At 43.6% G+C, this 121,896-nt stretch overlaps 2 protein-coding genes across 12 annotated transcripts; one reads left to right on the top strand and one right to left on the bottom strand.

Moving 5' to 3' along the window:
* Positions 1-57,174: 57,174 nt before the first annotated feature.
* LOC116942359 (uncharacterized) lies at positions 57,175-104,446 on the bottom strand. Of its 11 annotated transcripts, XR_012941692.1 has the most exons (18): positions 104,178-104,436; positions 103,049-103,193; positions 102,178-102,246; positions 101,728-101,791; positions 101,414-101,506; positions 100,406-100,436; positions 99,377-99,431; positions 98,916-99,261; positions 98,553-98,641; positions 97,002-97,158; positions 96,088-96,237; positions 94,369-94,451; positions 93,430-93,487; positions 91,558-91,645; positions 91,257-91,312; positions 90,364-90,451; positions 62,563-62,651; positions 57,175-60,017 (listed from the first exon to the last, which is right to left on the bottom strand). XR_012941692.1 is itself a non-coding variant. In XM_076067063.1 (17 exons), exons 2-16 carry the CDS (start codon positions 103,166-103,168, stop codon positions 90,393-90,395), a joined length of 1,518 nt encoding a protein of 505 aa, XP_075923178.1. In that variant the 5' UTR covers positions 103,169-103,193; positions 104,178-104,436; the 3' UTR covers positions 57,175-60,017; positions 90,364-90,392. The 11 variants fall into 11 exon arrangements, 10 of the variants coding, with proteins under 10 accessions (XP_075923178.1, XP_075923177.1, XP_075923175.1 ...); XM_076067063.1 differs by lacking the exon at positions 62,563-62,651; XM_076067062.1 differs by lacking the exon at positions 57,175-60,017 and having other exon boundaries at positions 61,262-62,651.
* A 6,514-nt stretch (positions 104,447-110,960) lies between these two features.
* PPT1 (palmitoyl-protein thioesterase 1) lies at positions 110,961-120,048 on the top strand. The gene is made up of 9 exons (XM_032954150.2): positions 110,961-111,170; positions 113,372-113,481; positions 114,634-114,761; positions 115,974-116,044; positions 116,481-116,583; positions 117,743-117,833; positions 118,294-118,392; positions 118,691-118,762; positions 119,782-120,048. The coding sequence occupies exons 1-9, from the start codon at positions 110,996-110,998 to the stop codon at positions 119,902-119,904; spliced, it is 972 nt and encodes a 323-aa protein (XP_032810041.2). The 5' UTR covers positions 110,961-110,995; the 3' UTR covers positions 119,905-120,048.
* Positions 120,049-121,896: the final 1,848 nt, after the last annotated feature.

Genomic DNA, 121,896 nt, shown 5'->3' on the forward strand with positions numbered 1-121,896 from the left:
GATTTGGTCGAACCTTCAACAAATGAGGTGCGACCTCTTTACGAGTGAAATCAAAGCGCGTCTTTGTTGTTTTTGACGTCCTTTAAACGATTCGTTTCGTTTTGACCGGCATAGCCGTGCTGGGTTTTTTTTGGGCTGTGTAAACGGCCACACGCGGCAAAATGCTCAGTGAGGGATGCCCGAGGAATTGTTTATGAAACGAAAGCTTCCCACATCTCGCAAAATCAATCGGTGCTTGTTTTGTGGGTTCCCACCACCCCCACCCCTCCTAAACAATTGATGCATTCGTCCAACGACTTTGTCATCGTATGTTGTAACTGGCTCAGTGATACAGCCGCTCTTCACAATGCCCATACATGGAACTCACAGCCACCCGCAGTAAAAACACAGACTACTCATAGAGTCCCTTTCCCCACAGAGTCTGATCTTGGAGTACGGTAGACGTATGCCGTCTGTGTATATATGGAAAATTAATTAATAGGATCCGTTTTTTTTAGACGCTGGCTTAAACACGGAAAACACATCGCGTAACGCTTTCTTCGCCCACGACTTTAGCCGCACATTCTGAAACCTCCCTCCCCCCCCAAAAAGAAACAACAACAACAGTACAGTATCATGAAGATAACGGGAGACGGCAGACACCTGCATCATTGCAGATTGGTTACAGGGGGGGTGGGGGGTGGGGGGCACGGCGTTTGTTAAAGCTCGGCTTTCTCCGAACGTTACCGTAACTCCCGCTACGACGCACGCTTGCACGCACCGCAGCATTGGCGGTTGACTCCCGGCAGTGAGATTGATCTGAATGAAGGTAGATCGAGCCTCGAGCAGACACATACACGTGGCTCAGTGCCAAACGATCCACCTGTAAGAATTGGGAATGTCGCGCAGATCTCTCGCGTTTGCTCAAAGCGCTCTCCGTTATAAATGATCCTGCATTGTCACGGGCAGTAGTCGGGATCACGAGCAGTTTTCCGGCAGTGATTAATCTGCCGAACAGTTAGTCACGCGAGGCTTTGCAGCCTGTCCATTTGCACATACAGGACATAGATACCCCCCCCCCCCCCAGTAACCATATACTGACTGTTGGGGGCATGTGCTGTTAGCGAGCACCTATTAAGGCTGACACGGCACAAGAGGTGGTGGAGTGTTCAGCACCAACCCACCTTTGCCTCCCGCCAGGTACTCATTTAAAGCTAAATCAACCTACGGGAGGCCCAGGACTGGATCATAAAATTGCCACTGATGTTAGTTGTGGCCAGGAATCAAATTAATATCTCCTAGTTCATGGAATAGTACGCTACCCACTGCACCGCCACTAACACTCACACACACATGCAGAGATTCTTTATTACATCTTACAGACTGCTGAGCCAACTACTGCTTGTGAGCGCCTCTTAAGGCCAGCACAGCACACGAGGGTGTGTCGTGGACCAGCACCACGCCCACCTAACTTTGTCTCCCGGGTGCTGATGTTTACATACCACACCAGTAATTAATTTAAGGCTGAGCTGACCTAGGGGAGACCCAAAAGTGGTTTCATATACTCTTTGCCTTTCGCTGTGGCATAATCACAATTACACACACGTGTGCGTGTGAATGAAATGATCAGCCTCTCAATATTCTGATAGAGCCCTACCCATAAGTTGGCTCCAAAACCTCCTGATCTGGGCAGCTACAATATGCCTGGCCTACCAGCCCTGGACTCATCACTGCAACACCCTATTTGTTAAACTCTTATGTGTAGCATTCACATTTGTCTGGGCATATTGCTCCAAAGAGCAATGTTCAGTGAATATAAAAATGCATAAGTGAACCAAAAAAAAGCGCTGCATAATTAAATTAGGGTGGCCTAATTAACTTTGGAAGCAGAGCAGTACCCGACAGACAGAAAAATAAATACATGGACATATGCAAGAAACCATTCTGGGCGACGCATGACCGAAATGGTCAGAGCTAAGTGTTGGTCTCAAGTGATATGGAGCTTTGAGGCTTCCCGTATTATGTGGGGTGAGTGCTAAGCATAGCACGAGCAGGCACCCTGAATATAGCCGGATTGGCCATGGTCAGCAGGCGAAGAATGGCTGGCATTTCACACCGACTAGGCGGGCAGACTAGGTTTATGGTTTGGGCCCGAGGGGACAGCGGGGGGTGTCAACGTGCAGAATGTGATGAGTGGATGTTGCGTGGGTGAGCGGAGGGTACGGGGACATCTGGCTGGGTTGTCCGGTTGTAAAAGTAATCGATTAAAATGAGGCCCTCCATGCAGGTCAATGACTTTGAATTCATAGTTAACCCCTTTGCAAGTAAATCAACATGCAGTTGTGCAACTTCTTGTTTATGCCACTGCCGATGGAAGGGTCTCCACTAGGTGTAGGTCCAGAAAGCCCTTCCTCCAGAGAGTATTTGGCCTACTCTTACACACTGACCCAGAAGTCATGGAGGAGGTTTAAGTAACCACAATTTACCCCGCCGCATGCCACCCGCCGACCAACTGTGATCCGATTAGCGCGGTTGGCTACGTATGGTGCGAAAGAAGTTCAACAAACAAATATACATACATCTAATAATTTCGACTGATTAATGGGCAGAGGGGATGTAAGAAACTTGCCCATTTCTTCCAATGCAGATCTGGGGAGATCGAACCAGCGAACTGTGGATTGCGAGGTGCAGTGCGCTCAGCATCACACCTTGGCAGCATCCGCAAAAAAACCCAAGCAAGAGTTAAATTGAGGAGGAAACGCAAATGATGATCTTATCTACAAAAATGTCCCACTCTTGTGATAGGTGCAGTGTGTTATTCAGCGACGTTGACTACTCATCACCGCAGTTTCCACTGCACGGATTACTTTATTTTTTTCAATTAATGAATCATGACTTGGATGACAGCTTATTGATATTCAGTGTCAACGTTAGAAAGGACATTTGGGATGATGAAGGTAACAGGCATCTATAATAATAAAAGTTATCCTCTTCATTTACCGAAGGAAGCCTCGCTGGGTCTCAACACATATTTTTCAAGAGGAACCTGCATTTGAATGTTTTGGTATGTAAAAGGGGGAAACACTCAAAGCTCTACACATATGGATTCGAGAATCCACGCTATTCTGTCATCTATCAGTCCACCTCAAACTCCAAGCCTACAATACCTTGTCATCCATGTAATACTAATTATTTTTTACTATAAGGCCCATTGAGCTATATAGCTCTTTTTCAGACGCGACTTTGCCACAAATGATCGCTCAACTAAGTGGCTTATCACGTGGAAATGTATAGCAGCCAGATACTGTTTATAAATGTGAAGGGAAAAAAAACCACAGGACTTGGTGGAAAATCCACACGACCACGGGGAGAGAGACATGGAAACTCCAAATATACAGGCATCAGGGTCGGTATCGAACCCACGACCTCCTGCATACCAGGCGAGGTAGTTAACATCTCATAGCCACCGTGGCACCCAGCACGTACTAAAAACTAGGCTCAACCCTGTGTAGCTTCTGAGATCTGTTGATGCTGGGCGCATTCGGGTCGATTTGATGATAGGCGCGAAGATGCCATCTGCATGGCATTGAGTGACCTCAAAAAGGCAGCATATGACGAGCGAAGCGAATCTTAAACCACCAATGTTTGCAGCGCTGTTAACTGGTGCGTCTTGCAATATGTGCTTGCCACGTACTGTACGTACATTATCAGTGGTTGGCGGAGTTTGAACTTGACGACCTTAGACTCAAAAGCACAATTGTTATCTCGAGACCGTGGATCCAGTGGATGATGGTGCAGTGCACTGACTCATGACCGTTTACAGCAGCTATTTCCCGTGTCTGCAAAAAAAGTGTAATGGGTTTTTGTAATAAAACCCTGTTTTGTTCAACAAATATAGTTATTTATTTAAATATGCAGAGTTTATTATTCTTTCGTCTTGGCATCACATCACAAGATTTCACTAGCTCGAATTCCACTCTTGCCCAGGAAAGATACTCCACGTTATTGGAGTGTGTAATTTGTTGCAAAATTTATGTTAAACACCTCACATCATTATCCCGTTTGTGCTAATGTATCGTCTTAAAATGCGAAGAGTGAAATTATCTATAGCTGTTTATCATAATATAAATGAATGCCAGACTACTGCGATGCAATGGATGGGAAATGCCCCTTAGTCAAATGAATGCCAGACAAGCAATCACACAATACACTTTTGAACAACACGTCAATGCGTTATTCATTGTGGTGGGGCTGATGGCAAAGCGGTTAGCGCACTGCGCAATGGACCTGGTGATCTGAGTTTGATGTTTGACCACGGTTAACAGCAGAGGCGAGTGATGCGTGAACTGGTCCTGCAGCGCTCACCAACCCGCATTGACCAGCGTGGTGAAGTGTGGTCGAACCAACTCCTCCTGAACGACACGGAGCGTGGATAGGCCTTGACAAAGGAGTGTACATGTCCATTATGAATCGCCGGCTGAAATGCAACTCGGAATAAGTAATGTTTTTTTGTGCTCGCTGAATCATTCGATTCTGAACTACATATATCCGTAGGAACACGAAGCTCCCATGTGAGAATGTCTGGGCAGTGGTGTTTAAACAGCCACTGCCTATTTGCCGTGAGTAATGGGAGAAGCAACGCATCGCATTACATAACCAACAGCTCGTCCTGTGACTAAAGAACGACTCCTTTCACAATTAGGTCTGGCATTTCAAACGAAATTATATATAATTCGGCGGTGTTCACCTTGCACTTGTAAAACAAACATCTCATTATTAGGTCTAAAAAAAAACGGCAACAAATTTCAGTCATTCGGTAAATACCATGCATTGCAAATACGCATTTAGAAACTCGGACGCTTATGTAAGATATTTATTTCTGTTTAAAGGTTGCTCATCCTTACACGCACATGGACATGTCCTAGCCGTTGGTCAATCCGCTGCTGCATGAGGGCGGTGTGGGCCGTGGAGATTTTGACCAAACATCACCATGCTGGTCACTGTGGCTTGGTGAATGTGCGAAGCATAGATGCGTGGTATAGACGTACTGTATAACGGTGGATTTGTATGCGCTGTCCCCTCGTGCTCTGAGCGTAGATCCACGGCCTATAACACCTGATAAGCACGGTGGTCGTCCATCCAAACGCTTAACAGGTCCAAACCCGCTTACCTCCAAATATCTGATGAGATCGGACCCATCCTGTGTCATTTGCTCACCAGTACACAAGATGAACCAATACTGAAATTCCCTACTGCGTAGGTATTCGCAGTGTATGCTGGACAGCTCTCTGATGTGTTTGCGGGTTGCATTGTAGTCAGCGCGCTGTGCTACGAACCCGGCGCTCTGAGTTCGATCCCCTCTTATGGCCGATACCAGTAACGATTATCTGAACCGGTCCTGGGCCTCCCCTAGATCGACTCAGCCTTTTGGCCACCCACCCCCTCGTGTGCCATGCCGGCAATCATAGGTGCTCGCAAACATCACTTTATCCGACAGTCTGTCAAGGCTATACGGGGGATATTTGTCTTTGTTCGGCACGATGTCCGATGTTGCGCTCCACATGCTGGGAGCTTCTTCATGAACAAAATTGATGAACTCTCATCACGTTAAGCAAAATGTCAGACATCACGCAGGAAAGCCGCAGTGCAACCGGCAACACCTCGGAGAGCTTTAATTAGATTTCTCCAAATCTGAATGGTAAGACGCAACCAGAGACGCCCATACACTAATCAACACAAAAGGGGCCCGAGTTTTTGTCGTAAGACTGGGTCAAAAGTCTAATTTTCCCGTACATTAGCAAGAGGTCAGCCACACATTGAAATGCACACATGGCCACGTTAACGAAGGAACCAATGCAAGTTTGGCAAGCCTCTTTTGGTTGCCAAATCCACTGTCGTCTCCGTTCAATGTCCACCATGAGCACGTATCTCGCCTCGCATCCAGAACGATCGATTGTGGGTCACTCGTGAACTTTAGAGAGAGCCCGTCGGAAATATCCCAACTTCACCACATGACCACTTTATCAGCACAATATACGGGCAATTCGGCTTCACTGCAAACCAAGCCTGCGATGCAAAGTATCTTATATGAAATGTAACCACCTTCTGCAGATGTTCGTATACGACCCCAGGTCATAAATGCAATGGGCTGATAGGGGCGAGACTGGCTGTACAAGCCAAGCAGCGTGGACTTCATGCCCTCACTCATGTGCACAATCTGCTAACCTGAATGAGTAAACATTTTTTGTTAACCGCTGAAACTCTACGGTTAGATGTCACAATGTTCGAGGATGTGTTTTACCTATATCATGGTACCCTTTGGCCTTGACATATGAGTCCACACCACATGTTTATGACACTCAATAGAGTCAGACACTGTTCATGGTTGCCTTTGTTTAGAAATGTGCTGAGAGTAAAATTTTATCCGGTAGTTGGCCGATACGAACTCGTGATTTTCGGCCCCAATGACAAACACGGCATCCCGTCGCAGCGTGTCAGAACGTGGGGATTTGATCATACTCCACACATCAGTGTGATTTGGTGCAGATGATTTGGGCGGCCCAGGGCTAGGTAAGATATTATATTATATGCCACCGATATTAGCGATTTCTCTGAATCAAACTCAGGTCGCAAGGTTCAAAGAGGAGGCTGATAAGCACTGCACCACCGCTCCCCCCCAAGCCAATATAGTGATGCATTAAATGCTATATCTATTCAAAGATTTAACCAAAACATTCTGGAGAAGCAAAACTTACTTTTGTGATGTCCCCTATGTATATTGAAAAGTGTGATACAAAAAAACAATTGTTCTGATCCATCATCATGGGACCTCCTTTGCCAATACCAAAATATGAGAAGATGTTTTCCCCTTTTTTCTGGCAACAAAACAGGTGTCAATATGTTAAAGCACCAAACTGAAACCTTTTACAAGGAATCATGTCTGCATTAACCACAATACTTGTGGTCAGAATGCAAACAAAAAAAACATACTCTGCCTACGTGACTTTACCGAAAGAACCAAAGAGTATGGATTCCTGCAGTCACGAAAGCTTCAAATCAAGATTATACTCTGATAATACATGCATTGTCTTTGAAACGGATTGATCCACCGCAGTTCAGTGGAAATCATGACAAGAGAGGTAGAGCTGGTCTGGGCTGTTCAGCAATTGATCATTGAGGATTCTGTAGGTGTGCATCTATGTATGTTGAACTTCTTTTACACCGTACGTAGCCAACCGTGGAGGCATGGTGGGAAAGTTAACAAACGTTAATTCCCACAGCAAGTGAAGCTTGTGTACACACACATACACAGCTGCCAAACACAACGCTTGTATTTGACATTCACCATGACAAAATCAGGTCAAACCTTTGCCCTCCCATTGCTATGGCACGAGAACTCCGGTTATCCACGACCCCATTACCCGTGACCCTATTACCCGTATGATCCACAATATCTATAGGATCTGAAAGCATTCCTATTATTATTCTTCCTCCTGCTTTGCGAAAAGGCTTCTGAGTAGCCTCTCATTTTTCACAGATAAGAGGAGTCTCGAAGAAAATGAATCTGATAATCCGCATTTTGTCCTGTGAATACGTGGAGTAAATTTGCAGTTAACCCCGCGGGTAGTAAGATCCACGACATTCATGAATACAATCATTTGTTTACCATGTCTATTAAGATAGGACGAAAAAAATATATAATGATACAAAACATATACACGGTCTACATCAGTGCATTATTGCATTAGCTTCTGAACGAAACCAAACACGCACGTCTCTCTGAATTCAAAGTTAAGTATAAATATAGCTTGACTCTACCATCAAAGTGATACCACGATGAGACCTAAGGTTGTGTTGTGTACGGGGTATGGTCACGTGATCTAGAGTAATTTATTGTCTGTTGCCGAGTTATAATTCTGCCGTGACAGAAGGGGGTCAAATATATATTTTTACGTCTTCTGGAACCTTTTCACATTTGTGTTCCCATCTCTCTGTTGTTTAATGATATCGTCAATTATATTTATATCTGGACAGTTTGGACAGCCTACGGATGGTGACTTTATAAGGCAATTTCCCTACCTTCCCAGGGAGACATTTGAACTCGGGAGAAGTAATGTGGCTATGGCTGAGGTTCATAAACATTGTGGTCACAAATAAAATGTATAACACAACAACTGAAAGAAGAGTGTAGAGATGCTAACTTGGAATTCAACCCGAGAGACAATAAGATGGACACATGGAGCACACAGGTAAATAACAAGTTATTCAGAATAGTGGAATATTTATGTTAAAGGGATCATGGCCAAGGGCAAGGATAATAATCGAGTTGCAGGCAAGGAATGGAACGCATTCGAAAGGATGTCTGCCGAGAAGGTGGAGTGATAAAATCAGTTATTGTGAAGGTGTTTAATGAATTGTTACATTGCAGGATCACGAGAGGCGGCGGTAGCTTGGGGGGGCCTTTACCCAGCATTTGATTGAGCGTGGTTAATGATGATGATGATGGCCGATTGTCCTGGAAACTTTAAACCCAATAATGCAGCTGATGAGGCTGCCAGCGTGACATGGGACCGGTGATGACCCACTGATAACGTACGAGCCATGCATTCTCAGAGCAGAGCTAGACGAAGGTTTGGATTCTCACTGGCTGACCTTGACCTCAAAGTCCATTGGTGTGAATATCCACCATTCTGTAAAGGTCAAATGTCATAATGCCCAATGCCACTGACACCTCGACACTTTTCAATGACTTCTTCCTTCCTACCACGCCTTTCTTTCCTTCTACTCGACATTCAAGATCCACTGTTATAGAATCCCACCATGTGGCTTGAGTTGTCCCTTTTTGACAACTATCTTCTGGGTGCCACCCAAATGCCTGTCTCGGCATTACACTGCCCTCATCTCTCCTGTACACATGCCTCACCCATTGTGACGCCCAGACTATGACTACATGTCCAAGACTTTGTTGTAAAATTATTTTCTGCATTTCAAAGTCACGTACCATATCCTGTGTTGAAATTCCTGGCACCTTCCTCATGTAATTACAGTGCGTTGAAAGGCCATAGTTGATTTTACGAGTCCAGCTTCTTCAACTAAAGACATGGACATCACCAGTCTCTCAAACACCCATCTTTTTAAAATGAAGGGGTAATTATACCCTTTACAATGGTCACTCCTGTATCGTCCATCAAAACGAACCTAGCTCGTCCATTAAAATGTCCTCTGCATTACCACATGCATTAATCATGAACCAGTCTAAAATGTTTCACTCCATATTTAAAAGGAAGATATTTGTAGCGAGCTTGCCACCTAGCCTGGTTTCCCCTGCATCGTCCTCTTTTTCAAGTTGCTGCCGTGGGAAATCTGAAAGTCTTCCCACGACATTAAAAGTCCGGCTTTTTTTGTCAGTTGCGCAATAACACAGCGCCCAAGACAATGCGTGTACATGTAGTTCTCTCCATCTTCAGGTATTCAGATATTCTTCTTGCAATGATTAGTTGTCCTTCCCCCGCACCTCCGATTAGCACGGTTGGCTACGTACGGTGCGAACGCAGTTCATCATACATGCACACACATCTTGACTTAAAGCTTTCGTGACTGCAGGAATTCATATTCTTTGGGTCTGTCGGTAAAGTCACGTAGATGGTTCAAAGAAAATAACAAAAAAACTACGACGTTTCGATCACAACACAAGCGATCGTCATCAGGAGGAAAGGCGATCGCTTGTGTTGTGATCGAAACGTCGTAGTTTTTTTGTTACTTTCTTTGAACCATCTACGTGACTTTACCGAAAGACCCAAAGAATATGCATACACATGTTCCAGTTTTTAATGTGTAGCCTCCTCCAGACGGAGCCAGAAGTGGCAAAAAGCAGACTTTGTATGAACACATCAAGGGCAAACTAAAATTAAGGCCGTTGGAAATGCATCAAGTGGGGCATTTCAGAAAAGCCAGCTGGTGTTCGCAGAATAACTGCTCTGACCCTCAGACTGCCACCGTTCAGACACCGACACCAAGAGTCACCACTTGTGCCAACGTGGGTGCCGCGTTCTTACGCCACCAATGGCAGCCAACAGGGAAGAGACCTGATTTGCGCCGCCAGCAAACAGCTGCTCCTGCCGAACGCGTATAATTACGATCTTTGCCCGTTGCGTAATTGGCGTGCGCTCGAGAATGGCACACGGGGATTTATGTAACGCACGTCTCCAAAGTTGGAATTAAGGTGAAACGCTAAGAACCACTGTGCGTTGACTAAAGGCGATGCTACGCAACGGGTAAACATATGTGTCACGCGAATATTGGTTTGCAATTATCTTAAAGGTTTGAGGGGAGGGAGACCTTTTCATTTTATGTATCTTTCGGCTGTGTGGGTGATTCTTGCACCCTTCATCAACAGGTACTTCAACGAGGTGCTGCGAATAGTGAACTATTGTGTCACCACAGTGGAACTGGGGGGTGGGGTGGGGTGATGGGAGTTGAACGCTACGTATAATTATTATTTAAAATGTGGTAAAGTTACAGCCCCTGCCTTTGCTTGCTCACGCCACCGCAGGCAGAACGTCTTCTTCACTACCATGTTCCGTGCGAAAGGAAAGTTGGAAATAATCTGAGAATTATGTGTGCAGAAAATCAGCACAATCATGCCAATAGTATTTGTCAGGATATCTTAAATCATAGGTATAAGGCATTACATTAACATTCGCTTGATCATTCCCACCATGAGATTAAATTGCTTAATTATGGCACATAATGACACAAGAGTGATTGGCATTCTAAACTGAACTTAGGTTGGTTAAATAGGTAAATGTGCAGCCCTGCAATAGCTTGGTCGCTGACAGAGGAGCTCAAAGGCAACCATCCAGAGAGTGTTTGGCCTACTCTTTCGCGCTGGCCACATTCCTGTTTTGACCCACCACACGTAATCCGCCGATCAACTAACTGTAATGTAGTGTACCCATTTTATAGTGCTGGGCGGATAGAGGCCAGGGGGTTTTCAAAAACGTCACATCTATTGAGTTGCTCCTCCACGAGATTGAACCCACGACCTCCGGACTTAAAATCAAAGTTTGCTGACCATTAACACGTCGGCAGCAACCCCTTCCGACAACAAACCACGTTCTACCAGTATAGTATAACCCTCTGAAACATTACACACACGAATGACAAGCGGTGGTAAGTGTTTAATAATGATCGGTTTCCAGCAAAACCCCTTTCATTCAGGGAGAGAGACGCGCGTGGTGATGTGGCCAGGCAGCGAGGCCATCAAGCTGGTCCGGGTTGCTGTGGGCACGGCTTGTGAGACGCGCTCGGGGCAAGCTTCAACAAATACCCCAAGCAGCAGAGGCAGCAGCGGGACTGCCGATCGAGCGACGCTGCCGTCGCTGCTCCGTGGAAACAACGAAAAAAACGCAGAGGCACGGTGGTGGTGCTGGCTCATTGGGTGGGAGGCGGGGGCCTAAGCAGAAATTGTGTCTGAGTTTATGAGATCCTCGTGAGATGACCAGAAATAGATCGGTAGCGAAATCAGAGAAATGTGTATTCTATGGTTCTTTCGGTAAAGTCACGTATTGTTTTAATTTTTTCTTAGATCAACGTGACTTTACCGAAAGAACCATAGCATATGAATTCCTGCAGTCACGAGAATTTTAAGTCAAAATTCAGAGGAATGTGGACAACAATTCTATGTAGGAAGGTAACGAGATAGGTGCAAAGTAGAGATGAGAGAGATTCGTCGGATGTTTTATATATATGTTATCTTATGTTTATCAGGATTTGAATTAGAACTGTGATTTGATGGGGTGATGCAACCAGTTTGTGTGAATGTGCCAGGTGGAGTTTGAGAGATGGCGATTGCTTGGGAAGTCCTTCATCCAGCCGTGGATTGACCAAGGCTAAATATGATTTTACGTGCCCCTATTTTTTTCTTGAAACCAAGGCCCATTGAGCCACTTGCCCCCCCCCACCCCTTCCACGATTTTGCTCGGCTTACTTACGTCTCGCGCCGCCACAGCGTAGGCGCACGGGCAATTCATTCCACGGAAGAAGAAGAAAAAACACCCACACCTGAGCAAGCCCTTTCGAACTCCGCAAAACATAATTCCACCGCGCAAACTCTCCGCGCAGCCAATGTTCACTGAGCCTAAACACGGGCCCGCTTGTGAGTAAATAGCCTGCGCTGTGGCGCGAGGGCTGATGGTCAACACGCGTGGTGCTTTATAAAGTGCGCGGTCAATTAATACGCCGATCAGTTCAAGGGCAGTTCTATTGGTGGGGGTCTTTGTTGGGGTGGGTGGGGGGGTGTATTAAGTAAACAAAGACAAAGATCCCCCGTATATTCTTAACAGATTGTTGGGGGAAAGTGCTGTTAGCGAGCACCTTGTGAAGTTTGGCACGGCACACGAGGGAGTGGGTGGCCAGCACCACGCCCAGCCGCCTTTGTCTCCCTCGTGGCGATGTTTACACACTGCACCAGGTAATCATTTGAGGGGAGGCGCAGGACCGGTTCAGGAAATCGTCACTGGTGTTGGCCGTGAGAGGGAATCAAGCACGCTTCCCCGGGTTCGTAGCGCAGGGCGCTAAACGCTGCACTACCGCTCCCCACAGTTCAAGGGCTCCACTATAGCTAATGGGGCACTTTTGAGCTAATCTATCTAGATGTTTGGTTATTTACCGCGCACACAAAAAAACTGGCAGCCCTGCTTTCTCACTGATGCTGTTCCATGAGGTGTGATGTGGCACAGGCAGGCGTAACGATCGATTGCAGTGATCTTTATGGCCTTTGCACAAACAAGCACACATGGAAACTGCATCACAATAATTTTGAGCCATTCGTCAATCCACTGTTGGATGAAGGCAACCCACACACCTTGCTGGTTGTTTTGTGCCATACTTCACCGCGGTGGTCAGTGCGGCCAATGGACAGGTTTCGATATTGCTCACCACTGATTTTAGTGGCAATGCGATAATCAGCGTCCGACCACTGCACCCTGGAAAATACTATGTTATCATGACTTTGCTAATTTGACGCGATGTTTGCATTAACCTTGTAGATCTTACCGTTTGCTGAATGTTTTGTATTTAAGGTTAATCTGTTTTTGTGTTTTCCCTTGCATCCTATTGTTTTGACTTTTTATTCACATGAGCGCTGTATCCATTTTGTGACCCATGTCTCACTTCGGTGAAGGGACTTTTAGCCTCAGTGGGATTTCACCTGGTTTTTTTCAATAAGAATCACCCAAATGATAGCACTGTACGTAATTGCAACACGATTAAAGGCACAAAGCGGTTGGAATCCACTCCACAATGAAAGTGAGCTAAGATTACTCGCTGAAAAGAACACTAATTGGATTAAAATAGTTGTGCATTGGAACTGACCAAACACGGAGCTTATGAAGTCTCGGGCATGAGTGACAGAATACAGAGCCTCCATTCAAAAGGAGCTAAGTATAACTTTTGAGCACAGACTTGACACCACGGCTACCAGCATAAAACAAAAGTGACATTAACCCGTCTCCTCCCTGGCCATGGTGTGCTTTGTATCGAAATACACCCCCCCTCACCCCGTACGTTTGCTGTCAGCTGATGCGGGCCACCAACACACGGGCGACACAGAGGCCCTTTCTTCGTCCTGCTCCGAGCGAAGCAGCGGGTTGCACATGGGGCGTGAGGTGGGGTAAAGGAGCCATCCATTGAGTAGGTTCGCAAACATCTGTCAAAACTTGACCCCTCCACTACTCCCTGAACGCACGCGGACTTTTCACACCCTCCCCACTCCACCTGCGTACGTACGCCTGACGCACCCCCCCCACCGCCCCCGAATCCTATAGAACGGCCGATATTTAATCCACGCAGAAACGATCAAGGGTGAATAATATTAACGTTCGATTTAAAGCTTTCGTGACTGCAATGATTCATCTTCTTTGGTTCTTTCGTAAAGTCACGTAGAATGAGAATAAAATAATAAATTGATAAAATAAAATAACAATAATATTCTCACGACGTTTCGGCCACAACACAATTTATTATTTTATTATCATTCTACGTGACTTTACCGAAAGAACCAAAGAAGATAATATTAACGTGTTTACATTATGAGACCTCCTTTGCCAGTAACAAGATATAGGAATAGGTTTTACTCTTTTAACTGGCACAAAAAACTGACACCTTTATTCAAGGCATCATGTTTGCAATAACCACTGCTTGTGTTGTGGTTATTGCAAACATGATGCCTTGAATAAAGGTGTCAGTTTTTGTGCCAGTTAAAAGGGTAAAACCTATTCCTCAATATTAACGTGTTCAAGCAAACATATAGTCCACCGCCGGACTAATTCTTATCGAAGCTTCACCACCCCCCCCCCTTTTACATTGTCAGTAGACCCCCACCCCCCCCCCCCCATACGCAAGCTACGCATTTGGGTGACCCCCCCTATCCCACTCCGCCGCTCCATGCGCACGCACTAGATGGATGGCCTCCGACGGTTTCGCCCAGAAACAGGCGCAGCGGTGGCGGCTGCTTCATTGGCCGCGCGCTCCGAGCGGGAGCCGCCGCACGAGGCTGCGACGTGCGGGACACTTGAACCCCGCGCCCATGGCGACAACTCGGTTTGTTTGGGTGCCAAGGCAAGCTAAATATACACACGACGGAGCAGCGGGAGAGGCCTGCGCATCGACTACTCCGGGGAGACGGAGACAGAGAGAGAGAGAGAATTGAGCAGAGGCCAAAATATGAAACGTTTGCGCGCGTTTTGTTTATATTTTTTGTTGTTGTTGTTGTTGCTACTTACGACCGTGTCGTATTTTAATTTTCGTATTATTGCTTTCAAAACAACGCGCGTACCGAAACGACGTGTGGCACGCGACTTTTATTCCTTGCGCGGTTCGATGCTGATTTTGTTTTAATTACTGCCGCGCCCGAGTGAGATTCTGCACGTGATGTGTTTGGGTGATTGGGTCACACCGTACTGTAACCTTGAGGAGACAGGGCAATGATTGAATTACACGGCTTGAATTTCATTGAAACGTCACGCTGTATATACAAACGTGTTATACAATCTGCAGGGCATATACTACGGCGGTTATCATGTATGCATACTCCCACAAACTCGAAGCATATTAATATAAGCAAGTACGGTCTTGTATTGGCAGTGCAAACTAAAGCTATCTGAAACATAAATAGATCATGAATCATGACCACTTCAACCTGACTGTATATAAAACAAATACTACTAGCCAGAAATGCAATTAAAAATCATGCACAATTAACATGTTTCTCGTGACTGGACAGGCTGTACCAACGAGATGTGCAAACATGCACAGTGCTGTTGTATTTGAATAATCATGGCAACGCATTTGTGAGAATCCTTAAAGAATGTTATCACCGTTTGCCATAAGAAGCCGGGGGGGGAGGGGGGCTCATGCTAAATAGGTCAGAGAATTGACGTGGCATTGAACACAGACTCAAAGTGCAACGAAGCAAGTCACAGATTATCGTTTGAAATCATCGGACATATTCGGCACAACCAGACAGATAGACGGGCCAGAGCAGGAACTGACATCACCCAAGGTAGCAAAATGTTAGTTATACCAATATATTTATACGGCTAATACGAGTGACTTACCCGATAACCTCACGTAATTCACTGTTATTGGCCACATCAGGAAATTGTAGCTACTGAAGTAATGCCACTTTCAGGTGGTACCAACAAGTCAAATATTCGGCCTGGACCCGTGGACGAGCTCTGCACAAATATGAACCAAGAAGTGAATGTCCTTTAATCAGGCGCACCGCCTTCATTGGTTAATCGCACACTCCCAGCACGGCCAATCTTTAACTTGCACACGTGTCTCAAACCTCTGCACCTTTCTGGCATCGTAATCGTCGACGCCGTGACGAGCGTCCCGGACGCTTGAGTTACTTCTGCTGTCCGTCACTCAGATTTGAGAACGCTGATGCAACAGTAAAAGTCATTAATGGTCAGAGCGGGTCATGTGCATGCCGATGGATACACAGGTGCCAATGTTCCAGTCGCGGTGGAATCTGGGCCATTGGTGCTATTCTTATTTGACAGTTTTACGTACAGCACAGCACTCTGTCTCTATTTCAATGAGCTCACAGCGCCCAACACTGCCTCGAGGACCTGTGCAGGTCACTGCTCGTTTTCACCGGTGACAAATGGACATTGGGTTAAGTAAATAATTAGGTTTTTTTTGTTGCTTCAAGCTGAACAGTCACGTGACAACTATGCACGTATCAGTGGAAAAATTGGTACGACTGTTTTTGTGATTGCTATTCAGTTAAGCCACAGAAACGTGGTGAGTGGGCAAAATAGTTATCGTGCTTTGCTAATCACCTGTGTTTGATTGCCAGCCACTGCTAACACCAGTAGTGAGTAATATCTTGAACCAGTCTTGAGCTTCCACCACCTTCACTAATTCATGCTGACCGGCGTGGTGAAGTATGGTGAAACAACTCCCCGTGACTGACACGGCGTGGGGAGGTCTACTTTCACCAGTGACTTGGCATATTGTAAATTATTATTCCTAGTAACACATGACTTATATAATGAGCCTAATAGCATTGGTAGCATAGTGATGCTTTGTTTTCATGTTGCTTTCACTACAGGCAACCCCAATTTAAAAAAAAAACAATGAGCCGTGATGGTAAGAGTGAAATGACATTTCATTTTCACTCTCTACCACACCTAAAGCACAAGCTTCATCAGCTCCCTTTAAAAACAAATATTTAGCTGAGTAAAACTCATGAAAAAGGAGTGGCGTCTTATGACACAGCCTCGAATGAGGTGCTTTGCAGATTATTTTTGTACGTGAAAAATGTGTGGCCACCTCACAAAGAAGGAATAAGTTCAGCACGTTTCAAACAAGTGCTAAGGTTTGACAAGTGCGATGCCAATGAAAACATCTTGTGTGTTCTTAAAGTGGCCAGATCGCAATCAATTCTCTAAATCTGCACGTGCTACTGTACAATAATACATTTAAATTTGACTTTATAATGTTATTACTGGTTAAAAAAGAAAAATCAATCGTTTTCAATTAACTCATGCCTTTGAAGCCGTGATTAAATAACCCCCGTCATAAATCTAGCACGCTGACCGAAGCTGTGCGAACTCCAGCGGACGCGCTAAATAAAGAACGATCATATCTGACACGTTATCCGGAGGCACCGCGCTGAGCCTCCAGGAACACCGATAGGAATTATCATATAATTATCATATAGAACAAGCTGATGGCTTTTCTTTTGAACCAAGATATCGCGTTGCGTTCTATGTTATTCCCACAGCGAGCAAGCGCCTGTCCGAATCTGTCCGATGCCCAACGCAAAGAGTTTCTGCCATCGCGTTACGAAACGGACGTTTAAACACATCCCCCCAATGTCTCCACACCTCACTGGCCATGAGCGACAATGATATCAACACATTCACATCGATAGCTCTGATTTGCTGAGATATCATAATAATCAACGAATGCTTTAGAGACGCCTGTGTCAATTCACAGTTGGATGAAGGCCTCCCCACAGCATGTCAGTCTATGGTCAGGGTAGGTGGGTGAAATGAGGGCCTGGGACTAGTTCAGATATCACACACCATTAGCCACGGCCAAGAATCAAACTCAGGTTGCTGGGATCATAGCACAGTGTGATTATAACCACTCCACTATCGCTCCACCTCGCATTCTTAGCTGTACAACAATACCCACAAGCGTCGGTATGGGAGCATACGCCGGGACAGTGGATAGCAGCGTCTTTCCTCTATTGCCAACCCTTTGGGTTGGCCAGGAGTGACCTCCTGGCATCATCAAAGCGAGCTCCCTCCTATTATGTCGCCAAGCCTCGACAGGAACACTAAATTTGCATCTCCGTTTCCCTGGACAATGCTACAAAGTTAAGGTTAACCCCTCCAGGACCTCAATATTCTCAGCACATATGCGAACAAACAGCACAACACCATCCACAAGTCATGGAAAACATGGATTGTAATTCTAATCTAGGAGACTTGCAAGGCCGAATGGTTTTGCCTGCACATCCATGGGCTCATAAGCCAACACAAGGATACCCAGCGTCCAAGTACCGCACGCTGCTAACAGCGGTAGGCACAAGCACCATGCCTCAATCCAGCACACACAGTGGTTAGACGCCTGACACATATCAGGCACACTTCGTAACACTCTGAAATCAGTGAATATAGACCTGCCACCAGATCGATCATCTTCGCCAACAAGGACTACAAGTGCTAAGATTCGGTCGCCCGTTGACTTTTTCTTGGTATGAGAAGCCCCCACTGCATTCTGTGAGTATATTCACAGTGTCCCCTCCCTCCCCCCCTTTTCTCTCCGGACTTTAAGTCTAATCTTACAGCCGCACCTTTTGTGTACGTCCTGAGCGGTATAATAATAAAACAAACGCAGGTGTGCTGGGTTACGGGAATATAAGTCCAAAGGGAGCGAATTATCTACAATTGGAAGGGTGGCTACAGGGGGCATTTAGTGAACCCGCTTGGAGTGCCCCTTGCTCCTTCATGCGGCATTGCCTTTCAGCGTTTAAAAGTGAAAAGCAAATAGTGCGTGGGGGAATCTCGCCCCACAGCAGAGTCGGGTTTGAAGTCACGCAAAACACGGCGGGTGCTCCGATGCACTTCTATTCATTGTCATCCGAGAAGGACCGACGCATAGCGGTTCAGTAACGAGTGCTAGAATGTGTCAGCTCGTTTTACCAGCTAGCCCTCACAATGTGTGCCCCTGCCATAGAAACGCAACTCGCAGAAACTCAAGCCACGCTGGGGAATTGTCAGAATGCCCCGCACGCCGCTGGCAAACACGAACGCCTCCCAGTCATGCTATCACCTCCAGCACCCCCCCCCACCCCCTCTCAGCACCCGCCATCCACCAAACCCCATTCCAGTCCCCACCACTACCGCCACTTTAAACAGCACATAAGCCGTCGGAGGCACGGCGTCTAATTTTACCTCTTCTTTCGTATGGCTGCTGGCTGATGTGGACGCAGAGCAAAGACTAGAATGCCACATTTGAGGTGGTGCAAGCACAGATAGCGGCGTCAGGAGCAGCGGTGGAGTGTATCATCGTCGCCGTGTTTGTGGATCGGGGCATTGCGACGTTATACGCTGTTATGGTCAGTTCTGGGTGACCACAGTGGCACACTGCTGGAGAGTCTAATTTTCAACTGAGGGCATCAAAGTGTGACCTGATATCGTGGCGCTTAGCGGTGCTCACTTGCATGGCCGGTCAACGGGGGCTTTTTTTTGTTTGTTACGCTCCCGGCCCAAGGCTCCTGCTGCGTAGGGAACACCGCTCGCTTTGACCGACCACCATCTTGTTGTTCACAAATTGTTTGTCGTGACCAAATAAGGAGGACTTTTCCCAGTAACACCGCCCAAGAACGTAATTTTTTTTTGGTCGTGCACATCGCTATATACAGTCTGATAGCTCATAGTTGATATTAAGAGCTCTGTGTGTGTCGCTTTATTCAGTTTTTTTAATGGTCCAGGTTTGTTTTAAGTGATGCCATACAGACTGAAATTCTTTAAATTGGACCGCCAACTGTAAAATGAAAACTGAACTTACTTTTGGCTTGAGTGTAGGTTGGTAACATTCTAACCACACACCTCTTGTGATCACCAGAAATTAATATACTCGAGTAATTATAATGTCATTTACTTATCCAGGAAAGCCTCAATGCGTTTCATGTCTTTTTGGAATGTTTGGCCAATTCCTTTTCAATGTGCGTGTTGTATGTGACAGGAGACTGGAGTACCCAGAGAAGCTCACACATAGGAGGGAATAACATTCAAAGATCCACACGGATGGGATCATGAATCTATCTGTTATACCGCCACTTCTTCGCCAATTCTCAGCCCGGTGAATTTGGCAATTTATCAAATCTATGCGACCTTCCTTCTTTTGCTTCCAAAGTGCTCAATCACAGGTATAGGCTGATGGCGTGCACCGAAATTGTATAGGCCCACAGAACGAGGGCCGTAGGGCAATTCCTTCCATGGAAACAATAAACCCTGATGAACTTGCATTTAAGTCGATCACGTAAATCGCACAAGGCATCCTCGAACCCTTCCGTAAATAAAAAAAAAACGTGCATCCAAATTTAGATGCCGAAAGAGCAACTTTGAGCCGGGTCTTTGAGGACCCAAAGCAGCCCGTGCCAAGTAAACTTCTGCATGTGCACAATTTACAACCTCTGGCAAGGACAACTGCAATGTGGGACAAAGGCCCGAAAAAGGCAAGTCGGCAGAGCCACAGGGGCTTGGGAGAGATGCTGCCAAAGTCGTATAGAAAGGTGAACAAGCCAGCAGAGCCGGTAGTGTCTAATGTCTACGCAGGCAATTTTAACTTTTTTTCTTTGGCCGCAAAATTGAATACTGTTGGGGGAACCGAATACCGTTCTAGGATTTTTTTTTAGATGTCAAGCACAGGCCCAAAAGGCCTCAACCCTCAATCGGGAAGCCACAAAAAAAACATCGCAATTAAAGTTGTAATAGCTAAGAGTTAATACGGGTCCTTATATTGAGCGAGGTTGTTTTAAGAACTTGGGGAAATAGATGGTAGGAAGGAAGGTTACAGAAACCACCAAATATATGTATGTTGAACTTCTCTCTCAACGTACGGAGCCAAGCGTACTAATTCGGCTCCTTCACGCAAACGGCGTATGGACATGTCAATTTAATTTGTACGTGAGCAAAGCCGTGGTTCAATGCAGATGCTCTGTCCAGAGCTGACAATGACCAAACCACGTCACCACCAGATACTCATTGTGGCCGTGCACAACAAGTCCGCGAAACAAATGGAACTATTAGTCGGATGGGCACAATCGTAAAACGGAGCAGAAGAGCTGCTCCGTTTTACGATTTTACGATCAATGGCGGACGAGAATCAACGTGAAGTAAATAGGTTGATGAAAACTGGGGCGGAGTGCTTTTGAAAATCTGAACATGATGATGATAAACAACGTAGCAATGTGTTTGTCCTTACCCCCCCCCCCTTCCCTTGCACCTCCGAATTAGCGTGGTTGGTTACGTACGGTGCGAAAGAAGTTCAACATCCGTGTGCCTGAAGAAACAGTGGTTAGCACACTGTGCTATGAACCCGGTGACCTGGTTTTGATTCTTGTCCATGGTTAACGTCGTCAGTAAGTAAGCAACGTCTGGATTGGGCATGTAAATGGCTCTCCTGGGACATCCAACTGGCCAAAATATTACCCCCGCGAATTTAATTTGCGGCTGTGTGCGTTCCAATAAATTTGTATGCGGGGCAGTTAAAGTAATTATGACAAAGGCAACTTATGCAGTGGTAATTATGAATTTGGCATGCTGCCGTGGTGTGACGTTTAGCGCAGTGAACTTCAGAGGCCGCCAGCAGTAATAAATGGGTACACCACGCTTAGTCGATCGGTGGCTCGTACGTGGTGGGGCAAAGTCGCGGCTACTCCCACCTCTTCCTGGACGTTTGGCCAGCTTGGAAGAGTAGACCAAAATAGTCTCGAGCGAGGCTCTCTAGAGGGCCCCCTCTCGTGGAGGCCCTTCTACTAACAGTGGCACGAGCAAGTAATTTTGGAGGGCTGCGCCTTTACCTGTATTTACGAATACAGTATTCCCTCATTATTTACGAGGGATACGTTCCGGGGATGCTCGTGAATAGCACATTTTCGCGGATAACAATATTGGCCAACGGATGTTTAACGCAAAACGTCTGCAGATGCTTCTAAAGCTTCGAGAAAGTTATCTCTGTCTACATCTCATCTCTTTATTTCATTACTTTCTCTCTCGTCACTTTGTCTCATCACGACATCTCATCACTTTCTTTCTTGCTCTCTCTCGATGTAGTGATTTCCAGATGTGATTCGCGGATAGCCAAAATCACGGGAAGCAAGTTCGCGAGCAACGAGGAGAATACTGGATCCTCTCACATTGGATAGGACATAAATACATGCAACTTGCCTCCCTTCAATCAACGCGCACTGCCCAATGTGGCGAAGTGTGGTTAATGTAACCTGCGCGATTGGCGATGGGTGATTAGGCCCTCAACAAGTAGGGGATTGGAAAGGGTCTGTGAATGATTTTGAGTTGTAAAGTCAGGAAAAACCCAGGTCAGGTTCAATATATCGAGAGACAAGTGCTTCAACTTTCACCCTGAGCACCATAACTGTTGTGTAATGAGGAAGCATTATGCAAATGTTCACTTGTCTATTACCCCCCCTCCTCCTACACGAAGACAAAGATCACCCATACAGCCTTAATCTACTATTGGGGCAAGTGCTGTTAGTGAACACCTATGAGGGCCTGGACAGCACACGAGGGGGTGGGTGGCCAGCACGACGCTGGACCGCCTTTGTTTCCACAGTGGTGAAGTTTTTACACACCGCACCAGGTACTCATTTGAGGCTGAGTCGACCTAGGGGAAACCCAGGGCCAGCGCAGATATTCGTCACTGGTGTTAGCCGTCAGCGGGAATCGAAACTCGGGGTCGCCGGGTTCGTCGCGTAGCGCGCTAACCGTTACATGACCCCCCTCTACGAACACACACACACACAGATATGCTTCGTTTATACTGTAATTGTAAACAAAGGCACATGTTGTAACCTTTTGGGCCTCATCAGAGCAGTGCAGCTGTGCTCTGCCCAAACAAAGAGCTGTAATGACATCTCTATACAAGGTGCGGCTTTACACTATGACACGCAGTGCAGGCCACTGGCTGAGAAGGACTTAGCCAAACTAAATTGGCCCTACAATGGCCCAGTCGCTTTGCCTGCCAGGCTCAGAGAGGGCATTTAACCCAGAAAACACACGCTGACCGCCAATGTTGCAGTTTCGTCAATAGCACTACACTCTGACCCTAAAAAGAAAAAAAAAGTAAATGTAATCGGGCAATGACCCTCCTGTGCAGCACGTAGAGAGGCCAGGGAGGTCGATCCATGGGTTGAAGCTCACGTGTCCATACAAGTAAACATGTGCACAAGCCAAATCATTTTCTAAATCCAGTAGAACGTCGCATATCACACTCTCCGGGGACTGAGGTCGTTTCCAGACTTACTCGTTGAGGCGAATATGCGAAAAGGTCGGATATGTGAACATCCAAAGCAAATGACATCGACACCACCGTGCACAAATAGGGTTACCGGCCAAAACTACAGCACACACTGCGGTACCCGTGGGTCAGTGAATTGCTGTGCTCGAGAAGCGAATGTACGCGAGATCATTGACACATCACTGTGTGTGAAATGGTCGGATTTGTGAACATCTCTAGAAAATTTGTGCGCTCCACCACCATGCACAGATACCGTACTCGATGTGGGTGATTAATTGGTCGGTGGAGTGGGTGGGTGGGGGGTATTTGCTGTTCGGATATGCGACGTTGTGCTGGATGTAAATAAAGTGTCATTATTTTTGTAAGTACTATTCTTGACCGTCGCAACACGTGTGAGAGGGAACAGTATATTTGCAATTCAGCTCAAGCAAGCCTATGCATTTGTGTAATTCAGTCTCGGGGATATTGGACATAAGTCAAGTGGTGGGTCGGAAGGAGCCTCGATCGGGGAGGAGTGTAACTGGAGCTGGATCCCAGCGACGTTCACCTTCGCAGCTCAAATGAATCCCAGTAGATGTGGCACTACGGTGCCGATATGTCGCCTCCCTCGCCTGTTGCGCAGGAAATCTTGGGTTTGATCCAGAACCGTAACGACGCCTGTATATTTGGAGTGCGTGTGTTCTCCCTCTCTGTGCTTGCGTTGATTTTTTTTTCTCTCCGGATCCTGCGGTTTTCCCCTCCACGTTTAGAAACAACCGTGTAGATTATTTGGCTGCGACTATAAATTACCGCATATGATCATATAAGTCACTTCGATGGGCTGTCGTGTTTGGCCAGGTTGCATCTGAAAAGGAGCTCACAGCACGAGAGGCTTTACCTGTTAAACAAATGTGATACACGTATGGGACACAGTAATGATTAGCCGAGGTCGGGTTTTGAACTTACACGGCATATGCATGCAAAGTCAAATCCGTACGAAAGCACTTCCTCTTTTGCTTACGTGTTGCCATTTAATTCAATGAGCACCGACGACCAACGTGGCAGCTATTCGTATATAAGCAATATATATTTTTAAACACGCTTTAATGAAATGTACCCTACTAGTAATGGAAGAACTCCACGACTCCAGGAAGTGTCCCCGAAGCTTGCCATAACCTAAGAGACCGTGGTTATTTACAGCCAACGTTAGTTGAGCGTGGACAATTAGACCCAAGCAGAAACATAACATATAAAAAAGATGGTTTAATTTGTTTTTTTTTAAATGCTAGACTATAGTATTGTCATCAGTATGACATAAGTATACCAAGTTTGCAGTCGATACCACATTGGGAAGTGGGTTAAAATTACGTTACAAGATTTGAGGATACAACAACAACAACAATATACAGAGTTAATAGAAAGCGTGCAATAATAAAAAGTTGCAGCCACGGCAATTTCTTGCTCACGACCCTGCTGACACAAAGGGCATCATCATCCAGAAGGAGCCGCTCTTCAACGCTGACCGGGCGTCTCTGAATAGTTGGATGTACCCACACTTTACCCCGCCCGTGACAAGTTGACCTGTCGATTGACTAACTGCGGTGCACACATTTTTTTTGCCGCTGGGTGGACAGAAGCGGTGGGGGATTCAAGAACGTGCACCATCGCTTCAACTGCTGGGCTAGGAGGATTGCAGGTCCAGTACACTGGCCATGACACACCATGGCAGATAATGACGTCATATGAATTCAATCACAATCTCCAGGCTTCCTGCTTCACACTGGAGCTGTTCTCATTCAAACGTGTTCCGATGACAATTAATCATGATAAAAAGCATAACATTGGTAGTTTATCCTCGTTAGGACATGCTTATGATGATGATAATATGCCAATGCCTTAAACCATGAACACACCGAATCTCATCAGATTTTCGGAACCTGAGCAGAGATGAGCCGGGTTAATGCTCGGAAAGGAGACTGTCTGCAAAATACCAGGTGCTGTAGGCTTCAGTACTGAGGTGACCAGATGTCAGTGCTGTAGATCAATGCAATGTTGAAACCCATCTGCAATGAACTTTGACTGCTTATTGTCCCTTATTATTGTTGTCAATTCGCTCTGCAGTTCCCTGGTTTCCTCTTACATAAAAGCGAACACTACGACTACTGTTTTCTTTTACGAGCTAAGGCCCCACTGAGCTATATACTGTAGCTCTTTCTCAGAAGCGACTTGGCTATCACAAACGATAAGCTCAGCGAAGTGGCTTATCATGTGGAAATTTATAGCGGCCAGATAAGCTAAACGCACGTTGATTTTAAACGTGGAGGGAAAACCGGAGTACCCGGAGAAAAATCCACATAACCACGGGGAGAAAAAACATGCAAACTCCAAATATATAGGCATCAGTGGTCGGGATCGAACCTATAACCTCCTGTACACCAGGCGATGCAAATGGTCAAACATCCAATGCAGGTCATCTCCTGAAAGAGAAAAAGAGTGAAGCTTTCCTGGTTAAACATAGGACATTATGATCAATACGAACCAAACAAATGAGATGTATAAACAAAACAAAAGTTAATGCTTTCTTGAATTCGTATCGTGACAGTTTCACTGAATAGGTGGAGAAGGGGGTGAGGGGAGTGGGGGGTGTAAATTGCAACCCCTGTAACTTGACAATTCATTGCATCGCTGAGCGAGCGATGCCGGCCGGATTGTTAAAGGCCTACTTCACATATGGAGTTTTATATTATTTTTGGTCAATCAATCGCAACTGAATGCGTTAGCTGCAGTGGTAAGTATACACCGTGCTGCTGCTGTTGCTGCTGTTGCCTGTTGCTCAGTTCGATGCTGCTTGCCAGGGTGGTTCGGAATGCACAGCTGACTGATGGACGGTGGATTCCAATAAACGTCTGTGCGTGGGGCTTGTAGGAGTCATAGGGATCCTCCAGTGCTGATCACGTTTGCAAGTCAGTCGCGACCTCGGCTCCAAGAGGATCCCACGGCTCTGCTGGAGTGTTTTTTTTTTTGCTGCGGCAGAAGTGACACGGGATTGACACGAACCGTGGCAGCAGCTGCTTCTCCTTTCCCGCTGGGAGGACATATCTTTGGTCACGGACTCGGGGTTCCACATTCTGGGTTGCCAGGAGAAAGCAGTGCAGCAGATATGGACTCCATTTGTTCCATCTGTATGGGATAGAGTAATGCCCCCTTGCTCGTGCGGGTTTTCTCCAGTGGCTCCAGTTTACTCCCACATGTAAACATTCATTAATTGGCCAATAATACCTTAATATATAGAGGACCGCAGAGCTTTTGGGGGCATTTGGTGCTGGGTATCATATCACCAGACACATGAATTTAAATTCAGAACTCACTGCTTAGGCGTGCATCACCCTGCGTCAAAGGAGGTCCCTCGAGTATATTATTACAGAACTACTTCTGAATTAACTGCACAAAGACCTTGTTTTCTCATTGCAGGGACAGTAACTTTTCTCGCCTTTCTCGATTCGAGGGTTTTGCCGTGAGATGGACTCACTCACGCCGCAGGACTCTGCCCCATACTGAATGCCGGGGCCAATCCAGGAACACACCTTTTGATTCCCTGCAGAGATTGTTCAGCACATGTCAATCAAAGTGACATTTTTAAATCTCACACAAACAAGCCAAATTAAGTCACGAACCGAATGTTGATCAGCTCGAGTTGTTTTTGTCGTTCTTCTTTACGTCCGGTCATTGGGGACCAGGATGAGACCATCAACTTGCTGTCGTGGATGGCTGCCCAAAATCGAACGCAAGGATGTCAGCGGCGATGGCTCGGCACTACGGCCCTCCAGCCAACCTCGGCCGCATCTCGTGGACAGTCCCTAAGAACTCTGGAAAGCCCCACGCTGATTCAGTACCCTCCCCCCGCCCCCCTCTGGGCATTTTCCAAAGCAATCAAGTGAACATCGAGGTGCAAGGAAACAGCACCTGTGCAACTTGTCAAACAGGCGCTGATGCAAGACATGGCCGAAAATGTGCCACGGCACCTTCTTCAACTCTAGCATTGTGACACACGTCACCAACAACATCCAGAACCGTGGGCATCGCAGCGTTCGCGAGGACACTGCCGATCTGCAATGACAACAGAAACATTATAAAGCGGCGAAATCCAATTTACAAAAGAATGTTGCAAAAATACACAAGTCATAATTGTCTCTCCTATGTGGGCAGATTTCCTCGGGTGCCAACACGAGCACCCAATGAACGGGCAGGGTTGAGCGGAGTGCTACCTGAAACCGGCGTTTGACATTTTGAGCCATGACCTTCCTGCCTTTCATGATGATGCTATTGGTGATGATAGTTTTCCAGTCACTCTGGGGACCTTTTTGAAGGACTGGTGGTGAAAGCACTGTTATGGATACTTGGAAACGCCACAGTTTTCCAGGATATTTTTTTTTGGTCTTGCTTATGTCCTCATTCCAGTCATGAAGCCAGCATCAGCAGGCAGAACCACTAACTTGGATGTGCAATGCCTGGATGCGTGCCAAACATACACATATATACTCAGATGCTTTTACGCATGAGCCTGGTCCTATAACAAGAACGACCATCATCATAAGCCATTATCAATCCACTGCTAGATGAAGGCATCCTAAAACCGTCACTCATCTCACCGTACTGTGATGTATTACTCCATCTAGGGCCTGCATGGGAGTTTATTTCATCGTTCCGTCTCTTCGGTGTGCGTACTCTCGGATTCGTTCCATTACTTGGCTGCCACTCCCGTCATTATGTTTGACCAACTGCGTACTAGTGAAGAGTCCTGCCTCCGTTTATTAACATAAACCATGGACATGTATTTTGACATGAGGTCACGTTATCCTGGTTTCATGCGGCCTTGACACCTACGTATAAAGTGCGTTCCATCACAACGGGAAAAAGCAAAACTATTCTTCCAGCACAAAGATGGAATTAAAAAAAGAGGTGCTTGCCAATGCAATGCCTCCAGTAGGGGAGCGGTGGCGCAGCAGTTAGCGCACTGTGCTACGAACCCGGCAACCCGAGTTCGATTTCCGCTCACGGTCAACACCGGTGACGATTATCTGAACCGGCCCCTGGGCTTCCCGAAGGTTGACTCAGCCTCAAATGAGCGCCTGGTGCGGTGTGCAAACAAAATATCGCCACTGGGGAGTCCCAGGTGGCTGGGCGTGGTGCTGACCACCCACCCCTTCGTGTACCGTGCCGACCTTCATCGGTGCTACTCACTCACACAGCACTTGCCCCAACAGTCTGTTATGGCCATAGGGGAGATATTTGCCTTTGACCTTTTGACCGGATTCGTGATAAAAATTGACACATTTTGGGGTGCGTCTTACTGCCCGTAGCGGTAACTCGTAATCCAGAGCACATGGCAACGTATTCTCTCACAAACGCACACTTCCCACCCCGCACAACACGCTGTTGGAGAGGTGCCCCCAAGTCCTTCATTGGCCGCTCTACACACATTCGGTTTCACCGTAAATTAAAACTGAAGGTCCACCCACTGAGCCGAGAGATGACCAATGGCAAACACGCCCCCCCCTTGGAGTGAGAACGCTTTCTCGCCATGGCAACAAGCGTGCTTTTGTCTGCACTTGGTGCACGGTTGGTCTCAATTTTAATTGAAAAGTGAAGTACTTTAGCGCAAGCTGTTCATTTTAATGGGGCCACCACGCACAGACGCATTGACTCGGGCACTATCGCCAGCATGCCCGCTGTTGGTGTAATGGTTACCACACCGGACTCGCGATGCAGAGATCGTCGGTTAGATGTGCGATCTCCCGGCGTGGCAGTCGAAACAGTGGTGACAATTTCTCAAATCTCTCTGCCTCTGTCCACCCAGCAGTATGAATGGCGACACCACAGTCAGTTCATCGGCAGTCACAGTGTGGTGGTGGTGGGGGGGGTGTAAAGTGTGGGTACTCCAATCTCTTCCAAGGACGGCTGGCCGGCGTGAATGAGTAGACCAAATACCTTCCAGAGGTGCTCTCTCGTTGAGACCGTTCCACCAGCAGTGATGTGAGCGAGTAATTACAGGTCTGCACCTTTACCTTTGTCAAGAACACGAACATTTCCAAATAATGTTCAAGCTTCACGCTGTTTTAGCCCTGAGTTAAATGTAATCGTGCACTTCAACACCATGCTGATGTTCGTACATGTCAGCCAATCGGCTCTCATTATGTCTGCAAAAGGACACAAGCAAAGCAAGCTTTTGCATTTTACGAACTTAATTATTAACATTAACATAGACTACGGGAGATAAAATATTCATAATGCTGAGATATTTGAATGAATAACAATGACCCGCTCTTGAAACAGATGTAGTCTATTGGAAAAAAAAATCGAGAAGTGCCAAATGCTTGCAGTAATAGATTATAAACCTTGAGGCCAAGTTCCATACTTGACATAGCAATGCAAAGGGCACTGTATGTGGCCCCAGCTTTTATTTTTTCCTGCCAAGCCTTTACCGCTCTGTCTCCAGCAGACTGTGTGCGTGTGTGCGTCATGCCCATCAATGGCAATGTATGTTGAACTTCTTTAGCACCGTACGTAACCAACCATGCTAATCGGAGGTGTGGAGGAAGAACAACAAATGAAACACAAAAAGCAATTCGAAAGAAATTAGTTTTCAATCTAGATGATTTGAGAGTGCACAGCTCCAGTGGCTTCCTAATATCAGCAAGGAAGAGCGTTCCAGATGGCCGCAGAAGCGCATCTGAAAGTGCACGATGCAGTGAGCGTCTTTGTTCGATAGCCAGCGAAAAGCCAGAGTTCGCGTGGTGGTCTATGCTACTTGAAGAGAACAGCAAGGCGTTGGGGTTCATTTGTGGGCGAGCACTCTGTGTTGTGTAATGAGCGTGACCTTATAATGGGCTCGTTCGGCAACCCGAAGACAATGCAGCTCGTCGAACACCAGAGGAAGTGGCAACAGTGTGCGCCGCTCGGACGCATTTAAAGCACGCGTCGGGGTGACTGAAATTAGGGTGCACAAAAAGACTCGGACATTTACGGGATACCAACAAAGTCGGGTACTCGTTAACCCAACGTCGTAAATGATCGTAAACTAATTGAGGTGAACTTCATTAAATGGCATATTCTGGTGCCCAAGTAGCAGCCACTGTTGTCATTTATCGTCCCGATAATAATGAACGCGGTCTTGCTGCTAAATATGGCAGCGTATATCAATGTTTCCAATATCGGAATAAAACTACAGTCGATGTAGTCGTGAGCTAATGGTTAGCAAACCAGACTTGCAATCACGTGGTTGCCGATTTATTCTTCTGGACCGGCAGTTGAAAAAATGGTGCAAGTGTCTGAAAATGTCCTCCACTGACTCTGTCCACCCATGGTGGGTTCAAGTGTGCGTCCATGTCTTCAAAGACATCTGGCCAGCGTGAAGAAGTAGGCCAAATTACCTCGAGATAGGCTCTCCAGAGTTCTCTATGAAGGAGGCCCTTCCGGCAGCAGTGTCGTGAGCAAGGAAATTCAGGGCTCTACCCTTATCCTTGCCTTTTACAACTGCCGAAAGTATGCAATGTGTGTAACGTGTCACCCCCATTTGTGATTCTATGAATGATCATGATCAGGGTCACAGTTCGATTCAGAAATCAATTGTTTTTCCTAACACTGTGGTGAATATAGGAATAGGTTTTACCCTTTTAACTGGCACAAAAAACTGACACCTTTATTCAAGGCATCATGTTTGCAACAACCACAACACAAGCGGTTGTTGCCAACATGATCCCTTGAATAAAGGTGTCAGTTTTTTGTGCCAGTTAAAAGGGTAAAACCTATTCCTATATCTTGTTACTGGCAAAGGAGGTCTCATAATGTAACTGTGGTGAATGTGGCTCTGATAGTGGCCACAGGAGTCACAATTCGTATACAGCATTATTAATCAATGAACAGATGGAATTTGTTACATGCCTGGTGTATAAAGGAATGCTCAGCCAACCAAGTATACCCAAGGTTGTCAGGAGCTCAAACACATGTAAACCTACTACTGTGACAGGAAGTCCATTGAGATTCAATGACAACGAATTACTTTGAGGGATTTTATTCACCCACAAGGATCCGATGAATGGAAATACAAAAATACAACTAAACAAAAAAAATGTTCGTGTTATAATAATACCGGGGAGAGAGTGGTAGTGCATTGGTACACACACTGTGATATTAACCTAATTACCTGAGATCGATTCCCGCCCATGACTAACATCAGTCGTGAGTGACATCCGAACGGAAGATGGCAGCCTCCATATGGCCGATCACGACGAATCCCATCAACGCGGTGACCGAACATTGATCACGATCAATCTCCCAGGCTCGAGAGCAACAACGCAAGCCATGCCAACTGCCCTCTTCAGGGCGAAACAACGCGTGCCAGTTAGGCCCTGGGACAAGGATCCTCCAGCTGAACGTTAAAAGACTCTCCCGGGCAAAGTGCGAGTAGCTCGCAAAAATACAGCCATACGCTCGACTGCTCCTGACGCGGTTATCTGGCCACACCACCTGAATGTGAATTGGTAGGTGTTGCTGTGCATCTACATCACCCATACGAAAGAAATGATATCTGAACCAGTCTTGAGTTCCCCCCCTTCATCAACCCACAGTGACCAGCGTCGTGAGGTATGGTCAAACAACCTCCATGGCTGACACGGTGTTGGGAAGTGCTCATCCAGAAGTAGATTTACAAATGATTTGTCAATGATCACTACAAACCACATTCAAATATCAAATGTAAGTCCCAAAAGAGGTGTCCAAAAAGGTAATTTTGGCAATCTGTTTTATCCACAGTACAGTTTTTTTTTGGGTTAGATCGCTTAAACATAAATGTGTAATGACAATCGAGCATGCATGCGGTGTGAGGGGACTAGTGGCCACGGGAGGTAATGACAGGGGTATCAGTTGTGAGTGCGAAGGGACTGGTGGCTACGGGAATGTTCGAGAAGGGAGCGTGGTCAGGTGACGGAAGAGGACCGTGGAGTCTGCCGGTAGAGCGAGCGTCCAGAGTCAGCGGGAATGATCGAGAAGGGGGGCGTGGCCTCGTGTTGCTATATAAGGGGGAGCTACGCGGGAGACTCGGGGCTGTTGCAGTGGGGGGGGGGGGGGGGTCTCCGCCTGATGTCAAGTGAACGCGTCTTCAATAAAGTGCCGTCTCAAGAGAAGTGTGTCAAGTCGTCATTACAAATTACTGCCGAAACGTCGTACTCAGATTGTACATGTTGTGGATTTGCTCTCCAACACACCGGTGTGCTGTACTAGTAACGAATTGGCATGATCTATTTACGTGATAAACCTTACTAATTGGCTGTGTCGGGTGGTGGCAGGTTTAACGACTCATTTATATATTTATGCGATCTAAGCCAAAAAAACCTCTATTATGGATGATATTGGTCGCGAAAGCTTGTTAATCTGTTTTATGTTCTTGAAATTCTGGTGTCCTTAGTCCCAAGCTCTTGTAAATGATGAAACGCATACACACCACCCAAAGCTGATAAGCAGAATCATCATGCGAAATTTCAAATGCTTAAAAAATGTCGTTCTTCTTCTTAGAAACGACATACAATTATCATTCAAATTATACCTTTCATATACATTGGTAGTATCATCCAGGAGGAATTATGCAGACATACAAACATAATAGCCGCTTATTATATAGATATTGAACATAATGTGGTGTAGGTTGAAAACTCACGCCATGGTACAAGACGGATTGCATACAAAATGAATTTAAAACTCAATTACGGATTCAATGGTACATGTCTCAAACAATGAAAAAAAAATGGGAATTTCTCATTGTGTCATAAAGCCTCTAACACATTTCATTTAAACCAATTATGCAAATTACAGATTTCAATTGTGGATTACATCAATGATGTGAACTTATTGCATGCAATGTTCCACGTATTAATCATACGGATATTACATTTAAGATATTGTGATATCGCGTTGGCCAGTAGTACTAACGCGCAAATAACAAATACTCAACACATTTGTCAATAATTCGCACACGAATTCGTCAATAAAGCATTTTCTTCAGTGTTCTTGAAGAATGTGTTGAGTTTTTAAAAATTAAGATATGTTGTATAAAATATTAGCATTATATCCATTTCAGTGCTTGATGAAATCCACCATAAATTATGTTGGTGATCGCTCACTGCACATCTGCGTGCACCACAAGGACTGCATGCAAATAGCTCTAAATACTCCACTGCAGACGTTTACTACAGATCATATGGAGCATAAGAACACAAAGCCAATTATCAACTCCTGAATAGAATTACAGTATTGGCCAGAACAGGGGGGTCAATGTCAGGGCAATAAAGCTACAGCCCTGTAATTTCTTGCTCAAACCTCTGCTGTCGGAAAGACCTCCACGGGATGGAACTCCAGACAGCCGATCTAAGAGGATATTTGGTCTACTTTTACACCTTGGCCAAACACCTTTAGAGAGGTAGGCGCACCAACACTCTACCTCACCGCATGTGACCTGCTGATCGACTGTGGTGCATCAATTCATACAGCTGAGGTTGACAGGGGCGCGAGGTGGAGGGATGAGATTTAAGACAATTTACCCAATTGTTTTCACTGCCGGGAGATCTAACCGGCGACATCTGGATCGTGATCCAGTGTTGCTACTCGCCATCACACCACGGCAGCATTCAGGCTTAACGGTTCATTTAACCGAGTGTAAAGTTCCGCTGATGAGAACTTTTTTTTACAAGCTGGCACACGAGCAGGTCACAATCAGCCATCCGTGGCTTCATGTGCGCTGGCTGGCACGAGCCCTCCCCACCCTTCCAAGGCCAAAGTCACAGCGGGGGATACACCGAACTGGGTACAGGAGCCAGTCGAAATAGCTCAAAGTTGGGTCCTCAAGAAACTTGGAATCAAAGCCGAGGGTGTTCGGGGGGGGCGGGGAGCGTGGCGCGGTGATCTGGTCACCTCTCGCTCCCATGTTGGGACAGAGCTGTACCTCTGTGCGTCCCAAAATATCCTGCTGTGAGGAACTGAAGACAGCTGTAAGCCGGTGAGACCGGGTTTGGCTCGGCGTGGCAACTGTGCGCGCACATTTTTCGACGCTGTATTTAGCAGGTTCACCAAGTCGCCGCGTCCATCACGATCCCAATAGCTGTCCGCTTGCTGCCTTTGATGAGATTTGTGGTACTGATGTAACGGCGCTAAAATATATATAGCAAGAATAGTGAAGGTTCGTTTCTCCTGCACTTTTGTTTTAAAATTAAGATTATTATTTTAAAACCAATTTTTTGAATTCTTTATGCCTGCTGGTGTTTTTTTTTAATGAAGAGAGCTATTCCTGTACAAAACAGCTGTTCACGATGCACTTGTGCAGGCTTTCTGCGGTTCTACTGCTTGGCCCTCCGACGTGCTATCGCCGGGTCGTAGCGAGTGTTGCCCGGGCAGGATGTCTGATGTTTCACTCCACGTGGCTGGGAGCTTCTTCGGGAACTGGCCTGGCCATCTTTGGCTTCCCAAGAGGCGATGACGCGAGTCCAAGTTCCTTCCTGAAGGAGACAGAATCAGAATCTGTATTAATCCTGGAGAAATCCGATGAGCCATGAAGCTCTTTTTCACCGACGTCCAGTGGAGCGAAACACACGTTGTTTGTTGCCAAACAACGTGTGGTATACAACCCAAACGAAAGCACATCGGGAGCTGAGCAATAATATTGAGAATAAAAGTGTACTCTGCACAATGCCAATTTCCAGAAAGCTAATGTGAAATTTATTCAAGCGAGCACTGCCAGAGGTGGAGGGGGCATAATATATATGTATAGAAAGAGCAAAAAGTATCTACAAATATAAAGTGACATCTCTCTTTGTGATGAAATAGCATAAAATAAATGTGCAATTGCATTAAGATCATGATTCCGATATTTAGAAATTAAGAGAATATTAATACCCCCAAACTTTTAAAACATGACAGATTCAGAGTAAGATTCATGGTCGATGGAGTACTGTGACAACTGCCAATTGTGGACTTTTGCAAGAATATCCCCAATTAGGGCACGGCCCACATCACAAAGATAATTGAAGAAATAATGGGTACTGTAAATGTGAACGCATGTTATGATAAAACGGTTTTTTTTTAATGTCAGGGACAAAAGCCTCCCTCCGATACTATATTTAGAGTATAATTAACATTTATTCATCACACTCTTGCAATATTTTCCAGTCATAGATGCTAAAAGTGTGTAATTTCCGAGAAGCATTTTACACCTCTTAAGCATTAAACTCAACGACTTTATTATAAATTCACAAATAACAAAATCCGTTGTTAGATCCATTGGTTAATCCAGTGCTGGCTAAAGGCCTCCTCATATTTGTTTTAGTACGATGGGTATGGTTTAGTTTTATTTGTATGTATTTTGGTGATTCGTTTACCCTTCCTGTACTTTGCACTTCCTGCCGTGTTTATTATTTATATAGTGTTTTGTTGTTGTAACGAACTCACCCACCCCAACTGGAAATCTGTGAAAAAGAGCTGTATAGCTCATCGGATTCTCCAGAATAACACACATATTCTAATTTTGTCACAGGGGTCATTTGACCATACTTCACTACTAAGGGCAGTGCGGGTTAGTGAATGGGGGCAGACCCAGTTCAGATTAAACCCACTGCAGATATGAGCCATGGCTGGGAATCAAACTGAGGTCACCGGGTTCATAGTGCACGGTGCTAACTGTTCTACACCGCGATATTAATACTTAGTGGAAGCCCCTGCCACAAAATAGTTTATCAGAATATGAACAACAACAACAACATCTCCACACAAATCTCAGTTGAATATAAATCAAGGCTCTGTATTTGATTAAGCTTGGTAATAACATGGAATATTCGCGCCATCCTCATAGCGCAAGGCTATCACAACGGCGCGATGCATCACAGATGTAGTCTGCAGCAGTTTCACAGTCGGGGGCTGGAGGAGGAGAGGAGGGGGGGGGGGACGGGCGATGAATTCTGCGCACAATCCCAATCGAGTAATTTTCGGGAAATTTGTTCCGACTTTTAGCAAGCGTGGACCACGACACCGAGCCACACCGGCCGACGGCAGTGCATTTTACGGCCAAATACCCCCGCAGTAATAAAAGAGGCCTACAGCGAGGAGCTTCTCACGAGAATACCATGCACACTCAGCCATACAACGAATGGCGACGCTCGTTTCGCCCCACGGGGAATTATTTTGAAAATCCAGCAGGTCGGCCACGAACACGGCGTGGAAAGACCCGGCCTGTGTGCGACGCTTTATGTCGGCAACTCTGAGTCAAGCAAACTGCGGCCGCTTTGTTCATCAGTGTGGCTGATAGGATGTGTAACAAAAAATATTGGATGTTTTATGTGGAGAGACACATGGGAAGGAGAGGTGTTTTTTTGTTAACTTTCTTTGTTAATTATATTCTCTGCAACGACGCTAATTGTTATTTTGTATAATGTATTATATAGTTTTGCGTCAAACTTGGTTCCACATCTAACAGAGGCTCATTGCCTACAGACATCTGGCAATTCACCAGCAGAACAATCTTGATTCTGCTGCGGCAATCAATGTCGCAAACAAGGTCCAGAGTTTACTTGTGTTAAACCGATGCTGCTGAAAAAAAACTACCAGAATGGTGATGGGATGTGTAAAGTAATTATTTTATTTGTTTAAGTGAAGACAACTATGGGAAGGAGGTTTGTTGTCCTTGTATTTATGTTGTTACTTATATTCTACTAAATTATTATTGTTTGTTAATTCGTGAATCATTTGACAATCCGATTAATTATCTGCATTCCTTACAACCGCATGCAATGAATCAGGTAAACAAATAAGCTTTTCAATCGATGACATCGGTAAGCTTATTTGAATTATTGTCTAATGTCAGGCAATACAATTAAGCTACTTTTTCTTCCACCTGACATTATTCCCACGGATTGTGGAGGTCTGTCTTCTTGGCCCCCCTTTCCTTACTCACTCCTTTCCTGGACCACCTCAACATCCACTCCACAGTCCTTCATATCTTGGTTTACAACTTCGAAGTAAATATCTTTATAGGGCTGCCTCTTAGTCTCTGCCCTGGTGTTTCCATGTTCGTGACCTTTCTTCCCATGTGGATTTCCACGCTTCGTCTTACTCTCCTTATGTCCGAGCCACCTGAATCAACTTCTTTTTATCTGAGATGGGCCTTCATCCTTGTCCCCTAAATGTCTAACACATGCAAGCTTGCGGTCGCCGAGGTCAATCTTGCCCAAGTTCATTTTTGTGGTGCACAACATGTTCTACTCTGTTTTTTTTTACAAGACCGGTATGACTTAAATCTGAAGAAGCAGACGTTTTTTTCCGAAACCAAATTACTGCTATCTATGACCTATATGGTAGGCTGCGGAGTGAGATGGTGCATCTTTTTGTTTTAACAATGTAGGTTAGAATTAGAAGCGTCGAGACTATTTTTATTCTATATAAATAGATCAACATTAAAACGATTCCATATCAGCTCCTTATCTGTAGTCACATTACAGCAGCGCGTTGAATACTTATCTAAGGACTGGATCACTTTTTCCACAGGCATAAAGTCATACCGGCCCAAGACGAGTGTGCCAACCTGAACACGTGAAGCAACAAAGTGTTGAACATATAGTTCAGCACCGTAATATATTTCACCAGAACGCCTCTTAAAAAAAGAGCAGGAAGCAGCGATCTACGTGACACAAGGTCAGCACTTTCCAAGGACGTACTTTTTGCATCGTTTTATGCAAATGATTTGCATGCACGCTTGCCGTTAATTTTACAACATGCAGTAGAGTGAAACCATAGAAGGAATACATAACTTCAGGTGTAAAACACCAGGTGGGTTAGTATATATTTAAATTATTTATGACATGGGCATAAGTCCCTCCCGACGTATCTGTGCAATGGCTCAGACTTGCTCACTCAGCAACCAACAAGAAACTTGGCTAAACGCCAGTTGCGAGTGAAATGACGAGAGCCACCCTTACTGTGGAATTGAACCCCGATTTATGTTGATTTAATTACTTGTCACCATAGCTATTGCATTTTTTTATATATATATAAAAGCCGAATCTAATAGGGCACCTATTAATACAGAGTGGTAAGTGTGAATTATTATTCCATCGTGTCTATTGGTCTCATAAGGAGTGCGTAGCTTTGGAAAATAAACAAAGGCTTTCAAGGCACTTACTCCAGACATCTGTTACGTTCTAATCCACGTCTTGTGAGTGGTACTTCAAAGAAACTTGCACTACCAGCGTTAGCGTAATCCAGCGGTTCATATATATATACAGTTGATATACACATACGACACGCGCATTTATAGGCGTATACATGTCCGTTTGAGTTGATTTCATCTGTTACATGGATTGCCCCATGAAGCCTGTTGTTGTCCTGCTATTTTGCAAGGCAGAACCGTAACGCGTGAGCACAGCAGCACAAACATCAGAGTATCTCTGAGAAACGAGTACAGGGTTCCTACCGACTCGGTCTTTAACGGTCATAAACAAAACATCGGCGAATTAAAAAAAAACATTGAGAACAAAGTGAGAGCCGGGAAAATAAATGTTAGTTGCAAGGTGCAAGTAAGCTCAACATTTTGGTCTAGTAGAGACGTAAACGCACGCGCATTGGAAAAAAAAGAGACAGTGCGCATAACGACGTGACAGCAAGATTCGCCAGAATCAAGTTCGGCACAGGTGCAAGTAAGCCCCTGTGTTTTAATCGAATAGGGACAGAAAGAAGGGGAGGGAACCAAGCTGTAGATGAGCGGCAGGTTGTCGCGTCTGGCGAGCTAAAGAGGTCTTGCCAGCTTGGACGATAAGGCCAAATGCCTTCTGGAGAACTCCCCACCAGTGGAGGCCCTTTCGCCAGCGGCAGCGTGAGCAAGGAATTGCAGGGCTGCACCTTTTCCTTTTTAATGAGCAATAATTACACAAGCACCAATTACCACTAAGTGTTAGACTGTTGGGGGCTTGTGCTGTTAGCGAGTACACATTAAGCCTAGCACGGCACACAAGGGGTTGGTGTGGCCGTGTTTGTCTCTCCCTAGTGCTGATGATTACACACAGCTTCAGGTACTGGAGTCGCTTATGGCTGAGCTGATCTAGGGGAGGCACAGAACCGGTTCAGGAACTGAACTCATGACAAACAGGTTCGTAACGCGCTGCGTTAACCACTGTGCTGCCGCTTCCCATGCACACCGCGACAAAGATCCCCATAAGAGCGTTTCAGAGACTGTTGGAGCGAGTGCTGCTAGTGGGCACCTGTAAAGGCTGGCACGACACGAGGGGGTGTATGATCAGCACCACACCTGACCGTTCTTTGTTTCCCAATGCTGATGCTTATATACCACACCGATTACTCGTTTAAGGCTGAGTCGACCTAGGGGAAACCCAGGATCGGTTCGGATATTTGTCACTGATGTTGATCGGCCGTTTGCGGGAATCAAGTTCGAGTCGCCAGGTTGATAGAACAGTGCGCTATCCGCTGCACTACCACTCCTGATAAATGCGCGCACACACACATACAGTGTATGGAATCTTTCCTTTAAAATAAAGCCCGGCCTTGGTACACGTAAATATAAATGCATATATTGTATAAACACTCGGCTTTGTTTGATCCACTCATATACTCTACTATGCATTCAGAAAACGCATGCATATGTAGTGGGTTCTACGGAGACACACACTAGAAGCTTGGTGGCAACACGTTTATTATAACACCCCAACAGGGTAACTGCATAAACGTACACTCGGTAACTAGGCCACAACTGGGTCAGTCAGTAACATACTGCCTGACAAAAGAAGCCGAGCGTGAACATCGAAGAACGAGGACCGAGGATCGAAGAGACGTAGCACCGACGGGTTGATTCCAGAAGACAGCCCCGATTGCTCTCAGGCCATCCCTCTTATGCTGCCGAGCGTGGCCTTGCTCTGCCTCCTGCCACGCCCCCTTCTGGATCTTTACAGAAGGATCTGGAGCCAGCATCACGTGTCCCTCAAGCCCCCTTTTGGGCCCCCTTGCTACCCCGTGCCGGTCACGTGCCCTCTCGGGTTCACCCAGACGGTCACGTCCTCACCCGACCTCTCTCTCACTGTCACCAGGACTATGCCCCCTAGGGACCCGCTTCCATGGCATACCCACTCTGGTGCCAGAGAGAGGCCCAAGACACACAGCTCCACTCTTGTGACGGTAGCTGGCGCTAAGCGCCATAGTGACTCCATTTACGTCACTACACATACACGCTTTCCATTTATAAGCCTCAATGGACAGCTGGGGAAAGTGCTGCTAGCAAACAATTATTCAGGTCAACATGGCATGAGCGGAGTTGGTGCAGCAGATGCCCACCCAGCAACCTTTGTCTCCCCAGCGCTGATGTCGGACGCACTCTCTGCGTTTCATTTTTGGCTGAATCGACCTAGCAGTTGGAATGGAACAATGTGCAAACGGTTAATGCCATTGATTTGTCTGGCCAAAATGTCTTAAGTAGCTGCTTCCAACGACATGCAATCGTTGATACCCCTATAGACACTCCTGCTGTTATGGAGTTGACGCATACTGCCAGCTATGGCTGCAAAGTTTGGTCGTACATGTTATGTAAATCGTTTATTGTTACATTTGAATCACAGTTCCTATGATCACTGTTACATTGTTTTTATAGCTTTATTTTGGTGATATCGAAAACGTTTTGGTTTAGCCATATTTGTTTGTTGTAGTACAGAGTCAGACTGATCATTTTAATCTAAATTGTCTTATGGTTATTGTTTGACTTGCATCCCACTGGGATTTTTTGCACACAGCGTTGATATACGGTGCTTTTTCTGGAAGACTTTGCTGTGTTTTCCTGAATTTTTTTGTTGCGTGTAGTCACTTTAAGATGCTTCTTGTTCATGTTTTGGTTTTGTTGCGGTTGCACCCGAGTCAAGAGCCGCATGGCTCACAGGGTTATACGGAATAAATGAAACTGAAAACTGAAACTGTGCAAACGTCTTGAACCTTTTTCTGGACAGAACACTTAAGCGATGATTGTGTCAGAGCACTGAGGCCATCACAGCCGAGATCCTGGGTTCAAATCCACGATGATACCCAGATTTTGTAGTGCAGTGAGTTTCGTGTCTCATCTCCATTAACAGCACAGACTTGTTTTTTTCCCACTTAATTCTGCTAAATTACAGATTTAAGAATTCATGAAATGCATTTGGACTACATACTACCACGTTACAAATGTGTATCTGTATCAGAAAGTGATCCTCCTCTGGTGCGAGCTTCAAAAGGTCACCTCAAGGGAATCTTAAATAGTCAATCAAGTAGTCTTTCACAAATGCTGACATGCATTATATTCACTGCTCAGCAAGAGCTCCGAATAAAGACTTTGTCTGTACTACTGCAGGAGGTTTTGGCGGTTGTGCTATATAGCTCTCTTGTGTGGTGTGGTATTGTTACTGCGTGCTGTTTGGCACGATGTCTGACGTTTTGCTTCATGTGCTGGGATGTTCTTTAGGAACTGCTTCAAAAAACTTCCGAGAGAAACTCCCAGCATGTGGAGCGAACCGTCAAAGACACCCTGCCGAACAACACGTGATACGATGCAGAACATATCACCAGAGAACTGAATACTCTGCATTTTGACATGACGCCAGTGGCAAAATGAGATATTAATTTTGGGAAAACAGACAAACATATTTTCAAGGCGCATTGTGTTCTTAGGCCTATAAAGCTGCCTGCAGAAATGTTTAACCCGCGGCTTCAAGGATTGTGTCGCCGGCCTAGGAAGTCTGATGGCACGTGACATCATCAACTGCACCGAGAGGGTTAACAGTTTTCTCAGTGTGAAATCAAACAAGCAAATAGCCTTGAGCAAAGTGCGACTCATGTAAAGCAAATACGCATTTTCTTTTTGCCTGATGCGGCGAAACCAAACATCTCTTTTGTGACAGTCCAAGTATTTTGCCCACAAGCTGCCAAATTACTGTGGACGAGTCGTGCGGAGGTCAAGAGAACATTTCTTGCTTAGACGCCCATACACATTTAGGACTTTCTTACTGCCTAAAGATACCTATAAACGTACAGCTAAGTTTTCTACGAATACGTAAAACAAGCCAGGACATCAAATATCCTTTTAAAATACGTATTAATTTCTGATTACACCAAAGCAAATCTTTGTAACAACAACAAAAAAAATAAGCGGAAGAGTCAAAAGTGGCTTTTAACCCTGAGGGAATTTGAACTGCGTAATTACTCGTTAATTTGCTTGCATATTTATTTATTTATGTAATTACGTTTCTATTTTTGTATACTACAGTGCATAAACTCCACTGACTTTATTTACATGTCACGGCGAGCGACGATTTAATCAGCAGTTCATGTGACCACAATATTCACACAGCCACTAAAAGTTTCAACCTTTAAAGTCTTATAAATGTGTGGGAACAAACTGCACACAATGTAATCTACAATCCAGTAGCCTGGCCTTGTGGGGGAACAAAACATAAAGAGTCCATCCAACGCTAAGAACTATCGAAACAGACTTAATAACAGCATATTATCTTCTTTTTCCTGTTGCACTTTCTGTTCTCGCTCTCATCTCCAATGGGGGCCACGGTGGCTAGGAGATGTTAACGACCACGCCTGCTCTACAGGAGGTCGTGGGTTCGATCCCAACCCTTACGCCTGTATATTTTGAGTTTGCATGTTCTCCACATGGTCGCGTGGATTTTTATCTAGGCCCTCCGGTTTCTCCATCCACATTTAGAGTCAAAATGCGTTTAGAGTATTTGGCCGCTATACATTTCCACAGGATAAGCCAATTCGGTGAGCTATCATTTGTGGCCAGGTCGCTTCTGGAAAATAACAATCTAGCTCAGTGCGCCTTACCTGGTAAAATAAAAACAGTTTCGTTTAGTTTCATGAGGAAAGACTGCGATTAATAGTGTATTACAGTACATTTGACTAGCCACAAAGTGCTTGCCAAAAATGAACCACAATTGTACCTTGCTGATCCCGTCAAGAAGCGTAATAAACCATAACGCGAACTCACCCGGTCATCCTCGCAGCGGCTTTTGGCTGGCGATCGAACAAAATCAGTCACTGCATCGCGCGCTTTCAGATGCGCTTCTGCGGCCGTCTGGAACGCTCTTGCTTCCGATATTAGGAAGCCACTAAAGCTGCGGCACTGCTAAATCGAGATTGAAAACTCATTTCATTAGAACTGCTTTTTGTGTTTAGTTTGTTGTCCTTCCCCCGTACCTCTGATGAACACGGTTGGCTACGTACGGCGCCACAAAAGCGTTCAACACACACAAACCCACCTGATGACGAACGCTTGCGTTGTGCCCGAAACGTCGTGATTTATTTTATTTCAAACCTACCTGACTTTACCGAAAGAACCAAAGAGTACGCACAAACCCTTTGCGGTTTGTGCGTCCAATTATTCGACGATAAGAACGTACATTGAGGTCTCAGACTTTATCGGGGTTGGGGTTGGAGGGATCAGCAACTCGGGAGAGGCGACCCTACGGCTCTTGCGGTTGAGCAACGAGAACCGCTTTTGTGAAGGCAGCAAGAAAAGCAAGCGGTTGTACTCAGTATGCATCGATCGAGAATACATTCCCCATAGATTTAACACAACGTGATGTGTTTAAAAACGAGTGGCTCCGTGACCATTCATTTCTTAACTCTTAATCATCAGATTAGGGTAAAGCCAGCGTTAAGGAGGTTAACATGGTCAAAACACACACACACACCCCATCAACCACACATTGCCATAAATAGCCCAAGATATGTTGCTCATGGTAAATGGGTCAATACTGTTTAAATGGACAATGGGCATCACTCTGGGATTTTGTTCAGCCTGTGCTTTGTCCGCTATTGACAACTGCAACAAAGGGAACCAAAAGGATGGGGTTGTTTTTTTTAAGTGGCAATGACTTTACATGCACATACAAAGACAAAGATATCGCGTTTAGCCTGAACAGACTGTTGGGGCAAGTGCTGTTAGCGAGCACCTATGAAGGCCGATTATGCCGGGCGCGGTGCTGGCCACTCCGTAGTGCTCATGTGTAAACACAGCACCAGGTACTCATTTGAGGCTGAGTCGACCTATGGGATGCCCAGAACCGTTTCAGATAATCGGGTGGGCGGGTTCGTAGCGCAGCGCGCTAACCGCTACACTACCGCTCCCTCCATGCGCACACAAACACGTGCACACGCACAAACACGTGCACACGCAAGGGCAGATGTTGGGCGAAGGGAGATAGGAATGGCATCGGCCATGCTGACGGTGTACCTACCCACTGTACCACGGTATGGATTTTTTTTTGTATTTGCCTGCAAAAAAAAACCCAATGTCCTTTGCTTGCATTAAAGGCAACCTTTGTCCTCAGGGCTACATCATGATCGGCCGTCCTCCATCGTGAACAATTTCCTTAGGCAAAAAAAGCAGCTCGTTTCTTGCGAGCGCAATCAGACCGCTAATGCTTCGACAGTCGTTGAATGTGGAAGCTCTTGCGGCACTATATCAATGACCCCCCCTCCCCCCCACTAAAAACAAATACCCGAGTTCAATCCCGAGCAGTAGCGAGCGCCAGTGGCGCGAGTGACAGACAGATGGACTGGTCCCACCATACTTCAGCAACCCTTCACTGAACATCGTGATGAAGAACGGTGAAATCCTCATGACCGATACGGCGTGCGGGAGGCATTGTCGTGTTTGATGTGCTTTTTAGTGTGCGCAGCACCGCGTGATTCCACAAGCTTTTTCATAAAGGCCGTTTGTGTGAGCACGGGGATTAGTTGCCACGTCTCGTTTCTATGTTGTGCATTCTTGTTCGTTATTATTTTCTCGACCGAACATCACGAATTAGGCAATTCAGACTGCGAGAGCATGATATTGCTCTTGCATCCATAGCACTGCGTAACCAACAATAACAGCAATTATATATTGAGCACGTCAACGAGATTGCAATGTAGAGTTATGTCAAGATTATGCATGTTAAGAGTGGTTTTACTGGATTTGAAATGCTAAATATAATTTATTCACACGAGGCATGCAAAGATGCATCATTTAATGTATTAAAATTGACGGCAAAGTCGTATAGAGGATAGACGGCATTTTAGAGTTTGACGTTAAGTTGTCAAGAGCTTTGCAAGATGCGGCGTAAAATGTCAGACTTGTCTCCAGGCAATGAGTAACAGGGGACATTTGTTCACTCGGTGAATAAAAGAGATGTCTACGCTCACGTTTGCAAGCATCGAATCATGTGTGGGAGAATCGATTATTTATGCAAATTCGATGCAGATGTAGAGCTCATGCTCTGTTTGGGTTAATGGAGTAAAAAAAAAACTTGATTTGAAGCTTTCGTGACTGCAGGAATCCACACTCTTTGGTTCTTTCGGTAAAGTCACGGAAATAGAAAATTACAAAATTGAGTAAATAAAAAAGGGAGAAACCATGATACACAACACAGAATATGTGAGAGAACTGAGAAAAAAAAACATTTATGTATTACGAGCCAGAATCATGATAATTTATTAAATCCGAGTCACATTCTAAGGACTATTCCAATAATCTGACTCTGTAGTGATAAACTACGTTGTGAATATAAGCCATATTTCAAATGGTATATTGTACAAATACATATTTCAGAAACAAAAATGAATGGCATAATCTTGACCGATGAATATACTGTGCTTGCCCGTAGCCGCTCGCCCGAGTTTATCATCCATATCCACGTGTGCAATCTTCCAATACTCTTAACAAACTCACTCGCCATTCTCACAGCAGTAAGTTGTTCAAATGAATATCGCCTGGCCCAGAAAATATTTAATATCATGCAACCATGGGTGGAGTTCGGGGGGTGGGGGGCGGTGCAAACCGGACACCTTTGTTCATTTTTTTAAATCAGAGCATGTTTTTGATTTGTTTGCATGTTCACCACAAGTACGTGTGGTTAATGTAGACAGGATTCTTTGCAAAAGGTTTCTGCTTGGTGTTTTAACATCTAAACACCTGTTTTATTGCCACAAAGGGTGAAACCTATGCTTATATTTATTTTCAGTTGTTTGCAATCAAGATTTAAAAAAATACATATTCATTACATGCAACCGCGATTCCTAATGTGAAGGACAAAGCGAACCCCCCCCACCCTCCCCAAATTAAGAAGTCGAACTCCGCCTTTCCATGCGACCCACTTTATACAAGACCCACTTGGTACAAGACCCACTTTGTACAAGAGAAGGCTTTTTTTGCAAGAACGGTAAAAGGTTGAGTGGTGGATCATGGGGGTTTGCAATTGCTGCAGGTACACTTTTAATTTACAGCTCGCATATGCACAAAACTAGGACTTAATTAAATTATTCCTTGGCATTTTTACTTCCACAAGTTCATCAATCACAACAGCCCCCAAAAAAACACCTACTATGACAAAAAAAATGTTCCCCACGCATGACAACACTTAGTATGCAATGCAAGTCATTTGTACGACTGTGCTTGATTTGTTGACAGCTGTTACGCACCACATATCAAGGCGCAGCTACTTACGTCATCACTTCATCAATGTTTCTGAAATTACTTTGCAATAGTGGCATAATGGTTTGCGATATGTTTGTGAACATTTTGCAACAGATTCGAGTTGCTGGGTGGCACAGTGTTCATACTTGTGCCCCACAGCTAGAGGCCCCAAGGTTTGATTTCTGACCAGGGCGAATTTCTGTGTGGGAGTTTGCATGTTCTTCCCCCTGCTCAGCATGGGTTTCTTCTACTTTATAAACGTGATTTTCATTGTTATTATTAAAAGCCATTGGAACTATGCATTTTTATATCGAAGACTGGAAAATTCATTTATTTTAAACTGCTTTTTGTGTTTACTTTTCCCTTCCGCCGCACCTCTGATCAGCGTGATTGGCTATGTACGGTGCGAAATAAGTTCAGCATTGTAATTGGTCAGCGAGCCCATAATCTTACGTCTAGACACTCGGAGTGACGCTGCACTACATTGTAGGGTTAAGCCAGGTGGCCTTAATCTAAAGTGCAGTGATTAAACATTTAAATACCCTGCATTTAAAATGTAACAGATGTACTGGGTTTTTTTTTACATTGGGTTATGGGTAGGGTCTCATTGAGGGCACATGGAGGATTTTCATGCCACTAGGACACGCGGGAGGAAATAAGGGGGCACATGCCAGGGACAAGAGGGCACACGGCATGATTAAAATCAAGCCTTGACATTAAAACCATCGCCAGTGACAAAAGGAGCCCTGCTTTTTGAATGGAGATATTTCTCGGGCCACAAAGGAGCAAACTGCACATCCGCTGCTAAAGGTCGTGATTTAATACTTGCACAACATTATGAAACGCATTATTTCAAACAAATTATCGATACAAAGAAGATTTCCGGGGAGAGGGGGAGTGTGTGTGCAGAAAATGTGTCTAGGAGTAGAATGACTTTAATACTCGGATATTCGTGGTTATGAGTTGTGCGCAGATCCATGGAGCAACAAGAGTGTTTAAAGGCCATCATTACCATTATCCACTGCTGCATGAAAGCTCTGTGGTGTAATAATCCACCAAGCACCTGCACATGAGCTCATTTCATGGCTTCATCTTCATGGTGGACGTCCTCTTGGGGCGAGTTCCCGCCCTAGACTGCCATTCCATCGTTAGTCTTGACCACGCGATTCGTCCTTCCCGTCTAGAAAGAATGTCACAAATTAGCCAAGGTTTATACCCAACTTCATACATGTGGACTTTTTATGGCTGGCGGATCAGAGAGATGGAGTGATCAAGTGCATGAGACCCTGGAGAATTGCCATGGAGTGGCCTATGCAGATGTGTTTAATTGTTATTCCTTCAGATATGTGGCGTCCACTGTCCATACCTTCATATGTCCACCCACAAGCAAAGATATCCAAAACGAAACTGGGCAAATGTCTCACGTGGGATGTTTTTGAAAACTAGTCTGAAGGCTCTGTGAGGCTTTCCTGAATATATATTGGTAGATTATTATTATTATTTTCAACCACTATGTTTTTCAGAGGACTTAGCTAATGGATTTTCGCGTGTCGGACAAATTCAGTTTAAATGTGTACAGAGCAATACGTAAATACGTTTCCGTATACATGGGCTTAACGGTACGTTTGAATCGGTGACAAAACCATAGCAAGTAAAAGCTTACAATGAGCAATGGAATGGAAGCAAGGCAGGTGCATGTGTCAAGATTTTGATGTATTGCGTCTTTTTGCATATTCGTAATGTTGACCAAACGTAATCAATTTTACGCAAGGGTACAATCCACTTTAAATGGTATTGAAAAATACAATTATCTCATTTTTGTATCAAGGACACTGCAACTGTGGAAAACAACATCCTCCCACACTGTACGGAAAACAAAATTAAACATTACAGTCTGTTCTCATACAACGCGGTATTTGTGTTCCTGAAGAACGCCATCTTATGGGAAAATCGCGTTATAATAAATCATGTATAATATAGGTTAAAGCACAGTTCGTGGTAATACGTGAGATGCGTACGCGGGCTTAACAAAGACTAAGGTGCGTGTGTAGCATCTAAAAGGATCCAGCAGCATCACCACAGCTCACTTCTGGAAAGTCTGCCTCTGGAAATGATGTCTATAGCATGTGGAGTCCACACTTCCACACTGTGTAGCCCATTAGTTGGACTCATGCCAATACAAATACAATCTGTAAAAGACAAGAAAAACTCATCAAAATAGAATAATAGTGCAGGGCCAGAAAACCAACACGCAAAAATGTGTAAAAAGTATACAATGCACTTATTCGGTAAGTACTGATGGTTCTGATATGTGTGTGTTGTTTTAGCACGGTTGGCTACGTATGGTGGGAAATAAGTTAAACATACATATGTTTGAAACGTGTGAAACGTGTGCACGGTGATCACCACTACAAATACAGCCCAGGCTTGAGCCTACTTATTTTCTGAGAACTGGTGAGATCAGGCGCATTCCGTGTGATTTGGTCATAGGCATGTTATAATCCACTGCTGACTAATCATAATTGAAATGTTGGCAACACATTATTTACGTACTTTTGTTGAACCCGAATATCTGAAGCGACTTTCAACCGCACAAAAAACAGAAGACTGTGATACAATCCCACGCGAGTTGTTGGGTGGCTGCCTGGAATACTCTCAAACTGACATGAACAGCATCAATGTATGGTGAACTTCTTTCACACCGTACGTAGCCAAAGGCGCTATAATTGGAGTTGCGAAAAAGACCGATGGATAACTCGTGTGATACGATACGATAAATATCAACGGAATCTTCACACCACCAACTGTGTGCGTGAGCATTTGTGCGTAACTTTAGCAACATAGCTCAAACTTGCTCGATAGTTGTACGTCTTTAATAATAGACGATAGCTTTCATGGACACCCTGTGCATTATGGATTGAAATCATATCCCATAACACTCTTGAAAGGAAGAAATCCATACACATGCTAAGGTGAACCTGAGCAGCGTATAACAAGAGTATGGGGGTCGTTAGTTAAGGATCGGTTAAGACTGCTTGCAAAAAAAAGAATCCCAAAGGGTTTTACTGCACCTGGCGCCAGATGGTTGGTAAACACAAGAGGTTAGGCTGTGCCGCGACCCGAACGTTTCTTAATCTGGGCATAGCAACAGCGTGCCACGCTGTGGCCTCGCGTCCATTCGTATGGCAACTATTGTGAAAGCGTACAAACAAACGCGGCCAGCTGGCAGAACATGCTTTTGTGGAAAGCAACGCGCTAGGTGCGAAATTAAAACACCCGGGTGGCTTCGTAATGTCCCTTTCGGGTTTTGTTTTTAAGTTTGACTGTTTAAAAGAGTTGTTACGGAGAAATTTATCTTTCGAAGTCTGTTCAAATGGCTGCAGCGCCTAGCCATTTGTTTAATTATTCTGCTGTGAATGTCAGAGGCCACATTACTTGGCAAGAAAAAGTAAGGAAAGCAAGGGCAAAAAGTCATTACACAATTGTCAACACCACTCTCCTAAGAGGAAAATATATGGCAACTATTGTGTTGTGGCCGAAACGTCGTGAGAATATTATTGTGTTATTTTATTTGATCAATTTATTATTTTATTCTCATTCTACGTGACTTTACCGAAAGAACCAAAGAAGAGGAAAAAATATATAAATATATATAAAATATATGTATATATACAACAGTCGGCATGTCAGGAAATTGACCTTCCGAATATGGCCATTGCTCTGCAACGTTTCGTGGAATTGCCCTTATTCAGAGGGCCATTGATATGAAGGAGGGCCATTACTCAAAAGCGCCTTTTTTTCCTTTTAAGACAGTGCTCTTGACTACTATAGGGTTGAGTTTGTGTTGTTTGTGCTTGCGTACCACTGCCAACTTAACAACACTTTTTGTTTAACCAAAGAAAGGAAGGCATTTAAGGAGATGGAGGAGGCGTTTGCCCGGCAGTGGTAAGTTACAGGATGACATCAACATCGCCTGAATCTGAAAGAGCTTGGAAGGCTCGTCTCCTGGTGAGTTTATGTGACTCCAGGGCATTTTCAATGGCTATTACAAACTGTACGCTTTCTCATGATTGACATTGAACCTCAAGGGAAAAACTATCGTTAATATGACCAACTTTTTTTTTCAGACGAAAAAACAATTCCACTTTACTGTACATGGAACTGAACGACAAAAAAATTCGCGCACATTATACAGAGGCAGACACAAACACACACACACACAACCTCTTAAGACATTCAACTACAGCAGTTTACTTTGAGATATTCAAGTGGCTTTCAAAACATAACTTGGGCACCAAACCCTTTGTAAAAAAAAGCCACCTGGGTGCTTCAAATGGAGCCTGCACTATTATTGAACACTCCTTAAGCACGTGCAGCAGCGGTCAAATGTGTGGCTGTAACTCTGTTTCTATGGTGTGTTGCGTCGCTTGAAAGTGACGCTCTCTTCCACGTCCTTAACAACAATAACAAAGCGTGCACTGAGACAGCATAGACGCGAACGCTGCGCTGCCGCGTGTAAGACAGCCAGCCTCGATTACCACCACAGTTTCAACAACCTCACCTCGACTGCCTCATGGCCTTGAAGCAACAGAAAGCAATGGTTTGGAAAACTACCGTGTATACTTGCAAACATGGGAGCATAAAAACTGCAGGTTGTTTGAACAACCTTTTGCAGTGGCTTAAGTGTCACCACTGCAACGCTTATTTTTGAATGCCATCTTCAGACTTGTCCATTCAAGCGCACGCATCTCATCCAGCGGTAACAGGATAACGATACGCAAACAATCACCCTGAATACCCTGTGCTAGAATACAGCTCATTTATTTAAGTCTCCCCCCCCCCCGCCATTCGAAACGTAACAATTTAAAGCGCGTTTTTTTTTACAATGTAATGTGGACTTGTGAATCACGTTAATTGCTTTGTGTGCCATCAACCTTTCACCAGCAATTGCGGTCATAAGGATTTGGGTTGTCAGTTGAATATCTCAGCTCGAATAAACACGTCTTTTTTATAACGATTGTGTTAAACTGCCGTGGAATAAAGCCTGCTCAACGTGAGAACACATTGAGACTTCAAATCTCTTTGCAACACCGTATATAATGTTTTACCAATGCAGCATGTGTTGAATGACAACACCTAGTACAGTTCATGTGTTCTCTGGAGATCACAATAATACGGCAATGAGTATTGCATTTATTAAATGCTACAGATAAGAAACGCCACAAATAGGTTTGATAGAGTATTTCACCTTAGTTTATTTTTAAAACAACCAACCTTCCACGAATGTCCGAAGAATCAAAAGAAATTACGAATTATTCTTGAGCCCATGAGACACCTGCGATTGCCTTAAAAGACACCCAGTCCATCCTCTCAACCAATGAATCCATTAATCGATTAACTCCTTTTTTTGGAACTTCCCGAGTGACCGGTAGATTTATTATCGCAGTGCAATAGCAGCCATGGATGGGAAACTTAAAGTGGCCATTATGGTGTGAGGACATTCCACTGGAACAACATATGGCAAACCCTTCACGTTTGTTCACTGTTTAGAAGCCACATTTCTGCTAAGCAGCCAATCAGTTCGATGTCCCCGGCGGATGATCAATGTTAAGAAGCCTCAAAGATGTAATACACCCAACGGGGCAGGGTCTTCTCTCATCAAACCCAATCCCATTTCCCCTCGACCCGTGCCACTCTGCTTAATTGATTTCATTCCCTCGGCTCCGTCACCGATAAGCGGTTTGGGTTCTTTGCCCTGCTCCATCGTCAGTCATTGTGCAATTCTCAAATGTGTTTTGGAAGCAAGAGCCGGAAATGCGAAGGTGTCTGCCGCTCCGTTCCTAGGATTCCAAATAAGTGTGGCTAATCCATCATGGTCCCTAAATTATATAACGGGATGATGAAAGAAACAGGCGGTGCATCGGTGGCACAGTGGTCCAACAACCGCCGAAAGGCACGGGGAGGCATCCATCCAACAGAGGGTTGACGAAAAAAAATGTAAAATATGATTACATTTAAAACTCATTATACTGCATAATGAATTTTATATAACAGGCTAAATATTTGAAAAATGTATAAACGTTCACACAAGACGAATGTTAGCCCTGCATGTAAATGATACATGCCTTATATAAAATGTTAGTCTTCTATATAAAATATAAATGTCATATTAAATAGTAATTTTATATTTAAGGTTAATGATGGCTATGGTTAGTTTTTATCGATTTGTTATTATGCACCACTGCCAAGATAGGCATTAATTACATTCATGATTTCGCAGCTGGACACGTTACCGGCATAGATAATTCAATTAATTATATAATCAGCATCCACAATTTCAAGCACACTGTCTATGCTCCTTCGAACTCATCCCAACCCTTGGAGAAACCAATCCCATTTTGTTTACATTTCCCAGACAAAGTGGTGAGTCTTGGACACACAAATAAAGGTGCTGCTTATATTTGCATCCAGCCTGGAACACTGCAAGGGTCACTAAGACTCTGAGGACACATTCACAAAGTCCATTAGCCATGTGTCGTCTTAAAAAAAAAATTGGTCCAGCTACTTGTGAAGGTTATATAACTGTTGCAAGGTTATTAGGGAGAAAAACAATTACAGTGAGGGAAGAAAGTATTTGATCCCCTGCTGATTTTGTACGTTTGCCCACTGACAAAGAAATGATCAATCTATAATTTTAATGGTAGGCTTATTTGAACAGTGAGAGACAGAATAACAACAAAATCCAGAAAAACGCATGTCAAAAATGTTATAAATTGATTGGAATTTTAATGAGGGAAATAAGTATTTGACACCCTCTCAATCAGAAAGATTTCTGGCTCCCAGGTGTCTTTTATACAGGTAAGGAGCTGAGATTAGGAGCACACTCTTAAAGGGAGTGCTCCTAATCTCAGCTTGTTACCAGTATAAAAGACACCTGTCCACAGAAGCAATCAATCAGATTACAAACTCTCCACCATTGCCAAGACCAAAGAGCTCTCCAAGGATGTCAGGGACAGGATTGTAGACCTACACAAGGCTGGAATGGGCTACAAGACCATTAGCAAGCAGCTTGGTGAGAAGGTGACAACAGTTGGTGCGTTTATTTGCAAATGGAAGAAACACAAAAGAACTGTCAATCTCCCTCGGCCTGGGGCTCCATGCAAGATCTCACCTCGTATAGTTGCAATGATCATGAGAACGGTGAGGAATCAGCCCAGATCTACACGGGAGGATCTTATCAATGATCTCAAGGCAGCTGGGACCATAGTCACCAAGAAAACAATTGGTAACACACTACGCCGTGAAGGACTGAAATCCTGCAGCGCCCGCAGGGTCCCCCTGCTCAAGAAAGCACATATACATGCCCGTCTGAAGTTTGCCAATGAACATCTGAATGATTCAGAGGACAACTGGGTGAAAGTTTTGTGGTCAGATGAGACCAAAATGGAGCTCTTTGGCATCAACTCAACTCGCCGTGTTTGGAGGAGGAGGAATGCTGCCTATGACCCCAAGAACACCATCCCCACCGTCAAACATGGAGGTGGAAACATTATGCTTTGGGGGTGTTTTTCTGCTAAGGGGACAGGACAACTTCACCGCATCAAAGGGACGATGGACCGGGCCATGTACCGTCAAATCTTGGGTGAGAACCTCCTTCCCTCAGCCAGGGCATTGGAAATGGGTTGTGGATGGGTATTCCAGCATGACAATGACCCCAAACACACGGCCAAGGCAACAAAGGAATGGCTCAAGAAGAAGCACATTAAGGTCCTGGAGTGGCCTAGCCAGTCTCCAGACCTTAATCCCATAGAAAATCTGTGGAGGCAGCTGAAGGTTCGAGTTGCCGAACGTCAGCCTCGAAACCTTAATGACGTGGAGAAGATCTGCAAAGAGGAGTGGGACAAAATCCCTCCTGAGATGCGTGCAAACCTGGTGGCCAACTACAAGAAACGTCTGACCTCTGTGATTGCCAACAACGGGTTTGCCACCAGGTACTAAGTCATGTTTTGCAGAGGGGTCAAATACTTATTTCCCTCATTAAAATGCCAATCAATTTATAACATTTTTGACATGCGTTTTTTCTGGATTTTTTTGTTGTTATTCTGTCTCTCACTGTTCAAATAAACCTACCATTAAAATTATAGACTGATCATTTCTTTGTCAGTGGGCAAACGTACAAAATTAGCAGGGGATCAAATACTTTTTTTCCCTCACTGTATACATTCGTCTTACAAATGCTCACCGTCAATGAAAACGTTGTTGGAGGTGGGGGTATACAAAATGAAACAAAAAGAATTGCAGCAATGCAGTTGCAACGCGAGCAAAAGATGGCCTTCTTTATCCAGCGTTCATTGCTAGCCAATGCTTTTTCGACAACGGCATCGTTGGCGTTACTTGTAGGCAACACGCTTGGTCCGACAATGCCGCAAGTCGCTTCGATTTGACTCAAAATCATGCAGCATCGGTGGAAGGGTACTGCCGGGAGCTTTCGGGAACGGCTTGGAAATGGATTCCCGTGCTCGGTTCTCGAGGTGAGTTTCGGCTCCCTTGATGTTGGTGGCAATTCCGTCGATCAAACCGTGGGCCGGTGGTTGGCGGCGGGGCGGGTGAAGTGATTTCCATCATCAACGTTCACTCACCCGGTGGCAAGAGACCATACGGAGACATTCTTTTGGTCACGGAATACGTTCATCCGAAATGCCACAACGCAGCCACATTTCACATTGGTACAAATTGTACGGCACATGACGCAGGCAGCAGCATTGAATGGCTTGGGGCTGCGAGACTGAATTAATCAATCCCTACTTTACAACCCCATCACGTATGCTTGACCAAAAGTGTGTTCTTGTATCACAGCATGTGCTGCAGGCCTAAAAAGTATGCAGTTGCGTTTTTTTTTATTTAGTGTCGCAGTTTAATCTATATGAAAATGGAAAATTTGGATTCTACATTGGATTTAAGATGTATCGTAGGTGGCTGATGCAGTACGTGCCTATAAGGGAAAGACATTGATGAGCAGCATGGATATTGTGAAACAATATTTCTAAACGTTACTTTGACACGGTGTGCTCATTCCTGATTGAAATGGGGATCGGAACATTTGACGTGACAAAGTGACAAAGTGATGTGTTTCATTGTGCCAACACACAAGGGCACAAATTCCAGTGACTCGATATATGTTGCTTACGTAAACGTGTTTTTGCAGCAATAATGATATCATTTACTCTCCCGTATAACTCACATTCATTACGCAAAGTTCTAGAGCGAAGAAAAAAAAACATTTCGCGCAAGCGTTAAAAATGTAAGCCCTCTGTGGGCCCTTTCTCACAGTTCCAAGATAATAGTCATGGCTGGGCTCGACCCCAGCCCTGCACTGCACTTCCTGCAAAATGTCCAGCTAATGTAGCTTGTGCTGCACCGGCTGTGCTCCCATAACCATGCACCTGCTGCACATCTCTAGCTAAGTGAGGCGGTGCTGCACGCGTTGTGCTCCCCAACCCCTGCACTGCACTTACTGCACTACTCCAGCTAAGGGAGCCTGTGCTGTATCTGCTGTGCTCCCCAACCCCTGCACTGCACTTACTGCACGCCTCCAGCTAAGGGAGCCTGTGTTGCATCTGCTGTGCTCCCCAACCCCTGCACTGCACTTACTGCACGCCTCCAGCTAAGGGAGCCTGTGTTGCATCTGCTGTGCTCCCCAACCCCTGCACTGCACTTACTGCACTACTCCAGCTAAGGGAGCCTGTGCTGCATCTACTGTGCTCCCCAACCCCTGCACTGCACTTACTGCACACCTCCAGCTAAGGGAGCCTGTGCTGCACATTGTGATCCCCAATCAAAGTGGGCCTGCACTGCACTTGTTGAACCGACAGCACCTTAGGCCTGCCGCCCGTGGTGACACCGTGGTTTTCAGAAGGCGGGGCCCCTACCGCATAGAAGTCTCTACACGACAAACTAAAGAAGAAAAAAAATGAGTTCAACCACTTCCAAAGGGACCTTAACATTTCTAAATGTGAAGCTTTCGTGACTGCAAGGATCCATACTCTTTGGTTCTATTCGGTAATGCTGTCACGAAGACAGCGTTGGAAATCCAACGCTGTCTTCGTGACAGCACGGTCCCTTCACCTGATGAAGGCCACTTGTGTTGTGGCCGAAACGTCGTGATTTTTGTTGTTTTATTGTTTTACCTACGTGACTTTACCGAATAGAACCAACGAGTATGGAACCTTAACATTTAATTCATAAACACAGTGTGATCGAACAGCAATGCGCATTAGAGATGCTACGAGCATGAATTTTTCGTTTCTCAAATGACTATTTACATTTCATGATTAAGCAATAAAATGGCTTGGCTTGTGTGTATTATTCTTGCTGTTAATATGATGCTTTGTTTCAACTTGTGATTGGAATGAGATTGTGATATATCAGGGACTATTCTCTGAAACAGATGTAGTTTCTGTGAAGGAATGAAAGTAATATACCTTGGATTGCGAGCAGGATTCGTTCCAGAAACGTGTTTGCAATCCAAAGCACTCGTATATCAAAGCACTCGTATATCAGTTGTGATCACGTGACGCTCCGCAGACAAAGCGTATACTCTACGTATTGCAAGACCTCGCTTGTTTATCAAATTAATATTTATTTAAAACATTTGCTCGTCTTGCAAAACACTCGCAGACCAAGTTACTCGCAATCCAAGGTTTTACTGTATATATTTCAGATTCTCAGTTAAAAATTTTTAAACCTTACATAAGAGTATTATATACATTGTGCATATCAAACGCGAGCAAATCTTTTGACTACACGTGCGTGACCTAATTGTCCTCTTTTTGCATATGGTGAGGAGGTGATCAGCAACATTTACATGTTCACGTTGAACTTTGTGGGTGAGCAAATGGACAGCCACGGGAGTGGCCTGGTAAACATCTCAGACACCGCTGGCAAATGAGAAAAGCTGAAAGTGCCGTACGTAGCCTTTAATATGACTCAGTTTTTGTATTAAATATATTTAACATTCATAAACAGCCGAGGATAACAAGAGTCGAGTCATTGTCAGAGTAATAAATTGTTTTACTACAATGGGAAAGGACTGTCCTTTGCATGTCCCATACAGCAACACCTAGCAACCAACTTAACAAACCCCCAGCCTTAGGATGAAGTTGAGGTGGGAAACAAAGTATGATTCAATTTCAACCGATTTATGAAGGTACTAAACTGTAACAACATAATTACTCAAAGTAATGAAATGACAGGGGCAATTTTTTTTCTTCATTCAAATGGTTTCTTTAATGTCACGTAAATAATGCAACTTTGAGAACGGATGGGAAAACATGCCGCTGAGTGTTGTCAAGTGCTTGTGAAGCCCTGTGGCTTGCTGTGTTCCTTTCGTACAAGATTACAGAACTCAGAAGGAAACGTGCGGAATAAGTTACGTTTTCCCTGCTTTCGTCGAGACTTATAATGTGCACGCTACTGGGTATCCAATTAAGGTTTTTTTTTGTGTTATTTTCTTTGAACCTATCTACGTAACTTTACCTAAAGACCCAAGAATATGAATTCCTGCAGTCACGAAAGCTTCAAGTCAAGATTTAAGTTGACTTTGTGCCATTATTTCAATGAACAAAAAACCCATTTAAAAATGTATAGGATTCTACTCTTGCGTAAGATAGCAATATGCTCAGGAGATAATTTCCCAATGTCGAGGTCTGCTGCCAATGAGAGGGCTTCAGGGGAGGGTTTGTAAAGTTTTGCTATTCCTACGTTGATAGGATGAATACAACTGCACAAATACTTTTTTTAAAACATCGTATTTTACTCACAAACAGAAAAAAATACGCATATTAGTAAATGTTTTGTGACATGCATTTAGGATGCAGGGCATACGTTTAAAGTAAAAATAGACTACACGTGGTACGTTATTTTAAATTAGATATCTTTAATCAGGATGGTGCTGTTAAAATGTGAATATCACGGGGCATGGCTGTTGAAGAGAAACGGTTCAATCTCAGTGATGGCAAGTTACTCAAGCTATACAATTGCCTATATAGTCAAATAAGTTGAGCTATTTCTCCCACCCGAAACGGCGTTTGGCCTTTTTTTGCCAGATTGTCTAGCTAGACATCTTGGAAGAGGTAGGAGTACCCACACTTTACCCCATCACACACGATCAGCCGATCGACTGTGGACAGAGGTGGAGGCAGAGATTTAAGGAATCAGCCCCCCCCCCGGTTCCAACTGCTGTGCTGGGAGTTCGAATTGAGCTGGCGACCTCTGGATTGCAAGGTCCAGTGTTGCTAACCACTACACTATGATATCATCACTTATGCATAGGTTGAAGCACAGTGTACCATTTATCTCATTTCCATGGTGTTTACAAGTCTATTTCAGAAGTATGTTAACAAGGATCTCTAAGAAATACTGTACATAGAGTGAGACAAAATGTTCTCTTGGCACTAGAAAACATCAAATATGCAAATACTGTACCAGGATGAGTTAGTAGCTTACATCGCGTTAAATATTATTTTAAATATCTGCAACAAGTATTAACTGCATAGCTTTATTGGACTATACATAATCATTCACGTTATGCGCAGTGAAATTTAATAGCTCGTAGCTATAAAGGTAAATCCTTATTCACGTCGTAATGACCGATATGATGCCAAATAAAAATGTGGACGACATCGCAAATAACAAGTTGTTAAGCGTGACCCTGTTATTGATGATGTAACATTCGCGTGCGTGTGTCTGTGTGTGATGTGAGTGTGTCTGTGTGTGATGTGAGTGTGTGTGTGATGTGAGTGTGATGTGTGTGATGTGAGTGTGATGTGTGTGATGTGAGTGTGATGTGTGTGATGTGAGTGTGATGTCTGTGATGTGTAGTGGGGAGCGGTAGTGTAGCGGATAGCGCGCTGTGCTATGAACCCGGAGATCTGGTTTCGACTCCCGGTCACGGCCAACACCAGTGAAGATTATCTGAACCGGTCCTGGGCCTCCCCTAGGTCGACTCAGCCTCAAATGAGTACCTGGTGCAGTGTGTAAACATCGCCACTGGGGAGACAAAGGCGGTCGGGCGTGGTGCTGCCCCCCCCCCCCCCCAACTCGTGTACCGTTCCGGCCTTCATAGGTGGTGCTCGCTAACAGCACTTGCCCCTACAGTCTGTCAAGGCTATAGGGGGATCTTTGTCTTTGTGTGTGTGTGTATGTTACGGTGGTGTGCGCTTGGCCCCGTTTTTTTGCGTCCCTTCGTTTCTGAATCCGCTTGTCCTGGCGAGCGTCGCGGCGGCAGCGGCTTGAGCAGTCAGGTCCAGATCTCCCTTCCCCTAGGCAACAGACTCCAGCTCTTCCTGGGGACTTCTCAGGCGTTCCCAGGCCAGCCGAGCGACATCGTCCCACCAGCGACTCCGAGGCTCCGTCACGGATTACCGAGCTCCTCACCCGATCGCGGAGAATGAGCCCGGCAACCCTGCGGAGATACCTCATTTCGACCCCTTGCAACCGCGATGCCATCCTTTCGGCCGTTACCCAAAAGCTCATGACCATCGGCGAGGGTGGGAAGGTAGATCGACCTGTAAAACCGAGAGATTTGTTCGAGATCCCAGCTCCCGCTTCACTACCACGGAACGGTGCGGCGCTCGCATCACTGCGGACGCCGCACGGATCTGCCGGCCGATCTTGGCCTGCCCCTGGTGTTCCAGAGAAATCTTACCATTCCTTGCTGGGAATTTGCGACGTCGTTCTTAGAAGATGCGAACGCGATTCTCAACAAGATCGTGGGATCGACAGAACCGTGGAGCATGCTATGTTGCTCCGGAGCCTCAGGGTGACATTGGGGAAAGGGGATCCTGGCTTACTGAGAGGAATCACCATTGAAACATACGGCTGATGTCTCGGGTGATATATTTTCAATGGCGAGTCGGTTCAGTGCTGGCCAGCTGGAATCGAAGAATGCCCATTTTTATCTCGATGGCAATATCTCGCACTGCTATTGCAATGAATTCTACTGGATGATTCATATGCTCTCAAAGAATGCAAGTTAGTTTCTATGATGCTTCGTGTCATCAACGGCTAAATATATGGGGATCCCACCGCGCAATTCTTAGGCTCTTAAATAATCGTCATTCATTCCTATGACAATTTAAACGTCTCAAATCAAACGAATGGGATTCGACTGAAGGAGTATTTCTAGTCTTTCCACGAACGAGCCATGGGAGACTTTCCATGGGAGAATCCCAGTTAGATTTCCAGTCGAGTGTAGCGAAATGGCAATTTACATGTGCGATTCGTGCCTACGGTGGTGGAATCACGGAATTTTAATGATTCCTGCAGTAATTGCCCAGCACTGCAGGCCGGTCTAATGGATTTATACTTTGTCCCTGGAACAGAGGATTGGCTGTTTTATAACATGCATGTCAGAACCCCCCCCCAAATATAATACGCTCCACGTAAATTGCCAATAAGTGCTCCGGTCTCAGAGGGAACATCACGTATGGCCTCTGTTCTATTTGATTCCCTACATTTCAATAAAGCCACACACTGGGAAAACGACAGTACAGTATTTCATATGGTCGAAATGTGGCAGGAATATAAGAATATAAATCAAACGAGTAGATACTCAGCAATAACCATAAGTCAGAAAATATACATATGCAGTATATACGATGCAATAACACACGTAAGTATTCTCTTACAGACAACAATGAATCGACATTATTGGTAAAGATATATTTTTAATAAGGACCACCGTGGTCATTATCTACGACATTATATTTATCTCCTCGCCTTTTAGGCCCCAGGACTCTGCTAAGGTTCGATCTCCTGGCGCGGCAGTTGAAACAACGATGCAGGTTTATTAAATTAACCACCCCCGCCGCTCCCCCATCTCTGCCCATCCAGCAGTATAAATGTGTGCGCCTCAGTTGATCGGCAGGTCGCGCGAGGTGGGGCAAAGTGTGGGTACCCCAACATATTCAATGATGTCTGCCCATCGTGGCAGCGTAGAGTAAACATCTTCTAGAAGGTGATTTCCAGAGCAAACTCTGGCGAAGGCCCTCCCGACGGCAGTGACGTGAGCAAGCAGTTGCAGGACTGCGCCTTTGCCTTTGTCATGCCCTGACATGCACCTCCTGTCCTGGCCACTTGGCTCCCGTGATGGCCTTGTTCTGCCCTTGACTGTACAGTACTGCACATTGAATTCACTCCCCTATTTCCCTTTGACAAATATGGGAGTGAGGGGGAACACATTTGATCCTTCGCGCGTGTTGGCATGGAGACACTTAATATACATTAAAATTAGACCATTACGTGACGTGGTCGGCAGCACAGGCAAGTGCAGGAATGTTGTAGTGGACTTCTACGTTACCCTCCTTTCACCAACCCGCACTGACCAACACGGTGAAGTATGGTCATTATCACCACCAACAGCTCACACGGCATGGGGGGCAGGGGGGGGGGGTTAACTTAATTACTAAGATGGAAATAACTTCTAATCCATCAGCACAAGGAGCATGCAAATCAATGTTTCCCAGTGGCATTTGTATCAAAATGGAAACCTATATATACACAAATACACTCACGTATATGACTTCTGCCTTTAACTACTGAAGCAGCTGTGGTGTCATTTACAGCGCAGCCTTTACGAGTATTTTAGATTTTTTTTTTACTTGACATGCCCCATGTCGCACATGGCACAGGACATCACAAATGAACCTAAACTTGGCCTGAATTAATGTCGTCTCAGAAAGCACACGGTAGATAGTTACATTCCGATATGATAACTGTAAACAACAACAATAAGAATTAGCAATATGTGTGTATGTTTTGTATCAATTGCCTCAATCTCTGCTTCTATTGTGTGGAAAAAAAGCTGAGAAGAAATTTATAATTGGCGGAAATGGGTTAATCAGTAGCTCTGCGGTCAGATTTAACTGTTATGTTATGATAAAAATACAATCCACTGCTGGGTGAACGTCTCCCCATACCATGTTGATTATGGATGTGTTTTTTTTTACCATACTTCACCACGCTGGTTTGTGTGAATTGGTGCGGTCGGGAGGGCCCAGGACTGGTTCAGTTGTCTCACCAATGACGTTAACCGTGGCTGAGAATAAAACACAAGTTATTGGGTTAACGGTGCGGTGAGTTAATCACTTCGTAACCGCTTCACTCAATTGCTGAGCACTGATCATTAATTAATTGTGCCGGTCGGTTTATGCTCCGAACAGGTAAAGCAGGAATAAATAAGCCCAGATTATTTACAATCCACAAATGCTTAGAAATTTCGTGAGCACGCCACAACGTTGCAATCAACGTATTGCACGCAAATAAGTATTCTAAAATCGTAAAAGAGAATTACAATGTAAACATGTTCAAATTTATTCGTGGAAAAACTCCTTAATATCCTGGACATTCCACAAACCCCTTGTTGCATGGTGCATGGATTCTGGCTTACAGACACAAGCAAGCCTGCTTGGAAACGTGTCCTGTCCGAACATGTTTTGGATTTCGCTATCCTCGCAAGACAATTATCCCAGTCATCTGCTGGTCCCGCAGAATCCGCCGAAAGAATGAGGCAACAGGTTCGCGAGCCAATTTGGAGCGGCCCGCAGAGCCGCAGCGACAGGATTTGGAGAGTGGTCGGAGAGTCATCTCCCTGGTGAGAGACGGGGAGGGGAGAGGGAGGCCCCCTGCCAGGCGCTCAGCGCTCTCCGAGGCCACGCGCGCTTGGGCAGCTGCCACCCACAGACAGCCGCCCTGTCGCCTTGCGCCTGGCTGCCGATTTCTGGGTCGACTGCCGGATCATTTTGGAGGAGGACAAAGGTCTCGGCTGTTCTCCCGTTGCGGTGAGGCAATGCTTCTGGCCAACAGCTGCGGGACAGAAGTCTCCTTTCCCATGAGCCAATGGACCAACATCGTGACAATGAGGAGGAGGAGGAGCCTGGTAGCTGTTCTAAGAGCGCACGGACGCAGGCTGCCCGCTAATGCGCCGCACTCGACGATCGGGCACGGCTATTCACCGTGGGCACACGACGTACAAATGAATTATCATACGAGAGGCTAAAAGGCCCCGTGGTTAACGGAACCACGACTCGTTGAGCAGATGCTGAATCGCATGGTTGGAGCTTGAAAGAGTGTGCATGCACAAAAATCCCCCGTGCAGCCTTTCCAGACTGTTGGGGCAAGTGCTGTTAGCGAGCACCTATGAAGGCCGGAACGGTACACGAGGGGGTGGGTGGCCAGCACCACGCCCGACCGCCTTTGTCTCCCCAGTGGCAATGTTTACACACCGCACCAGGTACTCATTTAGGGCTGAGTTGACCTAGGGGAGGCCCAGGACCGGTTCAAATAATCGTCACTTGTGTTGGCCGTGAGTGGGAATCGAACTCGGTCCGCCGTGTTCATAGCGCAGCGCGCTAACCGCTACACCAACGCGTGCACAACACACACACACACACGGTTAATTTACATAACCACAAAGTATGCTACTTCATATTTGATATGAAGTTTGATATGAAGTTTGATATGAAGTGCCTCCAAATCACTCAGCCTTCCACGTGCGGTTTTGACCTCAAGTCGGCGGATTCATTTCGTAACGTATTGCACGAATATACACCCTCGTCTGGCTGAAATATTAAGGAGTTCAATGTCGAAAACGAATGCAATGTATTCTGTTCAAACGTTATTATTTTAAATACCGCGTCGTTGGTCTAAGAAATGCGGGCAAAAGATCACAAAAGAAGTCATTTAATCCGCACATCCATAGTTAACGGAGAGTGTATGCGATGGCCGTCTGCTGCCATCTGGACTACAATGTCAAGTGGACAGATGGTATTGTGATACGCATGGTACGTACACTGTGTATATAGTACAAAGCCGTAGCCATGGAGTCAACATTGGGGGGGGGGGGGACCAAATCTTCCAGGGGGTCTGGGGTCCCCCCCCAGAAAAAAATCGAAATTTGAAAATGAATTTCCTGCCTAAAATATAAAAAAAATTAATTTACACATAGGATGGACTTTTTATTTATTTTTTACAATAATATCTAATAGTGTTATTGTATTACATTGCTCTGTTTTTTCTTTACCTTTTCTTGTTTCATTGTTTGTAATGGCAGAGATTAGGGATTAATGAAGTACAATCATAACCACAATCATATAAACAGAAATCTATGAAATCTATTTTATAGCAATATATTGGAGGGGACATTTTGAGCATATTTGAATGTTGGGGGGGATGTGTCCCCCCCAATATATATATAATTACGGCCTTGATATAGTACTGCTATAAATCTCAGTTCTCAAAGCAGACTTATACCCAACTAGATCACAACCGTGTTTGATTTTATACTACTTTCGGAATTAAACACAATATGTAATTGAACATTGATCACATGCATTGAATGTCCTGTAAGATATATACAATCTCGATACAGCGGACATTAAAGTAAATAAACTAATTGCAGATCGTGGTAAATCCACTGCTGGATGAAGAACCCCTCCTGGCAGTGGTCTGACGATACTTCACCACGCTGATGAGTTTTGAATGGCGAAGGGAGACAATGGTGGTCGAGGATCAGTTCAGATGTCTACTCGCCACTGACGTTAGCCGTGGCCTGGAATCTAACTCAGGGCACAGTGTATGAACCAATGAACCACTATCCACCCCAGGCACATAAATGATAATAGAGACTGTTTTATTACTATGGCGGGTGGGAGGGGGGTGGAGAATTATAGAAGGTATTACAAATCATGGGGTAACTTTGATGGTGAGCTGCAGTGGAAAATCGGTTTATGCAAGAAGCCACTTTAAAGCGTTGTGAATGTCTTCATGACCGTGATCCCTTCGTCGTCAGTGCATTTTAATATTTTGAGCAATGTGGAGACACCATGACGTGCGCGCGATTATCTCGCGCGTCTGCGGATTTCCCCTGCTCGAAACTCGTCAGTGTGGCTCCACGTGGGCAGTCGTCACGACTAATCCCACACACTCCGCATTGTCATCTAGCCCAGTGCCGCGACGTTACATTCAAACAAGTAAATCAACTGTAATGACAATAAAAACCTACTGGAAATTAAACGTACGGGCATACTTTTTGAGGGTCTATATTTATAATTGAGCAGCGGTGAATCATGTCCTCTCATTAAAACAATTGTCCTCGCTTTTATATATATAAAAAAAAACTCAATTTACAGAATGTTTGATGTATGCTCGAACATTTTAATAATTAATTTACTGTCGTGCCATTTTAATAAGCACTGCAAATCCTTTTCACGTAAAAAAAAAACCTTCAGAGACAATATCCAACCTTTTCCGCGCTTATAGAATTGTATGGTCTCGATCAGTCCCTTTAAATACTACGTGACAAAGCGGCTACCACGGCGCGTGCAACCCGATATTTAAATACAGTAGCCGACCGATTTAAAGCAGGTACATAAATCTTCAGTGGCAGAGCGTGCAGCAACGGTAGTGGGGGAGTGGGGGAGGGACACTGCATGTGTCCGCCCGGTTACCTATGGCACCAGCTCCGTGTACATTCCATGTACGATCATAAAGCAAGCGGGAATCGGCAAAACTATTTCGGTGTCGCGGAGCCCACGTGATTGAGACCCATGAGACCCACGTGATTGAGACCCACGTGATTGAGACCCGCGAGGGCACCCGCCACTCGACCAACGCGTCACCGCAGACGGGCGTTCTACCGAGACCCAATCCTACTCCCGCTGCGCCACAATCGATGGGCTGCGCACGTTGAATCCGCTTTGGTATCACTGCAATGACAAAAAAATATTATTATTATTATTGCCGAATATTGAGACACAAAACACACTGCTGAAGTTTGAACAGAACAAAAAAAATGGTTTCGGGGGAATTTTGCACGGACGTTAGTTTTCATTTGGTACCATTACTTATTTCGATGTCGCAGTTCCGTGAGATAATTGTAAGACATGTTTGAGGTGATCAGAGTGACGGCTCTAGGTATAAGCAATCCAAGCAAAAAGTTAAGAGCTCCAAATAGGCTACGGGGTCCCTGGATTTATGAGAAAAAAAGGGGGTGCATCAATATATGCTCGAATTCCGATCATAACAACACGTAAGCTAAACATACTCTTTGGTTCTATTCGTGACTGCAGGGATTCATATTCATATTCTTGGTTCTTTCGGTAAAGTCACGTAGAAGGGAAACAATTGTTTTATTATTTTATATTTGTATTATTTTATTGTTTCCCTTCTACGTGACTTTACCGAAAGAACCAAGCATATGAACACATAAGCTATTTCACACAAAATAGACAATCACTGTCATCTCTATCTTCTCTGCAGCTTCACTCGTATTATTGCGTTTCCATCTCTTGTCAATTTTATCTCTTCTGTCAACTCAGCCTACGTGTTAAACTCACTTGAATTTCATACTTTTAAATGAATGGGAGCCCACAATAAACTATTGCTTTGGGCTCCCCCAATGGGATGGCACCACCACTGGTGCGCTTATATATCTGAGAATAACCGAACGTTATTGACGGTAGTTAAACAATGGATAACGAGCGGCGAACACTGCGCACGATTCGTTACTGCGCTTCATTATTACAAATGTAAGGTTTGCATTTTGGTGACCTGTGCATTTTGAATGGCTTGCACATAGAGCTTGGCAACACGTTCCCTGGCCGAAAATAGCGGTCGCATGTAATTACACAGCTGGTGCCATCAATCACTACTGCACTTGGGCAGGTTTTAAGCCACGCTTTTAATAAAAGCGAGATTTGGCAACCTGCTGAGACATTTTGGGGATGTGATCTCACAAAAGGCCCTCTGCATTACCCTATAACGGCTACGCAAACCGCTATAGCAAGAGGACCCCAGAGACCAACACATTTTAGCAAACGCTCTTATCGATTTTTATCAGTGTAAAAAGGTAAATGTGGAGCCCTGCAATGTATTTGTTCACGCCACTGCTGGTAGAAAGGCCTCCACTACAGGGAGCACTGAAGAAGGTGTTTTGTCTCTTCTTACATGGTGGCTCTGACGTCTGTGAGCGGTTGGTTTTATCCACACTTCATACCACAACATGTGATCTGCCAATCGACCAACTGTGGTTTACGCATTCATACTGCTGCATGGACAGAAGCAGGAACAATGAAGAATCTAACCCAATGTATTAAGTGCTATGGCGGGGAGATCAAACCGGTAGCTTGTGGATTGCAAAGACAGTGTCCTAACAATTACATTATAATAATCATGGTAAAACGATTTATAACGTGGACATATTGACGAAATGAAAGGGAAACGTCAACATCGTGACTTGGAGGTGAAAGGAAAAGGCCATTCTTTGAATTTTAGACCAGACTAAATGTCACTGAATGCATCTCTATATAGTGTGTATATGCACATTCGTTGTTCGTGGGTTGTAGCAAATCCATTTGAAAGTGCAACGCGAATAATGCGCATGAAGATTAACCTAAAAGGGGAACTTATTCTCACATCTGCAGGGACGGGATCGACTCAATAATGGCAGAACTTCGCGCAGAGATAGTTCACGATCACCCCCCAGTGGTGTTTTACAAAAATGCCACTAAATTTGTGGATATGCACAAGCGCGTTACAATGATGCATTGATTCGTATGTGCCCAATACATTAATATAATTGTGCGCTTGACAATTATTAAACATGATTAATGTATCAAACTTGATTTGGAGCTTTCGTGACTGCAGGGATTACTCTTTGGTTCTTTCGGTAAAGTCACGTAGAAAGATAAACATAATGTATGCTTTGATTTAAAGCTTTCGTGACCGCAGGGATTCATATTCTTGGTTCTTTCGGTAAAGTCACGTAGAAGGGAAACAAAAAAATGTAAAACAATACAATTTTATTGTTTCCCTTCCTCGTGACTTTACCAAAATAACCAAAGAATGATTTATGTATATTTCGCATATGCAAATTATGTGTTGGGGAATTGAATGAGCAAAACTGTCCCAACGGCGTTTGAATAAGCACAAGGGCAACACCAAACGGGATAAATAAGAATTGATTCGTGAATCGTGGTCAAAATTTGCGAGTATTTCCCCCACCCCCCACCCCCCTCAAATGTACGGGTTGGGACAGAATCCTTCAACACGCGATGAGTACTTCAGCAGTCGCTTCTTGCTGTGGTTGTCCCACCTGATGACAGATTTTCTTGAGTTGCGATCGAAACGTCGTGATCTATTATATTTCTACCTCCGTGACTTCACCGAAAGAACCAAAGAGTACGCGATGAGAACTGTGCTATTCTTCCCTTCTGCTTCCGCACTTCTCATCACACTCCCACACATTCCCTGTGACGGACAAAAAAAAAGTACCACCCAGCCAGGATGTGCCTTAGGAGCTCGCAGGTATGACTCAATTGTGAAGGCGGTAGAGGCCGAGGGCTTAATCTGGAGCAGACAGCATCTTAATGCAAGCACAGTTTCTTCGTATAGAACAAGACGTGCAGTCACATACTTGCAAAGCAACCACTGTAGTGCTGAAATTGAACGACGTGTCCTACTGGAAGAGGGGCCAGAGAATATACACACCCTAATTATTGGCAACAAAGCAGCACCACAACACCATTTTACTTGAAACGTTATACAGCGGTAATTTCTTTTTTTTTAATCCAAATGACACACGTCACATATCTGACCGTTGTATATCCCCCTGACCATTTAAGTGCCCACACCCAGTGCAGTATCGGTGCAAGGTGTATAACTGTTCATTTCTAGAGGTTCGCAGATCTGACCGTGTCGCATATCCGCCTATACCTTAGTCTCACGTGAGTTGGATACGTGACGCAGCACTGTATATGCACATTTTGCAGTATACGACTGTTTACTGACAGCGTTACTTTTAAAGGCGATATGGGATAAATAAATGGGCTAAATCCAGTACAAACACTGCATTTACACTGAAATGAGCGACGCACCGTGTTATTTTAGCAGTAAACGCATTTCCTCTTATTCTACTGTGATGGCATGACACACCACGGGAACCAAACCACAGTGATTGCATTTGGACTGGGAAGCACGTCGAGGCGTAATTGCATAACATGCTTCCATTAGGAGTAGGCTGGACAGACATAATCAACGTTCCTGCAGACACGACACAAATAAGGAAACAGCCGTATTGGAGTTGCGCACACCACGGAGAAGCTCTCGAGGTGACCACTGCAATCTCAGCGGTGTGCAGTGGCTCCAGGTCAGCAAGGCAGCGAGTTCCGCTCCAGGTTTCTCAGCCATGAACTCCCATGCAGCCACAATTACAAAACCTGCACTGGAGTTTACCATCTACCTGAACTGGAGCAACTGCACATCTGGAGGTAACATGGTTATGCTCATTAGCGAGGGATCGCTACATTGTATATGCACTCATGTGCAAGGTTTGCCCATCGCCAAATATATATTTTAAATCAGATCTAGGAGCCCATTAGCGAAATTATCACTTCTGCCATCACGTAGTGACTCTTTCAATAAACTTAAACTTGGGTCAACTTCTAAAGCTTCTCGTGTCAGAGCTTTTTGGGTAATGTGAAAACACATCACTTTGCAAATTACAATTTTGGTAAAAAAAAAATATTTTTTTAAAGTTTACATATTCCTTACATAGAGACGTGGCTAACATGTGAATGCACAACCCTCGTGTAAACCCACTGCTCTATAAGAGCTTCACCTCGGCGTGTGGGTCGTGAGGGTTATTTGACCACACATCACCACGCTGGTCTGTGCGGGTTGATGAAAGTGGACAGCACAGGCATTGGGACGGAATGCAAGACAACAATGGATATTGCCGCACTGCCTTCTGTTGACAATGCAGCCCACAACCGCGTACAACACCGGTTTTAAATATGCGATTTCCCATCCAAATACTATGCAAGCGCAAGCCTGCTGAGAATCGAAGATCCGACAAGATTAGGCACATTTCAGCCCATTTTAAACATTCTACGGTTCAGGTGAATGTGTCACATTTTGGGTCCGGTCTCTGGAATAGTAAGACGGAGTTTATAACATCTGACGCCGCGTCTTTAGAGAAGCTGAGGTGCTGCTCAGTGCTCCTTTGAGCGTAGAGATGTTTGACCTTTTGACTTTACATTTGGAGATTACTACAGACAAGAAGGGTTGTGGGATTTTAAACACCCACCTATATGAACCAATGGCTGCCAAAGTTACCCTTCACTGGGTTGATCATAGAAAGGCAGACAATAAACACAACTGGCATATTCAATCATCACAGTTGAAGCTCTAACTCTGGCTGTTCCGCTCTGCGTTGTTCATACAGGCTGCGTTTGTTACATCGCCGCAATCTACACATATTCGGGCGGTGGCAAAGGGGCTTCTCATTTATAACTGCTGCCTGAACGCTGGCATTTGAAGCAATTGGCGGGACCCCGGGGTCCCATCACTGCCCCGGGGTGGGAAAAACCACGTAGCGACACGAGTCTTGTTGCCTTACCGACAACAAAACTAGTGGTCAATCGATTGACCTCGTCGAGAGCTACTCGGGGCACTAAGTTTCGTAAAAAGTTGAAAAATTACATAAACACGTTAAATTCACTGCCTGGGGGGCGGGCTCGCCTTGGCAAAGAAGCTGAGGATCGACGGCTGACCGGAGGGCGTCGTCGCCGCGCGCGACTGCTGCGGACGCCCCCCGGGGCTCGCGTTTGGCCGGTGGGGGTGGCGCCCATCGTGTTGATCGCCGCCTGCTGCTGCTGCTGGCGCTTGTTGGTGCGAGTCTGGGCGGGCGGCGCGTTGCTGTTGGGATCACGTAGTGGGCGAACTGAAAAATAATAATTATTGACCTGATTTTTGTGGGACCCCGGGGTCCCGCAAAATGATTCATTTATCCACAGCAACCAAAGATTTACCGAGTTGTCCTTGAAAGCTCAGCGCGCTTTCTTTGGTGTCCGTCCGCTGAGCCCACACAATCTATAAAGGGCCCCAACGCTGGCGTTTTCAAGCTTGACCGCAGCGGCAGACTTAGCGGCAACACATAACGCTTCATCAGCATAAGGCAATCGCGGGAGGAGCAGTGGAAACAAATGCAAAGCCGAAATATTCTTAGCTCTTTCGGTAAAGTGACGTTGAAGGGAAACAATAAAATAATAAAAAAATATATAAAACAATTAAAACTCTCACGACGTTTCGACCATAACACAAACGGTCGTCATCAGGTGTGTCGGTCCGCATAAAAAGCGCATTTTTTATTTATTTAAAGAATGTAAAAAACTGTATTTTATTATTTATTTAAATAAATTTATGCAAATCAAAATCAAAGCCGAAATATTTGTCACGTTTGGGAATTGATAAGCATCGTGATACGATGAATATATATGAAGCAAAAAAAAGCCAACACACATTGATGCAATAAAGCAATTGCATATTACTACTTTAAATACCGCATTCATCACGGTATCGGATTGCATAACAACTTGTTTATGCGTTGTTTTTTTTTTTAGAAAGCATTATGGGAAATGTCATGCACTGTATGAGCAGACCTAAGTTATGTCTCCACACACAAATGACATGTTTTGGTCCACCAACCGCGCTAATGGATTTCCAGACCAGATAATATTGCCATGTGAGCCAACAGGCCAATGGTCTGCAAAGCAAAAAAATAGCCTGTTGGAACTGAAACGTAGTGCACGGTATATGTATGTGGAGAAAAATATAGAGGTCTTCTAATTCACATTATTTTAATGAGATTGCATAAAAAGGTGCATGAATTAATGAAATGTATATTCAGTTATAAGTGGGGTGTTTTTAGCTTTTGTTAAGATACGCTAATGCATGAGGTATTTAACCCCAATTGTTTTAATCTTCAGTGTGAGATAATTAGTGTTGTTAACATGACACGTTCCAACACCACTGCAGCAGTGACAGTACAAATGGAATGTTCTGCATAGAGAACAGTTTAACACAAACCATGTACACGCACAAAACACAATTCTGGTACAAACTGGGCCTCTGCCTAAGCCACGTAAATGTCAAAACCTACTCAGATGCACGAATTAAAACTGAGAATTGCACAATGGCTGCTGAATTTACATTTGTTGGGTGGATTATATTTCAATTGCCATTACAGTTACTGACCCAGCACATGTATAACCCGAATCGCTAATATACACTGTGCTGAATAAAAATGACTGCCGCACTGATTTTATTGGGAAATAATCAAGCTGTGATGGAAATTGACAACGTCCGTTGGTTTATCTACACGAGCATTACACCGTAATGTATAATATACAACGTATAATTACAAGCGTTGCGTGATAATGGTAAATAGCCATGCGCTCTCGGACATCACTGTACTTCCCTATAGGAGGGAATACATATCCCGCTGCACTATTGCCACACGTTTGAGTGATGCGAGATGGCTTTAATAACGACGGAAACAACGACTAATATTGGAATAAAAATCACCCGTTAACTCAATGTCACCTTGGTACGAAAGCGTCATACGTTCGTGAGCTATGGGGGAGTTATTGTTATACCGTACAAAATTGCATTAATTAGAAACCCTCAAGGCAACCAATGAACGAACGTTAGATGCAGCAACCTTGACCAACCTTGACTAAAATTTACGGGAGGGGCAGAACAAGCAATCGTAACTCACAACAAACAAGAAACCACAAACGTGGATCGAGCAACGCCGGTCACAACGTCCTTGCGCAAAGTCAAGTCCCCCCCCGCCCGCCTCGCTCCCCAGCCAGCATGCTGGGCCACGCTCGGCGCAGCAGCAAGCGGCAATCATCATCACAAGGGGTCACAATGCCATCCTGCCGCCGGCCGTTCAAGATCATTTATGTGCCACACACCACCCGCTCGGGCTCCGCAGAACAAAAAAAAAGGCGTTCGTCTTAATCGCCGTGGCTCGGGCGCTTCGCACGAGACGACGACCTTCAATGGCGAAATGTCATTCCGATCAGAGGCAGGGATGGGGTGGGGACGCGTGGAGTCAAAGGGCGCCCACGGCGCAACTGACCGGCACCGACATTCGACGGCCCGGGGCCATTTGGTTACCGGAGCGGACGGAACGGCGGCGTCGGCCGGGATCTGGCCGTAAATTGCCCCGGAATCAATTCGGGGTTTAGGTTTGTTTCGGCACAGGTAAAACCCACCGGGGCAGTAAATGCTCGTTTTCTATAGGGAGCTGGTTACTGAAGCCTGCTTACGGCATAACAAAAAAACTCACAATTCAAAGAGAAGTGGACACGAGCAAGTTCCAAATGGCAAGGTCGTGCATCAACATGGTACAACCCGGCACAACAGAAATGAGGCTGGCAGAACACAACACACGGTGTGTCGCTGCCCGCCTTGCTGGGCGGAATGCGATATCAGGATGCGAAAGTGTGAGTGTGTAAAATGTTCAGTAATCCTGTGCTAATGGCACACGCTGCGATGACGGGACATGCTCTTCGGGCCTCGCCATCCAACGGCACAATGTGACTGATGGGCTCCGTGCGCGTGTGTGTGAGTGCTCGACAGATAACCGTGTCCTGTGCCAACACGAAGTTGGCACACGGGACTGCCACGGATGGGTCCTAACATACTCCCACTAACACTGGGGTATCGTCACAAAGCATTTCCGTTTTTTTCGATTTGAAGCTTTCGTGACTGCATGGATTCATCTTCTTTGGTTCTTTCGGTAAAGTCACGTAGAATGAGAATAAAATAAATAAATAACACAATAAAATTGAAGCTCTGTCGTCCCGACAGTTCTGTACCTTTCACCTGAAGACGGCCGCTTGCGTTGTGGCCGAAACGTCGTGAGAATTTTATTGTTTTATTTTATTATTTTATTCTCATTCTACGTGACTTTACCGAAAGAACCAAATAAGATTTCACACTGTAGTTTTAATTTGTGGTTTAACGTTCATGTTGTGGTAATTTGAGACAAAATTCGGGCAAAACAAACGTTGCAATTATACTTTTCATGTAAAATATATTCAAGGTATCAACATTCATTCTCATTCTACGTGACTTTACCGAAATAACCAAAGAAGACATTTCCGTTTTATTATATGCTTGCTTTTAACTCACTCTGTTGTTATTGTTGTATCCTCAAATCTTGTAACTCAATTTTTACCAACTTCCCAATGTGGTATCGACTGCAAACTTGATATACTTATGTCATACCGATGACAATACTATATTCTATTATAAAAAATAAGATTATATATTTAAAAACATTCTTTTTTATATGTTATGTTTCGGCTTGGGTCTAATTGTCCACGCTGAACTGACGTTGGCTGTGATTGTCCACGGTCCCTGACGTCGTGGCAAGCTTCAGGGCCACTTCCTGGAGTCGTGGTGGAGTTCTGACATTACTAGTACATTTCATAAAAGCGTGTTTAAAAACAAGTTTTTTTTTAAATATTACTAATTAATTTGGACCAGCGTCCACTTCTTTAAAAAAAAAAGCTATGCCTCAGTCCTTCTTTGTCAGTCCACTGCTGGATGACAGCCACCCCATGCCGTGCACATCATGGAAGTCATTGATCATACTTATGTCCTCTGGTCAGTGCAGGATGGTGAAGGCAGGCAGCATAAACGTGGGGAGCACGGAAGTACAGTATCACATAACAATACATTTTTCTGCACTGCCCTCTAATGGCCAGCTTGCAGCCCCACAAGCCGAATGACAACCTTTGGAAGGCGTTCAGCCATTCGAGCACTTTTCAGGCTCAAACCTGCTTAGCTTTGGAAATACGATGGCATCACGTGATTAAAATAAAGACCATATTCCATTACGTTATGCAGCACTGACACAGCTGCCGCTACCAGTTTGGCTAATGCTATTGGTAATTCAACTATCAACATTATACTGTTGTACCACTTCGAATACGACAACTACAGAAAGACGTATAATATGACCCACGTAATTGCTACTTTTAACTGTAATTTTAACAGCATGGTGCCCCTTTTAAAGGTGCATTTATTCCGCCTGTTTTCGAGGCGCTTTTATTGTTTTAACAGCGACATGCTGGGCAAAGAGCCAAACCTCGGGCCGTGGAACTTTGTGATATAAAAACGCGCATAGCGTTCCAATAAAAGGTTGCAGTAGCACTCAATATCAACTCCGGCCTAATGCACTTTAGCAGCATTTGTACCGTGCTTTGAGAAACTTAATTTTAATTCGGCACAATGTAACGTCCTTTTGAAGTCACCAAGTGTCCTTGGTGCCATGCGGTTTTTTTTTGCATTTGAGAATAAGCACACTCATTGGTTTTTTCCGTAAAGTCACGTAGGTAAAATAAAATAAAACAACTGTGAATTTATTACGTTTTATTCTATTTTTTTTTATTTTATTTTACCTACGTGACTTTACCGAAAAAAACAAAGAGTATGAATCCTTGCAGTCACGAAAGCTTCAAATCTAGAATAAGCACACTTATGTGTTGTGGCCGAAACGTCGTGAGAATTTTATTGTGTTATTTTATTTTATCAATTTATTATTTTATTATCATTCTACGTGACTTTACCGAAAGAACCAAAGAAGAAAATAAGCCCACTGTTGGTGGCCCGCGACCAAATCGCCCGGCATGCACCAAATCCCACACGGCATCGTTCTTCGCGAATTGTCAGAGGTTGGGGGGGGGGGGATGGTCACTTTCGCCGAAAAGACATCATCAGCCTGAGGGCTGCCACACATTTGAAACCATTGGGGTCTTTACAGCACAAGGCGGGGGGGGGGGGGCCTTGCAATGAAGAACACTGCCATAAAGTATTGGAAATAAAGCAGGCTCGAGCTGAGTACTTGGACGGGTGTCCACCATGCATAGCTATAGGATATGGGCACTGCATAAAAAAAACATCCATTGTTGTACTGTACTTCTACACTCCCTTGGCTACGCTTCCTCCACTCTCAACAACCCGCACTTATCCGTGCGGCGAGGTTCGGGTCAAACAACTTCCATTACCACGCACGGCACTGGGAGGCTATCATCCAGCAGTGTTGCCAAAAAAAAAGGCTGATGTTTAATCGCAAGATACACATCAAGTAAAAAATTAGATGCTCGGTGATAATGTTCCATAAACAAGAATGGGAAGAGTACTGTTTTAGCACAGAACTCACAGATGTGTTATTTACACCTGATTATGCAACCGATATAAAGATACCCTATTGACGAGTAAGTATTGTGTGCGTGTATACCACTTGCCTGTCACGTGTCCCAACAATTAAAAAAATGTTTATATATCTGAAAAATTATACGTAAGGATTTGTTTTGTACTGTATTTCATAGGGCACTTGATTCCTTACCAATTAGACTCATCTATTGTCATACATACACCAGTGGTTCTGCATTGCATAACCGATTTTAAAATTACAAATTAAGTTGTAAACGAAGAAAATGAAATGGATTAGAGTACAGCGATTTCACGCAAAACAATTAATGGAAAAATAAATTGGCGTCTATAGAACTGTGCCTGGACAAGCAAGGGTTGTACTATGCACTGGTATTTCCTTTGCGCACATAAAAAGGTGAAGGAGCAGCCCTGCAATTTCTCGCTCACACCACTGCTGGTAGAAGGGCCTCCACTATAGGAAGCTTCGGAGAGCCCCTCTAGAGGTAATTTGGCCTACTCTTCCATGCCGTGTTGGAGATCTTCGAAGAGGGCACAACCTTATTAATAAAACTGCATATCGTTAAAAATAACGACACTTTGCGCTACAATAAAATTTGGATGTAGGCACACCTTATGTAAGCACACCAATTTAAGTAACACATACTTACGCTCCACTGGTGGGGGAAGGCAAACGGCAACTTTTGATACAAGCACACTTCGGATACAAGCACAGGAAATTCCTCCAAAGGCAAGCTCTCTTCATATTCAGCGTCTACTGTGTACGTATTCTGCTTACATGCAATGTAGCTCAAACATTATGACTTGAAAGGTTTTCAGCAAGTGTAAAGCTCAAGACCAATTTCATTCCCTCTCCGCAAAACATCGGCCCGCACACTGAAATTATGATACCGGCAATCTAAATGCAGCACACCGCTGTCCATTTCTGTAATAAATGATGTAATGCGATAGAGGGCTTAAGTGAACCCTTCCAAGCCTCCCTTTAATGCTAATGATTCCAAGTAATCACTACCCCAACTTGAAACCCCACTGCTCTGGATAGTGGAATGTCAATAAAGCATTTTCTTCATAGGCAGTTACACTGATTGATTATTTCCAGTAATGAAGACTTCAGCTATTAAAAGGGAAAAAAAACCTGCCAAGCAAGTGACAGGATGCCCAATGAATGAACTTCTGCAAGACTGAAATGTATTCGCGAAGCTGCGAGGATTACTCAAACATTGCCGCGATTAAAATGTACTGCGGCACATGCTCAACGAAACAACATTTGTATTCATGGATTTTGAGCACGTTGAAGAGAAATTGTCATCATTATCCTATTGATTGAATTACAAATGTTTTGCCCATCGTTCCATGGCGACATAGCCGAGCGGTAGGGCGTTCGACGTTTGTTGCAGAGGCTCGCGGTTTGAATCAATTGGCCGCCCTGAGAAATACTGGGGGCGTAAAAACCAAAGCACACGCACCGTCTCCTTCACGGTGGACATTACGGATTCCGTGACGTCATTGGCAAGCGGAGGCCACTGTGTCGGCGTCATGGCGAACATTTTAATCAAAATTTACTCAATTGGAATCTACACAACTATCACCCCCCCCTCCACCCCCCGACTACAAAAACTACTGAAAAGTAGTCGCGAGATGCCGTGAGGCCTTTCTATGTAAATAAGCATGATAATAAAGAATAATAAGTACATAAAGATGGCCAAATACCAAAAAAAAAATCCACTTTACAAATGCAACTTTGTTGGCGAAATGACCTGGAGAATGGGCAAATACGTATAATGTAGAGAACTATCAGTTCAAAAACCACTGCTTCACAGTCACCTCAAACTTCCAAAGCAATGGATCTTGAACAGATGCCAGAGTGCACAACAGTGAACGCTGTGATTGCGTGGATTTGCAGACCATTCGTCATCCCTCCATTGCGCCAAACGAATTACAACCGTGGACATGGCTATAGCTGTGAGACTGTGCCAGAGGCAGCAGAATACTAAACTATTTTATACTCTACCAGGTAAGGCCCACTGAGCTATATAAGTCTGTCTCAGAAGCGACCAGACCTCAAATGATAGCTCAACGAAGTGGCTTATCGTGTGGACATTTATAGGGACCAAATGCTCTAAACGCATGTTTCTAAACTTGGAAGCATGCGTACAGTGTAAGTATGGAACAATTAACCAGAATACAATGCATAAAAAGGTGAAGAATATATTGAATTGAAAATGTCTGCACAATGGCACCTTGAGGTCACATCTCCTATGACATTACATGTTCCGATACACATATGGCATATTAAACAGATGTTTGTCATTGAACGCCCAAAACAATGTGAAATGATGCAAGAAATGTGTTCATGGTTACATTACATCACGTATTCGTCTCACTGGGGATTGAGGTATAGGCGGATATGTGAAAGTGTTCGGTTTGTGAACATTTATCTCAATCCACAGTAGTTACAAAAAAACCCACTAAACTGCAATGCGTTACGCTTCCACACACACACAGACAGACACATACACAGACACAACGCGCTAACCACTACACTACAATGCGTTACGCTTCCACATGCGCGGGTCACATGATAGATTTGACGTCACAGCTCACTTGCCGTGCAAAAAATATATCCATTATTGAGCTCCTCTCCCCCCCCCCCCCCAAAAAAAACCCAAAAGTGTACTTTTCGAATTTTTGCATGGTGTACAGTCTGGAAAGTACCCACATGGCAAATTTCAAGTTTGTTGCATGTCGGGAAGTACGCTAAAAAATTTGAACAGACACACATTCACAACTTTGCCTTTTATATATGTGGAGATTAACAATAACATGTAAAAAAGTCAGATTGGAGAACATCTATTGAAATAATATATGCACCGACCATAAATATTTAACATAATGTAGGAAGCAGGTGGATTACTTCACTATTCTGGGAAATCGCCCGATGATGCTTGATGTAATTACCAGCGAAACGTCGTACTCAAATTATAAATGTTGTGGATTTACTCTCCAACACACCGGTGGGCTGAAGTAGTCACTAATTGGTGCGTTGTTCACGTGACAAATCCCTAATTGGCTGTGTCGGGTGGTGGAGGGTTACGACACATTTATACTTGCGCAATATAACCCAAAAACATTTATGAAGAATGTAGGCGATTAATGTGTTAATGGGCGGATGTGTGACGGTCGGATATGCGACGGTGTACCATACCTCAATGTCACAAGTTCTGTGGTAGAAACTGCAAGTTCAAGATTCCAGGTTATGTTGTTTACCCAGGTGAGAGCTCAAGAGACCAGGAAAGTCTCATTCGCAAGAGTGACCAAAATCCCCGAAATGACAAAACCAAAGAAAATTGAACTAAACAAAAGCAACGAAGCAAATAGAGACGAAAACAAAAACATTGGTGTGGACTGGAAAATCGAAAATATTGCACAAATATAAATCCATGTTAGATAATAAATGTAGGTTTAACACGTAGGCTTTCGCGGCAAATATTATCCATGAAACAAGTTTTCTGGGTTAGATCGCGTAAATATATGTCGTTAAACCCGCCACCACTCGACACACGTAAACAGAACGTGCCCAATTCGTTTACTAGTACAGCACACCGGTGTGTTGGAGAGCAAAGTCACAACAATTACAATTGTAAATGATTGTAAATGTTGTGGCTGTACTAGTAACGAATTTGGCATGTTCTGTTTACGTGACGAACTTTTACTAATTGGCTGTGCCGGGTGAAGGCGGGTATAACGACACATTTATATATTTACGCGATTTAACCCAGTACTCTTGTGTTATGGATAATAAATGTAGTACAGACTTGCCAATTTTGTTTTAAGTAGTTTTACATTTCGCAAGGGTTCTTAGGCTCACGATGCACGCGACAATACGAGTAAGAAATTAATACTTTTATGCAAACCTAACCTATTAGGGTGATGGAGAGAAGAAAATTGTGCAAACAATATGTAGAAAAGTAGAATACAAACGAGATGGTAAAAACGAGATAAAAAAAAATTGTAATTTTGCATCGTGACAATGAATCATGGCAATTCATCAAATCACCCGAGTGGAGGGGGTGAATCATCACATACTCCGTTACATTCGTGAAGGCTGCGTGGCCCGAGTGACTCCTTACAGCGGTTAACCGCACATTCTCTGCCTAGTGTTGTGGCCAGTGTCAGAAAAATGCCCAATAAATCAAGGCTGCTGCTGGTTCCTCTCACCGTCGCATCCCCAAAAACCAGTCAACCTGGCGAAGAATGTGTAATTAAAAAAAACGGATGAAATGATGAGTCTTAAGGGCTGTAATGGCACGGTATCGAAATGGAAAGTTGACAACGTATGATATAAAGGACACAATGAAGATGAGAAAAAACACTTTTTTTTTTGCAAAAGCGTGATCATAAAATGTGGGAGTGAAGCATACAAGGAAGGATACTGCAAAGTGTGAGGACATTGAGAATAGCCACTTGTAACGTGGTACAAACCACGTTCCGCTGGTGTTCGTGGCGGCAAAGTAAGAGCAATGCTGGAAAATTACTTCGCAGACATCCTGAAGGATGAACAACGCCGTGGTTTCAAGTAGCTGGCTACACTATTTTAAGGAGCATCACCATCTATAAAACAAACCTGGTTCAATTGGAAGAAGCAATGAGTGCCAACGTCGAAGCCGTTGGACCTTTCAAGGAAAAGTTTAAAGGCATTCTTGACAGGGAACCACTCGCTAGAAAAAAAGAAATCCGCTGATGCCTACGAATGTAGCCTGTTTTGGGAGATGCTGCAGTCCAACACGCTGGCTCGTGTGTCTTGAAGGTCACACACCACGGGATGGAAACCAAACGAGGAAAGACTGAGTGTTCCTTTCTGTGCCAATTCTCAATAGCGCATAAAACACGTGTGCACAAAAAACACACAAACGCGCAGATGCAAGTGCACATACGGACGTCAAAACACAATTGTTTGCAGCATTGACTTAGCGTACTCCACTCTGGGCGGAAGACATCTTGTTCTGTGTCCTTTAGGCAAGGGAGCTTACATGCACACACGAATGCACGTGCATCTACACCCACACACAGTCACAGCACTGCCATGAAGCAAATGTCAAATAAATATGAATGCCTTTAAAAAAATGCATGTGTTTCCGATGTTGTCCAAATAGCTATATAGATCCGGGAATTAATGAGTAAGTTTGGTCGATTTTAGTAGCGATTGGTTAAAGGGGTGTTATAGTTTTTTTGGTGAAAACATGGATAGATGGACGATGGCATTTTCCCGGGCACAGCATGAAGTGGTCGTTTGGCTCCCTTCGAAAAACAGTTTAGTTTTCATAAAAAAAAACAACTGCTAGAACACACAAAATGTGTAAACTTAAAAGTTCAGAATATTTAAAGAACCAATTAATTTTAAATTAATGCCAACCTCGCTCATTAGCAGTTTAAAAAAATATAAAAGTCAACCAAGACATTAAATGTTTTGTTGGCAAGCCAACAGAGACACAACCTTGCAAAGTCGTTTTGTAGTTTAATAAGAACAATTACGGTATTGCAAGATAATATATAAATGGTTTGAAATGTTGCCAAGGAATGTGGAAAAACACGTGCACTCCAATCGCAGTGAAAGGTTGCTCATACATTTAAACAGTAAAAGGGAGATTTGAAATTGGAATTGATACTTGGAGGATTCGTGTTCTCCACCAAAAATGCACATCACACAAAACTGTGCAATAATAAAATGTTCACGACGCATCAAAATTAGCGCCACATTGAGGCTTTGCTCCCATGTGTCAAATGTTAAAGCGGCCACAAGCTAGTGGCACTAAGCCAAATCACTCTACAGGAAAGCAGCAATGGCAACAGCACATGTCCTGGCTTGTCCACTGGTTGTCTGCAGTGGGATGTCTGCCTTAATATAGGCTTTTTACCCAACTCTAAATCACCGTGCTAAACCTATCTCTGCTATTACTAAAATGCTGCTTCCAGCTTCACGAAATGTGCAATACCTGCCACAAAAGTTATTGGCTGCGATGGCAACTTCCAGGAATTGTGGTTTCCTGTACAATTACTGTGCTGAGCCTACAGATGCTAATTCCACAACATCCACGGTTGTAAGCCATGAAATAATGTGTACTTTCGCAACGAACCTGATGTCCAGACTTCGACTCCAGGCCACGGCTAATATCAGTGGCGAGTGAATATCTGGACTGGTCCTCGACCACAATACTCTCCCTTCACCATTGAAAACTCATTGGTGTGGTGAAGTATAGTCAAACCCCTGCCATGACCAGCACAGCGTGGAGGCGGTCCTTCATCCAGCAGTGAATTCATGTTTAGGCAGTTATTCACATCAGCATACAACACTGAATTTTATTTGTAGAAAAAGCTTACAAAAGCATGAGGGGAGTTAATTTGGGAACAGCACGCAAACCACCACTTTCTCAGGCTTTGCTCGTAAAATATAGTGCAACTGACAGGTGGCATTCAACCGTGTGTACGTAAGACTACACATATATGGATTATGGTGAAAATAATTAATCAATATATTCTCCATGGTCTTGTGCAGCCCCGAGGCATCCTGCAAACGAAATCCTGTTTACGTTCGGAAATAGGAGCCCATTTCCCTGCCACGTTCACACAGCTTGCCACATTTCCTTCCCTTCTTAATAACCCATTTGGGAAATGTTTGGGGGGGGGGGGGGGGGGGGCGGAGGGTCCCCTTTGCACGCCAAAAGATCCCGGTGCAGAAAGTTTTACGAGAGCTGCAAGGATTTAAGGATCAACGAACACTGTGTGTGTGTGTGAAATTAGCCGCAGTCACTCAAGTGTGCACAGCCAGATGCTAAGCGCGACGATGCATGTTGCCTGCAAGCAATATGACCGAGACTATCAATTACAGCACAGTACGTCGCATGTCCGATCGCTGGATATTCCCCTTGACCAATTAACCGCCCATACCCAGCGCAGCATTTGTGCACGGTGTCACAATCATTTTCTATGAACATTCAAAAGAAATGACCTTTTCACACGCGATAATTCATTCTTGAATCTTTTTTTTAAAAATAGATATTGGCTTGTTTCCAAAGAACAGTAATGCGTTCTCCCTTTTTTAGAGCGGTTTGCGCTTTGTCTAGTTGCCTATTTGCATATGGTGAAATTATCATTTGACAGATGTTAACATCTGACCTTTTCACAAATCCACGCGTACCTCACCCCCCAGCGAGTTGGATATGCGACATTGTACTGTACCTGTAAATCACCGTTATAGCCATGCTATTCTTGCGAATGGCAATTTGTTCGGAAGCTAAATGCCAATGTCGAGGTCTGCTAGCCATGAGGGCTTGAGAAGAGAGTTCATTTGATTTTGCTATTCCTCCATATTAGTTAAATCGAATACCGGTAAGAATCCACCCATTTTTTCGCCATATAGCATCGTGATATATAACGACTTATTGTTGGTAGCTCAGCTGATTGGAGAATATAGAGTTTATTGATAACATTGAGGTAGTTTATATTTTAGTTTTTGTATCTGTTTACTATATGGTATTCATTATATAGTGTAGTGTATACCCAGTTGCTGTTAATAGCTCTGCTTATTGAAGAATATATTGAGTACATTTATTATATTGCTGTAATTTAGACTTAGGTTTTTTCACATCGGTTTACTGTATGATAGTTGAGTTGTTGCAGCCCCTTTGGCGTCCATGTACGAGGTGCCTCTGTGGATGTGTAGGCTTTGACTTTAACATAGCTATTTCTGTGACCAGTCACAAGCTAATCTCTCAACTGTTACAATGCTAAATTCTCCTGTTTGATATGTAAACCCCTTTGTCAAGGTGCCTCACTTCTCTCAACCAGCTTAAAAGACGCTGCGAATCTTAGCAGCGTTCATTGTAGCTTTGTCGTCCCGACAGGTCTGTTCCTTTCACCTGAAGAAGGCCACTTGTGTTGTGGCCGAAACGTCGTGAGAATTTTATTGTTTTATTTTATTATTTTATTCTCATTCTACGTGACTTTACCGAAAGAACCAAATAAGATTTCACACTGTAGTTCTAATTTGTGGTTTAAGGTTAATGTTGTGGTAATTTGAGACAAAATTCTGGCAAAACAAACGTTGCAATTATACTTTTCATCTAAAATATATTTAAGGTACCAACATTCAAGCATAGCAAAGCAACACACACAAACGTAAATTTATTCAGGCAGACAAAATAAAAAGTTAACAAAAGGATCTTGACTAAAAGCTTTTGTCACTGCAGGAATTCATATTCCTTGGGTATTTCGGTAAAGCCACGCAGATATAAGAAATAATAAAAATAACAATATCACGACGTTTCCATCGCAACACAAACAATCGTCATCAGGTGTTGTCCTGCTGCTTCGGTTCCCCCTGATGACAGTTGCTTGTGTTGCGATCGAAACGTCGTTATTTATTTTATTTCTACCTACGTGACTTTACCGAAAGAACCAAAGAGTATCAATGTAAGAAATTTGCTTGTTCTCTCCGAGCTTACATTTACAAGCAAATCTCTTACATTGACATGCTAATCTCTCACAATACAACGGCCACCCCCACAGCTTCGTTTGTCAGGATTTACCCGATCCCACATTTACATGCAAATTTCATCTCTAGCCCCCACCCACTGACCATTGGGCTACACCCATCTCAAATCTTTATAACTCCCTGACTTAGCAGCGTTCCCGAGATATATTACTTCCTGCCCAAGCAGCTCTCCCGCTATATTTTTCACCTGATGACGATTGCTTGTGATGCAAATTGAAACGTCGTGAGATTGTTATTATTTTTTCTATCTACGTGGTTTTACCGAAATACCCAAATAATATTAACACTAGGATCATTACCACAATTCGCATAATAAATTCCACACTGTGTAAGTCAAAAACGAAGCACTCACAATCAAGCAATGCATTTATGGTTGTGCATCTATGAGAACAGGATACTAATGTACGGATCATTGTACTATTACGAAATTACTTCAATATACTACGCGTTCTTACATAAATTTTTATTAAAACGTCAATGGTAATTGTTTGGACAATACAGGACCCCAATACCCTAATAATCTGCATCTTACCACACTATTGAACCCACATTTCCCAAAATCCTTGGTACTTTTAATCCTGAAACTTGAAAAAAAAATTGCGCATTTCTGGATATCTTCCGAGAGCCACAAATTCCTCCCCATAAAACGTGGCACACCGCACTAGCGGCGTCAACATATTTACAAATTCGTTAGACATTCATTGTATTATTTTAATATACATTAATTTACATGTCTTTGCATGGCAAATAGTCTGTTTCTTTGAAATTGGAGCTCTGGTAGGTCTTTGAATTTAGGGGTTACAGAGATGTAGAGGGAAATGCAGTATTTTAAAAATAAATTGTGTGTAAACCATGATCTGTAGTAAGTGGGCTGGGCGAACACAGGGTTGCAGTGAAACGCCAAAGCAATATATTAATTTACCAATGTTTTTGTTTTCATCAGTGCATATAGCTATGGTGATGTGATTTGTTGAGTCGAGAATCATTTTTCATTTTGTACATTTGGATATCAAGTCTAAAATGAAGTCCAAAGACTCTTTAAACACAGAGCCACACTGGCAGATGAATTTGCTGGTAGTTACGTGCCTGTGCTTACCCTGCAATCTGCACTTTTCTTTGAGGATGAATGAAATCTCGAAAATTTTGAGCGTTTTACACAACTACCCTCTGCGGTGCGTTGTGGATGATGGGATCCCAGACATGCTGCCCCCATATCACCGTGGATTATTGAGTCCCGCTGTACATGGTAACAAAATATTGACTCTTAACTTGCCATACTAAAAAAAACAGCAGATAAATATATGGTATTTAACAAACAAAAAAACTATTCAGAACATTCAATACGCAAAAAGTCAAGTCACAGTATGTCCCTGCACAAATAAGCAATAAGAATGTGATTACATGTGCTGGCAAATCTGTGCCAGTGCCTGATATTTCAAATTCCCAGAGGAAAAGTCTCTCTACCTAGGGCAACCACTGCTCACGTAAACTAAAGTGGAACCTACTTTATCGACCCTGATGGTCTGATGAGATAAGCTAACAACCAAAGATGTTTTAAAAGGCAAACACTCGAACCACTGCATGACCCAAAGGATAAATACAATTACAAAAGTAATCATTTTAAACGCGTATCCTTTGCATTGAAAATAAACATGCATTTGACCCAAAATAGCTATCCCTTTAACTTATAAATGATAGACAATAAATACACATTGACACAAAAGTGTAGGTTTTTGTAAAACAGCGACAATAAAAAAAGACTGAGAATAAACAGTTCAACAGAAAACAAGCCATTGTATTTGTCACTCATCTACATGGCATACAAAACGTTACCGAACACATAGCTATACAGAGCTGTAATCCATTAACACAAACAAAAAATGGAACTAATATTCTTTGGGTCTTTCGGTAAAGTCACGTAGATAGGTTCAAAGAAAATGACAAAAAACTACGACGTTTCGATCGCAACACAAGCGGTCGAAACGTCGTAGTTTTTTGTTATTTTCTTTGAACCTATCTACGCGACTTTATCGAAAGACCCAAGGAAAATGAATTCCTGGAGTCACGAAAGCTTTAAGTCAAAATATGGAACGTTAATCATTAAGCTTGCCGCAAATGCGGTGCTCATTTAAAAAAAAATATTACCTGCCATTAGATTTTTGGAATAATCAAGTCAAAGCTGTAAATAGCTATTTACTTACTCTATTAAGTGTTTTCAGCCGTAAGACTATGCATAATTACTACATTTACCATTTAGTAATTATTTTGATTATATAACATTTTCTTTTAGTAAATGACAGCATGAAAGACATAGCAGGCCAATTTTAGAAAGACGTGCAGACTTAAGTTGAATGAACTGCAGTTGAATAAACAAGATGTAACCTTATTCACACTTGAAGCACAACAACAAAAAAAACCATACAAATGTGAAATACCGTTATGAATTTATGGGAACTAATTTGTGATAATGGTCACAGCGTAAAATCTGATTTCGTACCGTATTGTGAAAATGTATAGCATGGCAACCCTATGATTATTTAAAGTTTCCACGTTACATTTCAATACACTGTACAGTGAATTTATGACAAAAACTTACAGAATGGTATACAAATTGCAAAACTAAAAAAAACATTTTTTTTCCTAAATTTTATTGTAGATTTACTGAGCTTTGTACTAACTTTAGCACAAGTAAAACGACTCACAGATGTTGCACATCCAGAAATATAAGCTTAGTATCAGAAAGTTTACAACGTACAGCAACTCGGAAGGATGGCAAAGCTCAGATTAATTCAGGTCTGCATGATGTCAAATATCATATACATCTTCAAGGAATTAAAATGTGCACTGTTGCTCGAGTCTATGTATGGAATGGAAACGTCTTTGTAAGTTTACATTTCTTTCCGTGTTTTTTGTGTGTTAAACTGCATAAATATAAGTGTATTGTTAACCCGCCACCACCCAGCACAGCCAATTTGTCACGTAAACAAAACGTACCAATTAGTTACTACTTCAGCACACGACGTTTCACTGGTTATTACAACCAGCTTCATCGCCGGTGTGCTGAAGTAGTAACTAATTGGCACGTTTTGTTCACGTGACAAACCTTTTACTAATTGGGTGCGTCGGTGGGTAGCGGGTTTAACGACACAATCATTTATATTTACAAAATCTAACCCAAAAAACCTTTAAGGATACTGGTTTGCGAAAGTCTACGTGTTAAACTTACATTGCTGACAAAAAATGTAGATTATCGCGTTGCTACACACAAAGTAAACATACAATTAAGCCATTCTGCACACAAATGTCAGATCTTACCACAACCAGCTTGGCTGATATTCCCTTCCAAACCGAGCAAACAATGAAGTAGATGGCTAGACGCGCATGCCACCTATTGGTATGAATGGATCAATGCAGTTAGCCGAATGTTGGAATGTTTTACATGCACGTTATGTACAAGTCCATACTAAATCATGAACACAAATTGAAGCAAAAGCAGAAGGCAAAAGCCCAAGAGAATCATGTGAGAGAAAAACTAAACTTCACATGGCCCTCGCTAATTCTCTGTTAATGGGCCAAACACCTGCCATTGCCATCAATTACTCCATAAAGTTTTATATTGCATGAATATGCAATATGGCTACTGTACCCCTTGTTTAATTTTGTTTCAACCGAGTACCCCCTTGCCCGACCCAAAATGGTTCTAAAAAATAAAAGTATTATCGATGAAAAAATATATTGTAATCAATTACCAATTTTGTGAGGTATCCTATCTAGTAACTGCAAGCGAATAAAAAGCTCTGCATGCGTGACGTAATGTTTGCACCCGCTGGTTACTCTTAGAAACCACATTGTTTACGATCAATGAGTTCAGATAGCTATTTCATATCGTTCGAGGTTACCATACGGATTTTAATGTTATCATAGTTATTTTATACTGGCAGATTCATACATGATTATTCACCAATGACTCTCATGTACGATCAAATTTCACACATTTATAAATCACCTCGCGTACCCCCTGGGACATTACCACGTGTACCCCCAGGGTCCGCACATACCCCTGGCTGAGAACCACTGAAATAGATAACTGCTATTTTCAGCTTTAATCATTGACTTTGTTATACAAAAGGTTATGCGAGAGAATATGAATCGATTGGCGGTGACCCGGAGGTGCCAAAACCTCCATAACTCCGAAACCAGAAGGTCTATGAAGACGGGAGATGTCAGTGAGCCCGATACGCAACGCCAAATATGGAAATAAAAAACAAATGCAAAACACCCATAAACAAGGGGGGCTGCTGGGGATTTGTGCGTGGCAACGGCTGTTTATTGCTTGTTTTGAAAGTACACCAGGATGCTGGTCTGGTCATTCCCCAGCACGTTCTGCTTCTCACGGGGGCGGCCACCCCCCTTGTCTTTGGGAGCGAGACCACTTGGAGGCAATGGCGCACCAGGCGCTCGCTTGGTACGGCCGGCGGTCACGGTCGTGCTGGCGGGATCGACATCGTCGTCGTCATCGCTCCCAGCGTCACCCTCCGGCAGGACAGGATAGTACCAGCGATGCTCCCAGAAAAAAAACGTAAACTATGCCCGGCCCACCAATATTTTGCGGTGACCCGGGCTACCGGCAATCGATTCATATATATGAAAAAATCTTTAAAAATGTCCTTGATTGCTCTCCCATCTTAATCACAAATTTATGACAAGCTAACGATTCTGTATAACCTCACTTGCAATTTTATTTCAGTGTCGTCTGTTTGCATATCGGTACAATAGCCACCCAAATCAGTTTAAAATATCTGACTTAATATTGTGATTATAGTTTGACCAGTAGAAAAATTATCTGCCCAAGCTATGTTGGTGCACCAACTTAGATGTATTAAGCGACAGTTATTTCTGCCAATTACTATTTTGCTTCATTGTTGTACTTTTTAGTTTTTTTTCATGTAGTCATTTTGGTGACCCAGTTCACTCTTGCCAATGAGACATCATTGTCTCTTGAGCATTTTCATCTGTTTAAACATAACCAACTTAAGAGGGATGAGAAAGCACGCTAAAAGTGCGCACTGACTTGGTCAGGTGGACGAGTCTAAGCTTAGAATTAGTCCAGTATTTCGGGACCAAACAAGTTGAGCACAAATTCCACCGGACACTCCAAAATGTTCCCAACCTGGTGGTGCAGTAATTCCCAGTGCCCCCCTAGTGGGGGGCTCTTTTTGCCGCAGCGTGCTCCTTGCGATGAGACTTCCAAGCTGCCACTGCAACGACAACCAACAAACACCTCGAGCCTAAAACGTTTCACTACAAATACTGAGTGGGGGTGAAATTTGAAACCGCATCCGGTTGGAAGCACGTTTTGTTCTAATGCGTAGTTATTCACGGTTGTGCTGTATAGCTATCTCCCGTGCACTGTTAGTTTGTGCCGCATGTTGTATGTTTAACGTCTTTCGCACCGTACATAGCCAAACATGCTAATCAGAGGTGCGGGAGAAAGATAACATGTTGTCCTGACAAAGCATGTGGAGCGAATCGTCGGACATCGTGCCGAACACCAAGTGGCGCAATGCAAAAACACATTGGAGAGCTATAGCGGACAACCACATAACCTACGCAGGGGAGCGATTACTGCTCCCAACCGGACTTGGGTTTCACATTTTACCTCTCTCAATATTTCTAGCGAAGCACTTTAGACTTAATTAATGAACATTAATTCTAGTTAAACACTCTAATCAACATTTTGACTACATGACTCTCATTGGGAGGGAGGGGAGGAGGGGGGGTTATTAACTTCCTAATAACCAGCATCTACATTTCACCTAACGTCATTTTAAATGTTTTCCCCACAGGGGATCAACCAAAATGGTAAACAGTGAAATTGTAATGATTTCAGGCGTATTCACGCGCACTCGCGATGCAACATTTGGCAGAGACGACGGTAAATATTATCGTGTTCAAAATCATATTTGCACTTTTTTTCACCTCAAGGGAAATTTTTCTTAAGTTTACAGCACAACAAATTGCCACTGAAAACAACCATCATTCACACAGCAGCATCAAGGTTACCTTGACATTCACGGCTGCAGTAGTACTTGGGCTCATTCCAATGTTCATCGTAGCACCTACAGCGACAGAAACCCAAGTCAAGAGTTACATTGTGGATTTATAGAAATGAAAACAATTTCAGATGAAGCACTACCAACGACTTAAATTGTATTCCATTAAAACACACACACACTTTAACATGCTTCAGCAGACCATAACATTCAATGGGTAATTCGAGCTAATGTAAGTAGCTTTAGAGAGCTGTGCAACATCATGTGCATTGTGTGCATTGATAAGAGTTATGTTTATTAACATGTATTACCTCTGGCATTTCTTAAACAGTTTAGGCTTTGGTTCCATGACTTTACATTGGTCACATTGTCGCTGCTTGGCCTTTTTGTTTCCGTGTTCTGTTGGTTAATGTAAGAAAAATGACAAATACACATACAGTGAAACCTTGGATTGCGAGTAATTTGGTCTGCGAGTGTTTTGCAAGACGAGCTAAATTTTTAAATAAATATTAATTTCATAAACGAGCAATGTCTTGCAATACGAGCAGTACGTGCAGTATACGCTTTGTCTGCCGAGCGTCACGTGATCAGAGCTGAGCCAATGGTTCTTCTCTCTCTCTCTCTCTGGGGGATTGTGGGTAATCTCCCATGCTCGGTCTCAGTCGGCGTGCCTCACTCGTATAGTCAACATCCGTGCGAGCGTATGTTTACTACAGTACTATAGTGTTGTGACCACGTGTGTACTGTTTACTACAGTATAGTGTTGTGACCACGTGTATACTGTTTACTACAGTACTATAGTGTTGTGACCACGTGTATACTGTTTACTACAGTATAGTGTTGTGACCACGTGTATACTGGTTACGACAGTATATTGTTGTGACCACGTGTATACTGTTTACTACAGTATAGTGTTGTGACCACGTGTGTGTGCGTAAAGCATTTTTTTATTTTGTGTCCCAGTGTAGTGACTGTTCTTAAGTAACTGCACTGCAAGTGAAAGTCGTCCTACACAATAACCCTCCTCCTCCTCTCTCGTCTCCCTCACACCAGCCACGATTAAGCGTAATTAATAAATTTGATTATTTTTATTAAATTTAAATAAAAAATAAAGTGATTTTGTATTAATAATTTTTATATGAATACAGTATTTTTGGGAATAATCTGAGTTTTCATTATTTTTTATGGGGAAATTCGCTTTGATATACGACTGCTTTGGATTACGAGCACTTTTCCGGAATGAATTATGCTCGCAATCCAAGGTTTCACTGTATTTACTTGTATTACATATCACGATGTAAATTTTAATGTCCTACTATGGCTGAAATGCTTAAATGTCACAAATGTAGTCGAGTCTATGCCTGTAACTACAAACATCCAAAGTATATTGACCTGGAGTGCAATAACCGGAATAGGATGTCTTGTTGACAAAGCAGAAATAACACAAAATATTATATATTTGTTCTACAAAGGACAATGATGCAGTTGATTACATGCATAGAATGAGGACCTTATTGTGAACAATGAAGCCTGCATATGCTTTTTAAGTTGTATTTCTTGACCTTTGATATAATGGAAAGGTTAAGAGGTAGTGTTTTTTTGCACTGAAGATCTAATAAACGACTCATAAAAACAGAGATGGGAAGGAGTTGTTCACATACTGCACTATGAACCAGGCAAACGGAGTTAAATTTCCAGCCAGACCTAACATGAGAATGATCATCTCAACCAGTCCTAGGCCCCTGCTTTCACCATCTCACACTGATTTAGCATGAAGTATAGTTATCATCCAGTGCGATGATAATGAGCTGCATGTTATTATTATTATAATTCAGACAGTGGGAAATGTCCTGAAATGACAATCAACAGCCACTACGACTTAAAATATGCATCACAAATTAGCGATGTGACAATATTTTCCCTTCCCTGCATAACATAAAAAAACCATCAGTGATTGAATGTTACTAAACTAGACAAGATTGATGCCATCAATGCAATAACGTCAACACCACCTGTGCAATATGGTTTCCTTACAATGTTTAAAAGCACAAGCAGTAGAGGTGGGCTGTCAGATTTACCATTGCAGGAGCACTTTCATTTGACAATAGCACAATTTGCATTTCCATGCTTCATTGACAGCCCTCCCAGTTTGTTTTGAAGCTTTTGATGGCCCCGCCACTTACCATCCACGGCAGGTGCATCAGATGTGTTGGTAGAAGCTTCTGACTTGGCAGAGCTGGGCTATAAGAGAATGTGACATCAGATGTGTGCGCACCTTTTTTTATTCATTACGTTTCACATAATTTTACATCCGTAGCTACATCAAGATTGTTCTTGTAAATTTAGCTATGTTAAAATATTGACTAGTCCAGTTCAAATAGTTTGATTATAAAAGAGATAAAATTATCCTCAAATCAGATGCAGAACTGTCAGTGACCTTTATAATATACCTTGAAGCAATGCATATCTAATTATTAAACATGTCATGACAATACAAAATGCATATTTGGCAAAAATCGTTTAATTGAACTGTATGTTTTGACTACTGGCTTCGCTCACAGTAGCCAAATAAGCCTCCCAGTGATGTAGAAACTAATTACCAGGGCTAAAGATTAACCTGCTAATTTGCCCAACATGTAATCTTTATTTTGTACAATCTGTGTACTTGGAAAAATCACGTGTGGCCTTCGTGGATCATGATAAATAAATAAATATATTCGATCACGTTAAATATTTCAAAATATGAAAGTTCTCTGGCTAGTGGGGCTTCAGGACCAATAATGTCTCATTACCCATGATGCACCAAGACAGTACATTATGCATTTGCGAAATGGTCCAATGGTGTTCGCAGATGCCACTTGCTTTTACAACCAAGCAACTCAAATATATTTAACAAGCCACACACTACTGATGAGATTAAGAATAAAACAGACATAAGGATTGCCTTGCCAAAACAACTGTTAGAATATACTGGTCTTTTTTGTTGTGTATTGCACATTAATGCATATTGTATTTATTCTCGAGTTATACAAGGAATGATGGCCAACCATCTTCCAATAAAATAGTAGTGTAAGATGATGCTTCTTCAGTGGTGATGTGGAAAAAGCACAAAGATTCAATACCTCCCTCTCGCTTGCTGTTGATGCCTCATTGAAGGTATTCATACCAGCAAGCTTCCCAACCATCTTCTCCACCAGGGATGCAACTGAAAATACAATGGTCGTACCAAGCATTCACAATTCAATCTGGGCTGCGACACAGCCTAGCAATGGAGCGTTTGCAGCTTGTCATGGAGGCTTACGGTTCAAGTTCAGTGACCATCGATTATTAATACGGTGTGTTTTAACCATAATAACAATACATGCCGTTTGCTTCAAAGTGTACGTTAAACATCCTCAGACGTCATTCAAAAGAGTGGCCCATTGTATGCCCGCGTAAGGCCCAAAATTTGACAAATTACTCAGTTGGGATTATGCCTAACAATCATCTCCCCCTACTTGCAGAATTATGCCACAGGGCTCTCTTGAAAATGAGACTCGTCCTGGTCCCTTGAGTTATCACCTGGTTAAACAACAGCAACTGGAAACACATTGATAATGTGAGGCTTGAAGATGTATTATTTGTAAAGCTTTTATAAAATTACGGAAAGTAAATAACACATTACATAAAATTGTTGCAAATGGTGTTATTACATTATAGTATTAAAATCAATGGTACTTGACTCAACTATATTGATATTTAATATTTAATTTATATTCCCCTTTGTTCAAGCTGGAAACACCACTAGAAGGGAAAGTACAGCATAGTTTCCTTTTAAAAGGAGCTCAATATTTGTCTCGGTATGTGAATACATCCACATATAAAATGTAAGTATTCCTGAACATTAAATGCATCTCAATATATCAGTCCATGAATTAATACAGGTGTCTCGCTCAACAAGCGATAGACATTTTGTTAAAATGTATCGGTAAGCGAAAACTCATTAAACGATCGTCATTTTCTCATTGACTCCCACGTTAAAAGCTGAGCTACATTTAAGTTCCAAAATCTTTCACTCTTGACCAACATTTTTTACGTGAGAAATACAAATGACGTATAATTTTAAAATAGAGTAATAAACTATCAAATGCAACACTTACCACACGTGAATAACCAATGCATGATCCCCTGTACTGCCTTAACATACTGTTGGGGCAAGTGCTATCAGCGTGCACCTATGAAGGCCGGTAACAGCACGAGGGGTGGGTGGCCAGCACCATGCCCCGCCGCCTTTGTGTCCCTAGTGGCGATTTTTACACACCAGGTACTCGTATGAGGCGGAGTCAACATAGGGGAGGACCAGGACCAATCCAGATCGATGTCACTGGTGTTAGCCGTGAGCAGGATCCGAACTCGGGTCGCTGCGTTTGTAGCGCCGTATACGGACCGTTACATCGCGCACGAATCGTTAACACCCATTAGTGCCACCACGAGGTTCCCTTCCACCACATAACGAAACACATGCGCACTCAGCATAGGACAACTGGTAAACAAACAGCACGGTGGATGCGCGTCGCATATCTATCGATCGGTCTCCACTCAATAAGCAAACATTTTGCTCGTTTTTCAAACAAATTGCAAACAAAAACAAACAAAAACAAACAAATAGCTCGTAATAGCGAATCCTTGTAGAAAGAATGCTCGTTAAGCATGACACGCATGTGCACGTCAATGTAAACATATATTCACGCATGGACAGAAACGGTTATGCGAATGTAAAAAAGCCAAGTTGTTAAACCTGCTGAATACCACGTGAGAAAAGGGAGCGTGTCACTTTGCCTACTCTCACTGTCAACACTAACCTTCAGCTCTGTTGCTTTTCCGTATGTCACTGCCATCCCTGCACTGGCAAAAAATGCTGCTGCTGCTGTCACAGTGGCACTCCGTGGCATCTTTAAAACACCAGCAAACATGATCTTCCTCTGACAGTATATCCTCCACCACCTGTCGCACTGCACACGAGACAATTAATTGGTCATAATATTCATAATTAATTGGTACCGATATTGTCATTGTAAATTAAATGCACATTGTCAGTAAAAATATACAAATAATGGTATATTCCAGCAATTGACTGCTCATGCCAATGCTAGCAGAAGGGATTTCACTGTTGCCATTCTACTGTTGTTTTATATTTTGTTCTGTCACCTGCATTGATAGGAAACTTTAACAATTGTGACAAAACCTACACAAAACACATTTTGAGAGGCTCACTTGGAAGGTCTTGATCTATATGATAATCTTTTTACACCTGGAAGACCATAAATAATAATCAATATGTATATAAAAGCTTAACATTTTTGATTGCCATTCAACAGATTAATAAAACGTGGTAGTTGTATACTAAAGGTGTAAATGAATCGCCCACCACCACAATTCAATGAACAGAACTGTCACAATTCAGTCAACATTAGATTCAATACTCGATTTTCTAATCAGCTGTGGTGAATAAAGCAGCATCTCGTGGTTGGCAGGATCCTATAAACTCCTTGCATAGAACGTACACAAATACAAAAAAACCTTCACTTGTACACAGACGATGACATGCACGTTTGGAGAGCTTAAAAAACATCGATACTTATAAAATAAATACATCATTGCACCCTTATTGGACACAAGTCTTTACAACAATGAGACAAGACCCTTCCAGCAAGGCCTGCGATTATCAGGCCTTGCTAAGACCCCAAGTAAATGTGAGGAGGTGCTGGCCACTCACTAACATCCTCGGGGGTCCTATTTCGCAGTCTGGCCTCACGGTTCAGGTCTTCCTCCACAATTGCGTCAAAATTCTTTCTCTTGGCCAACTTCAAGAAGTCCTTCAGAACCCCCTTCACCAAATAGGAATCCGTTGCAGTCGTCTTTGAGGCATTTTCCTGAGGGATGGAAAAAAGACACAAGGCAACAAAGCTACACTCGCGGGGCCTTTGAGCATAGGCTGCATTTAAGATAATTAAAAGTACGCGTTCATAATATTAAAGTAGGCTCACATGACATTGACTTCTCCAAGACAGAGGTTCTCTGCAAGCCATCTGACTACCATGAGAGATTCGTTCATGAGGCTATCCACATATACAAACACAGACAATTTCAACCGAGAAGATGGATTCTGGCTTAGCAATCATTGAAAGAATTTGATAAACCATTTCGGGTCTTAATTGATTGTTCACGCTTACGGTGGCTTTCAGACCGCATCCATTATTTTCGTCTTCCCCCTCCTCTTTTCCGAACATAGATGGACTCATCCATCTTAATAATTGCCAAATCGCTCTCCGTGGTGCTAACGTAAAAAAACGCCACTTTTTTCAAATTTTCTTGCTGTGGTTTTCACACCTGATGATGATTGCTTGTGTTGCAGTCGAAACGTCGTGAGAATTTTAATGTTTTATATTTGTATTATTTTATTGTTTCCCTTCTACGTGACTTTACCGAAAGAATCAAGAATATGAATCCCTGCAGTCACGAAAGCTTTATATCAAAAATATTAAAGTGGTTTTCAGTAACCAGTCCATATGCCACTATCTAAAATCAATTTTGCACTATTGTTCAATCATTCTGTATCAATATAAGTAAATTATATTTAAGATGTACAGCCCATTGTGAATCCACTGCTCAATGTGATCCGCCAGCACGTTTTGGTCATACTTTATCATGCTGGTCAGCGCGGATTTGTGAAGCGTTATCCTTAGATACATTTTGGATACTAATTTGCAACGGATGCCAGCCATGGCTGTGAATCAATATCCCTCGGTTCATACGACAGAGACAACTATTATGCCACTACTCGATAGTTAATTTGTATATTTATTAATGCTATGTGCCCTGATTCAATTGCCATGGAACCATGGGTATGCGGCACTATATATGTAGAAATAAATGCATGAACAATGACTCAGAATTGACAAGTGAAATTATCCCATAAAAAAACATCTAGCTGTAAACACAAACCTTTACAAAGTTATAACAATAAAGGCTAAAATACACGTTTATATTATAAAGATGTTTGCTTTATAAAACAAACCTATTCAGTTTCTTTGCAACTCGAGAAATGTTGGCAACTGAGATGGAGCAGATGGGTTTTCATTTTACTATACAAGCTGCAATGATGGCATATTCTATTGTCAGCATAGATTTTAGCAGGGGTAATTAGTTTACGATACATGACAGACATATTGAGCCTCATGCAGCCTTTCTGCTGTATTTATTTCGTGCAATACCATTAGTTTGGGACATTACAATCAAGAACATGTTGCTGCTCATTCAAGCTTACCTTAACATGTTTTGCCGTAGGCTCACTTCCATCGCTATTCGCTCCAGACAGCTTCACGTCTTCCTTTTTTGTTTCCGTTGTTCTCGTATCTGAAAAAACAGGGAATTCCACAAAAATGCACTTTAAAAAAAGTCACATTTAAATTTCATATTAGAAAATCATATAGTTGGTGGTGTCTTTTAGGCTACCAATAGTCCTTTAACTTTTAAGAATGCATAAGCCATATTGACTTTGTGTGTACAAATTAATCTGTGACCTCAAGGGCCACAACTTAAAAGGCTCCACATCTGGAACACGCTTATGTATTGAATACTATTTTATGTAAATGTACAAATGTTTAAAATCAAGCACTTAACTCATTACCTTTAGGTATTGGAGTGTACAAAGAGTAATTGGTAGTTGTGGTGGCAGCCTTGGTAGTGTTTTGCTGGGAAAACTGTGTCTCTTGGCCAGTGTGTAAATCTTCCTTTGAAGGATCATCTGAACTTTCTTGCTTCGATTTCGACTTGGATTTTTTATTTCTTTTGGGAATATTTAAAGGACCGTCTGACATTTTTATAGAGTCCGTGTCCATGCCATACTTCATAACAAACTCTGGTGACCAATATGACTCATCTGAGCTGTCACATTTCTCTGCCTCGATCCAATACCTCAGGCAGTTGCACACCGACTTTCCAAATTGAATAAATAGTGGAGACACGAAGCACATCTGCAGAGTAGAGTAGAAAGCATTGTATTGAAGTCTGGGCGTACCAGAAAGAAACTTCATGAATATTGTGAGCAAGGTTAGATAAAAGCCATATGCGCAGAAGAGGCATACATACCGTCTCAAGAGTCAAAGGGGCACCTGGAGAACCAAATAGATTTCTAAATGTTTCCCTGTAACATAAAGAAATGTGTTTATTACAGCAATTTACGCTTCTAATATGTACGCTCATAGGACAATTACGGTTATTTCAATATACGGCATTCCCAAATAAACTGCTGGATGAAGGTCTCTCCTAAGCGATGTTGTCCATTGGCGTTGACTATACTTCACCACGGTGGTCAGTGCGGGTTGGAGAAGGGGGGCTTTGACCAGTTCAGATAGCACTCACTGCTGATGTTAGCCATGGCTGGGAATTCAAATCAAGCAGCTGGGATCATAGCAGTGTGCTCCCTATTGTGCCACTGGTCCAATTCCAAGTTATACAAACCCTTTTAGAATGAGTTGTTTAAGGAACTATAAAAAAAATAAAGTTTGAAAGCGTTAAATGTTATAAAACAAGATTCAATATTCAATGGTTAAAAATGAGGAAAGATGTTTAAACTACAAATACAAAAAAATGCACAACCTTCACCAAAAGCATTCTTAGAGGTTTTTAGAGACGACATATTTCTGATGTAAACCCTCGTACAAGGTCAGCAGCTTATTTGAACTGCATGGACACTACAAGAGATAATGCATTGCAAGTCAACATTGGATGTAACCAAGTGCTTCACAATCAGAATAAGAGGGCATATATTGAAAAGTTATGCAGATGAAACAAGGACAACAGTTACAGCATTACTGAAGTAAATTATATAAGCCCAAATTTGTGTAGCCAACGCAAATACACAACTAAGTGAACAAAACAATGTTCTAGATTTAAAGCTTTCGTGACTGCAAGGATCCATACTCTTTGGTTCTATTCGGTAAAGTCACGTAGGTAAAAAATAAAACAAAAATCACGACGTTTCGGCCACAACACAAGCGGCCTTCATCAGGTGAAGGGACCAGGCTGTCTCGAGGACAGCGCTGGAGTGAAACACAGCCACGCTCAGACCGCGACCTTTAAGCTGTGTGCGAGGAAACAAGGTTCGCTTGGACTCACCTAGTTTCTTTCATATAAAAAGGATCCCAGGCTGTTGATAAAAAGAAAATCAGAATGACCTTACATTTTTTTAATCCAACAAAAATATATTTGTACGTGCCAGCTATAAACCTGACCATGGTTTTTATTTTATTTTACTCAGGTATGTTTTGTTGAAAAGAAACATAAATGTATAAAATACATTTACAGAGAGATCCTGCATTATGATGCTGGGCCAATTCCACGTATAAGTGTTTGGTATGTGAGAAAATCCACACTTGAGAAGGGACAACAGTCAGAGCTATGTACAAATATTTCAAATCCACAAATAGATCCCACTCTCAATGAACTCCTGTGTATGTATACTGAACACAGTGGTGTGCTGCCATCATCTGGCGACATCGCATATAAATATTTCAGAAAATACAGGTAGTCCTCTACTTACGATGGAAAGGCGTTACGACGACCCCATCGTAAGTCAAAAATATCGTAAGTCGAAGATGGCCTAGCCTACCCAGGAGTCTTAAAGAATGGTGATAATTTAGCAAAAAACAGAGCAATTTACAGTACCGTACTGTATAAACTATATACTGTATATATTTATTACAATACTGTATTGCACAGTAAAATGTAAAGTAAAAAAAGGTAAATTCTTAGCCTACCTAATGAACTGCAATTTACGATAAAGTTTTTTCAGGAAACAATCCTATCTGCTATAAAAAAAAACAACGTGCAGTATCGTACCTCGTACGCTGCTGCGTTTGCCTGCCGCGCAAAATTTTAAATATTTTACAATTCTGTCGTATTGCTATCGCCATCGTAAGATCGAAATGTCATAACTCGGACCATCGTAAGTCGGGGACTATCTGTAGTTGTAGCTCAGGTGCAAAAATAAACAATATTACAGTAATGCATTTCTAGTTACCAGCATCAGAGCAGCTCATTTACAGCTGTATGATTCTTATTCAATACTTAATTTTCAATGTAACAGTGTACAGTGGATGCAGGACAAATGCATCTCAGCCTTACCCACTGAACCACCAGTACAATTAACAGCCAAGTGTCTGTTTTTAGCAACGTTGAAAACGTCCTCCATATATCTCCTTGCATTTGAATATCGATCTGTAAATTAACAAAATCAACAATATTTAATTGACTTTTACACTTTTCATATTTTAAATAAAATACGGTACAAAAATGCAAAACGGTCAAATGTAGGCAATGTACACTCAAAAATAATGAATCGCTAACTCATGATTAGTGTAAACATACATTTAAACAAAATGAGCACGTGTCCAAAACAGATATGTTCATAATGTAACAGCTGAACTGCCATCTCTCACCTTGACAATACTGTGCCTCTATGTAAGTACAGCCATATAGGAAATAAGCAGTAACTTCACCTGCCTGCAAAAAAAAACACGTACATGTTAAACACTCTATACTTTATAAAACAGTTGTTTAGCTTCAAATAACTTTACAAATAATAGCGAATTACCGTGTTATAAAAAAAAATGGTTCGAAGTATCAATTGTAGATATTCTAAAACACTCTTTGAAAGTCAAATGTGAGCACACAAAGTCAAGAAATACTGATGCAACGATTTATTTATAAAACACTCATTAAAAAGTTACAAAATGATCTAATATTCAACCGCATCTTTACATACACCTGTTCGTTTATTATGGAGAATACAAACTTGTCTATATACAATCGATGTATTTAGTGGATACAAAAAACAGACTTGTGCACGCAGAAGGGCGAAGGCACTGGAATGTCGATGCTTGGCTTACTATTTGTGGACATAGGTCTTCACAAAATGTCCGGAATCCCAAAAGAAATCTTTTCCAAAACCTGTTCCCCTGCAATAACATTTCAGTGATGACCATATGAGATGTTTACTGGTAAGATACACATGCCCACAAAGGGCAGTACCTGTTTTCAAATGGAGCTGCTCAACAAAGTGAGAGTTTGAAAGAAAAAAAAATCACATTGCAGGTGTTTATATTAAAACAGAAATGTTAAACTTAACATTTTAAAAAACTCAGCGAAACATACATTTTACTGCTTTGAGTTATTTAATAACTTTAAATGTGTACACAATCTTACTGCCATGCATAGAACAGTTTTAAAACCCATTCCACCGTTTAACTATCTCAAACAAGTATCATATTACATTATGAGACCTCCTTTGCCAGTTACAAGATATAGGAATAGGTTTTACCCTTTTAACTGGCACAAAAAACTGACACCTTTATTCAAGGCATCATGTTTGCAATAACCACAATACAAGCAGTCAAAATGCAAGCAAAAAAGACAACTCTGATAATAAGGACAGTGCATATTATCAGAGTTGTCTTTGTTTGCATTTTGACTGCTTGTGTTGTGGTTATTGCAAACATGATGCCTTGAATAAAGGTGTCAGTTTTTTGTGCCAGTTAAAAGGGTAAAACCTATTCCTATAAGTATCATATTAAGCCATCTCACAGTAGGTTTCATTGCCTTGTTCCCCATACATGTTTGTCTGTAAAAAAATTATTGAGATGCGACTATGAGAATGCATGCTAGTTTAAATATAAAAATGTAATTACTTGAGACAAAAAATAGAAGTAAAAAAAACACAATGTAAATCTATATACGGCCATGTCAGAAAGTCAGTATTACCTGTTCATGCCACATTCTTTTAAACACATCCCTGTGCTTGTGAAAAAACAAAACATCATTGGTGTCCATATCTCCCTCATACAAATAGATGGAATTCGGACCAAGAATAATCTTCCTCATGATGCTTTTCGCCAACAATCTTCTGCTGAAAAAGAAACGTCACATATTTGCAGATGAGTCTCAGAAAGTGGAAACCGGTCTAGAGTTTGCATGCTTAAACATTGGTGCAAGGCAAAAAAACCCGTGGTCTTTAAACATGACGTACGCACAGTAACTATCATCAGCAAATGTTAAATCAAATTCTGAATGCCTATTTCCCATGGTCCTGCGATGTATAATCTCCCGAGCACACAAGGTGATTGCACTGCTCCATCTCCTCAGGGTACTGCTCTCATTCGTTATATTCCTTCAATGCCACTACAGATTCCAGTGTGCCTACCATAGCTGTCCTAAGTACATAAACTATGCTTGTCTTGTCAAGTTGTGCCGCTCTGACAGATGATCTACAATTTTTTTGCGAACTTGTGGTACGTGACCTTTGCTCAAATGTATCCTGTGCCTTCTAATAAACTCAAGTTTTTCTAACATTTCCTCGCAGTGAATTCCCAATTCTTGGAACATATTTCGCCAACCGTAGCGAAGGGAATTTCACATTGTAATACTCCCCCTCTTAATATTTATCCAGGCACTTTAAACATGTGACCTTAGTATGGCCGTTCCGTTTTTGTAAATGTGTTTCTAAACATTCTTTCTAAAATGCGTCGTACATAAGCCTCGGTTTGTGAGAGGCGCATGGATGATTTACATCAGTGATGCCAATGCTGTATACGTACGCGTACACAGCATTGGCATCATTAAAGGCCCGTCAATGGCGCATCATTAAAGGGCCGTCAATATCGACGCGCTGAGAACCGCGAGTGCCACGAAGACGATTGACTTAAGTCGGTAAATACAAACGTAGACGGTAAATACAATGGGGGAAAAAAAATCCAACACGACGCGGCCAGTGACAAAAAAGTGTACCACGTTCAACACGTAGATAACTAAGACAAATCCTGGAAGAATGTGGTTACAGCACCAGCACGTTCAACATTCGCAGGCCTGACCAGACAGGACAAGTCCCACGCACCACGGCTCCGGAACTCTCCCGTCGACTCCCGAGGAAGCTGAACAACATCAACCGACTCGCGCCAGCGACGACCTTCGAGACTGCGAAGATAGAGACAGGACGTACGACGACGAAACCACGAGTGGCGTTCGCGTACTTCGCGTTGGGCGTTAAGACGCGCGGCGACTTGAGCTAGCCGACTCCGCCGCGGGCCCTCTCGAGGAGAGGCTCTGTCGAGACGCGGCTCGCTCATTGGCCCGCGCGTGGCGTGAGTCGGCTGGGTGACGTCACCCAGCCACGACGACGCGAACGAGTTAGAGGGGTGGGGTGGAGGGGGTGGGGTGGAGGGGTTGGGTGGAGGGTTTGGGTGGAGGGGTGGGGTGGAGGGGTGGAGGGGTGGAGGGGTTGGGTGGAGGGGTTGGGTGGAGGGGTGGAGTGGAGGGGTGGGGTGGAGGGGTGGAGGGGTGGAGGAGTGGGGTGGAGGGGTGGGGTGGTGGGGTGGAGGGGTTGGGTGGAGGGGTGGGGTGGTGGGGTGGAGGGGTTGGGTGGAGGGGTGGAGGGGTGGGGTGGAGGGGTGGGGTGAAGGGGTTGGGTGGAGGGGTTGGGTGGAGGGGTGGGGTGGAGGGGTGGAGGGGTTGGGTGGAGGGGTGGGGTGGAGGGGTGGGGTGAAGGGGTTGGGTGGAGGGGTTGGGTGGAGGGGTGGGGTGGTGGGGTGGAGGGGTTGGGTGGAGGGGTGGAGGGGTGGGGTGGAGGGGTGGGGTGAAGGGGTTGGGTGGAGGGGTTGGGTGGAGGGGTGGAGTGGAGGGGTGGGGTGGAGGGGTGGAGGGGTGGGGTGGAGGGGTTGGGTGGTGGGGTGGAGGGGTGGAGGGGTTGGGTGGAGGGGTGGGGTGGAGGGGTTGGGTGGAGGGGTTGGGTGTAGGGGTTGGGTGGAGGGGTGGAGGGGTTGGGTGGAGGGGTGGGGTGGAGGGGTGGAGGGGTGGAGGGGTTGGGTGGAGGGGTGGAGGGGTTGGGTGGAGGGGTGGAGTGGAGGGGTGGGGTGGAGGGGTGGAGGGGTGGAGGGGTTGGGTGGTGGGGTGGAGGGGTGGAGGGGTTGGGTGGTGGGGTGGAGGGGTGGAGGGGTTGGGTGGAGGGGTGGGGTGGAGGGGTGGAGGGGTTGGGTGGAGGGGTGGAGGGGTGGGGTGGAGGGGTGGGGTGAAGGGGTTGGGTGGAGGGGTTGGGTGGAGGGGTGGAGTGGAGGGGTGGGGTGGAGGGGTGGAGGGGTGGAGGGGTTGGGTGGTGGGGTGGAGGGGTGGAGGGGTTGGGTGGAGGGGTGGGGTGGAGGGGTTGGGTGGAGGGGTTGGGTGGAGGGGTTGGGTGGAGGGGTGGAGGGGTGGAGGGGTTGGGTGGAGGGGTGGGGTGGAGGGGTGGAGGGGTGGAGGGGTGGAGGGGTTGGGTGGAGGGGTGGAGGGGTTGGGTGGAGGGGTGGGGTGGAGGGGTTGGGTGGAGGGGTGGAGGGGTGGAGGGGTTGGGTGGAGGGGTGGAGTGGAGGGGTGGGGTGGAGGGGTGGAGGGGTGGAGGGGTGGGGTGGAGGGGTTGGGTGGTGGGGTGGAGGGGTGGAGGGGTTGGGTGGTGGGGTGGAGGGGTGGAGGGGTTGGGTGGAGGGGTGGGGTGGAGGGGTTGGGTGGAGGGGTGGGGTGGAGGGGTGGAGGGGTTGGGTGGAGGGGTGGAGGGGTGGAGTGGAGGGGTTGGGTGGTGGGGTGGAGGGGTGGGGTGGAGGGCTGGAGGGGTGGGGTGGAGGGGTGGGGTAGAGGGGTGGGTGGGGTAGAGGGGTGGACGAGTGGGTGAAGTGCATCAAGCGTCATACGACGTTGATTACACTGTAACACAATTTGTTTGTTCCTGGGTAGTGTTATTACCTGATTGCTTATGCCTCAAAAGTTCATAAAAATGGCTGTTATTCCCCACAAACTTTGCTTTTGTGACCAGGACAGTGATATTTTGAAATGTACCTATTTTCCAAAACATTCCAGATCGATTCAGTGCCGAGTAAACTTGGAGTAACTTCTAGAACATTCTAGAACTTTCCAGTAATATAAATAGTAGTGTAAATACAGGAGTCTTAAGCCTACCAGTTCAGTTCAGTTCCAGCTGCCTAAGTGGATACATACCTGCATTTTTCTGAGATGGCATCAAGAGGCTGCAAGCATCCGGCAGACGCATTTTGCTTTGTCTGGGGCCAAATTATCAAGACAAGAGCGAAAAAGTACTCTGTGGAAGCAGAGTAGATGTGTGAGGCCTACAAGGCATATTTCAGCATGCCTGTCGGGGATCAAGACAAACCCTGGGCACCTCATTTCACCCGCGAGCAATGCAAACAAAACTCTGGAGGGTAAGATGGACAATTGTTGCTCGGAATTTTATGTTATAAATTTTGTAAACATTTGTAAAATTGTTGAAGTTTTTTTTTAAATTTGAAAATGTTTTACAATTTTCAATGATATTGAAAATATATATATCATATATGAAAAATGTTGCGAGAATCTCTTACACATTAGTCATGGGTGAAATAAATGTATTTTTGTAGGTTGGTACAGAGGGGAAAAGAGAGCCATGAAGTTCGCTATCCCAAGAATTTGGCAGGAACCCACTGACCACTCAGGCAACTGCTACTTCTACATGGTGGGCCCTTCCAAACGTCAGACTGACAAGAATGCACCTGCTATCAGTATCCGGACATTCCTTCATCCATCGCGCCAGTGCCACACTGCCATGAGCTCCCCGTACCCACTCCTCCGGAGAGAGAGCAGCTGTCTTTAGAAGGGAGCAGCAAGTCAGAGAGCGATTAAGATGTCGTAGATCCAGATGTCAATTTCAGAGGTGGAGCGGAGGAGAGAAACCCATACTACCCCAACCAAAAAGACTTCAACGACTTGATCAGAGATCTTGGTCTCACCAAGTCTAATGCTGAGCTTTTGACGTCTAGGGTCAAGCAGTGGAACTTTTTGGATAAAAGTGTGCAAGTTGCAGATCAGAGGAAGCGTTACCAACCTTTTTGCAGCTTCTTCACCCATCAAGATGGGCTCTGCTTCTGCCACAATGTTGACCAGTCTCTTCGAGGCAATCGGAATCGCCTGTAACCATAATGAGTGGCGCCTCTTCATTGACAGCTCATCCAGGAGCCTCAGAACCGTGCTGCTCCATAATGGTAACAAGTACCCGTCTCTTCCCCTGGCTTACTCGGTGCACCTCAAAGAGGGTTACAACAGCATCTAGACCTTGCTGGATGCCTTGAAATATGATGAGTATGGCTGGCAGGTCATAAGAGACTTCAAAATGGTGGCATTCCTGATGGGTCTCCAAGGGGGTTTTACCAGTTTTTCCTGCTTAGCTTTGCCTTTGGAACAGCAGGGACACCAAGGCGCACTACCACAAGCGGGACTGGCCACAGCTGACCGAGTTCTCTGTGGGGAGGAACAACGTCAAGTAGGAGCCACTAGTGGACCCCCGGAAGGTGTTGATGCCACCACTGCACATCAAATTGGGCCTTATGAAACAATTTGTCAGAGCTGTAGATAAGGAGTCGGCAGCCTTTAAGTACCTTCAAGACTTCTTCCCTTAGCTGTCTGAGGCAAAGGTGAAAGCCAGTGTCTTCGTCGGACCACAGATAAAGAAGATCCTGGAGTGCAATTAATTCCCCAAGAAGCTCACTAGTAAGGAGAAAGCGGCTTGGAACAGCTTTGTCGCAGTGGTTTGTGGCTTCCTGGGCAATCACATGGTCACAAACTATGTGGAGCTGAATTTTGATTTAAAGCTTTCGTGACTGCAGGGATTCATATATTGTTTCCCTTCTACGTGACTTTGCCGAAAGAACCAAGAATATGTGGAGCTGGTTGAGACTGGTGAAGAACTACGGCACAATGGGCTGTAGGATGTCCCTTTAAGTCCATATCCTTGAAGCTCATCTTGATAAATTCAAGGAGAACATGGGAGTGTACTCGGAGGAGAAAGGCGAGCGCTTCCACCAGGATATACTGGACTTTGAACTCCGCTACCAAGGACAGTATAACGATAACATGATGGGAGACTACATATGGGGGCTGATTCGTGAAAGTGATTTACAGTATAATCGTAAATCTCGAACAACTACTCACTTCTAAATCTTTTGTAGTCATTTTTTCTAATACTTTAGTATAAATACATGTTGATTTTGATTAATATGTTTTTTTTTCTGACTTTTTGTGAACGAAAAGACACAATTTCGCCCGTTTTATCATTGAAAATAGGTGAATTTCAAAATATCACTGTCCTGGTCACAAAAGCAAAGTTTGTGGGGAATAATAGCCATTGTCTATACTTTTCAGGCATTATCAATTGCGAAATAACACTTACTACCCAGGAACAAAAATGTTGTTACATAATGTTACCATATAACTAACCCAACCGGCAATGGATACCCATTGTCATTTAAATGCGTTCATTAATCCCCCCGCCCCTCACTTCGCTCAAGAAGTGGCTCACAAGTGATGTCCATCACAGTTAACACTTCTATTTAAGGAACAAAACAGGATTTCTCTACCAATCTGGCCGTTGCCTGATGAAGCTAGTTGTAACTACTAGAATTAGTAAAGTGAATGAATGGACGAGTGAGTAAACGGGTGAGGTGATGAGTGAGTGAATGGGCAAGAGAATGAGTTGGTTAATGAGCGAGTGAATTGCATAAGACAGGGCCGTATTATCCAATAGGCCACATTAGGCGCTGTGCCTAGGGCCTAAACAACTTAAGTGCCTCCTAAAAAATGTACCATGTTGTTGTTTGTATGATAAAAAAATGTAACCAAAATATATTCTTGAAAAAATATATTTATATAGCAAGGATAGGGCCAGTGGTATATACAAAGAGGCAGAGTCATGTCAATGACAATCTTTTTTTCATTGCAAAATTCTCAATAACATCTTCAAATGAAGTTTTTTTCCTGACAATATTATTCTCAATAAAGAGTAGTGCAAGGGTTGTAGCCAATATTTTCATGGAAAGTTTTGAGTTGGACGCCATCCAGGCATCCACTCTACGCCCGTCCTTGTGGAAGAGGTACGTGGATGACACGTTTGTCATCTGGCCACATGGCCGACTAGCTCTGAACCAATTCCTCAACAACATCAATTCCATACACCCAGCAATCAAATTCACCATGGAGGTAGAAAAGGATGGCAGGCTACCTTTCTTGGATATCCTAATCAAAAGAGACCAGATGGCTCAATAAGCCATTCTGTCTACATGAAAGTAACCCATACTTACGCCTACCTAAAACCTGATTCCCACCACCATCCATCTTAGAAGAATTCCCGCATCAAAACGCTACATCATAGAGCTAAATGTATCTCTGACCATGAACACCTAACCAGTGAACTCAAACACGTACACCAAGCTCTCAAGGCGAATGGATACTCGTGAGGAAGGAGCCATCTGAGGATCCAATCAAAACCATCACCTTGCCATACATAGCAGGAGTAACCAAAAATATTTCCCAAATCATTAACAAACGCAAGATCAAGGTCCGATTTAACACAGTACATAAAATTCGTGATCTGATCCCATCTGTGAAGGACAAGATTCCTGACATGCAATATCCCGGCGTCTACAAACTAAGCTGTATCTGCAGCAGCAGTTACATTGGGGAAACTAAACGACATGTCTCGGACCGTGTTCGTGAGTATAAGGCAGATTTGAAACACGGCAGGACCAATACCTCTGCCGTGGCTGATCATTATTTTAATGCGGCTGGCTCATACGAAATAGATTTCTCTAAGACTATGGTACTTTGCAAGCCTACTGGCTATCAACAAAGATTCGTTCATGAAGCCATCCATATATACAGACACAATTTCAACCGAGAGGTTGGTTATAAACTCAGCAATCATTGGAAATATGTCATCGACCACTTTTGGGTCATGACTTGATTTGTGTTTTCTTGTCAACCTCCACCGTCAGCAGTGTGGGTGTGTGGAGCGAGGTGCAATGATTGCCTGGAGGCCCTTTGGTGTAGTTGCTTGTTTTATACCTACATTAACATTACCTGCCCCATCCATGCTGCTGACACACTTGGGCTACGCCCATCTCTAAACCTTTATAAACAGTTTGCCTTTAGAGGCTAACCCCCCTTTTCCTGACGACGACTGCTTGTTTTGCGATTGAAACGTCGTGGTTTATTTTATTTTATTTTTTATTACTGAAAGAACCAATAATAATTCTACATTATAGATTGCCAGTACGCTCACTCAGTTTAATAACCATTGATACAGTCCACATTACAGACTGACAATACTCTCACCAGCTTAAAAACCAGGCTACAGTCTACATTATAGACTGCCAGTACACTCACCAAACTTAATAACTAGGCGACAGTCTACATTATAGATTTCCAGTCCACTCACTCCGATTAAGAACCAGGCTACATATATTCGTAGCTCTTTTGGTAAAGTCACGTTAAAGGGAAACAATAAAATAATAAAATATATTGGCTACAACCCTTGTTATATATATATTTTATTATTTTATTGTTTCCCTTCAACGTGACTTTACCGAAAGAGCTAAGAATATGAATTACTGCAGTCACGAAAGCTTTAAATCAAAACCAGGCTACAGTCTACATTAGTGTGTTTTTATTATTTTAGTTTTATTAATGTTATTTTTAAAATTGTTTTTTCGATCTACCTGACTTTACCGAAAGAACCAAAGAATATTAATTCTTGCAGTCACGAGGTGGGGGGGGGGGAGGGTTGAGATGGGTGGGGGGGCTCAAGGTGGGGGCAGCTGGCCCAGTGTGACGTCACCGCCCACCGCACGCGTCACTGAGCGAGTCATGGCCGCCTGCGTGCCCCGCTACTCGCGGCGTCTCCCCGCGCTCTGCGCGACCCTCCTCGCGGTGGTTCTGCTCTCCTCCCGAGGCTCCTCCGCCTTCTCCCTCCTGCCGAGGACTTCACCGGGAGGACACAATGGCTCCTCCGTGGTCCCGCTGGTCATGTGGCACGGCATGGGTATGTGTCGTGTGTGTGTTGTGTTTATTTGCGTAATGGGGAGCGGTGGTGCAGCGGTTAGCGCGACGCTGCGACAAGAACCCGGCGAACCCGAGTTCGAGTCACGCTCACGGCCAACAGCGGTGACGATTGTCTGAACCGGTCCTTGGCCTCCCACTCGGTGCGGTGTGTAGTAAACATCGCCACTGGGGAGACAAAGGCGGACCTACAGTCACGTGGCTATCGCGGATGTTGTTGTGTGTGTGCACTTCCTGGCGAATTGCAGCGTGTAGTAATTTGACTGCTATGCAGCCTATTGTTTAATGAAGCGTGGCCGAAAGCGAATTCCCTTTAGAACCGCTCATTGTGTCCTTCCCCTTGCACCTCTGATAAGCGCGGTTGGCTTCGTACGGTGCGAAAGAAGTTCAACATACAGTAACAGTGCGGTAGGAGAATAGCTAATGTACACGGTAAAATACGGTGGATTATAATGTATTTATACACGGGTGTTCCATCATTTGAGACAAGCAGTCCCATATGCCCTTCTATGGTGTACTGTGTGTACAGCATATGTGCTTTGTATATGTTGCCCTATTCTCAGTTTCCGGTATAAAGTACTGTGTTCACATCTTTATGTACCGTCTGCCATTTGTCAGTGTATGGTAATGCTGTGTGTGCATGTTGTTTGTACACTGCAGAGTATACTCCGTGTCAGGATGTGTGTTGTCGTTATCCAACATGGTTTTCCAAGTCTGATGCAGCAGTGTGCAGACGGTGTATTCTTTATTGATGGTATTCTTAAGTCGTATGGTATGCTGTGGTGTACGGTATATAACTGCGTGTGATAACCACATTACTGTGTTTCGTAAAACATGTTGTAGATTACAACACCGTGAACTGCTGAATGATAAATAATGAGGGCTGTTGTTGGATGATGGGTGCAGGCTGCAATGTTAGCTGCGTCAGGGTGGTGTTACTTGGAAAGCCCCTTGTAACTGCAGTGATGTGGGCGAACCTCGTGACTGGCTCGCAGAGCACAGAGACAATTCTACGGTTAAAAAGCAGAACCTGAATCATTAACAGGGACTTTCCATTGTAATGCCCAGTACAATGAGCATCCATCCCATTGCCACCAACAAAGGAATGCTAAATTCTGTAGGCAAATGAGAATTTTAAGACTGAGTGTATGGCTTTGTCCCACGCTGAATGTATGTAATATTCATAAGACAAACAGTTTGTCTTTGTGTGTCTTTGTGTGTGTCTCTCTCTCTGCATGTGTGTCTGCCTATGCTGTTCCCGTGTCTGTGTTTTATCATTCAGTCTTACCTGATGATGGTTGCTTGTGTTGCAACCGAAACGTCGTGTTCTATTATTATTTGGTTTTATTTTCTACGTGACTTTACCGAAAGAACCAAAGAGTAATTCCTGCAGGCACGAAAGCTTCGAATCTAGTTTCAACTCTTCTTGTTCCATTCGCTGTTGCGTCCAGTCCCAGTAGCTTTGTTTTGAACGTTATCCAACTGGGTTTGGAAGCCTTAAATGCATTAGCCGTGCCCAATCTATCTTTATGTCAGTGTAACAGGGAGTCTGGGTGACTCTTGTAAAGATGACCCGGTGTACACAAAACTTTAGTGTAACAATTGTGTTGCTATATTCTTAGTTTTTTCGGTAAAGTCACGTTGAAGAGAAACAACAAAATAAATGTATGCGAACCAACACACCTGAAGACGACCGTTTGAGTTATGGTCGAAACGTCGTGAGAATTTGTGTTATTGTTTTATATATATTTTATTATTTTGTTGTTTCTCTTCAACGTGACTTTACCGAAAAAACTAAGAATATGAATTACTGCAGTCACGAAAGCTTTAAATCAAAAATTGTGTTGCTGTCAAGGACCTTTCCTAGAGAAAAACGAACGCATTTTTGAAAGGGTTGCCAAAAATGTGCCGATTAATACCAACACTAAAAGAATAATACACCTTACATCGCCAAGGTGAAATCCACATAACACGTGACAGTGTATTGTGACAGCACGCGTCACACGCCGTGTGACATCTCATCGTGTGGCTTTGGAACGTAAAGTTTTCATAACTGAATAAACATACTTGTGAAGACAAGCTCATGTGGGAGAGCGTTATGCTTGATTTTTCTTGTTCAGCGCTCAACCAAATTCATTGTTTCGTCTGGTTTTTTTTACCCTACCCCCCCACACACTATTACAGGTGACAGCTGCTGCAATCCGCTTAGTTTGGGAAGCGTTAAGAAGATGATAGAGCGAAAAATTCCCAACATCTACGTGCTTTCACTGAAGATTGGAGATAGTGTGTTGCAGGTACAACATCACTTACCATACTGTTTTTTTATTAATTGACTGTTTCGTAATTAGCATGCTACAAGGATTGTAATAATGCACAGAACATACATGAATAACAATAATTATCAGCATATGTTTCATGATATATTAAAAATAATTGAGTGGCAATGATTACTTTAATGTTATATTCTTGGTTCTTTCGATAAATTCACGTAGAAGGGAAACAATTTTCTTGCTGTGGTTTTCACACCTGATGATGATTTCTTGTGTTGCAGTCGAAACGTCGTGAGAATTTTATTGTTTGATATTTTTATTATTTTTATGTTTCCCTTCTACGTGGCTTTACCGAAAGAACCAAGAATATGAATCCCTGCAGTCACGAAAGCTTTAAATAAAAATTTACTTTAATGTTGTTTAAATCATGTTTACAGATGAGCCATTTTTAAAGGACTGCATTCCCTAATGATTTTATTTATATCTAAATTACTTCAACATTGAATCTTGTTTTCTTGTAATAACAAATGAGAAACTAGTGTACCACTGGGGAAAATGATAGAACACCGCACAGGGAAAACAGCATGCGAAATGTAATTATAATGATTGGAAAATTACCACCAATTTATATATCACATATTTAGAAACATTTTACATTTGAAATCTACACCTCTACGAATAACACAGATTGTCCTATATTTCAGACCAAGGTATGGCAGTGCATTCATTTGCAAGACTGTATGGGGTGGAGTGGGTGACCCATTGGTTAGGCCACAACACTTTGAGCTCAGCCACTTGAGTTTCATTCCCAGCAATGGCTAACATCATTGGCGAGTGATATCAGAACCAGTTCTCAGCAGCTCTTCACCAACCCGCACTGGCCAGCTTGATGAAATTTGGTCCAACAAACCCCATGATTAACAGCATGGAGAGGTTTTCAGCAGTGTATTGACAAAGGGTTGAAACGTATGTATGAGTTACAAGCAACAATGTCTTCCCATCTGAAGAATTAATAAAAAAATTGTAAGATACATTTACTATTGGACTGAAACCTTTATAAATGAGCTCTTACCCACGAAAATCACATTTACGGATGCTATGAAGCAGGAGTTAGGGTTATAAAAAATACTGTGAACTTTTATGTATCATCTCTGGCCATATTTTCTCATTGTGCAGGATGTGACCAATGGCTTCTTCATGAACGTGAATGACCAGGTGGACTTGGTTTGTCAGATGTTGCGCAAGGACCCTAACCTGCAGAACGGATACAATGCCATGGGCTTTTCCCAAGGAGGCCAGTTCCTGTAAGTGTTAAATAGAAAGTCTCAAAACAGGTCTTTTGATACGTGTTATCACCACCAACTTCCTCTTTCTCAAAATGGATGTTCTCACAGATAGAGGCGTGTAATAATCCATTGGGTGATTAAAATAGATGCTTAGGCTCACAACAGATGCATTAAATTACGAACGTTGTATGTAATTGGTTCGCGTGACTCCTGAAGTCACTCGAAGCACTGCATTGAACATCATAATGCGTTCTAAATCGTAAGGGTTGTGGGGTAAGGCAGTAATGCTTTGGCGTTTACATATTTCCACCCATTGCAGTATTTTGTGATCTGCACAACATTTTCCACTGATCTTCCTGTCCAAGGCATTCACAATGTAAAGAAAAACTATTTGATTCTTGGATTTAATCATTGCCCTGAATGGCAATAATTTATGACATCACAAGGGAGGCAAATCATTACATGCCTACTATATAATATGCTCTTCTGGTAGATTACTGATATGTGACACAGTCAATACTTTTTTTCCACTGTACAACTGAGCTCCATTAGGTCTGTGCGGCTCAGGAGGTGCCAGGTTTTTTCACTGATGGAGTACATTGTCGTGGTGATGCAGTACACTGGCCTTACAGTGTCCTAACAGTGTACTTCATAAGCACGACAGTGTACTGACTGATGTCGCATGCATGGAATGTGTCTTTAACCCTGCATGCTTGGCCCCAAGCCAGATTCAAATGTATCATGGGTCCTGCTTGGCACTGAAAATAGACAGTGGAAACCACCAATTTTTTTTTATTATATTGGTTTGCTCAGGAGAGCCTCCTTAAGCCTCAACTTGCGAAATCTTCACAGTAGGGGGCGACGATTACCATGCGTTTCATAATCAAGTAATTTTGTGAGTATTTTTTTCTTGGGCAAATTTTCTTTCATGATGCTGACACACAGTAGCCTACTTTTCTTCGAATGGCATCACGTGATCTTTAACGTCCACCATGGTTAATACACCCTCGGTACTAACCAGGACGACCTGCCGGAATTGAATGCGAACCTCTGCAACCACGGTTCAACCTGCTACCACTGGGCCATGTCACCACTGCGAGAGGGCACGCTGGCTCGGCCCAGATGTGCGAGTGGATAAGGGGTACAAAGCTTCTCTTAAAAAAACACAGGAGCATGGGTTCACCGACAATTGCATTGAACTGATGGTTTGTGGTGTTGTTGTCTCTGCAGGAGGGCGGTCGCCCAGCGCTGCCCAGACCCTCCCATGCGGAATCTCATCTCAGTGGGAGGGCAGCATCAGGGTGCGTTATGTCATCAGCACTTCGTTGAATCTTCATCTCCATCTCTTTATCATAAACCAACGTTTGCCTTAATGTGCTAAGTTGTTGCCTAATACTGTGTAGCTTTTGCTTGCATATTTGTATTGAATGTATTTTCAATGCTGTTAATTTATTCTGCACTAATACAGTAATTTAAGAAAGACTAAAACTGCTTTCTGGAAATATACCTTTTTCATCTAAGTTTATTTTTACTACCCTATAGATGTAGGCTGTTCGATGTGAAATTAAAACAAATGTTGCAATCTTTAATTAGAGTATTTTAAAATCTCACTGGATATATTAAAGTAGAATTATAGGCTAGAGTTCACTGCGGATTTTACATTCTTGAGAGATTAGAATGATTTGTGGTGCCTAATTAGGTACTTGAACTGTTGAAATGCAACACGATGTTCCACAGGAGTCTACGGATTTCCAAAGTGCCCTGGTGCAGAATACCACTTGTGCGACTACATAAGAAAGCTGCTCAACAAGGAAGCATACCAGCCGCAGATCCAGAAGATGTAGGGCACCTTTTGAAGTATTTAAAATATATTATGAAAAATGCATGTCTTAACATACAAAGTGAGAACTGGTTTACGTTCTTAAATGTGTGGCAATTCCATTTTACTGCATTGCAGCCGTTTAAGTCAAGATGATGAGATTGACGTTGGATATTATTACGCCTTGTTTTATAAGGGGGTGCTGCCATGGTATAACACAGCGGCATCTCGCCTTTTTGGTACCAGGGACCGGTTTCGTGGAAGACAATTTTTTCACGGGGGGGGGGGGGTTCATCATTGGGTCTTTCCCCATTTTCAAAGAAGCTCTCCAGCGACGTTTGTTTTTTACTCATTTTGGCTACTAGGGGTTAGCTTGTGGGCTTACCAACACTGTGACCGAGACAAGTGTGCAGTGCGCAGTGCGGGAAAGAGGCGCGGACGGAATTGGTAAATAAAATAATGGGCGGGTCATGCGCGGACTAAAATAAGTGTCGGATTCTGACTTCTCACAAGGAGCGCGCAACCTAGATCCCTCGCATGCGCAGTTTACAGTACGGTTCGCGCTCCTATGAGTATCTAATGCTGCCCTGATCTGACAGGAGGCGGAGCTCGGACGGTAATGCGAGCGATGGGGGGCGGCTGTAAATACAGATGATGAAGCTTCGCTCGATCGCCCACCGCTCACCTCCTGCTGCTGTGCAGCCCGGTTCCTAACAGGTCACGGACCGGTACCAGTCCGCGGCCCGGGGGTTGGGGACCCCTGGTATAATGAATATGACACTGGACTTGCAATCCGTAGGTTGCTGGTCTGATCTCGGGGTTTCCCCACACCCCTCAATCCGCCACTATAAATGGGTACGCTGCAGTCTGGTGGGATAAAGTGTGGGTGCTCCCACCTCGTCCAAGATGTCCAGCCAGCATGGAAGAGTAGGCCAAATGCCCTCTAGAGGGGCTCTGCTAAGCCCCTCTCGTGGAGACCCTTCTGCCAGCAGTGGCATTCGCAAGAAATCGTAGGGCTCCATGTTTACGATTGACATTGTAAGGACAGACAAAATCATATGACGCTGTTTGCTAACAGTATGCTTTATTTTTTAATTCAGCCTGTCAAGACAAGAGCGCGAGTCACGATGGAACCACTTAAGATGATATTGAATGGGATGTTTTGTTTAATGTTAAATAGGATTGTCCAAGCTGAATACTGGCACGACTCGCTGAATGAAGAGCTGTACATTAACAACAGTGTGTTCCTGGCCGACATTAATCAGGAGAGGGTGAGATGCTGCTTCGGTGATATCACTGAGTATATATTTTTATGGCTTTCAATATTAATAGTCTTAGCTGTGTTAACCTTGAAGATATATGACCAAAAATTATAACTAATACACATTTACATGTAATATGATGTTAAATGTCTCGATACGGCTGGCAGAAAGCCAGTAATAGTTGAGTTATTTTATGTAAAATGTAATTGCGATACCACGTTGGCAGTGGTCCATAAGCACGCAAAAGACTCCTGCTATGTAGAAGGGCCTTTGCCCGAAACATAATCCATTATACATAATTTGCTATTAGTCGGTGTTATTGATAATTGTAAGTTTTAGTTATTATATATGTAGGCAAAGTTTTGGAATCCATGCTACACTTTTGGATTTGTAAAACAATGTTGCAACAAGCATTTAATGTTGTGGTCAGCAGTTAATTTCCCTTGTTTGTGATTTCCATTTTTCACAGGTTGTCAACCCATCGTACCGTGAAAACTTGAAGAAACTTAACAAGTTTGTGATGGTTATGTTTAACCAGGATCAAATGGTCGAACCAAAAGAGTCAGAGGTAAAAAATATATATTCAAAAAACTAATTACCAAACCTAAATATGTTTTAATTACACGAGATACTTAACAAAATAATATATATATACAGTATAGGGTGATCCAATTAATATAGCTATAACCCACTGATTTCTAATGACCCTCGTACGGGTAGATTGTAATGCCATATTAATACTGTTCTATTGAATCTTAATAAACAAATACATTCTGCAATTATTGCAACTGTGGAGACATCTCTCGCGAATAATATTTCAGTCAAATCACAATCGTTGTGCTCGGATTTCCCCCTGCCTCTGTTAGTGGTTTGGCTTCTACAAGCCTGGACAGGCGGTAGAAATCTACAAGCTGCAGGACAGCGCCCTCTACACAGAGGTAAGTTTGCACAGCATAGCATTACCGGTATAAAATGTGTAGAAATGTGTTGCATTGGATCACGTTGCGGATTTAACCTTGCATACTTTATATGATCCGTTTAGAGTACATTGGGACTCATTATGCCCTTTGCAAAGCACAGCTGCATTATCCTGCATTTACGTCAGGAGTTTTTATTTTGTGGGTTATTTAATAACCCGTGGTCTGTGTGCAGCGACTGGCAATAGAGGCCCCCACTTGTGCATGATCAGCATGCGGGCAAAGGAGCTAAAGCATCGGTTTAGTGGAAAGTACACTCTTCGTTGTGCGGTTTGGCGCATTGATTCATAATAAATTCCAAAGTATCGTTTTAATGACTCGAAGGTGAAATTCGTGAGCATAGTTGTAACGGAGCAACACAGTCTGAGAGACACAATGCACTCCGAAACTGTACAAGGTGCATTGTATGCTTCATAATATCCATCGTCTGTCATATGAGGTTAGGCTAATTTGACTACATATATTGTAACTAATGACTATGAGGTTTCGAGCAGTTTAAAATGTGCCCAAGATAACTGGAACAGACTGGAACACTTCGATTTAAAGCTTTCGTGACTGCAAGGATTCATCTTCTTTGGTTATTTCGGTAAAGTCACGTAGAATGAGAATAAAATAATAAATTTATAAACTAAAATAACACAATAAAATTCTCACGACGTTTCGGCCACAACACAAGCGGCCTTCAGGTGAAGGGCCTGATGAAGGCCACTTGTGTTGTGGCCGAAACGTCGTGAGAATTTTATTGTGTTATTTTAGTTTATCAATTTATTATTTTATTCTCATTCTACGTGACTTTACCGAAAGAACCAAAGAAGACTGGAACACCTTTGAGATGCGAGCTTTTCATTTTAAACATGAACATAATCAATTGCAGAGGAGTAAAAATGACTGCAGTATCCGTGCGTTTTATACTTAGACTTGATGGATTTAAATAAGGCAAAAGTGACTTTTACACATGAAAATGCTGGGGTTGCTTGCAGGATCGCTTGGGGCTCAAGGAGATGGACCAGGCTGGGAAGCTCGTGTTTCTGTCATCTGACACGGACCATCTGCAATTCACTGACGAGTGGTTTGATGAAAATATATTGTCCTACCTGAAATGAAGATGGGACAAATGTGATGCAGGGGTGTGAATATTTTTCTGAGAATGTAAAATTGCGGTAGGCTGGTGGGTTTTTTTTGATTAAAAAGGTTTTTTTTGTTATTTTAATTGCTTATAATAAAACATGTCAGTTGGGTAGTTGTAAGTATTTTTCATGCTATACACTTACGTGGTGTGTTGTGGGGGTACCGTTCACACTTTTGACATCTATGGAGCAAGTAAACAAGCCAATCTTTAAATGGTAATTACGCACTTTATAATACCATATTGCTTTATTCTGCTCATATACATTAATATGATCAACAATTTTTGACAAACATTGTATGACAATGTTCTGCTTAACGTCGGTAAAGCTTCAGATGTATAAAATAACAGCAGGTATGTTTAAATTTACACCGATATAGAATGCATTACATATTGAAAATACCGTGTTAACATTTAATAGCTGCGTTCATAATACATAATATATCCAAACTTACTGTAATAGATTGACGAAAAGGTAGTTTTTAGTCAGGTATCAGTCTATGCATCCAGTAGAGTTACACAATTTAAAAAGGCAAAGGGGCAGGTCTGCAGTTAGTTGCCCACGCCACTGCTGGTGGAAGGGCCTTGCAGTATCTTAATTTAAAACTTAGTATTTACCCATGTAGAGCAAATGGCAGCATTATCTTGCAATGATTTCCCATGCATAGCTCGAGCAACACTTGACAATAAAATGTTCACATAAAATTTTGTTGGAACATATTTTTTGCGTGTTTTGATCATGCATGACTACCACCAAGCCACCCCTTATGGAATTATTTAAAAAATAAGTTATTTTGCAAATGCAACGTTTTGTTGAGACAAAGCTTCCGTGGTATAACCGCATCGGGGGTTTCACACATTCCAATAAAAAGCAGAAATTTTTTTCACAAATTTCCGTTTTTTCATGCGTAAGATGACATGTGCGTCCTTTTAAAATAAGCTTGTATATACATGCTGATATACAAGCCACCGGCGTAGATTCTGTAAAAAAACCCTGAAATTAATGTGTTAATTACAAGTTCATGTTTATGTAAATGCTACTCTATCATAACAATCACCAGTCATTTAACATTTAAGGTGAGCTTACAACAGATACACTCAAAGCAGTTTGTGAACGGTGATTTGATATCGCTAAGAAGACACCACCAGATGTTAACGTTCCAATTACTGTTCAACTGAAAATATGCCGAGAGGCTTGTGAGCTGAATGGAAGGCGTAATTTTCTGTTTTAATTCACACCGTGTCAACCAACGTCGCAGGAAATCACGAGTTGCGTGACGCCAAGAAAGCTGTCATTGGCCGCCCTTTATTTTACAACCGTAGTTGAAATTCCAGTTTTCGATCAATAGATGGCACGACAATACCAGCACCTATGCTGACGTTCTCTACTTATGTGTTTTTGCAAAGGCAGGATTGTGGTGGGAAATGGTGGTGGCTTGGGCAGGCTTTCATCCAGCAGTGGATTGACCATGGCTGATGATGATAATTATACAGTATATTAAAACTAGAGTACTTGTACACGTTTCCAACCAAAGAAAATACGTTGTATTAGTACTGTAATGTAAGCTAACTAGCCAATTGTGTGGCATTCTGGTTTAGAATCCCCTTTTGGTATTAAATGAAAACGGATGGACATTGTTTAACTACATCACTAGAACATGTACAGAGGAATCAAATATTTGGGGGTTAAGGTAATTTTATGCATATAAAAAATAAATTCTCTACACAGCACTGTCAATCCACTGTTGGATGAAGGTCTCCCCATACCGTGTTGGTCATGGGGATCACTGCAACGATCCTCCTATAAATACAAATGTTTTAGTTGAACAAGAAGAGGACGTGTTTTTTTGAACATGGTACTTGATGCGCGAAATTATGTAAATTGGAGACAATTGTTTAGATTGAATCCATAATGGCATGCAAGTCAAGGCAATTTAAACAATAACATGTGTTTGCGGTTTTTTTATTA

Source organism: Petromyzon marinus, chromosome 14 (genome assembly GCF_048934315.1).
Source record: "Petromyzon marinus isolate PM22_M1 ecotype Great Lakes invasive population chromosome 14, UKy_Petmar_22M1.pri1.0, whole genome shotgun sequence".
In the NCBI taxonomy this organism is placed as follows: domain Eukaryota; kingdom Metazoa; phylum Chordata; class Hyperoartia; order Petromyzontiformes; family Petromyzontidae; genus Petromyzon; species Petromyzon marinus.

Coding starts and splice junctions, on each gene's coding strand:
- LOC116942359 (XM_076067063.1), bottom strand. CDS start 103,168: ATGAGGAAGATTATTCTTGGTCCGAATTCCATCTATTTGTATGAGGGA. Junction 102,247..103,048: donor AAAGAATGTGGCATGAACAG/GTAATACTGACT, acceptor ATGTTATTGCAG/GGGAACAGGTTTTGGAAAAG. Junction 100,437..101,413: donor TTGTACTGGTGGTTCAGTGG/GTAAGGCTGAGA, acceptor TTTTATCAACAG/CCTGGGATCCTTTTTATATG.
- PPT1 (XM_032954150.2), top strand. CDS start 110,996: ATGGCCGCCTGCGTGCCCCGCTACTCGCGGCGTCTCCCCGCGCTCTGC. Junction 113,482..114,633: donor TTGGAGATAGTGTGTTGCAG/GTACAACATCAC, acceptor CTCATTGTGCAG/GATGTGACCAATGGCTTCTT. Junction 118,763..119,781: donor ACAGCGCCCTCTACACAGAG/GTAAGTTTGCAC, acceptor GGTTGCTTGCAG/GATCGCTTGGGGCTCAAGGA.